This window comes from Xenopus laevis, chromosome 9_10S (genome assembly GCF_017654675.1).
Source record: "Xenopus laevis strain J_2021 chromosome 9_10S, Xenopus_laevis_v10.1, whole genome shotgun sequence".
Taxonomy (NCBI): Eukaryota; Metazoa; Chordata; class Amphibia; order Anura; family Pipidae; genus Xenopus; species Xenopus laevis.
In genome coordinates, this window is record NC_054388.1 from 12473019 (window position 1) to 12617197 (window position 144179).

Below are 144179 nucleotides of genomic sequence, written 5' to 3' on the forward strand. Positions count from 1 at the left end.
AAAAGTCTATTATCATGGAATTTCTCCAGTTTCAATTCGCTGCGAAAAATTCATGAAAAATTTTGGACACGTCAATTTTGGGCACGTGTCCGAAAAGTCGATTGCGTCAAATTAAATTCAATGGGCGTCTGAATAGTGTTGAGGCACGGCAATTTTAACACGAGCGACTTTTCGGAGGTGCGTCCAAAACTTTTTGCCGCAGACAATTTCGAATTTTTGAGGGAGTTTGGTTAATTTAATCGCCGGTGGCGAAACGCATAAATTCCCCGTGAATTTGCGCCAGGCGAATTTATTCGTCCATCACTACTGCACAGTACAGATATGGGATTTGCTATCTGGAAACCCATTATCCAGAAAACTCAAAAAGAAGGCCATCTCCCACAGACTCCATTATAAGCAAACAGTTTTAAAACCAGCCTATTGGGTTTATTTAATGTTTAAATAATTTTTTTTAGTAGGCAAATTATTGTAAGCAGAGACAAGAGGAAAGTGTTGGAAGGGTTACTGTCTGCTCTTGTAACGAAGTCTCACCCTGGTGGTCTAGTCTAGTCTCGGTGGGGACGCCCGCCACGCCGCGCCAATCCTCTTCTTGTGCCGGCTCTCTCCTAGTGTGCGCGCGCATGCGCACTTCCGGATTTAAAGGCGCATGCGCGCTGACGTAATGACGTCAGCGCGCAATGGCGCCAAATTCAAAAGTATTAAAGGGGCTTTCCCACAGTTTGTCATTGCCCGTGATAGGATTTGTTCCTGGTGCTTTAGCTGTTGCTATTCTGCATAAATCTGATCCTGATTATCTGTTTTGACCCTTGCCTGCCTGTTTGACTATTCTGATCTCTGGAACCTGACCCTTGCCTGAAACCGACCTTGACTCTGCTTAATCCTCCTGTTTGACATTCTGGTTTGACCTCTGCCTGTTAATTGACTCCGATTCTGCCTCAAACCATCTGATTGATCACCTGGTTTTGACCCTTTGCCTTCCTGACGATTCTGATATCCGCTGCCTCGATCCAGCCTGTCTGACCATCCGCTTGCCTTGACCTTTTGTACCGTGACCTTCGGCCTAAAGACTCTGCTAACAGCCGTGCCCCTTTGCCAGCCAGAACATCTCGCCTTGCACCCCTCGTTAAGTCCAGGTGGCACCCAAGTAAGCTGAGGGCTCCTCCCGAAGCCCAACGGTGGTCACACTACTGGTGAAGCCGAGCCGAGACCAGGGTGCTTGGCATTTGTTCTGGTATCGGGTGCCGGCCGTGACAGCTCTGCTCTCATTTCCCTACAGAAATAGGGATTGGTAGCACTAGATAGGTGCCTAATATATAAGGACTGAGACAAGAGGAAAGTGTTGGAAGGGTAACTGCCTGCTCTGCTCTCATTTCCCTACAGAAATAGGGATTGGTAGCACTAGATAGGTGCCTAATATATAAGGACAGAGACAAGAGGAAAGTGTTGGAAGGGTTACTGTCTGCTCTGCTCTCATTTCCCTACAGAAATAGGGATTGGTAGCACTAGATAGGTGCCTAATATATAAGGACAGAGACAAGAGGAAAGTGTTGGAAGGGTTACTGCCTGCTCTGCTCTCATTTCCCTACAGAAATAGGGATTAGTAACACTAGATAGGTGCCTAATATAAAGGGGTTCTATATATATTGAGACAGAGACAAAGGGGAAAGTGTTAGCTATTATTTCAATGAAGCATCACTTTGAGATATGAAAACATTTTCATTCAATCAATAAAACATACAATTTGGTTTTTATAATATATTAATCTCCATAAAACACATGAAGCTACAATTCTGATTTGAGGATACTTATTTTTTGGTCATTTTAACATTTTGGTTGCATTTTTTTCTATTATGTCAAGTTTAATCCTTTTAAAAGGAATGACAGAGCAATAGGGAAGTTGACATGATAATCTGTTCATTTTCACCACCCTTCGTATGTCAAAATTACAGAAACATCAAAGTAGGTATGTCATTGCCTGGGGGGTCATTTTTAATTATAAAAAATTAAACAGTACATATGAAAAAAGCTTTCAATTTGTAGTGCCAAAGTATTTTGCAGAGGTTCCTTTCCCCCAGAATATCTTCTACAACAAATTCATGTGTCAGTGATAGTGATGGGCAAATAAATTTGCCTGACACAAATTTGCTCATTTTGCCGGCGGCGAATACATTCTCGAATCTCCCGCAAAAATTCACCGGCGTCAATTTCCAACGTTCACGATTTTACAGTGAAAACGTTCGAATTGCTAGATTTTTTAGTGAACTTTTTAAATTGCTCTATTCTTTAGTGAAAATGTCCGAATTGTTAGATTTTAGTGTAAACGTTCGAATTGCTCGATCTTATCGTGAAAATGTTCGAATTGCTCGAATTTTTTGTGAAAACGTTCAAATTTCTTGATTTTTTGTGAAAACGTTCGAATTGCACTATTTTTTGGGAAAACGTTTGATTTTCATGATTTTTCAAGAACTTTCCGATTTCACGATTTTTCGCAAGAGGTAACGTCCAGTAAAATCCACATCTTAGTGAATTTGCGTAGTTAAGTCCATTCGCCAGAGCGCAAATTTGCCAGGCGTTATGGAGCGATGTACCGCTAGAGTCTATATCCTTCGCTAGCGAAGATACGTAAGTGGCCGTTAGTAAATCGGCAAAGTACCGATTTAGTCACTTCGCCCTTTAGTAAATTTGCCCCTTAGACTCTCTAGAACTGGAATGAACCTCTCCTGGTCAGTCTAGAACAGGGATTCCCAACCTTTTAAACCAATGAGCAATATTCAGAAGTAAAAGGAGTTGGGGAGCAACACTAGCATGAAAAATATTCCTAGATTGCCAAATAAGGGCTGTGATTGGCTATTTGGTAGCCCCTATGTGGCTTGTCAACCTACATTGAGCTCTGTTTGGCAGTGTTTTTATGCAACTAAAACTTGCCTTCAAGTCTGGAATTCAAAAATAATCACCTGCTTTGAGGCCACTGGGAGCAACATCCAAGGGGTTGGAGAGCAACATGTTGCTCATGATCCACTGGTTGGGGATCACTGGTCTAGAACATGAGGTGATCTCTTGTACTGAATGAAACAAGAAAAGGAGTCTCTTCAAAGTTTTAAAGGGGACCTGTTTGGAACATATAACCAATCAATTATATTCCTAAACTTTGAAGAAACATTGAAGGCCTCATCTGAATGTTCTAGAACCTGATTCAACTTGTGCAAGACTTCATCAAGGAACATACACCTGCAGTATAAAACAACCTGTAGTTAGGGTCTAAAATGTTCTTCTGTAGTGGACTCTCTTCTTGCCATTAGGCCTAGAAATTCCAACCTGTTAATAAAATACAACAATATGAATAAATAAAGCAACATAAACTAATCAATAAGAAAGTTCCCGTAGGCTACAAATCCAAAAAAAAAGACCTCTGCTTTATACTGATCTTTGTAGAACTGAGAAGACCTCTGCAAAACCATCTGTACAGGACAATCTATAATATGTTGAATTATGTTTAATAAATCCTCTAGAACTGGAAAACTCTGTTGAACTTTCAAGAACATATGAAATTCTTTGGTACTCTGTAGAGTATAAAAACCTTTTTATGTAAAACAGAACTTTACAGGGGGTCAGATGGAAGGCCACATAGGGTGAGATTTGGGAAGCTTTCCTATTTCTTCTCCTAGATAAGCCTGAAATCCCAGCTTGATGATCAATATGTATTTGCTGTCCTTAATATTCTTGGAACATCAACTAAATGACTGATATACCAACGTTTTCCAATATCTATAACCTTGTTAGTTAAGGGGGCTCCTCAGCAAAGGTTGTGGCTTGAACTGAAAAATATTTCGACAGCTATTGATCTAGAACCAACGAAGACCTCTGAAGTTCTAGAACCTGATTCCACCTGTACAAAACTCAAAAAGCAAACAAGGGAAGGGTTATCATCTGCCTTTCCCTCCAGCCAAGAAAAAGCACTCTTTAAAATGACAGATAATGAGGAATAAGCTTTCAAAGCTACCAACATACTCAAAGCAAACAGTTGCTGTAGTGCTACTGTTATGGAATCTTTGATAGAAAATATTAGCAGCTTCTATAAACAGGTTTTTTAGGTCACCGCCCTTACAAAAAAAACAGCAGTCATCTTGAAAACTTCTAGACAGGTGAATGACTTTGATAAACTGCTTTCCAGGGCTTTGCTCATCAGGGAGGATTAATGGCTTGGCCAGATATCAAAGCTCACTAATTCTGATGCATGTCAGGACTCTCTCCTGCTAGGGCAGTTACATGTTGCGTGCCGCAGTTACTCACATAAAGGCACAATTTGACTGATATCATCCCTGCACCTTTTTTGTTACAGTCAGAGGTTTGTGGTTTTTGAAACTATGGCCACATAGAGGTTAATAAGTTCTTGTCTGCTACTCTATTTCTCTTCAAAGGTGTCATGAACAGATATTTAATGGATAGGGTATATAACATACAAGGCTAAGTGAACCTTTTTTTTTTCTAGCTAATAAAATGATGGCAGCATAGGTATTCCCCTGTACTAAGCACAATTCAGCAGGAACAGCCCCCTATGTTTGCTCATAGCCTGTACAGAGAGATCCCATAAAACTATGGCAGCATAGGTATTCCCTGTACTAAGCACAATTCAGCAGGAACAGCCCCTAAGTTTCTCATTGTCTGTACAGAGAGATGCCATAAAACTATGGCAGCATAGGTATTCCCCTGCACTAAGCACAATTCAGCAGGAACTGCCCCCTAAGTTTGCTCATAGCCTGAACAGAGAGATCCCATAAAACGATGGCAGTATAGGTATTCCCTGTACTAAGCACAATTCAGAAGGAACAGCCCCTAAGTTTGCTCATAGTCTGTACAGAGAGACACCATAAAATAATGGCAGCATAGGTATTCCCCTGTACTAAGCACAATTCAGCAGGAACAGCCCCTAAGTTTGCTCATAGTCTGTACAGAGGGATCCCATAAAACTATGGCAGCATAGGTATTCCCCTGTACTAAGCACAATTCAGAAGGAACAGCCCCCTAAGTTTGCTCATAGTCTGTACAGAGAGATACCATAAAACTATGGCAGCATAGGTATTCCCCTGTACTAAGCACAATTCAGCAGGAACAGTCCCCTAAGTTTGCTCATAGTCTGTACAGAGGGATCCCATAAAACTATGGCAGCATAGGTATTCCTCTGTACTAAGCACAATTCAGGAATATTGTAGAATATAGTTAGTGATGGGCAAATTTGGGCCATTTTACTTCGTCGAAAAATTTGCTAAACGGCAAAAAAATTGCGTAACGGTGCCAAAAAACGGATGCCGCCGTCCATTTTTTTTTTGACGCCTGCAAATTTTTGCAGCCGTTTTGAGAATCGTGGGAATTTGCTGCGAATTCGTGCCAGGCGAATAAATTTGCCCATCACTAAATATAGTGCCTGTTTAAGATTATTTATTTCATTCTTAGGCTCAGGACCTACATGCCACAGCCCCGTTTTCCCACCCCTATAAAATTACATATTCGCTTTCCACCACTACTTTTTTTTTCATCATCACAACCGTTACAAGTTTTTAAACCAACAGAGCTGCAATTTGAAAAGAGGAATAAAACAGATCAAGTTTCTCTTACTTCTGGCAGTAAAACACATTTGCCACTGAAACAAGCTGAGGTCGTAGGCATAAAAGTAATGAGTCTTTGCTTTTTTGTACTTATTAAATTACTTGTTAAGCGCACCCAGCACTTTAATAAGATCTTTAAAACCGCTAAATAATTAAAATCCAATTGGCAGGTGCAACTAGTAGCAGAACATTTTGGCTTCGAATAAGACAAACCTCGCCCATCTGTTACCCAGGGGCAGTAGCAAAGCACAAATAAACAGTAGGATCACAGTTAAAAGGTAAAAATGACAAAAACTGGTTGCCTTGGAAATACAAACTCCCCTACTCCCCTCAAAAGGGGTTTAACAGTGGTGAAGGCACATATGAAAGGGAAACTATTCCAAGAATGGAAAAATATCCATATACAATATAGCTTCATGACACTGAAATATGACAATATCAATTAAAATATCTGTACCAATAACCAAGTAACTCTTCACTATTTGCTTTCAGCATCTGTCTCTCTACATGCAAGAGTCAGGAGTCTGATTTTGGGTTGACAATTAAACCCAATAGAGCCCTTGGGGAGGCTTTCTTTGCTTAGACAATGTATTAGAGCTCACTCTTTTAAAATTACCTGCAATCCTGTCTCTCTACATGCAGGATTTGTGCCAAAGTCAGTTACTTAAGTAAGTGTTGCAAATCTGCACGGGGCAGGGAGTTGGGATGGCAGGGTTGGGAAGGATGTCGATCGGTCCCCTCTGAAAATTTTTTCCAGGGGGGCTCAGCGCTCTCCAATCGCCATCCTCCCAACCCTCCTGCCCATTTTCAGTCCCACCTACGCCCTCTCCCTGCCCTGTGCAGATTTGCAACCCCCTTTCCTGCCACAGGTAAGAGAGCGACTGAGGAGGGGGGGGGGGGTTCTTGTTAAAGGGCATGTAAAGGCAAAAAAATTAAATCCCATCTTTAATAAAAAAGAAATCTATCTCCAATATACTTTAATTAAAAAATATGTACCATTTGTATAAGAAACCCTGACTGTATGCAGTGAAATTCTCCCTTCATTTACTGCTGTGGATAGGAATTGTCAGACGGTCCCTAACTGCTCTGCAGGGAAACAATCATACTTATGAACAGCAGGGGGAGCCCCAGCCTTACTTCCCAGCCATGCAGAACTCAAGCAGCTTTGTTTGTTTCCCTGTAGAGCAGTCGGCGACTGTGTAGTGATTTGTATTGGATTTTATTTTTGCCTTTACATCCCCTTTACTGTTTCCAACTCCAGCTGCAGGGACAAAGATCATGGAGCCAGATTTAAACAGGTAAACTGGGATGCAGCCACTGGTTCTGCTGAGTTGGAGAAAGTTTGTATTAAACAATACAAAAACTATAAAATCCACATTAGATTACATGACAACACAGGACCCAGTGCAGTCTGTATATTCTGATTATTAATCAGTCTTGTTGTATCGGCTTCTGGCAGATATTATTTGATTTGTGCTGTTTTGATAATTTATCCCTAAGCAGCCCAGACCACATTGAGCATGTGCACAATCTTGGTCTTGCAAAGTTGTATAACAAAGTTACAAGATGGTGACCCCCTGTGGCCAACTTTGAAAGCATAAATCATTTGTTTGATTCAGCTTGTGGTGCAGTAAGTTCATGTTTATGTTTAGTATATAAAATACAGCATTACTAGCCTTATTCCATTTTAGCCTTTACTTCCCCTTTAACTTTAGAGGAAGCAGACCCCCCCCTGTTCCCAGCCCCCCATGCAACTGTGGGGTCTGCTACCTCTATAGTTACGCCACTGGCTCTAATACACCTGATTGGAATGCAGACCCCCCCATAGGATATATTAGATCTAACTGTTAGGTATGGGTGAATTTGCCCATCCCTACTAACTGTCAATCAAAATCCCAGATTCCCAGCGCCTACTTGAAGAGAGGGGGATAGTAAAGGGTAATTGGTTATTTCAGAAACTGATTTTATTTAGCAGATGTTTTATTTTTAATGACGTTTGTATTCAATGTATCTATTGCATGTATTACTTTCCACTTATACAGTATAGGCATAATTGCTTACAGTACACAGAGATGATTCTTACCCTGTATATTTGTACAGGTATGGGACCGATTATCTAGAAACCCATTACCCAGAAAGCTCCCTTATGTGACCCTTAGGACTCTCTATTCTCTACTCTTCTTGGCTTCTATTTCTTTTTCAACATAAACCTAATAATGTCGCTGCGCAGTCAAAGATAACTATTCAAACTATCATAACACTTCCCGTCTGCCTTCGCCTGCCTGTTGCCCATTATGGCCACATATTTATATAGAGATGGTCAAAACCGAAATTGTTATTTCCCGTAAACTTTGCTGAACCGAAAAGCCTGTTGTGAACTAAAGGACTGGTACGACTTAAACAAGACTTTACAGAAACCAAAAAGGCATCATCTGAGTGAATTGGAAATGACTGATCTCTAAACAGGATGGTGTTAAACAGGAAGAGAATCCCACAAGTACATCTTGTATTTAACATTAAATCCTGTTTGTTATGTCTGAAACCCTCGCATCCTGCTAATTATGGCAAACGGTTCATCAAATGATTTCCATGCACCAGATCTCCCGAAATTCAAGAGAAACATGTTATTCCGGCCGGCGTGTAGGATAACTGCTCAAATATGGCTGCGGAAATGGCAACCCATGTGCTGCACATGCACCAACCCCTGTCACAGTGTAACCCCCATATCATATATGTACATAATGTAACTGTATAATATATAGGCACAGATATACCCCCATCTTTCCTCCAACCACTGTCACAGTGTAACCCCCATATATGCACATAATATAACTGTATAATATATAGGCACAGATATACCCCCATCTTTCCTCCAACCACTGTCACAGTGTAACCCCCATATCATATATGCACATAATGTAACTGTATAATATATAGGCACAGATATACCCCCATCTTTCCCCCAACCACTGTCACAGTGTAACCCCCATATCATATATGCACATAATGTAACTGTATAATATATAGACACAGATATACCCCCATCTTTCCTCCAACCACTGTCACAGTGTAACCCCCATATCATATATGCACATAATATAACTGTATAATATATAGGCACAGATATACCCCCATCTTTCCCCCAACCACTGTCACAGTGTAACCCCCATATCACATATGCACATAATGTAACTGTATAATATATAGGCACAGATATACCCCCATCTTTCCTCCAACCACTGTCACAGTGTAACCCCCATATCATATATGCACATAATGTAACTGTATAATAAATAGGCACAGATATGCCTCTCGCTTCAGGTCATCAAGACTAAAAGGGGGTGTGTGGATTCCAAGCTGTCCCTGCGTCCCTCTATATATTCTGAAGGTACGTTATCCTTGTTTCAAGATGTCAGTAAGCACAAAGAGTTGCATTCGTAAACAGCAAACACTTGGGGGCAGCTTTATCAAGGGTCGAAGTGAATTCGACCATCGAATAGGAAACTACGACTTCGAATTTACTTCATCTTCGATTCTAAGTAAAAATTGTTAGACTATTCAAACATTTAACCATTCGATAATCGAAGTACTGTCTCTTTTAAAAAACTTTGACTACAATACTTTGCCATCTTAAACCTGCCGAAGTGCTATGTTTGCCTATGGGGACCTTCCAGAGCAATTTTTAAGTTTGTTATATTCAAAGGAAAATCATACGATCGTATGATAAAATCGTTCGAATCATACGATTCGAAGTACGATCGGAATTCGATCGTACGATGAATAAAGTCCTCCGACTTGGAATTCGAATGTCGGAGGATTCCATTCAATGGTCGAATTTCGAAGTATTTTCCACTTCGAAATTCAACCCTTGATAAATCTGCCCCTTCTCTCTACTTGATTTGAGGTCACATATGGGCACCATATTGCTAAAGCCTTTTTTTTTTATTATTTTTACAGAATACTTGCCTTAAAGAAATAGCGTTCTAATATGAGAGAAATATTCATTTTAGGTTGTCACAACAGTACGGCATATTTCTTAAAGAGATACTGACACCATAAAATAACCTTTCTTTATATCCTTCATGATATTGTCTTTGCATACTATTTATAATTTTGCCATATAAGTATTTGTCAGATGCTTTTAAATCGCATTTCTTACCCCCATGTTCCTCTATGAGGGGTAAATCCTTTCGAATTCGATATTCAAATTCGTAGGATTTTACTTCGAGGGTCAAATTCGAGGGTTTATTAACCCTCAATATTCGACCCTTAGTAAATGTGCCCCAATATGTCAGTTCAGCAGGGATCGGACATGACACCCCTGATCCCCAGTAGCAGCCCCCCCTTATATTTACTCACTATGGCTATGGAAGAGGTAGAAAAGAAATAACCAGCTGGGCTCAATTTGGAAGATTCGCACAGTTAAAATGACCCGTACGATAGTAAATAAAAACCAATGCCAATTTCTGTTTCCTTTGTTAGTTTGTCAGGCAAAGAAAAGATTAAATGACTAAACAAGTCTGGAAACTCAGCGAGGAAATGTATCCGAGGAACAACAGCCATTCCCTTCTTTACACTACAACCATTTATAAAGAATCCGCCGTGTGTCCCAGGGTAAATACGATGTAGGAAATTCGTGCCCGGGGGTTCCCTAATGGGATTTTTGCTGGTACAATTAAACACTTTATTATGTTTCATCCAAAAAATCCCTGTATTGTAATGAGCTTTACAACAACAATACTCCCTTTGGGTCAGAAGAGAGTGATACTGTATTACTTTAATGTCATTATTATGACTTTATTATAGTGATGAGCGAAATGCTCCCGTTTCGGTTTTGGCGAAAAAATTAGCAAATTTCCGGCGAAATTAGCAAAATGGCGAAAAATCTGCAAAACTCAAATTTTGACACCCTCGTCAATTTTGCCGCTGGCGTTAAATTCAATGGGCGTCCAGTCAGTGTTGACATCCAACGGTTTTGACGCGAGCGACTTTTCTGACATGCGTCCAAATTTTTTTGCAGCCGGCGAATTTTTCACTGGAGTTTCACGAATTTATTTGCCAGCGGCAAAACATGGCAATTTGCAGTGAATTCGCGCCTGCCAAATTTATCCGCCCATCACCACTTTATTATCTTTATTATTATATATATATATTATTATATATACCTGTACATATATATATATATATATATTTATTTTCATTTATTTTTTTATTTATTTTTTTGAAAGGGATTTAAAGACTCACTTGTACACAAGCCATTTATCCCCCAATATGGGCCGAAACGTTGGAAATGCATTGTGAATAAATCACATCTATTTCTTCACGATTACTAAGGAGTGCGGATCCATTTGCTTTATTATATATATATATATATATATATATATATATATATATATATATATATATATATATATATATATATATATATACACACACACACAGGTATACCTGGACCTGGAGCTTTCTGGATAATGAATCTTTCCGTAATGTGAATCTTCATACCTTAAGTCTACTGGAAAATCACGTAAACCAGCCAATAGGCTGGTTCTGCTTCCAATAAGGATTAATTATATCTTAGTTGTTATCAAGTACAAGCTACTGTTTTATTATTACACAGAAAAGGGAAATCATTTTGGATTTTTTTGCATAAAATAGAGTCTATGGGAGACGGCCTTTCTGGATAATGGGTTTCCGGATAACAGATACCATGCCTGTATTGTTATTATTATATACAGAATCAATGTTTAGAACAGATCAGAGCCTGTTTCAGACTGGGGTGCGATTAGTGTAAGGCAGTGATGGGCGAATTAATTCGCCAGACGTTTCTGCGTCCATGAATAAATTCACAAAACTGGCGCTAAAATTTGGTGGTGGAAAAATTTTGCCCGTGTGGCGGAAACGTTGCTCGCGTCAAAGCGGTTTTGTGTCAACATTATTAGGACACCCATTGACTTTACGCCAACATCGTAATTGACGCAAGCATCAAAATTGCCGCTGGCATCAAAATTCGCATTTCATAAATTTTTCGGCGTTTCGGGAATTTCGCTGAATTTTCGACGAAGCGAAACGGGACAAATTCGCCCATCACTAGTGCAAAGGTCGAGGTGTATCATTATCGAATAAAGCTTAATTAATATTTCACACCCATTTGGCAATGAATAGTGTATTAATAACAGAATAACAGGCAAGGTTAGATTTAAAAAAAAACAAAAAAAAATACAGCAGGTATATGAATTCATCTCGACTGATGGCTAAACCATGGAAACACTGTTACTAGTGATGGGCGATTTTATGCGCCAGGCGCGGCGTCAAAAACGGGCGCCGGTGTCAAAAACGGGCGCCGGCGTCAAAAACGAGACGCCGGCGGCGATTCGCGAATTTTTCGCCATTTCACGAATTTCGCTGGAAATTTGCGAATTTTCCGGCGAAGTGAAACGGCGCAAATTCGCCCATCACTACGTGTTACATTTTCCTATTCAGCTAGAAATATTTCAGGAACATTGAGAAGGCTTACTTTATTCCTGAAAAAAAGAATAATATTAATCACATTGAATAGGGACCAAATCGTTCTGCCGTACCAATTTGGAAGAATAAATCAGCCCAGCCAATGAGAAATCATTCCTTAAAATGCTATTAAAATGAATATTAACCATTTAAACTCTCATCTAAGAAACTTAATGGAAAAAAAGCCTAAAATTAGGAAGATATGTGTTTAAAATGACATTTCCGAGAGTTTTAAAAACAGAAAGCTGCTTTAGGTTTCTTTTGGACTAGTCTTATAAGTGCGGTCATTGGATCCATTATCTGGAATTCCATTATCCAGAAAGCTTCCGAATTATGGAAAGCCCATCTCCCATAGACTCAATTTTATCCAAATAATTAAAATGTTTAAAAATGAATTTCTTTTTCTCTGGAATAATAAAACCGTAAAATTATAATCACTTATGTTTAAATGATTAAAAGATCTATTATCTGGAATTATCTATATATCTGGAAAATCCCCACGTCCCCAGCATTCTGGATAACAGATCCCATACTTGTAATTCAAGATTTGAGACTTAATTTCCCTTTTCTCTCTAATAATAAAACAGTAACTTGTACTTGATCCCAACTAAGATATAATTAATCCTTATTGGAAGCAGAACCAGCCTATTGGGTATATTTCATGTTTATATGATTTTCTGGTAGAATTAAAATATGAAGATCCAAATTACAGAAATACTGAGCATTCCGGAAAACAGATCCCATACCTGTAGATGTAAACCTTAACAAACCCTCTAAAATGCTTTCTAAAGTAAGAACATCCCTCTAGCGCAGTCCTGAAAGGGGCAGGGCAATATCCGGCTAATCTGATCGTTAGCCTGTAGGGCCAAATGATCAGATTACAATGCGATTACAATTTGAGGAGTTTTTTCCCTTTAAGGTTCAGGCCACACTGGGCGTTTTGTGGAGATTTAGTCGCCTGGCGACTAATCGCCTCGTTTTTGCGGCGACCAATCTCCCCAAACGCCTTCCCTCACTCTGCGCCGGCTAAAATTAAAAACCGCCGGCGCTAATCACACGCCCGGATTTGTTTTCTGAAGTCGCCTGAAGTTTCCTCGTGAGTCAACTTCGGGCGACTTCAGAAAACGAGCGGCCGTGTGTGATTAGCGCCGGCGTTTTTTTTTTTTATTTTAGCCGGCGCAGAGTGAGGGAAGGCGTTTTGGGAGATTGGTACCAGATTGGACCTGAAAAATGTGAGGCTTCATAAGTATATATATATAGATTACAGTATATATTCATTACACAGATTCAAGAAAATGATAACAAGGATGGTTTCATGAGCCTTCAGTATAAATGAAGGGCAAGACAAGAGCAAATACAGAGCCCTAGTGCACATATATTATTTCTTACATTAAGATCTAGACCTATTTTGTTTTCTACTGAGAATTGCTCACATTATCACAATTTTTTTCAGATATTATGACTTTCCCTTCGCTGCTTCAGACTAATCTGTGCTACTTTCTCCTTTTGCAGTTTAACAAATAATGCAGCAAAGTAATTCAAGAGCCAATCCCCCCCTTTCCTTTGATTGGAGGTAAAATCTGGAATTTAAAAAATAAAAATCTTGTTAAAATATAATTACACCATAAGCAACTTTACTAAGGTTCGAATATCGAGGGTTAATTAACTCTCGAATATCGAAGTCGAAGGCTTTACCGCAAATCCTACGATCGATCGATCGAAGGAAAAATCGTTCGGTCGAATGATGAAATCCTTCGAATCGAACGATTAGAAGGATTTTAATCCATTGATCGAAGGATTTTCCTTCGATCAGAAAAAGCTTAGAAAACTTATGGGGAAGGTCCCCATAGGCTAACATTGTAGCTCGGCAGGTTTAAAGTGGTGAAGTAGGTAGTCAAAGTTTTTTTAAAGAGACAGTACTTCGACGGTCGAATAGTCGAACGATTTTTACTTCGAATCGAGAGAGAGAGAGAGAGAGAGAGAGAGAGAGAGTTTTGCCTTATACGTGCCCTCGGTCCTGCCTTTGTCCATAAAAGGCAAATATATTAATAAAACAACATGTTTCGGGCAAAGCCCTTTATCAAATGATCACTTGATAAAGGGCTTTGCCTGAAACATGTTGTGAAATAAAACTTTTTGCAGTAAATCTGCAAGTGCCTGGCTCTACTTCACTTATACTAAAAAAGAGAGGAGGGCAAGAGAGTAGAGAAAAGAGTGAAATGGAATAAGAAGAGAGAGAACAAGAAAATGGAGAAAGAAAGAAAGAAAGAAAGAAAAAGAAAAAGAAAAAAAGAAAGAAAGAAAGAAAGAAAGAAAGAGAGAAAGAAAGAAAGAAAGGTAGAGAGTATCTAAAAGAGTGAGATGGGAAGAAGAAGAGAGAGAAGGGAGAAAGAGAGAAAGAAAGAAAGAAAGAAAGAAAGAAAGAAAGAAAGAAAGAAAGAAAGAAAGAAAGAAAGAAAGAAAGAAAGAAAGAAAGAATGAAAGAAAATAGAGTAATAGGGGTAGAAGAGAGAGAGAGAGAGAGAGAGAGAGAGAAAGAGGGAGAGAGAGAGAGAGAGAGAGAGAGAGAGAGAGAGAGAGAGAGAGAGAGAGAGAGAGAGAGAGAGAGAAAAGAGGCAAAAAAAGAGAGAGGAGATTCTGTATAAATAACTGGTTCCAAGTGTTTCCTTTTACGTGCCTTCGGTCCTGCCTTTGTCCATAAAAGGCAAATAAAAGGGCTTTGCCTGAAACATGTTGTGAAATAAAACTTTTTGCAGTAAATCTGCAAGTGCCTGACTCTACTTCACTTGTACTAAAAAAGAGAGGAGGGCAAGAGAGTAGAGAAAAGAGTGAAATGGAATAAGAAGAGAGAGAACGAGAAAATGGAGAGAGAAAGAAAGAAAGAAAGAAAGAAAGAAAGAAAGAAAGAAAGAAAGAAAGAAAGAAAGAAAGAAAGAAAGAAAGAAAGAAAGAAAGAAAGAAAGAAAGAAAGAGAAAATAGAGTAATAGGGGTAGAAGAATAGAGAGAGAAAGAGTATGGGGGAAATGCAGCATGAGGTCTGGTTTCAGTGGCTTATTAATACCCTCGTGTGGCCCATATGAAGAGTGTAGAGAGGAAATAGCATTCACTGGACCCCCCCCCCCTTTGCACAGAGACCCCCTGTACGGAAGACAGAATGCCAAACAAACAAATAAATAATAAAAAGAAATCATCCTTCACGAAATCTGCTAATTACACCAAATGTTTATGTCCACGTGATGGGAGATGTGAGCAGATTGCAGGGCCAGAAGAAACCGCACTTTCTCATTAAGAAGAAACAGAGCATTTTGTTTTATGGTTATTCCTACCCTTCCCTGTCCTGAGGCCATTTATCAGAAGCCCCCTGTCACGTTAACCATTCCCCTGCCAGAAGCTGCCGTGCAATGATCGGATAATGTGCTTTGCTTCTTTCTAAATGTTTCCAGCTCTATTGTAATGCCATTGTGCAGTCGTCACTTCTCTATAAACCACTCATTATTATTATAATACATTATTATAATACAGGAGCAGCACCCAAAAAATGTCAGATGAATTCCCCCTCTTTATTCCCAATTTAGCTAAGTAGAGACCATTAGATTAATAGAGATAGATGACCGGGTGGATGGAGAATGACTAATTTTTCTTTTTTAAAGATAATAACTTAAAGACTTCATAGCTGCACTGATGGCTCAGCTCAATCTAGTCAGTGGCTGACTCAGGATATGATCCATAAAGCTTTAATAAAAATGAATGTAAACAAGGCTCCAGGGCCTGATGGCATACACCCCCTTGTTCAGTTTTAGACCTGCCCCTATTTCTGATTTTCTCAGATTCGTTTTCATCTGGTATGGTACGTATGGACTGGAGAAAAGCTGATGTAAGTCCAATATTTAAAAATGGATTAAGATCTCAGCCTGGCAATTATAGGCCAGTAAGTCTGACATCTGTGTTGGGCAAATTACTTGAAGACTAAGGGATCACATTCAAAATGTTGTCCTAGTGAATGGCTTTATGAGCAGCAATCAGCATGGCTTTATGAAGGATAGGTCATGTCAGACAAAATTGATTTCTTTTTATGATGAGGTAAGATGCTCGACAGTGGGGGGGGGGGCAGTAGATGTGATCTATTTGCATTTTGCCAAAGCGTTTGATACTGTGACCCACAAACGACTGTTTTCTAAACTAAGGTCTGTTGGGCTTAATGAAGTCGTTGCACGTGGATAGGAAACTGGCTACAGGATCGGGTACAGAGGGTGGTTGTTAATGGAACATTCTCTACTTGGAGTAAGGTTCTTAGTGGGGTCCCTCAGGGCTCGGTATTGGGTCCACTTTTATTTAACTTGTTCATTAATGACTTAGGGGAGGGTGTTGTAAGTAATGTATCAGTGTTGGCAGATGACGCAGAACTATCCAGCCCAATTAATTCCATCCAGGGTGTGGCATCACTGCAACAGGATCTTGACAAACTGGCAATCTGGGCAGCTAAGTGGCAAATGAGATTCAATGTTGATAAATGTAAAGTCCTGCACCTGGGATGTAAGAATATCCACTTATACCCTTAATGGGACTGCACTAGGCAAATCCATTATGGAAAAGGACCTTGGAGTCCTTGTAGATAATAAACTTGGCTGTAGCAAGCAATGGCAGTCAGCAGCATCAAGGGCAAATAAGGTCTTGAGCGTATTAAAAGGGGCATAGAGTCAAGGGAGCAGGGGGTTATTCTTCCACTGTATAGAGCACTGGTAAGGCCCCATCTAGAATATGCTGTACAGTTTTGGTCTCCATCACTCAAACAGGACATTATTGTATTAGAGAGGGTACAGAGAAGGGCAACTAAGCTGGTAAAAGGTATGGAAAATCTTAGCTATGAGGAAAGACTGGCCAAATTGGGATGTTCACGCTGGAGAAGAGGCGCTTAAGGGGAGATATGATAACTATGTATAAATATATAAGAGGATCATATAATAATCTCTCTAATGCTTTATTTACCAGTGGATCTTTCCAGGTGACAAGAGGACACCCATTCTGATTAGAAGAAAGGAGGTTCTGGCTAAATATTGGGAAGGGGTTTGTTACAGTGAGAGCTGTGAAGATGTGGAATTCTCTCCCTGAATCAGTGGTACAGGCTGATTCATTAGATAGCTTTAAGAAGGGGTTGGATGGTGTTTAGCAAGTGAGGGAATACAGGGATATAGGAGATAGCTCATAGTACAAGTTGATCCAGGGACTGGTCCGATTGCAATTTTGGAGTCAGGAAGGAATTTTTCCCCCCTTTGAGGCAAATTGGAGAGGCTTCAGATGTTTTTTTTTTGCCTTCTATTGGATTAACTGGCAGATAGGCAGGTTAAAAAAAGTTTTTCAACCTAACTTACTTTGTTACCAAATAAATCTATCCAACAAAATCCCAAAAAAGGAAATCATTGTGACCCATTTTTGGCCACCACCCTGGTGCCAAGGTGGTACATCACAATATTTCCGACTTACAGGTCCTGAGTCCCCTTTGTTAAGTGAAAGGGTACTGGGAATTCTCTTCTCTGGCAGTGCCTCCACCTAATGGGATCCGGGAATACACCTGCTGGTGGCCCCATTAGAAATAACATGCAACACACACTTTGCTTTTATAAAAACAACACCTTTATATAAAGGAAGTGTAATTTAAGGGGGAAGTAAAAACACATTCACATCATACAAATTATTTGATTAAAATGGAGTCTTTGATGGACTTTCTGTAATTTGGAGGCCAGAATTTAAAGGGATTCTGTCATGGGAAAACGTTTTTTTTTTTTCTAAAATGCATTAATAGTGCTGCTCCAGCAGAATTCTGCACTGAAATCCATTTTTTTAAAAGAGCAAAAAGATTTTTTTATATATATTTAATTTTGAAATCTGACACGGGGCTAGACATGTTGTTAGTTTCCCAGGTGGCCTCAGTTGTGTGGCTTGTTCTTTGATAAAATTCAGTCACCCTTTACTGCTGCACTGCAAGTTGATTTTACCCCAATACCTCCCCCCCAGCAGCCTATCATCAGAACGATAGGAATGTAATTACATAACAATTCGCTGACACAAGTCAACAACAGTTCCCTGGTAGTCTCACTATGACTCTTTCAGTTACATTGAGTTGGGGAAACCGTAGTTTATCTGCCCATAAACAGATCAATTAAATATGATGTCATATTGGGTAGAGTGGACAAAATGCCTATCAATCTGTCTTTTCATGGTCCCAAATATAACTTCACATTCAATTTCAAATTTGGACCTGTTCAGAATGAAAACAATCTAGTTGAGAGGTCCAAAGCCCACTAATGAGTTAAAGCCCACTTATTGGTTGAATTTTCCTTAGGTAGGAATTCTACTTTGGATATGTGAATGCTGCAGTTGGCTACAACTTGGTTCTATCCCCTCCAGAGTCTATAGGGGTTGTGTCGAGAGCAAAAAAGCATTTAAATGCATACTCTTACACCAGGATGGGATCATTATTATTATTCCTTAAATAAAGGGGTGTAGAACCTAATCCCCCGATCCTAAAGTATTTAAACTTTAGCAAGTGTGCAATATTATACATGACAATCTGAGTAGCTACAGGTTATTCTAACCCTATTAAAATTAATTCAATTGAATTTTAGTATGTTATAGAATAGCTAATTCTGAGCAAATTTTCAATCGGCCTTCATTTTTTTATAGTTTTTTTCATTATTGTTTATTTGTTTTTATTACTCATCTATTCTGGCCGTCTCCTATTTATATTCCAGTCTCTTATTTAAATCAATGCATGGTTGCTAGGTAGTGATGGGCGAATCTGTGGCGTTTTGCTGAATAATTCACGAATTTCCCGCGAAAATCGTGAAATGGCGAAAAATTTGCGAAATGGTGTCTGTTTTTTTGATGCTGGGGCACATTTGCTGAATTTTTGCCGGCGAATTTTTACACAACGGTTTCGCAAATTTATTCGCCGGCGGGGAATTTGCAGCGAATTCGTGCCTGGCAAATAAATGAGCCCATCACTATTGCTAGGCTAATTTGGACCCTAGCGTCTAGATTGCTGAAATTGCAAACTTGAGAGGCGCTGAATAAATAGCAAAATAACCACAAATAATTAAAAATCAACCAATTGCAAATCGTCTCCCTACCTCATACTAAAAGTTCATATAAATGTGAACAACCCTTTTAATATTTTTTAACTCTGAGTGGCTATAATCCAGCCCTGTGACTGATCTGACTCACTGCAGGTTGGTGTTGTCCTATCTAACATTTAAGTGATTGGTTAAAGGTTGGTCTAACCTGATATTCTGATGCTTAATATCCAATATATTTTTTTGGGGGTGTTGATGCTGAATCAGCTGCATGTTGAACCTAGTTCCAAATTGAATGACATTTAAAACTCACCCCTCTTTACTGAGCAACACTTGTCATAACAGAACCCCAAATTCTTTGCAATTAGATAAGAAAGTAAATAAATACATTAAATTCATGAAAAACATTTTTCCCCAAAGCTGGACTTGTGTGGTCCGGTACCTTAAAATAAAAATACTGAAAAATCCAGAGTTAATTGCCTCCCTCCCATTTCTCATTGCCCCTTTCTTATACTGCTGGTTTATTCAACAATCAGCTCTGATCTGAATCAACAATCTCTGGAAGGAAGCGGCACAGTCGGAATGTTTACATGGGAGCATTATATGTATTTTTAATTCCAAGGGTTCTAATACTGTTTAATGCCATTTGTGTGTAGCTGTTTCTCCAACTCATTGGACATGTTTATTTTCCTATTTCCGTATATTTATTTGATATCTTTTTAATAGCCCGTCTGAGGCCAATGCAGGGCTGCGGAAATGGAACATATAGGTTTACTGTTTGTTTTGACGTTCTTTTCTTTAGCCACTAGGGGTCAGTGCATACACCTAGAAGGCTGCTGGGTAAAATCTGATAAATTTAAAAACAAAAAGTAACAAGGGAAATATTGTTATTGGAATGTGTCAATTCCTGATCCTATAGCAATCTGCCATTGCTTTATTTATATAGCGCCAAATTATTCTACATTATTCTACATCGGTCCCATGGAGCTTACAATCTAAGGTTCCTATCACATTCATACATAACCTGCCAGCATTTGGGGTGGGGAAAGGAACCTGTTCTGTTCTCAATGCTGTGGCCACGCTTAGACGGGATGGCAGTGATGAAAAGGCGGCTTTAGTCAATCAGCCCTCCCTGAATGAAACCTTTTATTCATTGTTCCGCTCCCCTGTTTGCCGGATGTTCCATTCTTGCATGACAAGCCTGTTTGTTTCCGCTGAAATTCCGCAGATTTAACTTGTTTGGTGCTATAAACCGCTTATTTTAATGAAAGGCATCTCAGGCTTGGAATTTTACATATCCCACCACGGACCTAATGCAATAGACATACATGAACATTGTGGACCTTATTTATCAAAATCAGAAAATCCGAGTATTTAAAATTTGACCGTATTTATTATTAAAAGCACGATTTAATTGGATCAGGGACAAACTCGATAAAAATGAGTGAGAACCCGAATCGTACGTTTTTTTCAGACTTTTTTTCCCTGAATTGCTTGATTTTTCCGGGCTTTTTCCCGACAAGCCCAAATTTTTAGTATTTTTGCCAGAAAAGTCTGAAATAGTCGCATTTTAAAGCTAATTCCAGCGCAGACCACAGAAATAGGAAATAGGAAATATCCAAATAGGATAGGGACCTCTCCCACTGATCTATATACACAACCTCGGCAGGTCTAAGATGCCGGATTTTCGGATTCAGACTTTTCCCATTCTCGGGGTATAATAAATCCCAAATAAAATCGGTTTTTTTTCCACTAAAAATTCGTATTTTATAGTAAAAAAAAAACACTCCAATTTTTCTAGTTTTTAGCATTTGTACTTTAATAAATAACCCAATGCATTTTATAGACAAGTGAACCCCAACCAGTGACTCCTGAACAACATGTTGCTTACTAACCCCTTGGATGTTGCTCCCAGTGGCCTCAACTCAAAGCAGGTGCTTATATTTAAATTCCTGGTTTGGAGACAAGCTTCGGTTGCAAAAAATATGTGTACTGCCATACAGAGCCCCCTCTAGGCTAGGGGCAACCAAATAGCTAATCTCAGCTCTTATTTCGTACCCCCAGAACTATGTTCATGTTTGTGTTGCTCCTAAACTCTAATTACAGTTGAATGTGGCTCACGATTAAAAAAGGTTGGGGACCCCTGGTATAGACTGTGTTTTCAGCCTCTTCCGGGGTTTTCAATTTTTTCTAAATCCCTTTTTGATCATTTTCTATGAAATCAAATAACTCTACTTTATTTAAGGCTTTAGTTACCCTTTAAATAAGACCCCAGGGGAAGTGTGGGACATTCATTGAAGGGGGATTAATCACACTGTGCCTTATATCGCCTTTAACCCTTTCAGCGCTGAGTTTCTTTGGTTTTGTGGCAAGGCACAGATCAAAATCAAATTCAGAAATGTAAAATGTAAGGTGCCAGCACAATAGCACAGTGCTGTAAAATGTCATATTTTCCGGCCTTAAAGGGTTAATTCATGCATGAGAAACTTCTCTCTTTAATTAAATATGGACACCCACATTTTACATTGTTTTGCATCAAATATTTTCTGGGATTTTTTTTTTTGTTGTGCAAATTTAGTTCAAATGGCAAAATTCACACACAAAACATTAAATTCAGTGATTTGTCTCCCTCTGTTGAAGGTAGGCTGCAATGTTCCCATTCACTAGAGGAAAATGCTGATCTATCCCAATGTCTTTTTTTTGTTCTCAGCTCTTCTTGTGTCATTAATTTTTCATAACAAAGCGCTTGAGAATGGGGAGAAATTGGGTGGGGGTAGGTATATCTGTGCCTATATATTATACAGTTACATTATGTGCATATATGATATGGGGGTTACACTGTGACAGTGGTTGGAGGAAAGATGGGGGTATATCTGTGCCTATATATTATACAGTTATATTATGTGCATATATGATATGGGGGTTACACTGTGACAGTGGTTGGAGGAAAGATGGGGGTATATCTGTGTCTATATATTATACAGTTACATTATGTGCATATATGATATGGGGGTTACACTGTGACAGTGGTTGGGGGAAAGATGGGGGTATATCTGTGCCTATATATTATACAGTTACATTATGTGCATATATGATATGGGGGTTACACTGTGACAGTGGTTGGGGGAAAGATGGGGGTATATCTGTGCCTATATATTATACAGTTACATTATGTGCATATATGATATGGGGGTTACACTGTGACAGTGGTTGGGGGAAAGATGGGGGTATATCTGTGCCTATATATTATACAGTTACATTATGTGCATATATGATATGGGGGTTACACTGTGACAGTGGTTGGAGGAAAGATGGGGGTATATCTGTGCCTATATATTATACAGTTACATTATGTGCATATATGATATGGGGGTTACACTGTGACAGTGGTTGGGGAAAGATGGGGGTATATCTGTGCCTATATATTATACAGTTACATTATGTGCATATATGATATGGGGGTTACACTGTGACAGTAGTTGGAGGAAAGATGGGGGTATATCTGTGCCTATATATTATACAGTTACATTATGTGCATATATGATATGGGGGTTACACTGTGACAGTGGTTGGAGGAAAGATGGGGGTATATCTGTGCCTATATATTATACAGTTACATTATGTGCATATATGATATGGGGGTTACACTGTGACAGTGGTTGGAGGAAAGATGGGGGTATATCTGTGCCTATATATTATACAGTTACATTATGTGCATATATGATATGGGGGTTACACTGTGACAGTGGTTGGAGGAAAGATGGGGGTATATCTGTGCCTATATATTATACAGTTACATTATGTGCATATATGATATGGGGGTTACACTGTGACAGTGGTTGGGGGAAAGATGGGGGTATATCTGTGCCTATATATTATACAGTTACATTATGTGCATATATGATATGGGGGTTACACTGTGACAGTAGTTGGAGGAAAGATGGGGGTATATCTGTGCCTATATATTATACAGTTACATTATGTGCATATATGATATGGGGGTTACACTGTGACAGTGGTTGGAGGAAAGATGGGGTATATCTGTGCCTATATATTATACAGTTACATTATGTGCATATATGATATGGGGGTTACACTGTGACAGTGGTTGGAGGAAAGATGGGGGGATATCTGTGCCTATATATTATACAGTTACATTATGTGCATATATGATATGGGGGTTACACTGTGACAGTGGTTGGGGGAAAGATGGGGGTATATCTGTGCCTATATATTATACAGTTACATTATGTGCATATATGATATGGGGGTTACACTGTGACAGTGGCTGGAGGAAAGATGGGGGTATATCTGTGCCTATATATTATACAGTTACATTATGTGCATATATGATATGGGGGTTACACTGTGACAGTGGTTGGAGGAAAGATGGGGGGATATCTGTGCCTATATATTATACAGTTACATTATGTGCATATATGATATGGGGGTTACACTGTGACAGTGATTAGGGAAAGATGGGGGTATATCTGTGTCTATATATTATACAGTTACATTATGTGCATATATGATATGGGGGTTACACTGTGACAGTGGCTGGAGGAAAGATGGGGGTATATCTGTGCCTATATATTATACAGTTACATTATGTGCATATATGATATGGGGGTTACAGAGTGACAGTGGTTGGAGGAAAGATGGGGGTATATCTATGCCTATATATTATACAGTTACATTATGTGCATATATGATATGGGGGTTACACTGTGACAGTGGTTGGAGGAAAGATGGGGGGATATCTGTGCCTATATATTATACAGTTACATTATGTGCATATATGATATGGGGGTTACACTGTGACAGTGATTGGGGAAAGATGGGGGTATATCTGTGCCTATATATTATACAGTTACATTATGTGTATATATGATATGGGGGTTACACTGTGACAGTGGTTGGGGGAAAGATGGGGGTATATCTGTGCCTATATATTATACAGTTACATTATGTGCATATATGATATGGGGGTTACACTGTGACAGTGGTTGGAGGAAAGATGGGGGTATATCTGTGCCTATATATTATACAGTTACATTATGTGCATATATGACAGTTGCCAGCGCTGTACAAGCCAATCCCTATAAAACTCAGAGACCTGACTGCCTCAGTCGCTCCTCCTAAATACCTAATGCAACAAATCAGCATCTTAATCAGTTCAGCAAATGTTTTGTGAAAATTGGCAAGAAATATTCGCCGTTGCTGCCAATGTCACTGAATGGCTGTTTCTGACTCTGAACAATAGTCGGCTTTTCACGTGAATCGGCCAACAGTTCTCTCTTTGTTTGCACCAGAATCCAAGCGGCCCACAGCCATAGTAAGGTGATACACTCCCTCCTATGCGGCTGCATAACCTGATTGTTCAGAACATTCGCTTTGTTGGCAAATAAGGGAATCAGAGCCATCTCTTTATCAGGGTCCGACAAGTGTGTGTTTCAGTTCTTTGAAGCTCTTTCTCATTCCAGTGCCCTTTAAGGGTCCTTAAGATAAAATATTTTCCTGCCAGACTTGGGATCTTTAGCACAATTTTGGGCAGATTTATTTAAAAAAAAAAAAAAAAAAAAACTTTTCATGCTGTACAGGTATAGGATCCATTAAACGGAAACCCATCATCCAAAATACGGAAAGGCCATCTCCCATAGACTCAGTTAATCCAAAATTTTAAAAAGGATTTCCTTTTTTCTCTGTAATAATAAAACAGTACCTTGTACTTTATCCCAACTAAGATACAGGTATAAGACCAGTTATCCAGAATGCTCGGGACCTGGGGTTTTCTGGATAACGGATCTTCCGTAATTTGGGTTTTCACGCCTTGGGGCATATTTATCAAGGTTCGAAGTGAATTAGAGGGAATTTTCTAAGTTTTCGAAATTCAAAGTAATTTTTTGGATACTTCGACCATCGAATAGTATACTAACGACTTCGAATTCAATTTGAACTAAAATAGTTGAATAGTTGAATATTCGGCCATTCGATAATCGAAGTACTGTCTCTTTAAAAAAACTTCGATTTCAATACTTTGTCAAATTAAACCTCTTTCTGGATAAAGAGTTTCCAGATAACGTATCCCATACCTGTTATCAAGAATGCTTGGGACCTGGGGCTTTCCAGATAATGGATCTTTCTGTAATTGATACCTTAAAGGGGAAGGGTTTGCGCCGACTAGGTTTCCTTCCCCTTTAAGTCTACTAAAAAATCATGAAAACATTAAATAAGCCTAATAAGCTGGTTTTGCTTCCAATAAGGATTAATTACATCGTAGTTTGGATCAAATACAAGCTACTGTTTTATTATTACAGAGAAAAAGGAAATTGTTGGATTATTTCATTATAATGGAGTCTATGGGAGTGGGCCTTTTCGAATAACGGGTTTCTGGATAACGGATCCCAAGCCTGTATTATTAACCCTTATTGAAAGCAAAACCAGCCTGTTGGGTTTATTTAATGTTTCCATGATTTTCTAGTAGACTTAAGGTATGAAGATCCGAATAACAGAAATAACAGAAAACTCCAGGTCCCAAGTTTTCCGGATAACAGGTCCCATACCTGTACTACAATTCCCAGCAGTAAGAGCTGGAAAGCCACAGTGAGTGAGGGCCCCAGTTCTAGGCAGAGCCAGCTGTGTGTATCCAGTATTTTCGGGAAAAGGTTCCACTTCAAAGGAGCAGGAATGTTTCCCCAGCAGGCACCGGCCCTGTGATCTTTTTAACAGACTATAAAAAAAAAGACCCTTTTAAGAAAAATTAAACAAATTTATGTGTCATTTGTGTCAGTTTTGGCAGTTGGCTGCGCTTGGCTCAGAGACGCAAGGAAGGACGAATAGAAAGAAACGAGGGTCCTGTATGACTCGGCCTCAGCTGCTACTTTTATTGTATTTACACTGCAAAATGCTCTGCAAATTCATTATACCAGGAGGACAAGACTGTAACCATTTATACATAATAGCAACAGCATGGGCAGAGGTGGTGCCTGGGGGGAGCACAGAGCAGGGACGTTCAGTTTTGATTTTTTTTTTAATGCCCCCTTGGGGTATTTTATTCTGCAAATGATTATTTTCTATATCTAGTTGGGGGGAGACTGGTTTGTCTTTGGGAAGGGTAATCTCTGTAGCAGTGCAGGAAGGTTTCCTTTATTTCCCCTGTACTAAGCACAATTCAGCAGGAACAGCCCCTTAAGTTTGCTCACAGTCTGTACAGAGAGATATAATAAAACTATGGTAGCATAGGCATTCCCCTGTACTAAGCACAATTCAGCAGGAACAGCTTCTAAGTTTGCTCATAGTCTGTACAGAGAGATCCCATAAAACTATGGCAGCATAGGTATTCCCTGTACTAAGCACAATTCAGCAGGAACAGTCCCTAAGATTGCTCATAACCTGTACAGAGAGATATAATAAAACTATGGCAGCATAGGTATTCCCCTGTACTGAGCACAATTCAGCAGGAACAGTCCCCTAATTTGTTCTTAGTCTGTACAGAGAGATATAATAAAACTATGGCAGCATAGGTATTCCCCTGTACTAAGCACAATTCAGCAGGAACAGTCCCCTAATTTGTTCTTAGTCTGTACAGAGAGATATAATAAAACTATGGCAGCATAGGTATTCCCCTGTACTAAGCACAAGCCTTACAGAGCATTTTTAGATGGAGTCAGTGACGCCCATTTGAAAGCTGGAAAGAGTCAGAAGAAGAAGACAATTCAAAAACTATCAAAAAATAAAGGCCAATTGAAAAGTTGTTTAAAATTAGCCATTCTATAACCTACTAAAATATAATATAAAAGTTAACCACCCCTTTACATTATATTTAAAAAAAAATAAACCTTAACCAGCCCCTATGTTCATAAGAGATGGTTAAGGGCTAGTTTGAACCGGACCGGGGAGTTTAGTAACACTATAGAATTGCTGAGCCTGCTGGGGAAGGATCCCACAAATCATATAACTACTCATGTGAGTTCCTGTAACAATGAGAAAGAATTTAACTTTACAATCCGAGCCTGGTATTTCAGACTATTTGGGATTCGGCTGAATCCCCGAATCCTTGGTGAAAGATTCGGCCGAATACCGAACTGGATCTGAATCCTAGTTTGCATATGCCGAATCCTGGCCGAATCCCAAACTGAATCCTGGATTTGGTGCATCCCTAATTTCAGATATCCATTAAAGTGATACTGTCATGGGAAAAAAGTTTTTTTCAAAATGCATCAGTTAATAGTGCTGCTCCAGCAGAATTCTGCACTGAAATCCATTTCTCAAAAGAGCAAACAGATTTTGTTATATTTAATTTTGAAATCTGACATGGGGCTAGACATCTTGTTTGTTTCCCAGCTGCCTCCAGTCATGTGATTTATGCTCTGACAAACTTCAATCACTCTTTACTGCTGTACTGCAACAGTACTACAACAGCTGCCTGGTAGATCTAAGAACAACACTCAATAGTAAAATCCAGGTCCCACTGAGACACATTCAGTTACATTGAGTAGGAGAAACAACAGCCTGCCAGAAAGCAGTTCCATTCTGAAGTACTGGATCTTTCTGAAAGCACATGACCAGGCAAAATGACCTGAGATGCCCCTACACAACAATATTACAAATTAAAAAAATACACTTACTGGTTCAGGAATGACATTTTATATTGTAGAGTGAATTATCTGCAGTGTAAACAGTGTAATGTAGAATTAAAACTAACAGGGCGTGCATTATAAACGGTACCAGGGTTTTGGTTGTTTACACCAGCGCAGCAATATGCAGCTAAGCGAGATGGTTAAGAAAAGCAGAGCTAATAGCACCTGGCCTCTAATAATATGTTGTTTCATGGAAACCGGATCCTGTCTGTAAAAAATTGGAATTGATAAGATCATTGTGTGCCAAATAAATTCCCGGCACCCTGTAGCCATAAAGGACTAAAAGTGGTTATAGGGTGGGACGTCAGTGGGCTGAAGATGGAGCAGAGCGGAGCGGTTTTGATGAGTGCAGTTCAGCCCCCCCAGTCAGGGAACGTTTTTCATGTTCCGTTTTGGTGCCAAAGTTAGTGCTGCTCCTTAGCAGGTGTCGGAATGGCCTCCAAGTCCTTTTTTTCCATGGATCTGCCTTAGAAAAATAACAGTCTGCTTTGAAGTTGTAAAGTGGAATTATGTCAGCCTCCGGAATGTGCCCTTCTTCTGCCATGACATCAGTGTCTGACCAACGCACGAGCGAAAACCAAGAGCCAATCAGCAGAGACGCTCGGCTGGAAAAGTGCAATGGAAACCACTCCAAGGGGGATTGGATCTACTATGGGGTATATGGGTCAGGGAGCACTGAGACAGCATTTGCCTTGGCCCCCCAATATTACAGATAAGATCCCTAAGTATGATGCTGGGAACGTGACTCTGCAGCTGTTGTTGAACTGCAAGGGCAGTGGGGTTCCTGGGTACAAGTCCCTGTGTCCCTACATCTCAAATAGAAACATAGGAGTGATGCATTCTTATTTATTTATTAATGTATTATATGTATGTATTACTGTGTACTAAGCACAATTCAGCAGAAACAGCCCCTAAGTTTGCTCTGTACAGAGAGATCCCATAAAACTATGGCAGCATAGGTATTCCCCTTTACTAAGCACAATTCAGCAGGAACAGCCCCACCAAGTTTGATCATAGTCTGTACAGAGAGATACCATAAAACTATGGCAGCATAGGTATTTCACTTTACTAAGCACAATTCAGCAGGAACATTCCCCTAAGTTTGCTCATAGTCTGTACAGAGAGATCCCATAAAACTATGGCAGCATAGGTATTCCCCTGTACTAAGCACAATTCAGCAGGAACAACTGCCTCTGATTTTTATAGCTTGTACAGAAAGAGACTTTAAATAATACACATTCATATTCTGCCCCTAAAAAAACTATAGATATTTTCAGCTTGAATACCATGATTTGCCAAGTGCTGACTAGGCGGACATTGAATATGAATGCTTTCAGGGCAATTTTATGAACTGATATTACCTGCCCTTTTAACAGTTTTGCAACTTCTTGCTGCCAAGCTGTAAAAAAAACAGAGGAGGTGAGTTTGGGAAGGAGGAGCTGAGGAATGCTGGGGTGCAACCTTATACGAGACATAAGAGAGATAAGTGCTGGAATATTGTGCAGAACAAGAAGACACAGGGAATATAAAGATTCAGTATCAATGTCTTTTTATCTTTCTATTGATCTTCCAGTCATTCTTCCAAACCACTGCCCTGTTGCTAGGGAAAATTGGACCATAGCAACCAGGATAGCTGCTAAAATTCCAAACTGTAGAGCAGCTAAACAAAAAGCTAAATCATTTAAAAAAAGAACCACAAAAAATGAAGGACAATAGGTAATTGCCCCAGAATATCACTGCCTTCCTCATACTGAATTTAAAGGTGAATAAACCCTTTACAGTGATGGAATGATTATTGTGTAAGCTCCATGAGACCTTCTACCTCCCGTCCAACCCTCCTTGTTACTAATTAGCATGACAAATGTCTGAAAGCCGCAAACTGAAAAAATGTTTATGATTCCCTCTAATTTTATTCTTTGGGTCAGGGGTGCCCAGTAATTGACTTGGTCTGGTCTGATTCCCAGCAGGGAAGGGTAACTGCATCCCAATATCCCAATACTGTGGCTGGATGATATGGACTTAAATGAAACATAATCTTTTTGCAAAACATGTCTTTTTACACACAGGCCACAAAAATGCCCCCGCTTCTAGGTACAAACAATATGCCTAGTGCAAATGATGTGCCCCTTTATACTCTGGGCAATTAGTAGTCATGGGGCACCATTCTAAGAAGTTAGCAGGAACCACTCTTCAGGGGGCTCAATTATTAGCCAATTGGTCATCTGGGCTGCTGAGTAATATACAGTATAACTGAGCACTATTATGCATGGCATGGCCTTGATCTATCACAACCACTCCCCAATTATTCCAAAACCCTGCCCATGATGCACCTAATCCCATCCACTTCCCACACTCCCCATCCCCTTCATTACCATTCACTGAGCTGGGTACCAGGTAGTTGTACCTAATGACTGGGCAGTGTCTCTCTCTGATAACGTAGGGAGAAACTTTTCAACCCTTTTCAACCTCACGCCAAACTCTGCCTACAGAGTGGGATGAAGTTGGGTGACATGAAGGTAGCTGGATAGTATGTAAGTAGTTGGGTGCATGTAGATAGTTGGGTGTCATGAAGGTAGCTGGAAGGTATGTAAAACATTGGGTGCATGTAGATAGTTGGGTGTCATGTAGATGGTTGAGTGTCATGAAGGTAGCTGGAAGGTATGTAAGTAGTTGGGTGCATGTAGATAGTTGGGTGTCATGTAGATGGTTGGGTGTCATGAAGGTAGCTGGAAGGTATGTAAGTAGTTGGGTGCATGTAGATAGTTGGGTGTCATGTAGATGGTTGGGTGGCATGAAGGTAACTGGATGGTATGTAAGTAGTTGTGTGCATGTAGATAGTTGGGTGTCATGTAGATGGTTGGGTGGCATGAAGGTAACTGGATGGTATGTAAGTAATTGTGTGCATGTAGATAGTTGGGTGTTATGTAGATGGTTGGGTGGCATGAAGGTAACTGGATGGTATGTAAGTAGTTGTGTGCATGTAGATAGTTGGGTGTTATGTAGATAGTTGGGTGGCATGAAGGTAACTGGATGGTATGTAAGTAGTTGTGTGCATGTAGATAGTTGGGTGTCATGTAGATGGTTGGGTGGCATGAAGGTAACTGGATGGTATGTAAGTAGTTGAGTGCATGAAGATAGTTGGGTGGCATATAGATGGTTGAGTGCCATGTAGGTAGCTTGATGGCATGAAGGTAGCTGGATGGTATCTAGTAGTTGGGTGCATGTAGATAGCTGGGTGGCATGTCTCACAAGGCTCTGGGGAGTCATGTATTTGCCATCTATAGTCCGCATCCCTTGTGTCTGGCTGTGTTACACTAAAACAGGCTTGATTTTATCTTTTTTTTTTAAAAAAAACTTGCAGAGTGGGCACAATTAATTGCAGAACTTGGCACAGGCCCCATACTGCCGATTCCCTCTTACACCTTTCAATGCATTTCCTTCGGAGACAGTGTGAAGCCCTGGTTTTCTGTTCTAATCCAGACTGGGCATCAGTTGGAGGCAAACTGGGATCAACAGGTTGTTAAATATTTGATCTGGCCAGTCGGCGTGAATGATAGGAGTTTCTGTGGAGGGAATGCGGCTAAAAGCCCATTTAGGGGGAACAACTAATGAAGCCCCCCCAATCCTATCAAGAGTTGAATGGAAGGTGATTTCCTGCACAACAGCTGTTGCGAGTTTGACAAACTGCGGGTGGCACAGAGCGCTAATGGGAACCAGATTGTACTGGGCGGGGGACAGAATGGAGGCTTTAAATAGAAAAAAAGTGACCCAATCCAGATCCATGCATGATATGAGCTAACGCCATGAGATGACATCATACGTGCAGATGTTCAGACCTGACTGCATCGCTCTGTATAGATTTATATATTGGCCCGAAGTGATGGGAGTCTGGTTTCCATAATAACCACCATGTCTGAGCGATGCTCCACTCGGCCACAGGGGGCACTGTTTCTTTATCTTGTAATATGGCAGCACCCACTCAAATTAAATGAATCCCACCTGTAGCATTTCCCATTGGAGAGAGAGAGAGAAGAGGAACTAGAAATAACTGAGATTATTGTAATTCTAAAATGATTTTCCTTTTTCAGGCCTAATTCTTTCTGGGTATTTGAAAGAGAACTGGAAGGAACAGGAATATTTGTTTAATCAATCCCAAGGGGAAAATAAGACTTTTATATGAATGGCTGTGCAGTGTTAGGGCATAAATATGGCTGAACTTTGACGCCAGTTTAACTAATATATTTTCCTAGAGAAGAAGGATTCTGTTTAACCCCTGGGGTGTGACCGGGCACGTTTAACTGCGAGCTTGTAAGGAGCACTGTGTATACTGACACTGAGTATAATCTGAGCGGATGGGTAATTTACAGACACAGACAGGAGGGTCAGAAGTGTCCAACCTAGATACCACCAACCTGGAGATTAGTTGAGAAGAAACTAGGGGGTCCTTATGGAGGAATTTGGGGATGGCATTCCAGAGGAAAAGAATAGAAGGAGGAATACAGGAGGCCAGATATTAATGCAGCAGGTTGCAGAAGTCTGCGCTGGGCAGGATAATGGCATAGATGAGTGTTTATGAGAAATAAAGGGATGGACCTGTGCTATATTCCAAAGAAAAAGATCAGTTCTATTAATTTAAATAGAGAAGGAAAGGGAAGAGTTAGGGTCTGGCCACACGGGCAGATCCAGGGAGATTAGTCGCCAAATCTCCTCTTCTTCACAGCGACTAATCTCCCCGATCTGCCTTCCCCTGCCGTCCTCCGGCTAAAATGAAAATCGCCTGGGGGCAGGCGCACAGAGCGCTTCGTTTTCCAAAGTCGCCCGAAACTTCGGGGCAACATCGGAAAACAAAGCGCTCCGTGTGCCTGCCCCCGGGCGATTTACATTATTGCCGGCAGAAGGCAGATCGGGGAGATTAGTCGCCGAGAAGAAGAGGAGATTTGTCGCCTGGCAACTAATCTCCCCGAATCTGCCCATGCGGCCAGACCCTTAAAGTGGCAGAATGCTAAATTAAGGAGGTTAATGTGTGTGCCCTCAGTAGTACTTGATTAAGGAGAAGAGAGAGATTTTGGTTGAGGGGTGACCAATTTGGTTTTTGAGACAATGAAGTAGCAACTGGGGGTGCAGGGGGTAGCGACTGCCCACTTTCCACTATTATTCCTCCTCTCCTCACTCAACTTCTTTATTCTCCTAGTCTTTTCTATCTACTTACTCTATTCTTCCACTATTAAGCCTAGAGAATGACCATGAAATAAGCTAAATGGTTAAAAGCAAGAGGGCCCACTGACACCTGGACCACTGGGAGTTTTCCTGATATTCCTGATAAAAGGGCAGCCAAGTTTGGGAGTTTTACTTTGAAAGCAGCAAGTAAGTTGCAGGTAAAACTTAGTCCCTGTGTAAAATGTATAACAAAGCAATTGAATTCTTAATGAATCAGATGCAAGTTGAGTGTAGGACTAACCAGATATGGGATGACTTTTAAATATATTGCAATATATGGATAAACAATCCCTGTAAGGCATTACAGTAAGGCATTTTAGTAGCTTAAGGCACAAAATGTTTAAATGTCCTTAATATATTGATAATGGGTTGAGTGCAGAGGACCTCTTGTATTTGTCTGTATATACAGTATATATTCACAGACTTTGGATATTCTTACAGTGCCCAAAGTGCAATCAGGTCTGTCCCTATTTTATGTTACCCCTGCCCATAGCTTTGGGTGGATGGGCGAGGGACTCTGCAGGTGCAAAGCTTAGCGAGCCATTCGGAACATGTGACCGCGTGCCTTTATGATGTATAATGGCGTGTGAATTCCCAGGGGCAGGAGCAGCAGAGGATCTGCAGGTGTTGGAACCCGACTGGACGCACAAGCACTTACGTTAATCCTGTTATTATATCGAGACCAGTCCCAGGCTTACAAAAACTAACAGCCGCCCAACACAGTTTGGATGACCTTTCCCAGACACCCAGAGTAACAGGACATCCCCCCCTCTTGCCTTCCAACTCATTACAAGTCCTAAATTTGCCCCCCCCCCTGCAGTGCCCCACCTATTCTGCATGAGTAACCAGCTCCATGTTTGTCCTGCATCGGTGATTAATCTCCCACTCAGTGGGCAGGCGCTCTCACTTTCCAGGCTCTGTTTGTTCTGGAACTTTCTGAAGCTCTGTGTAATTATAGTGCTGGTGTGATGCGCAGAGCCAACGCCACTCCACTGCTTGCCTGTTTTGTTTTTCTGTTTAGCTTGTCATTTCAGTAATTACTATAATTCCTGGCAATTCTCATTACCATGGCCGCTTACTGGGTTGGGCACAGAGGGCATATTCCCTGGGGCCATAGCGTTAGAGCGACGGCATGGAGGGGGTATACAGAGGCCATATTATATTGTGCAGCAAATGTTATCTGCAGACCTTCTGTTTCTAAGCTGGTTGGAAGAGGAAAGTGTTGGAAGGGTTACTGCCTGCTCTGCTCTCATTTCCCTACAGAAATAGGGATTGGTAGCACTAGATAGGTGCCTAATATATAAGGACAGAGACAAGAGGAAAGTGTTGGAAGGGTTACTGCCTGCTCTGCTCTCATTTCCCTACAGAAATAGGGATTGGTATCACTAGATAGGTGCCTAATATATAAGAATTTTTTATTTAAAAGATCACTTTACATAAATCAATTCAATTCAATCAATTCATATACAGTTCACAAATCATACAATAAAACAAAAATAACAAAAAATCCCACAAATCCACCCATACACCCTCCAGCCCGCAGAGTCCATCCCTCTGTCCATTGGCAACTTTTCCATCAAACACACCAAAAGGCCAGTTTGCAAAGTCTTGAATTGTCCATACGGCCTTCCTTCCCCCACCATTCCAAATAAGCAAACTTCTCCTGTTTTCATCACCCAACAAAAAACAAAAACATCATACTTTCATATTCAAATCTGAATAGATTCTTCCAGGCTACAGAAAGCTGCACCTCCAGCCTTGCCTAATTTTTTACTGCCTGGTTTTGTGACAAAAAGTCACGCAATTTCCTCCCTTGCCCCTAATTTGCTTATGCAAATTAGGATTTGCAAATGCAAATTCTTATTTGTGTGCATGCAAACACACAAATAGGGATGTAGCGAACGTCGGAAAAAAAGTTCGCGAACATATTCGCGAACTTGCGCAAAAATGCGAGCGGTTCGCGAACCCCATAGACTTCAATGGGAAGGCGAACTTTAACATCTAAAAAAGACATTTCTGGCCAGAAAAATGATTTTAAAGTTGTTTAAAGGGTGCAACGACCTGGACAGTGGCATGCCAGAGGGGGATCAAGGGCAAAAATGTATCTGAAAAATCTGCCTGTGTGTGCTTGGAAGAGATAGTGTAGGGGGAGAGCTGTTAGTGATTTCAGGGACAGATGATAGTAAGTTTGCTGGCTAGTAATCTGCTTGATACTGCTCTGTATTGGAGGGACAGAAGTCTGCAGGGATTTGAGGGACATTTTAGCTTAGGTAGCTTTGCTGGCTAGTAATCTACTGTTCTCTTTAAACAACTGCCATACGTTGACCTTGTAGGCATTGTTTGCCCAGTTTTTTTGGACGCAGCCACTGAAGCACAGTTGCCATAAAAAATATGCCATATAAATGCTGAAAATAGTAATTTTTCGCCATACGTTGACCTTGTAGACATTGTTTGCCCAGTTTTTTTGGTTGCAGCCACTGAAGCACAGTTGCCAGAAAAAATATGCCATATAAATGCTGAAAATAGTCATTTTTTGCCATACGTTGACCTTGTAGGCATTGTTTGCCCAGTTTTTTTGGTCGCAGCCACTGAAGCACAGTTGCCAGAAAAAATATGCCATATAAATGCTGAAAATAGTAATTTTTTGCCATATACGTTGAGTCAACGTATGGCAAAAAATGACTATTTTCAGCATTTATATGGCATATTTTTTCTGGCCTCTGTGCTTCAGTGGCTGCGGCCAAAAAAACTGGGCAAACAATGCCTACAAGGTCAACGTCGTTGACCTTGTAGGCATTGTTTGCCCAGTTTTTTTGGCCGCAGCCACTGAAGCACAGAGGCCAGAAAAAATATGCCATATAAATGCTGAAAATAGTCATTTTTTTGGTCGCAGCCACTGAAGCACAGTTGCCAGAAAAATTATGCCATATAAATGCTGAAAATATAAATTTTTTTGGTTGCAGCCACTGAAGCACAGAGGCCAGAAAAATTATGCCATATAAATGCTGAAAATATAAATTTTTTTGGTTGCAGCCACTGAAGCACAGAGGCCAGAAAAATTATGCCATATAAATGCTGAAAATATGCATTTTTTTGGTTGCAGCCACTGAAGCACAGAGGCCAGAAAAATTATGCCATATAAATGCAGAAAATATGCATTTTTTTGGTCGCAGCCACTGAAGCACAGTTGCCAGAAAAATTATGCCATATAAATGCTGAAAATATAAATTTTTTTGGTTGCAGCCACTGAAGCACAGAGGCCAGAAAAATTATGCCATATAAATGCTGAAAATATAAATTTTTTTGGTTGCAGCCACTGAAGCACAGAGGCCAGAAAAATTATGCCATATAAATGCTGAAAATATGCATTTTTTTGGTTGCAGCCACTGAAGCACAGAGGCCAGAAAAATTATGCCATATAAATGCAGAAAATATGCATTTTTTTGGACGCAGCCACTGAAGCACAGTTGCCAGAAAAAATATGCCATATAAATGCTGAAAATAGTCATTTTTTGCCATACAGATGAAGCCACTTGGATTTGTGAGATAAATGCGTCATGACTCATGGTTAATTGAAGAAACTGCGTTATCTAAAGTCATCTTAACTCATTTAATGCATTTAACCTTTCCATTAGCATACCAAAGCACCATTGTGAACAATGGTGAATGCCTTAATTAGATGGGATGTTGTGACGCAGTTTTCTGTGTTAAATGAGATAAATGGGATATCTGTGTTTAGTTATTCTGTGTCAAACAGACAAACCAAAGTGGCTGCATCTGTACGTTGACCTTGTAGACATTGTTTGCCCAGTTTTTTTGGTTGCAGCCACTGAAGCACAGAGGCCAGAAAAAATTAAACCAGTAGGGTTTGCACCCTAGTTTGTAACGGTGGCGGAGGGAGGAGGACGCTAAAGGACAGCTGTGTGTGGAGTCATGAGGCTTGAAGAGAAGGACAGCTGCATAGAAGTCAGAACAAGTCTTCCGGCGTGCAGTAACCCTCTGAGATCCACCCCTCATTCATTTTAATAAAGGTCAGGTAATCGACACTTTTGTGACCTAGGCGAGTTCTCTTCTCAGTTACAATCCCTCCTGCTGCACTGAAGGTCCTTTCTGAGAGCACACTTGAGGCTGGGCAAGACAAGAGGTTCATGGCAAATTGTGACAGCTCTGGCCACAGATCAAGCCTGCACACCCAGTAGTCCAGGGGTTCATCGCTCCTCAGAGTGTCGATATCTGCAGTTAATGCCAGGTAGTCCGCTACCTGCCGGTCGAGGCGTTCTTTGAGGGTGGATCCAGAAGGGTTGTGGCGCTGCCTTGGACAGAAAAACATTTGCATGTCTGACGTTACAGACTGGCCAAAGGGCTTTGTCCTTGCAGGTGTGCTCGTGGCAAGATTACTGGCACCTCTGCCCCTGGAATGTTGATGAGTTCCTGAAGTGACATCACCCTTAAAAGCATTGTACAACATGTTTTGCAGGCTGGTTTGTAAATGCCGCATCTTTTCGGACTTGTGGTATGTTGGTAACATTTCTGACACTTTATGCTTGTACCGAGGGTCTAGTAGCGTTGCGACCCAGTACAGGTCCTTCTCCTTAAGCCTCTTGATACGGGGGTCCTTCAACAGGCATGACAGCATGAAAGACCCCATTCTCACAAGGTTGGATGCAGAGCTATCCATCTCCGCTTCCTCATTATCAAGGACTGCATCATCCACGGTCTCCTCCCCCCAGCCACGTACAAGACCAGGGGTCCCCAAAAGGTCACCACTAGCCCCCTGGGAAGCCTGCTCCTGTTGGTCCTCCTCCTCCTCCTCCACAAAGCCACCTTCCTCCTCTGACTCCACTTCTGGCACCTCTCCCTGCGTTGCAGCAGGTGCCTGGGTTCGTTCTGGTGATTCCGACCAGAAATCGCGCGCTTCCAGCTCCTCGTCACGCTGGTCTACAGCCTCATCTGTCACTCGTCGCACGGCACGCTCCAGGAAGAAAGCGAAGGGTATTAGGTCGCTGATGGTGCCTTCGGTGCGACTGACCATATTTGTCACCTCTTCAAAAGGTCGCATGAGCCTGCAGGCATCGCGCATAAGCACCCAGTAACCGGGGAAAAAAATCCCCAGCTCTGCAGATCCAGTCCTACCACCCAGTTCAAAAAGGTACTCGTTGACGGCCCTTTGTTGTTGCAGCAGACGTTCCAACATAAGGAGCGTTGAATTCCAGCGAGTCTGGCTGTCAGAAATCAAACGCCTGACTGGCATGTTGTAGCGCTGCTGAATGTCAGCAAGGCGTGCCATGGCTGTGTAGGAATGTCTGAAATGGGCCGACACCTTTCTGGACTGGGTGAGAACGTCCTGGAATCCTGGGTACTTGGAGACAAAACGTTGGACTATTAAATTTAACACATGTGCCATGCAGGGCACATGTGTTAAATTGCCCAGTCTCAACGCTGCCAACAGATTGCTTCCATTGTCACACACCACTTTTCCGATCTGCAGTTGGTGTGGGGTCAGCCACCGATCGGCCTGTGACTGCAGAGATGACAGGAGTACAGATCCGGTATGGTTTTTGCTTTCCAGGCACGTCATCCCCAAGACAGCGTGACAACGGCGTACCTGGCACGTCGAATAGCCTAGGGGGAGCTGGGGGTGCACAGGTGTGGAGGAGGAGAAGGAGGACCCAGCAGCAGAGTAAGAAGAAGAAGAGGAAGAAGACGAGGTAGAGAGCGATGGAGGAGTAGAGGTGGTGGCAGAACCGCGTGCAATCCGTGGCGGTGACACCAACTCCACTGTTGTTGTTGAGCTACCCATTCCCTGCTTCCCAGCCATTACCAAGTTCACCCAGTGGGCAGTGTAGGTGACATACCTGCCCTGACCATGCTTGGAGGACCATGCGTCAGTAGTCATATGGACCTTTGGCCCAACACTAAGTGACAGAGATGCGGTAACTTGGCTCTGCACATGTTGGTACAGGTGTGGTATTCCCTTTTAGAAAAAAAATTGCGGCTGGGTACCTTCCACTGCGGTGTCCCAATTGCTACAAATTTGCGGAAGGCCTCAGAGTCCACCAGCTGGTATGGTAAAAGCTGGCGGGCTAAGAGTGCAGACAAGCCAGCTGTCAGACGCCGGGCAAGGGGGTGACAGTCAGACATTGGCTTCTTACGCTCAAACATGGCCTTCACAGAAACTTGGCTGGTGGCAGATGACTGAGAATGGGAACAGGTGGTCAAGGTGGAAGGCGGAGTGGAGGGTGGTTCAGACGGGTCAAGGAGAGCAGAGGTAGAGCAGTAAGATGCTGGACCAGAAGGAGTGTGGCTTTTAGTTTGCCTGTTGCCTTTGAGGTGTTGCTCCCAAAGTGCTTTGTGCTTGCCGCTCATGTGCCTTCGCATAGAAGTTGTACCTATGTGGCTGTTGGGCTTACCAAGGCTCAGTTTCTGACTGCACTCATTGCAAATTACAATGCTTTTGTCAGAGGCACACACATTAAAAAAATCCCACACTGCTGACTTTTTGGAAGTGTGCGATCTGGCGGTAACAGTAGAAGTTGGCGGCATTGGCGGCAATGGCGGGTGCGTTGGCCGGCTGAACACAGGTGCCGATACATGTTGTTGCCCTACTGATCCCTGCGGGCTGTCCTCCCTGCTTCTTCTAAGTCTTATTCTCCTACTGCCTCTCTGACTCTCCGTCTCTCCATCTGAACTACCCTCCTCTTGCTCTCTTCTACTAGGCACCCACAAAACATCAATCTCCTCATCATCATTCTCCTCAGATGCATCAATTTCTTCTGACACATCACAGAAGGAAGCAGCAGCGGGGACCTCCTCCTCATCACTCATTATGTCCATCTCTATCGTGTTCTCTGCCAGAATTAAATCTGGTGTAACGTCCTCATCTCCTTCATCTTCTTCTGGCAATAATGGTTGCGCATTACTCAGTTCAAGAAACTCATGGGAAAATAACTCCTCTGACTCCAGTGAAGAAGGGGCACCGGTGGTGGAGGAAGTGTTACGTGGGGTGGCCATAGCAGTGGAGGATGAGGAGGATGTTGTGGTAAAGTTAGAAACGGTAGAGGATGGGGTGTGCTGTGTAAGCCAGTCAACTACCTCTTCAGCATTTTGGGAGTTCAGGGTCATTGGCTTTTTAAAACTGGGCAATTTGCTAGGGCCACAGGATTGCATAGCAGCACGGCCCCTAGCACGGCCTCTGCGTGGCGGCCTGCCTTTGCCTGGCATTATTTTTAAAAAAACAACAACAACAAAAACTCAGTTGGTTTTTCTGGAAACGATAAAACACACAGCTAGATGGCAGTTTGAAGAAAACAGTGTGCAAATAATGCCTACAAGATCAACGTATACACTACTACAGCGGTGGATACGGATTACGTAAAATATATGAATGCTGCTTGAAAAAAAGTAACTCAAGTGGTTTTTCTAGAGACGATAATATTATCAATATTTAGACAAAATGTGAACAAGCTCACACAGCTAGATGGCGGTTTGAAGAAAACACTGTGCAAATAATGCCTACAAGGTCAACGTATACACTACTACAGCGGTGGATACGGATTACGTAAAATATATGAATGCTGCTTGAAAAAAAGTAACTCAAGTGGTTTTTCTAGAGACGATAATATTATCAATATTTAGACAAAATGTGAACAAGCTCACACAGCTAGATGGCAGTTTGAAGAAAACACTGTGCAAATAATGCCTACAAGGTCAACGTATACACTACTACAGCGGTGGATACGGATTACGTAAAATATATGAATGCTGCTTGAAAAAAAGTAACTCAAGTGGTTTTTCTAGAGACGATAATATTATCAATATTTAGACAAAATGTGAACAAGCTCACACAGCTAGATGGCGGTTTGAAGAAAACACTGTGCAAATAATGCCTACAAGGTCAACGTATACACTACTACAGCGGTGGATACGGATTACGTAAAATATATGAATGCTGCTTGAAAAAAAGTAACTCAAGTGGTTTTTCTAGAGACGATAATATTATCAATATTTAGACAAAATGTGAACAAGCTCACACAGCTAGATGGCGGTTTGAAGAAAACACTGTGCAAATACTGCCCACAAGATCAACGTATACACTACTACAGCGGTGGATACGGATTACGTAAAATATATGAATGCTGCTTGAAAAAAGTCACTCCGGTGTTTTTTCTGGAGACGGTAATATTATGGATATTTAGACAGAATGTGAACAAGGTCACACAGCTAGATGGCAGTTGGTTGAATAACACACTGGGCAAAAAATGCCTACAGGGCAAATAATGCCTAAAAGGTCAATTTATACACTAATACAGCGATGGATACGGATTACGTAAAATATATTATGGCTGCTTGAAAAAAGTCACTCCGGTGTTTTTCTGGAGACGGTAATATTATGGATATTTAGACAGAATGTGAACAAGGTCACACAGCTAGATGGCAGTTGGTTGAATAACACACTGGGCAAAAAATGCCTACAGGGCAAATAATGCCTAAAAGGTCAATTTATACACTAATACAGCGATGGATACGGATTACGTAAAATATATTATGGCTGCTTGAAAAAAGTCACTCCGGTGTTTTTTCTGGAGACGGTAATATTATGGATATTTAGACAGAATGTGAACAAGGTCACACAGCTAGATGGCAGTTGGTTGAATAACACACTGGGCAAAAAATGCCTACAGGGCAAATAATGCCTAAAAGGTCAACTTATACACTACTACAGCGATGGATACGGATTACGTAAAATATATTATGGCTGCTTGAAAAAAGTCACTCCGGTGTTTTTTCTGGAGACAGTAATATTATGGATATTTAGACAGAATGTGAACAAGGTCACACAGCTAGATGGCAGTTGGTTGAATAACACACTGGGCAAAAAATGCCTACAGGGCAAATAATGCCTAAAAGGTCAACTTATACACTACTACAGCGGTAGTAAAATAAAAAAAAGTAAAATAAAAAAAAAATGAATATTAAAAAAAAAAATTAAAGTTGGTGCTGCTGAACTACTAGGAGCAGCAGATTAGCACACCAGTCCCACTCCCCAACACTGCTAGACTAATAGCACTGGGCTCTTATAGTAGTAGTAGTAGTAGTAGTAAAACAACAAAAAAATAAATAAAAGCAGTCCTTACAAGGACTACTGTTATTGCAGCAGTCAGCAGATGAGATCAGAAGCAGGACAGCTGCCCACTGCAGCTACATACAGAGCACTGCAGTAGAAGGTAGATTACTAGCCAGCAAAGCTACCTAAGCTTAAATGTCCCTCAAACCCCTGCAGACTTCTGTCCCTCCAATAACAGAGCAGTATCAAAACGATTACTAGCCAGCAAACTTTCAACTGTCCCTGAAATCACTAACAGGCAGCAGCTCTCTCCCTACACTATCTCTTCAGCACACACAGGCAGAGTGAAAAAACGCTGCAGGGCTTCGGTTTTTATAGGGAAGGGGAGTGGTCCAGGGGAGAGCTTCCTGATTGGCTGCCATGTACCTGCTGGTCTGGGGTGAGAGGGCAAAAAAAAGCGCCAACAATGGCGAACCCAAAATGGCGAACGTCGCGCGACGTTCGCGAACTTCCGGCGAGCGCGAACACCCGATGTTCGCGCGAACAAGTTCGCCGGCGAACAGTTCGCGCCATCTCTACACACAAATAAGAACAGAGTTTCCCTGTGTTGGTTTAAACTGCAAAGTGATATTTATGGTTATGGCAAGCCATGTTGTTACTGTAGGGATTACTGACTCATAATGTCTCCCCACTTAGTGAGATTTTATCTTTCTGCATTAAGGAGCCATAAAAAAACAAAGGGAAATAACATATTACAGTGCTATTAAATGAAATGGGGAAAGAAAACCCCACAGTGAATTGTAGGATCTCTAAGCAGGTCTTTGGATTGTTTTTAAAGGGAGCCCATATCTTGTTCTACACAGTGAATGACCTACAGGCAGAGATATTTACATATTTGCAGGTTATGAAGTTTCATCCGCTTCCTCCATCTTTGCTTATTTTGGTGAATCCTGCTTTTATTTTCAATCCTTGGCAGATCTTTTTTCAACTTTCCTCTTTATCTGGGAGCCGCAGACCCTCCACATGCATTCATTGACTTAAGGTCAATGGGGTGTTTGGGATATGGGGTTCAAGCCAAAAGAAGTCTGCTTGTATCTTGCAACACAGTAAAAAGATAATAGTGCTCAGAATATTTGGCCATTGGTCACCAAACTGGAGGAATAATGGGCAGGCCTGTATAATGAGCTGCTCCTTATCGCACAAGGAGGGGAGGGGTTTGTTTATACAGAGGTGTCTCAGCAAAATTCTGAATTGTTTTGATTGTGCTTGGAAGAACCAGTAGGAGACTGTGACTTTACTTTGAATTTAAATATTACCCTGTTGAGTGGAGGAAATTCCAACAAAACCTATGTATGGACTAGTTAAAACAGTAGGCAAAAACAGCAAGCTTTATGCATTAAACTACTGTTGAAAAAGATGGTATAGTTCCCCTTTAATGAGCCAGCAGAGGGGGTTATGCATGTATATCTTGTCAGTTAAAACTTGGAAGCGACTATAAGTCAGTAATTCCTTGTGGTTCCCAGGGAGCCAAACAGTAAGTAAAGGGGAAGAAGTTTGGGCCCATCTCTATTGAAGGCAAACACCAAAATCCGCCTTCTCCACCTACCACATGAAGCCTCGCATTGGCCACACTCTCCTCAGAGAATGAAAACAGTGGAAATATAATCGGACCTTAGGAACCACAATGAACCTTGCGTGAGGACATGTTTTTCACACCCTCCATGGGAAAGGACAAAAACAGTTCCCCTTAGCTGCACCGAGGAACTTCAGCATGCGGCTGAGAGCTGGCATCTTGTGGCATCACTGACCTCGCTCAACTGCAAAACTCTAAAGGACATGTACATTCTCTTCAGATATGGAAACATTTTATGAGGCATAAAACGTGCCATGAACTGCCAGTACTTTCCACGACTCTGTGATTCACATACATTCCAGCACTCACACTAGATGAAATGTCTTGGTGTCTCTGGGATATGGACTTGTCCCATTATAACACTGATCTTCTCACAGGGAGAGGTGGGTTATGCTTCAGCATACTAAGGTCTTTCTAACAAGGTTCTGCCCTCAGTTTTTGGATGGAAACATGTTCCAGGTGATTGGAAGAGTCATAGTCTGCATTGAGAAATAAAACGGAGCCACCATTCCAATTATTCCAAGTAACATAAATCCTCACTAAGTGGAGAGACATTATATGGTATACTATCTTACATGTGGGTTTATGAGGATGTACATGAAGCTTCATCCCATTTTGTGCTTACCTATTGTCTGCCTAGAACATTCCTTTTCTGTATATTTGTATTTATACATATGGGAAGGAGGTGCCATATTGTTTCCCTTAGACAGTACAGTATGAGGGTATAGCTTATTATGTGCCCAGAACATTCCTTCTCTTTATATTTATATTTATACATATTGGAAGGAGGTGTCATATTGTTTCCCTTAGACAGTACAGTATGAGGGTATAGCTTATTGTGTGCCCAGAACATTTCTTCTCTGTATATTTGTATTTATACATATGGGAAGGAGGTGCCACATTGTTTCCCTTAGACAGTACAGTATGAGGGTATAGCTTATTGTGTGCCCAGAACATTCCTTCTCTGTATATTTGTATTTATACATATGGGAAGGAGGTGCCATATTGTTTCCCTTAGACAGTACAGTATGAGGGTATAGCTTATTGTGTGCCCAGAACATTCCTTCTCTGTATATTTGTATTTATACATATGGGAAGGAGGTGCCATATTGTTTCCCTTAGACAGTACAGTAAGAGGGTATAGCTTATTGTGTGCCCAGAACATTCCTTCTCTGTATATTTGTATTTATACATATGGGAAGGAGGTGCCATATTGTTTCCCTTAGACAGTACAGTATGAGGGTATAGCTTATTGTGTGCCCAGAACATTCCTTCTCTGTATATTTGTATTTATACATATGGGAGGGAAGTGCCACATTGTTCTATCTGCATTTATATCCATTCCTCATGACCTGGCACATGGTTAACAAGGGAGAATGTCAAGCGTGCTGAATTATGCCCTAATTAAACAGTTTGGAGAGAGTGGCATTCCTGATGGAAATATGAGCCAGGACTGGCCTCCCAATCAGCCCATTTATTGCTAATGTAAATAAAGGGTAGAGAGCAGCAAGATTAGCTTTTAATGAGAATGCAGAGGAGCTGGGGCCATTAGTCATTGTGTGGATGTATGTTTATGTAGAGGGGAGATGAAATAGCTCTGCTTGTACAAGTAGCAGCATCATGCTACTAACCCTGTGCTGACTTGACATTATTTTCCTTTTTGCATAATGAGCTTGAACATCAGCGCAACACAGTTCTAAAGGAAAATAAACATTTAAAAAAAATAAATTCAAAAATAAACCTGAAAATGTAATTTGCTGTAATAATCTTGCCTGCTGCCCCCATACTGCCTATACAACCCTATTTTAGCTAACTGTCTTCATCTTGTCCTACTCTCTCCATCTTGCCCTTCTGTCTGCATCTTGTCCTACTGTCTTCAACTTGTCCTAATGTGTCCATCTTGCCCGATGACACCATGCCACCATCTTTTTTTCCTTCTGTCACCACCAATGTCAGACTGGGACACTAGGGGCCCACCCAAAAACCTTAGACTAGGGGCCCACTCTCAGTACTATTATTCTTCTTCTCCTCACTCAACCTCTATTCTCCTAGAATTTTTTCTTTACATGATATAATCTATTATTCCATCTATTTATCTTTGTTCTCAAAGAAATAGGGAATAGCCATGAAATAGGCCAAATGTTTAGCAGCATGAGGGCCCACTGACACCTTGGCCCACTGGGAGTTTTCCTGGTATCCCAGTGGGCCAGTCCGACACTGGTCACCACCTTGCCATACTGTCTCCATCTTGGCCTACTGTAGAGATCTTGAGCTGTGCCCCATCTTACCCAACTTCCCTCATCATGACCTAATGCCTCCATCATGCCCTATGATACCATCCTCATTTTAGGTTGGTTTGTAGCATTCAAGGCAGTTACAACATTTTGTTGTTAATTACAAAAATGAAAAAACAAACCTATATAATAAAAGAAAACCATGTTTTGAATATCCGCTGAAAAAACAAATAAGAATACATGGACATACATTTACTAAATAATAATCTTCTGACGAGAAAGTAATTCCTGATTCAGTCTCTTTAGGCAGATATCGCCACCAGTCTATAGGATATGCTGTTGTAAGCCCATGGATCGGCCACAACAGAAGAAGGAGAAAAATGTCATTCAAATTTAAGAAGCCCCAAAATAAAATTTTAATGTAAAGATTATTTTTATGGAATCTAAATTGTCTTGCCATTTGTAAAAATCATCTTGTAAAAATCATCTTCCCTTCAAGTGCAACGGAGGCCGCTGCTGCCCAATAATAACGGACATGATGGCCATTTGAATGCAAGTAAGGGGGCAACTACTTCACCAGAGGAAGTTGATCATAGCACTTTGGCTATCATTTGATCTACATAATTTTTCATCCATATTATGCCTTAATGCTCTCCAAATGACAGTGTGGTTTAAATTTTGAGAAACGCCAAGACCAACCTAGAAGACAAAAAATGTGAAGTGAGACTTTGTGGACACATTAAATTTAAGCCTACAGAATGGCAGCCACAACACTCAGCGTTCAAAGAACCTTAAATCTGGAATTCCATTATCCTAGATAAAATTCAGCAGCGCTAATTGTATTATTCTAAGCTTCCATCCGGAGAAGTGGAAATGGAGCTCTTTAATCATCCTTCACCGTTTCATTTGTCAGCGCTGAGCATTTATTGCCGTGGGTCCTGCCCCACAATTGTTTACAAATGTGTCTGCTGATTCCAAACACAGAAAAGAAATTCAATGAAAATTCAAAGCAAACATCCCATGTGATGTAGTTCAAGGTACATATATTTTTGTTTGTGGCTGAAAACATTTCTGTGGCCCATTACGAACTTCATCAATGCCAAAAACAAGTCTGTTACTGTTCCCTTTATGTCTGGTGGGTTCTGTCTCCCTTTTGTCCATGGAGATTTACCGACTTCCCCCAAAATCAGATTAGAGGATATGATATAAAACTGGGGCCATTCAAGATGTAGATACAAGATTCTTTGTCCTGTAAAGGTGGCCATACACTGAGACATCTGCTCGTTTGGCGATGTCGCCAAACGAGCGGATCTCTCCCCGATATGCCCACCTTGAGGTGAGCAATATCGGGCTGATCCGATCGTGGGCCCTAGGGCCCAACGATCGGATCCTAATGAATAGCAATGGGCGGTCAGATCGCGGGACCGCATCAACGACAGAGACGTGCAACTAAATTGGTTAGAGGGACGGAAGACTTAAATTATGAGGTTAGACTGTCAAGGTTGGGGTTGTTTTCTCTGGAAAAAAGGCGCTTGCGAGGGGACATGATTACACTTTACAAGTACATTAGAGGACATTATAGACAAATAGCAGGGAACCTTTTTACCCATAAAGTGGATCACCGTACCAGAGGCCTCCCCTTTAGACTAGAAGAAAAGAACTTTCATTTGAAGCAACGTAGGGGGTTCTTCACAGTGAGGTCAGTGAGGTTGTGGAATGCACTGCCGGGTGATGTTGTGATGCTGATTCAGTTAATGCCTTTAAGAATGGTTTGGATGATTTTTTGGACAGACGTAATATCAAAGGCTATTGTGATACTAAGCTCTATAGTTAGTATAGGAATGGGTATATAGAATTTAATTAAAAGTAGGGAGGGGTGTATGTATGTATGCTGGGTTTTCATTTGGAGGGGTTGAACTTGATGGACTTTGTCTTTTTTCAACCCAATTTAACTATGTAACTATGTAACGAATAGATGTGGCCGCTATCCGACGGGTTTTTCGTCCCATCCAATCGAGATCTGGCTGATTTTCGGCTAGATCTCGATTGGTGAAGCCCGTCGGGGGGCCCCATACACGGGCCAATAAGCTGCCGACTTGGTCTGTCGGCAGCTTTAATCGGCCCGTGTATGGCCACCTTTAATAGCCCAACACAATCAAAGTGTCCCATGGTACCTATTTTAGTCGCAGGGTTCGGATTCTACCTTTCAATTTCCTGTCTATTTCCTCTGCCGGGCCTCTAATTTTATGGAGATGTCTTTATCTCTGAACTATTTTTGCAGAAAACACAACTAATTTACCACCCCCCCACACACACAGTTCTTTTTGTAAAACAGCTGTTGACATCTGTACTTCAACCTCAATCAGGAACTCGAATAAATATCTGCCTAGTAAACATTACAGACACACACAATGAATTTAAGGTAAAACTTGCCCAATTCTGCTGCAGTTTCTGAAATTTATTTTTCTTTGAGAGGAAGATAGGACAGTAAAAAATTAAAATCACTTTGTTCCATTCTTTTTTTACTACTTAACTTGGAAACTATAATAGCTTGAACGTTGAAAATACTTGACTTTTGGAGATTTTAGTGCCCATCCATTCAAATTTTTTTACATTAATAAATATCATAAACTTTGGAAAACGAAAATCAGAGGTTTTTGTTATTATTAGTGGAAATAAGGTGAACTTGCAATTTAAAAATATTAACTTTTAAGGATTCACCTGCCTAGGTGGGTCAGAGAGGAACAAATTGCGGTTCCCAACAGGATTATACCAAAAGATCAATTTGTAACATTTTCAAAATGTACTAAGAATGTTTTCTTCAAAAATTCCATATAAATTTATTGAGCACAAAAATATTATTTGAAAAATATGATTTTGTTTCGGGGTTAGTCTAAATTGTTGTTTATTAATTAGCAAAGGCAAAGACCAACCTTGTCTTTTCAAAGATGATTGACAAACTGTCCAGACAATATCTGGTTGGGGATCAGTTAGATATCTCTCTGGTGGAGCACATTGGGCTGCCAATGTAAAGGTGGCCATAGACGCAAAGATCCGCTCGTTTGGCAACATCGCCAAATGAGCGGATCTTTCCCTGATATGCCATTAACGAGCATGGCTATATCGGGGGTAATCTGATTGTTCAGCCATATGGCCGAACAATCCGATTACGATGCCCAATGGGCTCCGGCGGGATCGGTCGGGTCAAAATCAACCCTGTCCGATCGACCAAACGGCCGATCTCCGCCGGACGAAAGATGTCTGCACACGCCACACATGATCCGAAAATGGTACGAATTCTCGATTCGTACGATAGGATCTATGTGTCTATGGCCACCTTAATTCCTTTTTTGGTAGATCTGTCATTCAAGGAAGGATTTATGGAGGGAAATTTTGAGATCCCATAAAGCTTAGGGGGCTGCTGACTAGGCCCCTCCTGACTAACTCGGTCGTTAATATGGGGTCCTCAGACGGGCCTGTTGGATCAATATCTGGCCAAAAACTGGTCAGATATCGACAACAAGATGAGGACCATGCTCTCCAAATAGGTCTCCATGGTCTCCAATTACAATGTGATTGTTGGCCTGGGGGCCAAATGATCAGATCATCCCACTGAGTTGGTGACCCAAACCGATTAGGATTCATCCATCTTATCTTCTACATTTTTAAATTTAAATAGGGGACATCAGGGGATGGCTGCAGCTCCACCTCTGTTGTATTTGCTGAATATCTGTAGAAAAATGCTCTGGTGTTTTCATCCCCTTGGGGTGACGTAACAAGCCGTTTAATTCACTTCTCTTTAACATGATATCAGATGGCAACACCACACTGAATATGTTAAGGCACAACCCCCACCGACCCTTACAGTCATGAGGGACATTCACCGGTCCATGTACCTTGCCCACTGTTGAAGTCACTTAGAATTTATTCTAGCTATTTGGCTGTAGGCACAGAGCAAGGTCAGAACAAGCCATAGGGGGGAGAGCAAGCACATGGCTGCTGTATACCCATGGGCTGTTGGAAGAAGACAAGCCTGTTTCGCTACACCCCAAGTGGACATTCACATGTGCATATTGTTCCATACCTGTATATTCTAGTGCAAAAATGATGTGCATAGAAATGGCAGCAGACAAACTATGTATACAGAGTAACATCACAAGAAAATATAAAAATGCTAGTGCAATACATGATGTGAGCAGAAGAAAAGAGAGGCAGTGTAATTAAGTAATCCCAGTGGTACAATGGAAATCTAGGGGTGTATGCGGGTGATGGTGTAGTTGACTGCAGATTTACATATCACTAGCTGATGGGAATTGTTTGTGGTTGCCATTTTACAAGGTATTTGGCTCTAATTAAAGAGAACAGCCTTAGAGCCCAGGGTGATTTCCAGTCCCTCGAATATCCCTCTCCCCTTACTTACTCTGTTTATTCTACATGAGCTGTAACGGATGCTTTATTTCAAATGTAGTGACCTGGTGTACGGTGTAATACACACAAGTCTGTAGCGTGAAACCAAAAGTACAATTAGTATGATCAGCAAATGACAAATAACTGCAATATAAGCAGAAATAAGTTTTAAGTTGAGAAAACCAGGTTCTTGTAATTTCTTGTTTCAGTGTGACAATCTTGACATTAGCAGAATGATTGACGACCTAGACTAGTATTTAGTTACACACCAACTGGTAAGAATAACTGAAATAAAGTGTTTCCTTTAGCCATGAGTGAGTTACTGACAGGTTGGACCTCTCTTCTTTTTCAAATTGCTCCACTTCTTCCTTCTCCAAACTGCAGCCTTCAGATCTCTCCACATGAGTTTAATGGGATCTAGATCTGAACTCACGGCTGCCACTTAAGGTGGCCATGCACTATAAGATCCACTCATTTGGCAAGGTCGACAAATCTTAACCTGATATGCCCACTAACGGCTGGGCCCTGGGGCCAAACGATTGGATTACGATACTACGAATGAACTAGCCTATGCGGTCCTGGATCGTACAAAAAAAGTCAAACTTGACCGATCGATATCTGGCCGATTTTTGGCTTGATATCGATCAGGAGGACCCGTCGAGAGCCCCCACACATGGGCAAATAAGCTGCCGAATCAGTCTAAAGGACCAATATCGGCAGCTTTAATCTGCCCGTGTATGGCAACCTTTAGTGTAGCATTTTTTCTTTAACCATTCCTGGAAGTTTTTAAAAGTGATCTTTGGGTCATTGTTCTTCTAGAAGACCGATTATCTGAGACAGAGACCCATGTTTTTGACACTGGTTCAACATTGTGCTCCAGAACAAAGCCACAAACACCAACAAGCCTCCTCCATGTTAGTTGTGACTGCAAGGATGGTCCTCTTTCTTTGAAGGCTTCAAGAGGTTGTACTTTACCAAAAAGGCTCTAGTTTCATCTCATCAGTGTACAGGATATTCCACCAGAAGGATTATGGCTTGCTTTAGTGTGTTTTGGCAAACTCCAGTTGGGCACTTTTAAGTGTCTTTAAGTCATCTTTAAGTTGTTAGTTGTATGTGCAAGTTGAAACTTGAACCTAAATCTGTCTGGCAGTTGATCAATGTTCTTTTACCACAATTTGAACAGTTCTTCTTTTGTGTCTGCATCCAGGGTGATTGGTTACAGTGCCGTGTATCTCAGGAGCATCAAGGTCTCACTCTCAGGAGTGTAGCCTTGAGATTGTCCATGCTTCCTTCCGAGTCTCAATCTTCTTACTTTGCTTTATTTTGTATATTGTTTAGTGTGGTGCACACAGACAATCAAGTCTGGTTGAATTTGTGCTTCTTTATTGCAGGCACCTGTAACTCAACTTTATGTAACTTATTTACAAAGTATAGGAGACTAATTGGGTTCTGTTCATTTTTGGATGTATGAGCGGAATAAGATTTTTATTCAAAAATGGATGGAGGTCTCAATATTTTTGGGCACAGATATATATTTTTTTATACATATTTGAACTTGCTGATTACTGAAGACCACACGTTCCCAGGCTGTACTTCAGCTATGGCTCTGCACAATTCTTGTCCTCCACAGAACCCAAACCAAATTTTCATAACATAGAAGGCATTTCTACCTTATTATAAACAGGGCTTCCCCATGATCCAGTACAATATAAGGCTATAGTTTTTTGTTACAAACACATGAGATTCCTTCTCTTCTTCTACGTTATCTGGGCATATGAAAAATATCAAAGCAACTCCATTGTACATTTACATCTACATGAAACGAATTTCATTCATCAGGTTGCATTCCATTTCTTTAATTTTACCATTGCCATTCTTACCCATTTTCATTCAACAAGAGATGTGATATTGGAGGGTTAGCAGATATTAGAATATCACATACTAAAAATGAGACTAAAGAATCAAATATCAAATTAAATCCACCCCTCTTCCATAGTTCCTAAACTCTTATTTGCTACATTCCAGCATGACATTTAGAGCCCATTGCTATCCATTCTCATTCTCAGAGTCATGTTCCAAATACATTTCAGCAGGCACTTTACACAAGCATCTGGTCTGGATTTGAGAGGTCACGGGGCAATAGCATTCTCAAAGCCACCATTTCTCCTTCATCAATCATTGTTAGCCACTCTAGTGGATACGAATGCAGTGAGAGGTGCATAATCTGTTGGTTGAGGGACCTGCACAGCCCAGAAGGATAGCCAGACCTTCTAATAACTCATGTCACTAGTATCAAGTGTAAACAGTTCTGTCATGACTTACTTACTGGCTACAGTCAATCAGGGTTGAGTTGTTCAGTTGCAGAACATGAGGCGTGCATTAAAGGACTCCCAAACCTTTCTTTTTACATTTGTCTAATAGAACTCCAGTTGCACTGGATCATTACAATTTCTCAGGGAGAACTACTGGCACTTTCACAGTGGGAATTGGCTATCCACTCACAGGGATTATCAAATGAAATAGCAACTGCTATATAAGCTCCTTCCAAAAACTATAAGTCACTTTCTAACCAGTGATCCAACAGTTCCATGTGAAACTCAACGTAAGAGTTGATGGACTCTGCTTGTAGGTCAGGACTCTTTCAGAAAACCTTCAGGGTTGTCTTATTCCTTCATTGGCTATTTGAAGAGAAAATGTAAACATTTCCCAGTTATGTACCAGTATATGGTATTGGCACCTACTGAACATCAAAGTCAGCAATTCTTAACCTATAGGTCTGGACCCATATAGTTTAGAGTGGGTCTCCATGCTTAACACAATGCAATGTCCTACTACAATAGGCAATAATGATATAAAATACATAATAACCACAGGCATGGGACCTGTTTTCCAGAATACTCAGGACCTGGGGTTTTCCAGATAATGAATCTTTCTATAATTTGGATCTTCATACCTTAAGCCTTCTAGAAAATCATGTAAACATTAAATAAAGCCAATAGGTTGGTTTTGCTTCCAATATGGATTAATTATATCTTATTTGGGATCAATACAAGGTCCTGTTTTATTATTACAGAGAAAAAGGAAATCATTTTTTAAAAATTGGATTATTTAATTAAAATGGAGTCTACGGGAGACAGCTTTTCCGTAATTTGGAACTTTATGGATAATGGATCCCATACCTGTACTTAACGGTTTAATGGGTCGTGGACCATATGCCCAGGCAATAGGCATCAAAGTACAAAATGTCTTACTGTGAGGGTTTCCACTGATATTAAAATTCTGATATTAAAATTGTCCATTTACAAAGTTCAAAAAGTTTGCAGTCAAAGTAAAATAAGAAAAGTAAAAAAAAGTTTTGACGATGGATTGGAAAAATCATTGAAATAATGAAACTTTACTGCAACCCCAATCGTTATTTGGGAAAAGTATCAACACGTTTCACTTTTGCCAAAATCGTTCTTAATCAACCCATGGAAGAGAATGTATAAGAACTACCTGTCAATTTCTGAATTTCTAAATTGCTCACCAAGGGTGTTATTTATCAAATTCCGTTTACTTCTGATTTTTTTAAGTAAAAAAAGTCAGACCAAACTAGAATCCACAATTTGACCTTATTTGTCATTGAAAAAACTTCATAAGAACAGTTCTGGGGAAAAACTTGAAAAATTCTGGTTCTTGCAAAAAAATTTGGCCAAAATTCAGCGCAGACCATGATATCTTTAAATTTGAAATGGGACCTTTGCCATTGACTACTACAGGCCCCCGACAGCTTGGAGATGGAGTATTTTCGGATTCTGACTTTTAGCAGCCTCGGGGTATAGTAAATCATGAAAAATTCAAATTTTTTTGGCATTTGGATTTTAATAAATAAAAGTGTTGCTCAATTTTTTGGTTCAGGAGCTGAGGACATTTTTTATATCGTCTTTCCCTTTCTTTAAATACTTTATAATATCTAATAGCTAAGAGGGTGATACAATTGGTGGAGTTGCATCTAAGCTGCAGTGTATGCTGGGACATGATGTTGGCAATACAACAGGCACTTGAGAAGAACTGATTTATTATTTTTATCACCTGTACATATATTTCCGTTATTTCAGAACATATTCTCAGTCTTTGGAGTTAAACAAAGATGGCAGCTCAGAGGCACAATTCAAACTCTCTGTATAAAAATAAACCCTGTGTCTCTGTTTCCCAGAATCCTCTCTGATGGCAACAGGGCTCTTATGCATTGATTAGCCCAAACGAACATAAATCTACCCTGCCGAGATTATAATGAAACATCAAAGGAGTGATATTAAATAGACAGCATTTGCAAAAGAGAACCACAGCATTGTATCATCTAGGGCCCCTTCCATGGTGACATTATGACATATACTGTAGGCAGTGGTGATCCGTCTCTACTCCATCATTGTTTTTAGTCCACAAATTAATTTTTTTCCTGCTTCAGTTATAGGCAGAACAACAGAACTTCTCTGTCCAAGACAGTCTGCCTTGACTTAACTGTGCAAAAAAGGACAAAAAACCCCAAAATTAGCTGCATGGATATGGACATTCACGTTGGGGATGAATCTACAAAACAAGGTATGTTATAGTTGTACAGCAGCTGATTGCTAGTCATATCCATGCCACTGGTTTTATGGGGCAAGTCAATGAGCAAAAAATGATTGGACAGCTTTCAGTCGTCTTCCTCTAATGGCTAGTGGCATCCACAGGCTCTGACCACCATGTTTCTGTATTTCTTAAGGATTACATTGGAGCTGTCATCAAAGTAAAGGACGGAGATGGCGTTGAGCTGGGTAGGGGCGCAGCATGGCTTTGGAACAGTGTCTGGGTTGATGAAATGAACCTACAAAGAGACAGACAGCATAACTTTTTATATTTTTGTATTTTTATGTATGGATAGTTGCTGCTTCTTAGTTACTGTATGGAATGAGGGTATAGCTCAATGTATTAATTCTTGGGGCTACAGGAGGAGAAAGTATAGGGTCCCCAGTGGGGCACTGACCCCCTTTGGGAGGAGGGGGTCATTATTTTACTGTATAGAGCACTGGTAAGGCTCCATCTAGAATATACCGTACAAGACATTATTGTATTAGAGAGGGTAAAGAGAAGGGCAACTGAGCTGGTAAATTGGAAAATCTTAGCTATGAGGAAAGACTGGCCAAATTGGGGATGTTCACACTGGAGAAGAGGCGCTTAAGCAGAGATATGATAACTATGTACAGGTATGGGACCTGTTATCCCGAATTCTCGGGACCTGGGGTTTTCTGGATAATGGATCTTTCCGTAATTTGGGTCTTCATGCCTTAAGTCTACTAGAAATTCATTTAAACATTAGATAAACCCAATAGGCCGATTTTGCTTCCAATAAGGATTAATTCTATCTCAGTTGGGATCAAGTACAAGCTACTGTTTTATTATTACAGAGAAACAGGAAATCATTTTTAAAAATCTGGATTATTTGGATAAAATGGAGTCTATGGGAGACAGCCATTCCGTAATTTGGAGCATTCCGGCTATCGGGTTTCCAGATAAGGGATCCTATACCTGTATAAATATATAAGGGGATCATATAATAATCTCTCTAATGCTTTATTTACCAGTAGGTCTTTCCAGCTGACACAAGGTCACCCATTCCTATTAGAAGAAAGCAAGGTTCCACCTAAATATTGGGAAGGGGTTTCTTACAGTGAGAGCTGTGAAGATGTGGAATTGTCTCCCTGAATCAGTGGTACAGGCTGATACATTAGATAGGTATAAGAAGGGGTTGGATGGTGTTTAGCAAGTGAGGGAATACAGGGTTATGGGAAATAGCTCATAGTACAAGTTGATCCAGGGACTGGTCCCATTTCCTTTTATCATTTTGGAAGAAAGGATTTTTTTTTCAGGAAGGATTTTTTCCCCCTCTGAGGCAAATTGGAGAGGCTTCAGATGGTTTTTTTTTGCCTTCCTCTGGATCAACTAGCAGTTAGGCAAGTTATAATGGAGTTAAAATGTTGGACTTGACGGACGTGTGTCTTTTTTAAACCAAATTTACTGTACTATACTAAATAAGCAGTTTCAATTTCTATCCGATAGGGATTCACCAAATCCAGGATTCTGGTTTGGGCAGGCGGTCCGACCAGGCGAAAAAGCGCCGGCGCAGCTGGTGTAATTAAATGGGGACGCACACGTCCCCATAATGTGGCTGGGCGGCATGCCGCCCCTATTTTTTGCTGCCCTAGGCCCGGGCCTATGTGGCCTCGCCACAAATCCGGACCTGGGTTTGGGGCAAATTCTAGCAATTTTTTTCAGGATATGGATTCATCCAAACTGAATCTTTAAAACCTTTCAAACCTCTGTGTTTTATCAATTTTGTCCACAATTGATAAAACTTTTTTTTTTTTCTCCGATTTGAATATTTAATTTTAACCTTACCAGAGTCTGTACAATGGCGTGATTTGTTGCGTTCATGTATGAATTGAGAGGGAATGCGCACTCCCCTTCACAATAAAATGCTGCGTATCCCTCGGGGGCGATAATCCAGTCCTGGAGAAAAGATGAAATATTACCCTGCATTAGTAAATCATACACAGTGTTACCAACGTAAAACCTGCCGGGTTGGTACCAGGGGTGTAACTACAGACGAAGCAGACCCTGCAACTGCAGGAGGTATAGGGGCTCCATGAGGCTCAGATTCATATACAATTTTATAATAAATATTGGTAAAACAGGTCAACCTTTAGACATTTTGGAAGTCTGAAAAATAATAACAGTAGCTGTGGGGCCCCGTGATATCTAGTTACGCCATTGGTGAGTCCCCTTGGAATTCAGCAAAACAAACAATCACCTGCAAGCTATTACTCTTTAAAGGAAAAATGTACCCCGATATTATGCTATTACCTGCCAGCCAAGGTCTTTGAAGCTGACGTACAACTCGTGTTTCTTGCAAGCTTGTTTCTGATCAGTGCTGCTGTTTTCTACAATATAAAATGAAAAGAATCAGTGATAAAGTCACAGTAGTGTTTGATGGGGTGCTTCTAAGGGGTACACAGACTCCCACATTCAAGGGTGGGGGGCTGTAAGTCACATGATTGAGATTCTCAGAGACAAGTTTACTGTTAGGGTGGGTAAAGACTGCAATTTCAGAGAACATTTTGAAAGAGAGTCTAACACATTAGGGGAGTGGCTTGCATTTATTATCACAATCATTCATAAAGCACCAACATACTCTGTAGCACTGTATATATTTATCTCCAGTGATACAGACGTGTGTGTCAGGTAAGGACATGCAGTTGTACCCAAGATTCTGCACTGTACCCCAAAAGCTCCAGCTACAATATATTTATTAATGTTAATCAGATATAGGGTTACCATGCATTAGGGCTGGGTTTTCAAGTAGGAAGAAGGAACTGTACACAGGGCAGCCATTAGTAATCATGGGGCCTACACTACTAAATTAGCAGGGTCCTTCCCAATTTTTTGCCCACTCGTCATCTGGGCCCCTGGGTTGGTGTGCCCTGCCAACAACGAATATAGGACTCCAATGTAGGAATGCACCGAATCCAAGATTCGGTTCGGGATTCTGCCTTTTTCAGCAGGATTCGGATTCGGCCGAATCCTTCTGCCCAGCCGAACTGAATCTGAATCGTAATTTGCATATACAAATTAGGGGCGGGGAGGGAAATCTCGTGACTTTTTGTCACAAAACAAGGAAGTAAAAAATGTTTTCCCCTTCACACCCCTAATTTGCATATTCAAATTAGGATTCCGTTTCGGTTCGCAATTCGGCCAAATCTTTCGTGAACGATTAGGGGGTTTGGCCGAATCCAAAATAGTGGATCCCTACTCCAATGAAAAAAAAATTGCCACTTGCTCACAATTTTATGCTCCATGTCCCAGTTATGCCAGAACTCTGCCATTATTCACCCAAACCCAGGGCTATATATATATATATTTATAGTGCACACCATATACTACATCTATAACTGGGTGCCAAAGCAACAAAAACCTATAAAAACAAACAAAAATAGCAAAAAAGATTTATTTAAACAGAAAATACAAGCAGAATACTCAATGTTATACAGGGACCTTCAGCAGAAGCATGTACACAACTTGTGTACATTCTCCGGACAAAGGTCCCTGTACTAGAACGAAATGTTGAGTATTCTGCTTGTATTTTCTGTTTAAATAAATCTTGTTTGCTATATTTTGAAAATCCTGAGAGTGCAGCAGCTTTGTTGGATTTTACATATATATATATATATATATAAAGTAGGGATGCACCGAATCCAGGATTCGGTTCGGGATTTGGCCAGGATTCGACCTTTTTCAGCAGGATTCAGATTCGGCCGAATCCTTCTGTCCAACTGAATCCGGATCCTAATTTGCATATGCAAATTAGGGCGGAGAAGGAAATTGGGTGACTTTTTGTCACAAAACAAGGAAGTAAAAAATGTTTTCCCCTTCCCACCCCTAATTTGCATATGCAAATTAGGGTTCGGATTCGGTTTGGTATTTGGCCGAATCTTCCGAGAAGGATTCGGGGGTTTGGCCAAATCCAAAATAGTGGATTCGGTGCATCCCTAATATAAACATTAGCAGAAGGACCCCCACTCCATTTTTTCGTGAATTAAATGTTTTTTATTTTCAGTGAATATCCAAAGTTTCGGAGCACATGTGACGAAACGTTGGCTATGCATTGAAAATAAAACACATTTAATTCATGACAATATGGAGTGCAGCTCTTTCTTGAGAAAGGCCCTAAAGTGGGATGAAATGTTGGCTATGCATTGAAAATAAAACACATTTAATTCACGACAAAATGGAGTGCGAGTCCTTCTGCTAATCTTTATGGCAAAATTTGACCCTTGCACCTGAAATAGTCTCTGATCCGGTAAGAGTGTGAACTCTGAACATCATAATGTTTTGATGTTGGAGGTTATAACAGAAACATTTATAACAGTTATAAGGAGCAGAATTCAATCAGGATACATTATGTCCTGTGGAAAGGTTCCTTCACATATACAAATGAATAGGACAAGCAGAACGGACAGATTTTCATGGCCCCACCTGCAATATTAGCCACCCGTAGCGCCTCTTGGCCCTTTGGTCCTTTGGATCTATTTTGGTTTCGCTGCTTCCCGCCGGCCGATCGAATGCTGCGCAGGTGGATTTCAGTGGCTTTAAAGAACGCCACCATGAAGGGCTGTTTATTGTGCGGCCCGTTGGTTCCTATGAGGCCTGCCATTTTGGGATTAATGCTCTGTCCTGAGGGGGAAAAACACCAATGGTTTGAAAAAGTATCAGGTAACAAAGGTCAGCTGTGTTCAAACGGCACTTACACATCGGCCTGCAATATAGGGACGCACCGAATCCATTATTTTGGATTCGGCTGAATCCCCCAATCCTTTGTGAAAGATTTGGCCAAATACCGAACTGAAGCCTATTTTACATATGCAAATTAGGGGCAGGAAAGAAAAAAGTGGATTTTTTTTTTATTCCCTTGTTTTGTGATGAAACTCACATGATTTCCCTTCCCACCTAGGGTTGCCACCTTTTCTGCCAGTGGAGACCGGGCAGGGCAATGATGTGGAGGGGTGGGTTTATGACATCAGGGGGCGTGGCTATGATGCGCCGATCGGCGATTGGCCTATTGCCTTGCCAATCATAGGGAATTCTGCACGGTTTTTCTAATTTGGAAACCCGGGCAGGAAGTTCTGACCCGGGCAGCCCTTCAAATTACCGGGCTGCCCAGGTCAAAACTGGACAGGTGGCAACCCTATTCCCACCCCTAATTTGCATATATATATTTGGTTCGGCCAGACACAAGGATTCAGCCAAATCTGAACCCTGCTGAAAAAGTCTGAATCCCGAACCAAAACCTGGATTCTGTGCATCCCTACTGCATTTATCCCAGGCTGAACGGTCAGACCAGTCTGACTGGCCCAGAATGTACGTAGTTGGCCAACTAAGAAAAGATCTGTTTATTTGATGACCTTGAGCTGGGCCAGGAGCCATAAAACATACCTCCCAACATTTTGGAAATAAAAAGGACAAAAATTTAATACGCCCATTTTTGTGGCCACACCCCCTAATTACCATGTTCATTTTACAAAATTTGGCAGGTTATGAAAGTTTGAACATATTTCTGTGTTTTTTTCCAGTTATTACAGTTTTGCTAACAAAGGTGAATTGCCCTTTAAGCTGTGAGTCTAACTTCTGCCAAGGGACCTGTTATCTTATATTGTTGCATTTACTTATTTCCTTATCTCAAAATTGTTACAAAACTATTGTATCTGCTGCTGTGGCTGTTCTGGGCTATCTGCCAAAAGACAATTAAGTTAGAAACATTGTTTCTTTTTCTGGCTGTTCAGTGCAGAGAAAATCGGGACTTTCCAGTGCAAAGGAGGGACTGCGGGTTGAGCTGTCAAAAGAGGGACTGTCCCTCTAAAAATGGGACAGTTGGTAGGTATGCATAAAATGATGTTAATTCAGTGATGTTACACAGCTAGAAGTTGCACTGTAAAAGGAACTACAATTCCCATCATCCTTCAATAGGTTAAAAAGTGGATTTTTTTTTTTTAATTTGCAAGGTTCCACAAAGTTCACTCTCCTTTTAAAAGATATAAGCCCATAAATAAAAAAAAAACTGCAAAAAAAAAAGTATAAATTTTTTCTCCGGAGAATCTTAAATTCCAGCCTGCGGGTAATTGGTGCAGAACAGAAAACAAATGCTGCCCATTAAATGTGTTACAAGTCTGCAGGCGAATGGGATAGAGCGCTGGGTCACGTTAAAGTCGTCCCAGGCAATTAACAAGGAGACACATGGAGATTTACAGACGGAGAGAGGATACTGGGTACTGGCGTATGGTACATTAATTCACTGGTACCAAAAACATAAAGATAAAATAGGCAGAATCCTAAGGCTTGGGCTGTTATTCTCCATTTGGCTTCTCAGAGAGGAATACATCAGACTGTTTGTGCATTTGCAGGTTAAATAAATTCTATCTGACATGTGCACAATTACCAGATTCATAAGGGATAATGTATCCCCTACTGTAAATGATAAGGATATCAGAAGTCACTGAGGGGTTCTGTGACCATATAAAGGCACAAGGCTGCAGGCTGAGTTATACAGGGAACTCTGAGTATCACTCATGTATTATAAGGGATAATGTACCCCCTACTGTAAATGATAAGGATATTAGAAGTCACCGAGGAGATGTTCTGTGACCATATAAAGGCACAAGGCTGCAGGCTGAGTTATACAGGGAACTCTGAGTATCACTCATGTATTATAAGGGATAATGTACCCCCTACTGTAAATGATAAGGATATTAGAAGTCACTGAAGGGGTCTGTGACCATATAAAGGCACAAGGCTACAGGCTAAGTTATACAGGGAACATCAGGTAGAACCGGTGATATCACTAACTGCAGGGTATATTGTACAGAGCTGCGTGGGATCACTCTGGGTACTGCGGTTTACTCCCACATTTAAAATTACAGTCTATTTAAATTGTTTCTGGTGAAACAAAAGCCATTGTTTGTGTGTGTGTGATGGGGAAATGATAAAATAAGCTCCAGTGGGTTAATTAGCGCATGGACAATTCACTGCCCCACTGAATCCCACTTGTAAAGAAATATTTCTCTTTTTTAGTAAGTGACTCACCATTTATTCTAGGAATTGTACTAAACGACGACTCATCTACTAATTTTCAGCCATATACTAGACAAAAGTTTAGTATTTTTAACATTGTGATAAAAGTAATTATCTACACTAGTCAAGAGACACTGTTATTGCAAGTGAATGGTTCACAGTGAATGTTTGGGTTTTCCGGATAACAGATCTTTCAGTAATTTGGATCTTCATACCTTAACTCTACTAGAAAATCATATAAACATTAAATAAACCCAAAAGTCTGGTTTTGCCTCCAATAAGGATTAATTATGTCTTAGTTGGGATCAAGTACAAGTTACTGTTTTTATTATTACACAGAAATCATTGTGAAAAATGTTGATTATTTGGATAAAATGGAGTCTATGGGAGACAGGAATTCCATAATACGGGTTTCCGGATTACAGATCCCATATCTGTACTAGCCAATCTAAATTACCTATTATCACACAATTGGATTACAATTATACCTTAATCAAAAAAAGAGATATCTGGTAGGGATGGGCGAATTTGACCCGTTTGGTTAAAAATTCGCCGCAGGCGAAATGTCGCCAATGCCCATTAAAGTCTATGGGCGTCTTTTGACGCGTGGCGAAATTTTTTTGACGCGTGGCGAAATTTTTTTTGTTGCACGACACCATACAAGTCTATGGGCGTCATTTCTGTGGCGAAACAAGGCGAAAAAATTTGCCCGTCCCTAATATGTGGTTATCCCGTACTGTTTTCTGGTTCTGACTCTTGAAATAGTGTAGCAGAAGATTAGGTAAAAAGCAGTTTTTGGGTAAATGTGGTATGGGTTCATACCAAATACCGGGTATGGGATTTGTTATCCAGAAACCTGTTATCCAGAAAGCTCTGAATTACTGGAACGACATCTCCCATAGACCCCACTTAAATCAAATAATTAACATTTTTAAAAACAATTTCCTTTATCTTTGTAATAATAAAACAGTAGCTAGTACTTCATCTAAGTTATAATTAATCCTTATTGGAAGCAAAACCAGCCTATTGAGGTTGATTCATATTTACATCATTTTTTAGTAGAGTAAAGGACCAGTAATTTAAAAAAAAAAATCGTTAGAATACATAGAAAAAAAACACCAAGACAAATTAAACTTTAAAATGCAAAGCCTAAGAAATTACCGAAACTCCGATTGTGCTCCTCTTCAGAAAAGGCGGCACGGCGACGATCCATCATGCGACACTCGATTTTTCCTCCCTTGCTATCTCCTATAAGGAAGGCAGGAAGGAGAAATCGAGCGCCGCGCGATGGATTGCCCGATAGCTTTCTAAAGAGGAGGGCAAGCGGAGTTTTGGTAAGTTATTTCTTATTAAAGTCTGTGCAATTTTAAAGTTTAATTTGTCTTGGTGTTTTTATTTTTTCGATGTATACTAACAAATTTAGGGAGATCCAAATAGGGTTGACACCTTTTGAAACGGTGGAGACCGGGCAGGGGGTGTTGCTGTGACGTCAGGGGGCGATTTTCCTTATTAGATCCAAATTACAGAAAAATCCCTTATTCAGAAAACACCAGGTCACGAGCATTCTAGATAACAGGTCCCATACCTGCACATAATAAAAGAACACTGTGCATTTTTTTGATACTTATGATATCCAGTTTTAAAGGGATACTGTCTTCACAAGCTAGGGTTGCCACCTTTTGAAACTGTGGAGACCAGGCAGGGGGCTGTGATGTCAGTGGGCGGATCCGTGATGTAGATGGGAGTGTCCATGACATAAGGGGTGTGGCCAATCACCGTGTCAATCAAGGGAATTCTGCCTGGTTTTCCTTATTTGGAAAACCGGGCAGGAAGTTTTGACCCTGGCAGCTAGGGTTGCCATCCGGCCGGTATTTTACCGGCCTAGCCGGTAAAACACCTGCCAAGGCCGGGGCCGGTATTACAAATTTACCGGCAATGCAGTTGCCAGTAATTTGTAATATCCTTTAAAAAAAAGCCCTCGGCCTGCCCCCATTTGCGCAGAACTTACCTTTTTTGTAGCATTCTTCACATCGCCGCGATGTTGCTCCGCCCCTTTGTGTGTCATGCTGCATAGCCCCACCCCCTTTTGCATCATGGACCGCCTCCTTTTTGTACCCGCCCCCCATCGGCTGGTTATTTTTTAACTAAAGGTGGCAACCCTACGTGCAAGCAATACTGTATCATTATAGGGCAACAGGATGGGTATTTCAGTGGCACAACACATATACCGAGTACCCATGTTGATCTTACCATCAATACTCTCCACAGACAGCTGCAATCCAAGGTTGTATTGAGGGTTCACCACCCAATGGTTACTGGTCGTTGTGATATCAAACACCAGCCATCCTTCTTCTGCAGCCCAGATCGTTCTCGAGTCCAGTTCGTACAGGTCAGAGTCTCTAAGGATAGACATGCAGGTAAGTCACAGGTGTGTGGGTCATGAATCAACTTAGAACAGTTATATATCTTATATATTATATATATAATATAGGTAATAAGCTGAAATACTGCAGTAGGTAGAGACTATTACAAGTAAGTACACAGAGTTGGACTGGGGAGTGCGAGGCCCCAGGAGCAAGTGGCCAGTTACAAGGGGCAGAAAAACACCACCTCTTGTAACTTCAAAGGGACAGTTCAGTGTAAAAATAAAAAGTGGCTAAATAGATAGGTTGTGCAAAATAAAAAATGTTCCTAATATAGTTAGTTAGGCAAAAATGTAATGTATAAAGGCTGGAGTGACTGGATGTGTAACATAATAGCCAGAATACTACTTCCTGCTTTTCAGCTCTCTAACTCTGAATTAGTCAGCAACTTGAAGGGAGGCCACATTGTACATATCTGTTCAGTGAGTGTGCAATTGATCCTCAGCCTTCAGCTCAGATTCAAAAGCAACATATATGACCCATGTCCCCCCCGTCAAATCACTGATTGGTTACTGCCTGGTAACCAATCAGTGGAAAGCAAGAGAGCTGCAAAGCAGGAAGTAGTGTTTTGGCTATTATGTTACACATCCAGTCACTCCAGCCTTTATACATTACATTTTTGGCTACCTAACTATATTACATATTTTTTTTTATTTACCTAGTTTTTATTTTTACATTGAAGAATTCCTTTAAGAGACAAATTGCCTGGTTTTAACCCAAAAATTCAGTTCCGCTAGTGCACACTTTGCTCTAGCGATGCTTGACCCTTGACCCACTGTGATGCTGATGTTTTAAGTGTAGAGCGGGAGAGGGGAGGCAGTATTGGGGCTGCTGCCCCAGTATTGCCCCTGCCCAGATGCCCCCACTAGGGCCCTTGCCAGCAGCACATTATACTTACTTTTGCCGGGACCAGGGGAGGAAGGTCATTGTGAAGCAAAGGCACAGGGCAGACAGGGATCAGGTCTGGGTCGGCAGGGCCCATTGGGCTTTTTCCTGGTATCCTGCCAGCCCAGTCCAACCCCGCTTGTATATTTCTATTTAGAAATAAGTATAGGAGCTGCCATACAGAGAAAAGGGCACAGGGGCATAGCTATGGTATTAATGGATAAACACAAATGAGCAATGTTTTTATGCTCCTCCTTTGAGCGACTGAGACCTGTAACAGAACACTTCCGGCACCCGAATGTAAAGAGTTACTGGGTGATGTGTAATAGAGTCCAGATAAAGTCACATATACGCCACGTGAAAAGAATGTTCCGGGTTTAATGGATGGTGACGGTCACAGAGTGTGGCAGAGAGAGTAAGTTCCACCGCTGGGTTGATGGCTTAGAAATACAAGTACAACCATCATACTGGTGAGAAGTAGTACTGCAACTAATAAACTATATTTATTGGATTTTCTATACTTATTGAATATAAGAAAAAATGGCAGATTCCATACACCCCATTATACCCACTGGGTTCAAGCCCACCCAACTGGCCAAACATTTGGCCACATCGCCACCCTAAATCAAATAAAGATTATAAATGTATGTTAGTTATGTTATTCTTCCTGGAACATCTAGTACAGCAAATAAGCGTTTACTCCAAATTTCACCCCAACTGACCTTGAAGCTGTGTTTCAAAGACAGGAAATAAGCACTCACCCCAAATCTCCCCCTAACTGGCCTTCAGCCTTCATAACAAGGTTACAGATATATAGAAACATTGAGGTAACAGTCACCTTGCTATAGTTCCAGAGGTACCCAGGGCACAAATAAGCACTCACCCCAAATCTCCCCCTAACTGGCCTTCAGGCTGAGCCCCCTTAGCTCATAACTAGGTTACAGATAAATAGAAACATTGGGGTAACAGTCACCCTGATATAGTTCCAGGGGTACCCAGGGTACAAATAAGCACTCACCCAAAATCTCCCCCTAACTGACCTTCAGGCTGGGCCCCCTTCGCTCATAACAAGATTACATATACATATAGAAACATTGGGGTAACAGTCACCCTGCTATAGTTCCAGGGGTACCCAGGGCACAAATAAGCACTCACCCCAAATCTCCCCTTAACTGGCCTTCAGGCTGGGCCCCCTTAGCTCATAACAAGATTACAGATATATAGAAACACTGGGGTAACAGTCACCCTGCTATAGTTCCAGGGGTACCCAGGGTACAAATAAGCACTCACCCCAAATCTCACCCTAACTGACCTTCAGACTGGGCCCCCTTAGCTCATAATAAGGTTACAGATATATAGAAACATTGGGGTAACAGTCACCCTGCTATAGTTCCAGGGGTACCCAGGGTACAAATAAGCACTCACCCCTAACTGGCCATTTCCCCCCCCCCTCTACTATAAGACCACCTAAGGACTGAGCCCCACAGCCTGCCTTATTTATAGGCTAGTAAATCTTTCATGCAACTTGATTGAATCAACAGAGGGATCATTTAGAGCTGTAATGTACACAGACACGTTCCCATATTCTGAAATAAATTAAAATATTTCACAATTAATCTCCCATTCTTGTGACTGGGGCATCAAGTTTGTTTAGTTTCAGCAATTAACTGTATTTAGTGGTACTGCCTCTTTTCCAAGCACACGATGCATAATTTACGGTCTATATAGGGCTTTGCAATAAATCTTATGTTGTAATATTCACCAGCGTTCTTAATGGAATCCAAACAGTAACAGAATTAGGATGTGCTGTTTATACATGTGTATGAAATACAGCATTGTGAGGGGGGGCAGTTGGATACTGAACCTCACCATTGCAGACAGGGAAACCAGCTTTTTTCTCAAATTTGGAGCAACATTCTGAAGTCACGTCACTACTAGTGATGGGTGAATCTGACCTGTTTCGCATTTTTTTTTCCATTGAGACTCTATGGCCATCATTTTTGCTGCAAAACTTGGCAGAAAAATTAGCTCATCACTACGTCTCCCAGTTTTTTCCCTGTAACATTCCGGGGCAAATTTACTTATGGTCGAATATCGAGGGTTAATTAACCCTCGATATTCGACTGCCGAATTGAAATCCTTCAACTTCGAATATCTAAGTCGAAGGATTTACCGCAATTCGTTCGATTCGAAGGATTTGAATCCATCGATTGAACGATTTTTCTTCAACCAAAAAAAGATAGCAAAGCCTATGGGGACCTTCCCCATAGTCTAACATTGACGTTGGTCGGTTTCAAAGGTCGAAGTAGCCCATTCGATGGTCGAAGTAGCCAAAAAAAATTCGAAATTCGAAGTTTTTTTCCTCTATTCCTTCACTCGAGCTAAGTAAATGGGCCCTCCATGTAACTGAAGTGAAGCTCTGGCAACCTTTGGGTAATTTCTACTGGGCTCAAACTGAAGGTCCCAGCAACCTCTGAAAGCTGGTCATTCCAGGAAAGATCCACCTGATTGGTTGCCAAACAAATGGATCCTGAGCCAATCAAATTGATTGGCCCACATTCAAATGCTCAGGAAACAATAAAATATACAGACTTATTGTGGGTGCCCAGCACCAACAGGCCATGTAGTCCTTGTTCAGCCACAAACAGATATCTGCCCAAAAGACATCTGTCTGATACCCAGTCAGTAGTGATGTGCAGGTCAGGAAAGACAGCCCACATCCGACCTTAACCTGCAAAATGTTGTCATTGTAGGACTCGGGCCCAACAAGTACCTGTGCGTTCTCGCTCTCTAGCTACACCTGTCCGCAGCTCTTGTTTTAAGACAAAGAATCTTTGGGAGCAGTGGAGAAGTGTATTTCCCAAGTCTGACCTGCACCCAACCCTAACCCACCAAATTTCAACCCAAACCTGCCCAACCAGAGGTCAACCCGCACATCACCACCAGCCAGATATTGGTCCATGATTTCCACCCATACAGAAACCAAAAGGCTGCTGACTTGTCTGGAGTTGCAGGAGTTATCTGGAGTCGTAGCCAGTGTTGACTCATGTTAGACGCACAGATATAGTTGTATGAAACTAAGTTTTGTAGACTCAGAATAACTGTCCCTACAATTTGTGTACCATGGTGGTTGGACATTTAGTCGATCTGACAGGTTAGAAAAATGTTGTCGGGTAATGATAATATCTTTGCATGTATTACCTGATCTAAAGGTATCAATGGGTGACTGTCACTAGTATTTATGGGTCATAACTCATACGATTGCTGTCTGTTAATTAATAATTAATGGCAACAACGTTGTCTGATTTGTTATGAACCCTACTTTAATTCTACAATGAATGACCTTGGCATACAAGGACTAATAATATGTCTATGGACAGCTTAAAGGTCAGCCAACATGGAAAGATCCACTCATCTGGGAAGGGTGCCATCCAAGTGGATCTTTGCCAAATTGGGCCACCCATGCACTAAGCCAGATAAAGCTGATATGATCAGTTGGGCTAGAAGCCAAGGATCAGATCATAATATGGGCCTTTGAAGACCAACTGGGAGAAGGTCTCCTGATGCAAGGTGATTGTCTAATCTGGCCAATAGAATTTCTGGGTATATACCAATAAGGCAAGCTGTTGATAAGAGATCATACAAAGGCCATTTAATATCAGGCATGGCCATCTTAACTGTATCTTTCAGGATCCGACTTGTGTTATTCAACAGTAAAGAGAAGAAAGTGCTACATGTAAAATATCAGCACAATCTGTCATTTTCCCCTCCCATCACTACAATGATGCACCATTACTGCACCTGGCGATACAACAAGTCAAGCTAAATTGTACTTTATGTAAAATGTACTGCTTGTCTACACTAGAATGCATACATATGGTCAAAGAACTGCGTAAATCAGTCGGTGCTATGTAAATAAATGATGACCATGAAGATCAGGGCACTCTTGCGGATAGAATGCAGGTTGTTCATACAATAGAAGGGGCCTCACACCAACAGGGAAGGGTGTTCTCTTTAGCATTCTGATTCATTGGGTTGCAATGTTCCCCTTCTGAGATGCTGGAAATGGCCCCAACAAGAAAAATAGTTGGGGTGAATGTTGAATTACTGGTACACATACTCCATAAACCTACCTATATAATAAGAAAACTGTAACAATGATGTTTATATATGTGTGTAACCCTGTTACATGCTATGGTGGGCTGCTGAAAAGTCTGAAAACCCCAGAGTTAAATTTAGGTGAAAAGAAAGCAAATTCTGTACATAACAACCTCCACACTCCCCTTGAGAGAGCCATAAACCTCAGCTCATAAAGCAAGAGGCAGCGCACATAAGCACTGTTGCAAATCACAGAAAAGAACCAAATGTTAAGATGTTTATAGAATTCTTCATGCAGATTCAGGCTTGCCGGGAGTCACAAAAAGAGGCCATTGGAGACTGTGCAATTCTAAGCATCCGGACACTTGTTATATAATTGATGGAAGGCCTAACAGTTATTAAAGATGCTGATCCATGGTGCAGCCTGGGACACAGAAATTAAGGTGAATATTTAATGTTCTTCCTAAAAGGGGCAGTAAGACTCAATGTATACACAGCATTGTAGATAACATTTTTGGGCACTCACATGGGGTTTTTTTTTTTTGCAGTTGATGGAAACAGCTTAAATTGTCCAAGAAAGGATTAGAGTAGCAATGGGCTACGGAACTGGAGAGACATGCTTTTAAGGCAGTGATTGTCAAACTTTTTCAGTTCAAGCCCCCCTTGATAGTCCAGCCTTTGGTCGTGGCTTGTAACAAGGTTACACATAAATACTGTAAATATAAGTTTTGGTATATTTGCTGTTCAATCAAGAACATATAGCATAGCACATAACCCCAGATCTTTCCCTAACTGACCCTCAAGCTGGTCTTTCAGGTGGATGTAGTAGGAGAGATTCCCCAAACCTTAAAGGGATACTGTCATGGGAAAAAAAATGTTTTTCAAAATGAATCAGTTAATAGTGCTGCTCCAGCAGAATTCTGCACTGAAATACGTTTCTCAAAAGAGCAAACAGATTTTTTTTATATTCAATTTTGAAATCTGACATGGGGCTAGACATATTGTCAATTTCCCAGCTGCCCCAAGTCATGTGACTTGTGCTCTGATAAACTTCAATCACTCTTTACTGCTTCACTGCAAGTTGGAGTGATATCACCCCCTCCCTTTCCAACCTCCCAGCAGCCAAACAAAAGAACAATGGGAAGGTAACCAGGTAGCAGCTCCCTAACACAAGATAACAGCTGCCTGGTAGATCTAAGAACAACACTCAATAGTAAAAACCCATGTCCCACGGAGACACATTCAGTTACATTGAGAAGGAAAAACAGCAGCCTGCCAGGAAGCATTTCTCTCCTAAAGTGCAGGCACAAGTCACATGACCAGGGGCAGCTGGGAAATTGACAAAATGTCTAGCCCCATGTCAGATTTCAAAATTGAATATAAAAAAATCTGTTTGCTCTTTTGAGAAATGGATTTCAGTGCAGAATTCTGCTGGAGTAGCACTATTAAATGATGTGTTTTGAAAAAAACATGTTTTCCGATGACAGGATCCCTTTAACACAATTTGAGAGAACCACTACTCTAAGGCAATGGTATCCAGAATGTGAGTGGGATGAAGCAGTTGATGGGGTGCCCAGACCAATGGACAGTTAGAGTGGAATTTGGTGTAAATTTTTTTTCAAATCTTTTTTGGATAAAAAAGAGAAGTCTAATTTGAAGACCTCGGCAATGGGGAATTCCAGTGTCATGGGGCCACCTGGAAAACAACTTGAGCTGCAACTTGTAAAGTTACCCAATGCAGACACTAATTACTGTCCACTTGGGTAAACCGCATACAAACTTTGTTCTGTGCAAATGGCATCACTTCGAGGACTCAACATCAATAAAGGACATTAGTGTTATTTCCAACGGACTCAAGTGTTGTTGTGCAAGTGTACATACAACCCACTAAGCAAACCCTGGAATTACCATTAGCACAAGTTTGGCATTAATTCCATGGCTCATTGCAACCATTGGGCCTTGTATTTTATAAAAGATGAAGTTGCCATGTTTGTTGTCTTAGGGAAGTCATTGGGGTCTGTAGAATGATGAACACAAGGCAAGTAAGATGACAAGCAATGCTGTTTTTACAGGCCAAGCAATATGGAAGATGCCACTTATATTTGTAGAAATAATGCCTTTCTGGTTCATAGATATATAAAATATATGAGCATTGACATACCTGCCTTGATGTTCCTGCAGCACTTGGTAGACACTGATCTGGAACGTCTCATTTTCAAACCTTTCCCTGATATAATCCTTATATATTCTGAATTCAGCTGCTGTCACTGCATCGCCTTCTGGGATTTTGGCGAGGTCAAATAGGAATTCCCGGTGGTGCCGCCTCTGATGGAAGAATTCTTTGTCGTGCTCCACTGGAAAAAAATACATACAGAAAATCTACGTGTAAACTTTGATATATTCATACAGAATTCTGGATTCAATCATACATGTGAATTTGTTATTTGCTTCTGCACAACAACCACACTGATCCTAGAGACTATAAAGAAGTGATTCCCAAACTGTGAAGCTGGGCTCCTAAGGGAAGCCCAAAACAGTGGCTGCTGGGGCCCAGGATGAATTTGGGGAGAAAATATTTATTTTTTCAAGTTTTGATTCAACATATTTCCACCAAAAATGTCAACGCAATCTCCCTCAGCTTCAAATTCCCTAAATGAACATCTCTGCAAGGATCTCCTAGAACCTAAGCTCAATCAGAAGGTCATGAGAGTACTTCTTTGCTGCTCCAGATATTCTTGGGTTTAAGGCTGCCTGAAAGTCTTCACAGTTCAGTAGGTTTGTTACAGGCTTTGGGGCTCTGACCAAACACTGCACTTCAAAGGGTAATCTTTAGTGATGGGCGAATTTGCGCCATTTTGCTTCGCCGAAAAATGTGCGGAATTTGCGGCGTCCATTTTTTTCTGAATTTTTTTTGACGCAGACGAATTTTTGCGGGCGTTTCGCAAATGTTTTCGCCGGCGGTGAATCTCGCAAATTCGCCATGAATTCGCGCCGGTCTAATGAATTCGCCCATCACTAGTATTCTTCCAACCTATTTGCACAGTAGATTACAACTCTCTGTTAAATGTGGCCAAACAAATAGGGCAGTGGTTTACTGACTTCATTTGGTTTAAGCCACACTTGGAGGACCAGTCAGGACCCATCTTATCTTTCAACAACGTTACAGATATAGGAAATCATGGTTGTATCAACCATTCACCCACAGCCCCAAGAATATCTAGGAGAGCAAATAAGTTCAACCATAACTGACCTTGAAACTGAGCTTTCGGGTGTATCAAGATCATCCTTATCTCACTGCAATGGTCCTTTAGGCTGAGCCTCTCCTGCGATTGCTCCAAGCCCCCAGAAGTGAGCCATTTTCACAATGTGGGAACCACTGACTTAGGGGTTACTTTTACATCCTGCCTGTTACTGCAACATGAAATGCATGGCCCTGTTGTACTGAAAGTTTTTACAAAAGTCTGGGAACTGTTAACCTTCAATATGATAGATGGTCCATTATGGGTGTTTAAAAATGCTTGAGCTTGGCTCTGACATGAATGATGAATGATATGTACAGTGCTGCAGAATATGTTAATGCTTTACAAATAAAGGATCATTTTTTGGATCCCCCTTCAGTTATGTGATTATATATATATATATATATATATATATATATATATATATATATATATATATATATATATATATATATATATATAAAATTAGTTTTTTGTTTTTTTAAATGTGAACCATTCAATTATTTTATAGCCTTATGGTAATAAAATAGGTATACAAATTGTTTTAAGTTACATATTATTGGATTGTGATTTCACCTTATACTCTCAAGCAAGACCCTATTAACCTGAAGAAGAGCTATAGGGCACAGACAGATTAACAGTGATCCCCAACCAGTAGCTCATGAGCAACATGTTGCTCTCCAACCCTTTGCATGTTGCTCTCAGTGGCATTAAAGCAGATGCTTATTTTTAAATTCCAGGCAAGTTTTGTTGTATAAAAACCAGGTGTACTGCCAAACAGAGCCTTAATGTAGGTTGACAATCCACATGGGGGCTACCAAATGGGCAATCACAGCACTTATTTCGCACCCCATGAACATTTTACATGCTTGCGTTGCTCCCAAACTCCTTTTACTTCTGAATGTTGCTCACAAGTTCAAAAGGTTGGGGATCCCTGGATTAACATGTATCTACAGTCTCCCAAATTTGTCAGTTTTACAACCTCCAAATTATGCAGGGCAATAGCTCAACCCCAACGACTTTAACAGTGATGGGGTAAAATAGAGGATGGGTTGGGTTTCTAAGCAGACTATGGACCATACCATCACCATTACATTTTAATCAGCAGAAGACAACATCAGGCCCTCAATGACTTATGTTGCTGACATAGTATTTTGCCAAAGATATTAACAATCATTAACAAGTATTTTTTAATGAGACACCCATTCCTCTTTGATCTTGTGTTGTATCCAGATTACTTATATGGAAAAGCTGTAAAACCAACACCCAATGACAGCAGAAATTCATTGAGGGATTCAGAGGGACTTTCAGTTCAACATCAGGTGGGCCACAGATTGCTGTTTCCTGTAGGAATTAAAATAAATACTTCCTGTAGTGTAAGCCATGTTGTCTACTTTGTAAAAATGGAAATATATCAAAGGAATGGCATTAGAAGTTGATGAAGAGTCAACAAGTTACAATTGCCATTATGATATCACCAAGATTGACAATGTCTGTTAAAAGTTAGCTGATTGGATGCAGATGGGACATCCATGAGGTGCAGTCAAAAAACATCCCACAGGGTAAATAGGTCCTGTGATCTTAACGCTTCAGACAGCCAGACTTTATGAGCAGTCCATTAAGAATGATCATCTGTTTTTTGTTACTAGATAGGATGCGCCTGTTGTCCATGTGATACTTAGCGAAGAACAACCTACATTTCAATTAAACCAGTCAGGAGGATCTGAAACATTCCTCAGTCAAGGTATCTGCATCCCAGAAGACATGGAGGATGATGCGCTATCTACAGTAATAATCTGCAGACAAAGTCCCCTTCTCAGTAGAGCTTACAACGTACGCTAGCAGCCAAGGCAGAACAAGAAATGATTGGAGCCTGTGCCAACATCTTTATAGGGTCATTCAAACCCCTGGGGATGAAAATATTTTACCCACACATGCACTTTAGCTGTGCAGAAGCCAGGGCCCTACTGGGGCAAATACAAGAAGCCGTGTTGATTGCTCAGCTTGCCCAAAATGTGGCTCTCCAATCGCTCAACTAGAACCTCAGGTTAATCCTATAAAAATAGAATTGTAGAATTCCATCATAGCCAACGGGATAAAGATCTAGCCAATTATGGTTTCTCCTGCCACTCCAAAAAAATAAGGCTGGTTCCTGATAAAATTCACCTTAATAAACCTTGCTCCCGTCAATCGCAATTAAAAGAAAATCCTGCTCTCATGGGAAACCTTGGTTCTGTCAAGAAGGACCCATGCTCTCTTTAGTGGGAAACCTCTATGGGGTGCTATATAACCACAAAACATTTCATCCACAGTATGACAATTAACTCTGCGTCCACAAAATGAAATCATTGTTCATAAAAAACATACTGTCGTTGTATGTGCCATTCCACATTTATTTTACATATGCTGTATGTGATGCTTTTGTGGATGTGACAATAAAGCATTTGTGTTAAAAAAAAAACATACTGTCGCAAAAACATTACAAATTACAACATGTGGCACAAAGCAATAACAGCATCTCCTATTACCAAATGCATTTTGTCATTGTCTTTATTGTGTCACGGAAAGTATGTTATTTATTCATCAAATACACCAGGAAAGCAACAATTATAAGATTTGCAAATTATTCATTTTAATGGGCTCACGTCAGCGGGAAACGCTGCTCAGTTCCCAATAACAGGCTCACATAAGTTTAGTATTTCTGTTGAAATGTGTCAAGCTAAAAATGTGTGGATCACATTACTGAAACTGAAATTATTTGCATAAAATTTGCAGGGACCATCAAGAACACACTTAATTGCCAGCAATGCATTCTTATATTTCATGTAGTAATGATTATTCAAAAATGCCTACATTCCCTCTGTTCCTCTTATTAGGACAGCATAGCTCTACCAAGACTTGTGATGTCCCCGTACATGGACCGATATATTCTCCTGACAGATTAAGTCAGCAGCTTATTGGGCAGTGTATGCGACAGGCTTCCCTGATCAATATCTGGGGGAAAGTTGGCCAGATGCTGATCGGGCAGGTTTAAAAATCCCGTTGGATCAAGGACCACATTGGTTCGATGATGCATCCTCAATTTGACTGCCCGTATTTGCATTGTGAGCTGATCGTTAGGTCCCAATATTGGATCACCCGGATATAGGGGAGAGATTGCCAAAAGAGTAAATTTCTGTATGTATGGCTACGTTAAAGGTGGCCATACACAATAAGATCGGCTATGGCGAGGTTGCCAAATAAGCGGGTCTTAACGTAATATGCCTGCCAAAGGCAGGGTGATATCGGGTCAATCCAATCATTTGACTCTAGGGCCAAATTATTGGATTATAACAAAGGAAAAGTGTGCCAACGCGTCGTAGGATCGCATCAACTAGCCGATGGGGCCCTTGATTGTAGGAGAAAACACACTTGCTGATCAATATGAGGCTGATTCTCGGCCTCATATCAATCGGGGAGACCCGTCGGAAGCCCCTTCATATGGTCCGCTAAGATGCTGAATCTGCCCGTATATTGGCATCTTTCAAGGTGGCCATACACGGACCGATAAAAGCTGCAGACAGACCGAGTCGCAGCTTATTGGCCCATGGATGGGGCCCTCTGACAGGCTTCTCCGGTCGATATCTGCCTGAAAGTCGGCCACTAAAAATCCCATCGGATCGCGGACCGAATCTGTCAACCCAACCGCCCGTTTACATTTCATTATGATCCGATTGTTGGGCCCTAGGGTGGGCATATCGGGAAGAGATGAGCGAATCTCTCAGTGTATGGCCACCTTTAGTCTTCATTCCAGTTACAGTAAAATCTGGAGTTTATATGCATGTGTAGCAAATTTGCACCTGGGTAGTATCCAGAAGCAACCAATCAAAATTAGCTTTCATTGTTCTACTTGCAGCTGGCTAAAAAGAAAACGTCTATCATTAATTGGTTGCTGTGGGTTACTGCCCAGGTGCAAAATTGCCCAGTGTTTATAAATTACCCCCACTGTGTTTAGACACAGAATGCAAAATGGACAGACTTTCAATTTATTTAGAGAGACTGCTGTTCTATAGTTTTCTATACTGAAGGCTCACAGTATCACCCACTGTTATTTGTCATGAGGAGTTTAGTCAGGGAGAAGTACGATCCTGGGGGTTCCTGGAGTTTTAGATTAAACACACCTCAACCCCTGTTTCTTGGTTTTTTTTATCTTGCTTATAATATTCTACAGATATTTCTAAGAATTTTTTTCACAATTCAGAACATTCAGACTTTGATCCAGAAATCCAAAATACAGAACAGCAACTTAGACATCGCTTATCTGTATCCTTCTACACTGTGATCAACGTTTGGTATCGGCCATACCAAGTCTTGTCAATAGGCGTTAGGATCTACAAATGGAGCAGGCTTCATTGATGCACCTGGTACATATAATACACACAATTCATTTCACTGGTAAAGCTTATCATATTCTACAGATATTTAGAAGAAATGTTGTAAGAACTCAGAATATGCAGGCTTTGATCCTGAAATGCAAAATACCGGAAAGGAACTTAGACATTGCTTATCTACAGTTATTGGGATCAATGTTTGGTATTGGCCAATGGCAGTAGCAGGCTCCATTGATGCATCTGGCACATATAATGCACATGATTAGTTTCACTGGGTAAAGGAGTATACAGTAGCTTTGTGTGCCAGATGCTTCATCTTAAATGTTCATTTATGGCTAAACTACAATGCCAAGTGCTGTCCAAATTAAAATAAATTGTCTATACAAAATAATGTATTATTTGGTTCAGAACCCAGCATTGATATGCTAATAAGCTGTCAGGACTGTCATCAGATGTCATGGGCATGAGTGTGATCCATATTATAAAGGAAGGAAAATGGTGCTCCAGAATAAAAGTATAATTAGCTCACCAAGTTGATCATGTGGTCCAGGTGCTCCAGCCCCAGACCCCCCGCTTCACGGAGCGTGAATCCGAAACACACAGCAAAAGAACAGGGCTGTCCAGCACTCAGAGGAATCCACAGGGCCAATAGTATAAGTTAAAAAGTTAAATCTTTATTGATCACAATTAAAAGTATAAATCCATCTCCATAGGCCCTACGCGTTTCGTACCAGCAAGGAACTTAATCATGGGCTAAGTGTGATCCAACAGTCAGAGCAAAATGATGGAATTTGCCTGTGCTCAAAAGGCCGTTATGCATGAGATCCAATGAGAAATACATTACTAATAAAGCTTATGATGTACATGGAGAGGTTTGCATTTCACTTAATGGATATAAAATACCTCCAGTGGACAGAAAAAGTCATTCTACAAAGTAACCGTCAACCATAAACAAATGAGTTGCACATTGCAAAAAAAAAAGCTTTTCCAAGCCTATCCCTCTCTCCCCAGCTACAAGGTCCTGTTGCATTTATATTATGACTCAATTCCCATAATGAACAGATGTCAAAGGAATCGTGTAATAGAATAGCCTTCAATGTAAATTAAACACTTAAGTCTCAACACATGTGCGCGGCGAGTGCAAACAATCCTATCTTTGTAGGCTCCGAGAAAACAGAGGATGGATTCAATTAGCCTCCAGCCACGGGACCTTTTCTATCTCCACTTCTGCTACCTATGATTGCTTATATATAACAAGACATCCCTAACTACAAGAAAATTCATTTCCAAAATCTGTGCAGAAGGATCATGTTTTACTCAGGCACAGCTGGTTTAAGGCCTTTTCAGAAGTAAATGAAATCAAATGAGAATTTATAATCCTTCCTGCGGTCTGGATTCCATCAAGCTGAAATCATTATGAAAATTGCAGGTGCAGTAGAATTAAAGGTTTTTCTGTTCCACATAATCCAGAAGATTTGCATCTCGTACGTGAAATGAAAGTCTTCTTGCGACGTGTGTATTCATCTACTGGCAACATATGAAACGAGAGGAGCAGGGTAAACCCTCTTTAAAAAGCTCTTGGCTTCTATAAAAGAGTCGCACGTGCGATGGAGAACGAGTTTTAAGAGACAAGTTTGTTTTCTTAGATCCTTGTAAACAGGGCAACGGTGAGTCATAAAGTCAGAATGAAATCCTTCGCTGACTCCGGTATCCTGAGAAAAATACTGTTTAAACTGTACAATTTCTGCTTCAATTGTTCGAGAGCAGTTAGGACAAACATTCCTTAGGAACTCTAGGGGTTCCTATTCAGATTACGGATGCACCAATTCATTATTTATGGAAGCAAATCTTCTGCAAAATATTTGGTCAAACCCCATCTGACCCCCAATCTGCATAGTATGGAAGAAATGTTAAAAAAAATAGCAACAGCTAAGAAAAAAAACTTCAGCAGTCCAGAGTTTTAAAGTCATATTACAGGTTCTGATTTGGTTCGCCTGAACGCTTATGATCCAAATCCTATAAAATGTTGAGGGATATGGTGAATGCTGGATTTCTACAAAGCCCTGAATGCTTACTATCAGGCTGTTGTGGACTTACAACATGGGGACCTGTAATTAACCGGTTCTGTCTATCCATAGGACCATAACAGTCGGCCTTATCACTCATTGTTTCCCATGTCCCCTTTTCTTTTACTCTCCCATTTTCACTACTCATTGTTCCTAGTTATTTTATTTATTTTTTTTCTCCTTGAATGGTATCTTTCCTGGAAATTGCAATATGGATTCCCAGACCCAACCCTGACAGTTCCTTTCTATGCAGTCTGGTTTATTCCCTATAAGTTCTTCCCAAAGTGGTAGTTTTAGGAAAGGGAGGATTATCAGGTCCGGTTCCATTCTCAGCAACCCTCAATGTTGCTAGATATAAATTCTGTTTTTTTGTTTTTTAGGTCTCTCATTACCAGTAGCAGGAAGAATATGAGATCTAGTGCCTTCCCAAACCCTCCGAGCTCTTACTGTTCCTTGCTTCATTGCCAGCATGATACGCCTTATAGTAGCATGCTGGAAATTTCCATGAGGATTACTAGGTCCAGAAAGAACATATACCAGCCAACTTTGTTCCAGATCAGGGGTGTAACTACAGAAGAAGCAGACTTTGCAGCTGCAGGGGGGCCCAGGAGGTATAGGGGCCCTACAAGACCCTAATTAATGAGCAATTTCAATAGATATTGGTAAAACAGGGCAACCTCTGGACATTTTGGAACCCTAAAATGAATTTGTTGTGGGGCCCAGTAATTGATAGTTATGCCCTTCAGGCTATTACAAACTCATGGCACACTTTAAGCATACTACTGACCCTGTGAATTACTGGACTGCTTTTCATTCTCTTGTGTTTTCAACATATATTTACATGGGTTACACAACAGAAGTCTGACGCACATGCTGCTTTAAATTACAGTAATTACAGGTAACAGGAAAGCTAAGAGCCAATTCACCTCAATAAGAGCTAATGAGGCAAATAACACGTTGCGAGTCCTGCAGGGATATTTCAGTTTGGTTTTGGAAATGATCTCCTAGTGCTCTTCAATGAGATCATTATTGTTTCCACTGTGATGTCACATAAGATACAGCCATTCTCGAGCCAACATTCAGGATACCCAGTTTTATAGCTGGATACTGTTCTTCACAACAGAGAACATTTCCAGGGATTCAACAAGACTAGGGGCTTTGGCTAAACTTAAAGCTACAGATCATTATAAATGGCTGTTCATGTGGACAACTAAGCAACCAATCATTTGAACTGACAATGTATTTGGCATCTTACATGGCGTTGGTACATGAAAAAGGCTTTCATGCAACAGCTTTGATAAAACATGTAGATAAAACAGATTGGATTTCCATTCTGCAGTTCTCTAAATGTATCTGTATTAAAGACGTGAAATTATTATAAATAATACTATGTATACATTAATACAGGGTTCTCCTTACTTGGTCCAAATCGCTATTGTTGAGCTAAAGCTCCCCGTGTAGCAGCGGACAGAGGGATTAAAAGTCCTGCAACAAAGAACAGCTTGTCCATCAGGCATTAATCAGTATTATTCCTACTGCAGGACAGAACCCAGGCTGACTAATTGACAAAAAATGTAGCGGATCCAATGGCACGGCTCCCATGTACAAGCAGTACTGAATGTCAGCTTGAGTGTTTGTGTCCAACAACATTTGAAAACATAATTTTTAACCGCAGAAACATCGTAAAATATAGATCATGTCATTACATAAACAGATCCAAGGAAAATTAAGAAGCTTTCAGCAGGTGCACTTGGCGTCCATGCTGTTGGAAGAATGTGACTTGCTTGTCAGGCGACTGTCACTAGGATACAGATGGCATTTGGCCCTTCAAGGGATTTTTATAGCCCCCCAGGAGGAGAGCACAGGCCAGTTTATTAATGATGTGCAAGCAAAGGAAAAAGGTGGGTACCTACAACCTCTAAACCCCTCAACTGAGTTCAAAAACCTACAACAATTCTTCAATGGAGGACGCAGTGTGGAAAGTGCAAAAAAAATGGTGGACTGTGCACTCTGCCATCAGAGTAGTAAGTAACCAATTCTTCAGATTCTGTTTTCTTCTTCAGACTCATGGCTCCCAGATTCTGTTTTCTGCTTTGGAGTCTTGGACTCAGGCTCAAATATTATGTATTCTGCTCTTGGATTTAGTCTTAGTTTTAGATTCTGTTTTCTGCTTTGGAGTCTTGGACTCAGGCTCCCAGATTCTGTTTTCTGCTTTGGACTCTTGGACTCAGGCTCAAATGTTATGTATTCTGCTCTTGGACTTAGTATTAGATTCTGTTTTCTGCTTTGGACTCTTGGATTGAGGCTCCCAGATTCTGTTTTCTGCTTTGGACTCTTGGACTCAGTCTCAAATATTATGTTTTCTGCTTTGGACACAGACTCAACGATTTTGTTTTCTGCTCTGGACTCAGGCTCCCAGATTCTGTCTTCTGCTTTGGACTCTTGGACTCAGGCTCACAGATTCTGTTTTCTGCTTCAGACTGTTGGACTCAGTCTCAAAGGTTCTGTTTTCTGCTTTGGACTCTTGGAATCAGTCTTACTGTTTCCTGCTTCTAAATAGCCAGAACACAACTTTGCAGTTCTCTAACCTGTTACCAGTCAGTCACCAATCCCTGCTATGATGGTGGCCCATATAGGACATAACTATTTAATTAGTTTGCTTTTGAATCTGACCTGCCTGCTAAGGATCAAAAGCAAACTAACCAAAGTTATGTCACATTGTTTTTGATTCTGTCCAGCGGAGTTCACGGCAGCCATCTTCTTCTCTTCGGTAATCTTCGGAAAGTAAGTGCTGTAATGGCGCATGCACAGTTGGAGCAAGTTCCTGTTTCGTGACAACTGAGCATGTGCCGAAATTCACGGAAATTGTAGAAGTGGTGTTCTCATTCCGAAGATTACCGAAGAGCCGGAAGATGGCTGCCGTGAACTCTGCTGGACAGAATCTGCACCGAGGGGTAAGTAAAGACTTAGGGAGGGGGGTCTATGTAGGGTAGGGGGGTAGAGTTTTTTTTACTTTAGGGTTGAGTTCTCCTTTAAGCTTCTGCACAGCATATAAGTGTTATGCACTACAGTGCAACATAAAACTACATTTTCCCCGCACACGCACCAGTTTCCTGAGGAGTTGAGGGTCTATTTTTCTTTCTGTAACTAAAGGCCTGAAAGGAATTAAAAATTCCCCAGTGGGTATTAGGTTTAGCACAAGTATGTTGCTGTCTGACAACCAATAGTCCCACGATGCTCTGTACCCACATTGCTATACCTTTAAAATTCTTTTTTAGCTTCCCGTCTCTAAAATCCTTTACCAAATGTTTCAACTGCTGTAATTTCATATGTCCTGTCCTGCTTTGTGGCTGAGATTCTAGCTATCTGTATAACAGAGCATTCTGTCCCAGTGGCTGCACAGATCCTATCTGATCCCCGTTGTAAGCAGCAGTCCTGTCCTGCTTTATGGCAGCTGAGATTCTAGCTATCTGTATAACAGAGCATTCTGTCCCAGTGGCTGCACAGATCCTATCTGATCCCCATTGTAAGCAACAGTCCTGCCCTGCTTTATGGCGGAGATTCTAGCTATCTGTATAACAGAGCATTCTGTCCCAGTGGCTGCACAGATCCTATCTGATCCCCATTGAAAGCAACAATCCTGTCCTGCTTTATGGCAGCTGAGATTCTAGCTATCTGTATGACAGAGCATTCTGTCCCAGTGGCTTCGCAGATCCTATCTGATCCTCATTGTAAGCAGCAGTCCTGTCCTGCTTTATGGCAGCTGAGATTCTAGCTATCTGTATAACAGAGCATTCTGTCCCAGTGGCTGCACAGATCCTATCTGATCCCCATTGTAAGCAACAGTCCTGCCCTGCTTTATGGCGGAGATTCTAGCTATCTGTATAACAGAGCATTCTGTCCGAGTGGCTGCACAGATCCTATCTGATCCCCATTGTAAGCAGCAGTCCTGTCCTGCTTTATGGCTGAGATTCTAGCAAAATTTCCAGAGCATTCTATCATAGTGGCACAGATCATTTCTGATACCTATTGATTTTACACTCCATGTACCACAGCCCCAGCATGTTAAAAACATTTTGGAAAGCCAAGGAAAAAACCTCAAGGCAGTTTATATTTAGCAATGGAGTTCCTGGTGGTACTAATTATAAATGGAATAAAAAATCTTAAATAAGGGGCATTTTATATAGTATCAGTTTAACCCTTTAATATTTTTAATATAGTAGGTCACAATATATCTAAATGCTTAAAAGATCTCTGATGTTATGAATAATACAAAAATAAAATGATATAAAGTTGCACTTGCTTAATAATTTGGTCCATTAGCAATGGCCAAGAGAAGAGCTCCTTATAATCACAACCAGACATTAGTGTTTAGCATGTCATGAAAGGGCAAGGAAACTTTCCTTTTAATCATTAAATGCTGGCAAAGTCATAGTAGCCATCTATATAAAAAAAAAATCCCTACTTGGCAAACACGGTTTCTCCATGGGAAGAAATTGAAATTGGCATTCCAAACACAGGAAAGTTAGGAAATTGGAAACACAATGTGGGCCGGGCCAAACCTTTGAAATCCTGTAGAGTGCTACTGATGTCAATTAATGAGAAGCAGGACTTTGCTGAGAGGGTCCGCTTGGAAAACACATTAACACACGTTAAACATGTTTGCACAAGCTGTAGATTAGAAGGATATGGGCTTCCAAGACAATAAAGCAATTACGCTGCATCTCAAAGTCTCCGGCTCTTTGTTAATTCAGGACAATTAATTAGGACAACACAGAGATGATGTCCAAGAATGCCTGAGCCAACAGCTTAGGGAAGGCCATAGACGTTACAATTACTATCCTTCCTGGAAAAGATCTTTCCAAGAAGATTGTTCATTTCAATAAACAAATGTAGAGCTGAATCATCAGATATACAGATAGAAACAATAGAATTCTACTGTATCTGACGATTCAGCACTAACAATGGCCGATGTTCAGGTGTCTTCAAAGACGCCCAATCAAAATTTTCCTGCCCAGACGAGTTGATCAATATCCAAGTCTTCTGCTGATATCGGTCGGCTTGTCTCCCACCATACATGCACCGAATATCATACGAAAATTCATTCAATGTACGGTATTTATAGTGCATCTATGGCCACCTTTATTCCATTTATGCCCTATCATATCTCTGCTCTCAAGTCAGATATAAGGATACAGGCAATCGACAGCTTTATTCTTTTTGTGGGGAAAACAACTGCCTCAACTGATGCTTACAGTTTAATTCCCACCATTTAATTATGACCACTAGCGGCTGTTGCTATGCTGTTTAACAGGTACACATACTGGAAGTTCTAGGACCTAAATAAATATATATATATTTTTAAATTGTCAATAGTGTGCCCATTATTTCTTATGATACACAAGTGACTTGGTTTCTAGACCTAAAAAGTTCAGCCTATGGGCTTGGCTTTTTTTATTCTTTTTTTTATATAGATTATACTCTTATAAATGGACTTGTGTGTATTATAAAAAAAAAAGAATGTACATTCTACATTAAAAGAAATTGGAAGTCAGCTTGAAGTTCCAGCCTTCAATAAAACATCAGTCACTGCCTTGTGCCTTTATATGAACAGAAAACTTTTCAGTGTCTTCTACTTTCTTCAGAGTTCCCTGTATAACTCAGCCTTGTGCCTTGTGCCTTTATATGGTCACAGAACCCCTCAGTGGCTTCTAATATCCTTATCATTTACAGTAGGGGGTACATTATGCCTTATAATACACGAGTGATACTCAGAGTTCACTGTATAACTCAGCCTGCAGCCTTGTGCCTTTATATGGTCACAGAACAACCCCTCAGCGACTTCTAATATCCTTATCATTTACAGTAGGGGGTACATTATGCCTCATAATACATGAGTGATAATCAGAGTTCCCTGTATAACTCAGCCTGCAGCCTTGTGCCTTTATATGGTCACAGAACAACCCCTCAGTGACTTCTAATATCCTTATCATTTACAGTAGGGGGTACATTACCCCTTATAATACATGAGTGATACTAAGAGTTCACTGTATAACTCAGCCTGCAGCCTTGTGCCTTTATATGGTCACAGAACAACCCCTCAGTGACTTCTAATATCCTTATCATTTACAGTAGGGGGTACATTATCCCTTTTAATCCATGAGTGATACTCAGAGTTCCCTGAATAACTCAGCCTGCAGCCTTGTGCCTTTATATGGTCACAGAACCCCTCAGTGACTTCTATTATTAACATGTATTTATATAGCGCCAACATATTGCGTAATACTGTAATGTAAATGTGATTATACAACTAAATCACATGAATTATATACATAGAACATATGGAGTTACATACATCACAATCAATACCGGTACAAAAGGTGAGGAAGGCCCTATGCAGAAAGAGCATACACTCTAAAGGGAAGGGAGTAATACACAAGGTGTGGGAATGGACAAGATCGAATTAAGTGGGTGAGAAATGTACTGTATGTGGTGTTGCGTTTGGTAGTTAAGCAGAGTGAGGGTAGGCTTCTCGAAAGAACTGCGTTTTCAGAGATTTCTCGAAAGCAGAAAGGTTGGGAGAAAGTCGGACAGACCGTGGAAGAGAATTCCAGAGGAGGGGTGCAGCCCTTGCAAAGTCTTGAATGTGAGCATGTGAGGAGTTAATGAGAGAAGAGTTGAGTAGCAGGTCAGTAGAGGAGCTTAGTAAGCAGTTGGGTGAGTATATAGAGATGAGTTCAGGGATGTAGGGTGGGGCAGAGTTATGAAGTGCTTTGAAAGTCAGTGTCATTAATTTGAATTTAATTCTGAAAGGTAACGGAAGCCAGTGCAGGGATTGACAGAATGGCGAGGCAGAGGAGGAGCGGTTGCTGAAGTGTATGAGCCTCGCAGCAGTGTTCATTATGGACTGGAGAGGTGACAGTCTCTGGAGGGGAAGAGAGAGAATTAAAAGAGAGTTACAGGACTTCTAATATCCTTATCATTTACAGTAGGGTGTACATACATTATCCCTTATAATACATGAGTTATACTCAGAGTTCCCTGTAAAACTCAGCCTGCAGCCTTGTGTCTTTATATGGTCACAGAACCCCTCAGTGACTTCTAATATCCTTATCATTTACAGTAGGGGGTACATTCTCCCTTATAATACGAGTGATACTCAGAGTTCCCTGTATAACTCAGCCTGCACCCTTGTGTCTTTATATGGTCACAGAACAACCCCTCAGTGACTTCTAATATCCTTATCATTTACAGTAGGGGGTACATTATCCCTTATAATACATGAGTGATACTCAGAGTTCCCTGTATAACTCATCCTGCAGCCTTGTGTCTTTATATGGTCGCAGAACAACCACTCAGTGACTTCTAATATCCTTATCATTTACAGTAGGGGGTACATTATCCCTTATAATACATGAGTTATACTCAAAGTTCCCTGTATAACTCAGCCTGCAGCCTTGTGCCTTTATATGATCACAGAAACTGGTCAGATACCTATAATATCCTCCTTAGCTAGGTTAAATTTCTAACAACTGTATACTTTCCAGTAGGAGTACTGTATATTAGCCTCTGCCTTTAGTGGAGTAGCTGTCATATTGTCAAAAAATCTGTGCCTGCTTTCATTTTAAATTGCTTTGTGTATTTGTAAATCTCCATCCAAACCTATTCTGTTCCACTGAACTCCTGGCAGAGGTTAATGCTCACAGAAAAAGCAAACATCAAGGCCGTTATCTCAGGCCCGCTGACAATATTCATCCTTAATTGAAAAGTCCTGAATTCGTTTAGCAGTTACAACTAATGCTGATTGATGAAGATTAGAACATGTCTTCCTCCCATTAGATGATGTCTGTTTCATATCAAGATAATGAACAAAGGAAAGTAATAATGTAGGAAGGGGTTGATTCAATCTCCCAATGGGTAATTGGTGTAAAAGAGATAAATGCCTGAAAACCCGTCATGTTAATTTTATCCCCCTGGTGACTCGCTCACAAATACAATGCGAAATAAGGAAGGAAGTCGATCAGAAGAACTTCTATAACATCCTCAGAAATTCATTGGACTACTAAACTGCTAAAACAGTAATGCAGAAACAGGTATACTCATATTTCGGATATCGGTAACTTTATCGATTGGGCAGCCTCAAAAAATTGCAAAAGATAATGTTCCATCCTGGTTTTCTTCCAGCCATCTTCCTAAGGGCTCTTACTCACGAGCGGTTGAAGCTGCGCTCCCCTGCGTTCCGTTTTTCTGCGTTCAGTCGCAGGGGAGCGCAGGAATAGATGCATTACATTTTTTCCAATGGGGCTGTACTCACACAGGCGCCGAACGCAGGAAAAATGCAGCATGTTGCGTCTCAACCTGCGTTCGGTGCCTACACGCGCCTGTGTGAGTACAGCCCCATTGGAAAAAATGTAATGCGTCTATTCCTGCGCTCCCCTGCGGCTGAACGCAGAAAAACGGAACGCAAGGGAGCGCAGGTACAACCGCTCGTGAGTAAGAGCCCTTAATAACATATTTAATTCTTGTTCTTGATAACGAACAATTAAGGGCTCTTACACACTGGTGGTTTTTCCTGCTCTCCCCTGCAACTGAACGGAAGAAATCTCAACGCAAGGGAGCGCAGGAAAAACCGCCCGTGTGTAAGAGCCCTTAAGATTAAGGGGCTGTACTCATGTGGGACGCAGGTGGGACGCAGCATGTTGCATTTCACTTGGGTTCAGTGCTTACATGCGTCTGTGTGAGTACAACCCCCTTCACAATAATTTAGTGCGTCTACTCCTTCGGCTGAACGGAAGAAAGTGCAACGCAGGGGAGCGCAGGAAAAACCACCCGTGTGTAAGAGCCATAAGACCACTTGTCTTTTGAAAGATTACAACTGGGCAGTTTTAAAAGGTGGTTTGCCCATTTTTAGTATGTTAAAAGGCCAGTTCTTTTCCATTGGTCTTCATTTTTTTTAATGGTTATGGTTTTTGAGTTATTTGCCTTTTTCTTCTGACTCTTTCCAGTTTCCAAACAGGGCTCGCTGACCCAGGCAGCCTTAAACTATTGTTCTTTGAGGCTACAAATGTATTGTGTATTTGTACAGGTATGGGACCTGTTATCCAGAATACTAATTTGGATCCTCATACCTTAAGTCTACTGGAAAATCATGTAAACATTAAATAAACCCAACAGGCTGGTTTTGCTTCCAATAAGGATTAATTATATCTTAGTTGGGATCACGTACAAGCTACTGTTTTATAATTACAGAGAAAAAGGAAATCATTTTAAAAGATCTGACTTATTTGATTATAAAGGAGTGTGTATGGGAGTGTGCAGGAACAGCCCCCTAATTTTGCTCATAGCCTGTACAGAGAGATCCCATAAAACTATGGCAGCATAGGTATTCACGTGTACTAAGCACAATTCAGCAGGAACAGCCCCCTAAGTTTGCTCATAGTCTGTACAGAGAGATCCCATAAAACTATGGCAGCATAGGTATTCACGTGTACTAAGCACAATTCAGCAGGAACAGCCCCCTAAGTTTGCTGATAGTCTGTACAGAGAGATCCCATAAAACTATGGCAGCATAGGTATTCACCTGTACTAAGCACAATTCAGCAGGAACAGCCTGCTAAGTTTGCTCATAGTCTGTACAGAGAGATACCATAAAACTATGGCAGCATAGGTATTCCCTGTACTAAGCACAATTCAGCAGGAACAGCCCCCTAAGTTTGCTCATAGTCTGTAAAGAGAGATCCCATAAAACTATGGCAGCATAGGTATTCCCCTGTACTAAGCACAATTCAGCAGGAACAGCCACCTAAATTTGCTCATAGTACTGGTTGGGGGAAACAGTAATTCATTTTTTTTAATTGCCCCTCGCCAAGGCTAGGCCACCCATACTGGGAGGGAGCTCCTGGCCCGAGCAGCCATGTTGGGGCACAAACATCGGCATAATGAGTGAATGCCACGACTTGCTCATTATGTGCATGAGTGTGATGTCAATAACGCATTATTCGCATGCGCTATGCTTGACATGGCCTCTCGCAGAGGGGGGCTGTATTGCTAATGCCATGAGAGCTATAGCGTCCTCTACACTAGTGGGGCGGAATTTCTGGTTTAAAAACTGAAAATTCCACTCTTAAAGTTAAAGTAGGCGGCTTTTTGCCGTCCCTGGTTACTGGCTGCTCACTGCCGCCTGAGGCAAGTCTCTCACCTTTGGGTCATGGCAGGAGCGGCCCTGTTTGTTCTTATCGATATTCTTGGAACTAGCTGGTTGAAATAGCAATGTTTTCACATATCTGAAATCTTGCTGAGGGGGAGGCTGACTGAAGGTTGGACTTTAACGATGGTGCTTGAACAGTAACAGCAAGATGGGTTATTGAACAGGGGCCATAACTAGTGATGGGCGAATTTGTCCCATATCGCTTCACCACGAAATTCGCAAAATGGGCAAAAAATTCACAAAACGTGAATTCTGGCCCTGACGTCAATTTGCCAGTGTCGGAATTGTCACCAGCGGCATTTGACGCACATTAAAGTCAATTGGTGTCCGTATATTTGTCGGCTAATTTTCGTGGCAATTTCGCAAATTTATTTGTGGAAATTTGCCGCAAATTCCCGCCTGCAGAATAAATAAGCCCATCACCAGCATAACATGTGCTTTATATGATAAGCTCTGCTTTCACTGAATTAGATATACAGGTGTAACAAAGATATCCTGCAAGAGGACAGATGCATTCCACAAACATAGTATTACCCAGAGGCCGACACATGTATCTGGAAAGAAAACTCTTCATTGGGACATGATGGCATTTTTACATGTGTTGGCAGTGTCACTGGGTTAAAGGAGAAGGAAAGGTTAAAATTAAGTAAGCTTTATCAGAAAGGTCTATATAAATACACCAATAAACCCTCAAAGTAATTTTGCTCAGAGTCATCTATCAAAAGAAACACCACATTTCTTTCCTTCTATTGTGTACTCATGGGCTTCTGTATCAGACTTCCTGTTTTCATCTTAAACCTCCAGGGCTAGGGCTTGAGCATGCTCAGTCTGCTTCCTCCCCCTCCCTGCTGTATTCTAAGCCCAGAGCTATGAGTGAGCAGGGAGAGACTCAGGCAGGAAGTGATGTCACAGCAAACTGATATGGCAGCTGCTATCCTAAACAAAGAGCGTTTCTAGAGCTTTTTACTCGGGTATGGTAAAGCATTCTACAGAATAAATATAGTATTCTAGCCTGGCCTATTGTCGTTAATCTATTGGCAATAGATTCCTTCTCCTTTAAGGGTTAATGAAGAGATCTGTGCATTGCGCGGTGCATTAGAGGCAGGAATGCAGGGATTAAGTTAAATGTGTTTCTAGGAGAGAGTGTTACAACTGCATTCATTTATTGCAAAATTGCTTGAATCCTGCCAGTAAACATTCCATACAACTGTTGGAAGTGACCCTGTTTTTAATTAGTGAAAATGTAATATGCTGTTAGCCCTATCATACATTTAATGCTTGCTATGTTAATTTGAGGTTTCGGGTAGAAAAGGGGGAAAAAGAAATGTTTAATTTGACAGCTCTGCACAGCTTCAGCATGATGAACGCCAGACGTGAACTTGGAAGCCATTACGGGATACCACTTTAGTGGCTCAGTTTCCGAATTCCGCCCAGGATTAAGTGCAGGTACGTAAAATACAGTTAGGGGCCGATTCACTAAATTCGAGTGAAGGATTTGAAGTAAAAAAACTTCGAATTTCGAAGTATTTTTTGGGCTACTTCGACCATCGAATGGGCTACTTCGACCTTCGACTACGACTACGGCTTCGAATCGAAGGATTCGAACTAAAAATCGTTCGACTATTCGACCATTCGATAGTCGAAGTACTGTCTCTTTAAAAAAAGCTACCGAAGTCAATGTTAGCCTATGGGGAAAGTCCCCATAGGCTTTCCTAAGTTTTTTTGATCGAAGGATATTCCTTCGATCGTTGGATTAAAATCCTTCGAATCGTTCGATTCGAAGGATTTTATCGTTCGATCGAAGGAATAATCCTTCGATCGTACGATCACAGAATTTGCGCTAAATCCTTCGACTTTGATATTCGAAGTCGAAGGATTTAAATTCCTAGTCGAATATCGAGGGTTAATTAACCTTCGATATTCGACCCTTAATGAATCAGCCCCTTAGAGTTATTATATGCACCATTTGTTTTATTTTTCTCCCCAGCTCTGATTCTTTTTCACTTCTCCATCTGCTTTCCGATGTTTTTTTTCCCTTTGTCTTGTTTTACAAATATGATATCTCTGTATTTACTTCTAACAACTTGGCTGGGTAGGGATTGGACAAACAATGAGAGATTTGAACTAGTGATGGGTGAATTTGTCCCATTTCACTTCGCCGGAAAATTTGGGAAAATCCCGAAACGGTGAAAAATTCGCGAAATGCAAATGATCTTATTCCAATGACGGGAATACAATCCGATGGGAAGATCAGTCTGCTTAATCAGCATCTGGACAATTTTCTGGCCACATATTAGTAGGTTAGACCCGTCCGAGTGCCCCATACATGGGCTGATTTGTCAACTTATCTGCCTGTATATAAGGGCCCTATGACAGATATCTGGGCAAAAATCATCCATAAGTCGATGTTCCCGTCAGATCGAGGCCCTCATGAGTTAGTTGATGCAGTCGTCACGCTGATAGCGAGTATTCCTTCCAGCGTAATCCAAAAGCTTGGTTGTAAGGCCACCAATCGCATTATGCCTGATATCTCCCACATATTGGGGAAAGATCCGTTCATGTCACCAAACAAGGGGGTCTTATAGTACAGGTATGGGATCCAGAAAGATCAGAATTACTAAAAGGCCATCTTTTTAAAAATTATTTTCTTTTTCTCTGTAAGAAAAAAAATGGTAGCTTGTACTTAAATGATACAAAGTTATAATTAAAGGGATACTGTCATGGGAAAAAAAATGTTTCAAAAAGAATCAGTTAATAGTGCTGCTCCAGCAGAATTCTGCACTGAAATCCATCTCTCAAAAGAGCAAACAGATTTTTTTATATTCAATTTTGAAATCTGACATGGGCTAGACATATTGTCAATTTCCCAGCTGCCCCAAGTCATGTGACTTGTGCTCTGATAAACTTCAATCACTCTTTACTGCTGTACTGCAAGTTGGAGTGATATCACCCCCCTCCCTTTTCCCCCCAGCAGCCATATAAAAGAACAATGGGAAGGTAACCAGATAACAGCTCCCTAACACAAGATAACAGCTGCCTGGTAGATCTAAGAACAACACTCAATAGTAAAAATCCATATCCCACTGAGACACATTCAGTTACATTGAGAAGGAAAAACAGCAGCCTGCCAGAAAGCATTTCTCTCCTAAAGTGCAGGCACAAGTCACATGACTTGGGGCAGCTGGGAAATTGACAAAATGTCTAGCCCCATGTCAGATTTCAACATTGAATATAAAAAAATCAGTTTGCTCTTTTTTCATTTTGGAAAAAAATTTTTTCCCATGACAGTATCCCTATAAATCTTTATTGGAAGTAGATCCAGCCTGTTGAGTTTATTTAATGCTTACATGATTTTCTAGTAAACGTAAGGTATGAACATAAAAATTACGGAAATATCTGTTAACCCAGAAAGCCCCAAGCATTCTTGATAACAGGTCCCATACCTGTATAAGGCCAGCTTTAGGGGACAGGTAGCTATGTGCCTTCTCCTGCCAGAGGCTGATGAATACTGACGAATGCAGGAGACCTGCAGCAAATCATTTGGGTGGAAAAAAATGGAGGCTTTCACCTGTTACTTTGCCTATTGCCTTCATGTTGTAAATGAGCCCTGTTGTCAGCCTTTACTTAAGAGTTGTACTAAAGTTATACTAAAGCTCCCAAACTCACAGCTGACTGTATGTTGAAGAGCTAACACTTCAATCTGCTCGAGTGCTGCACCATGAGCCGCACGGACTAAAAAATTACTGGGAACCTCATCCAAAAATCAGGCGGATTCTATATACTACAAGTGCAGCTTTCCAACATGTTTGTACCTTTGGGCAATATTTATATACATACTGTATATCAGCCCCATAACTTGGCACAATGATGAAAAAAAATTGATGCTCACCTTCATTTTCCTCCATATATGGAGTAGGATCGTCCCATAAACGGCACCTAAAATATATGTCACATAATTGAAAAAAATGACGACTTTTTAAAGTAGTTTATTTCCCATACTCATTAAGACACCGCAACTAGCAGCAAAGCGATACAAACTGGATACTCTCTTTTCTTGCATAAACGACAGGCTTGTTTTCTGAAATATCACTGGGACTCGGGTGCTATTGAAATATTTATATGATACAAAGATGAGAAAGCTGTCTCCTTCTGAATGTGATTGGTGGGGAGCCACAGGCAACCGTGATAGCAGTTGATTTATCATACACCTTTGTTTCGGCTGACAAAAATTACCAAAAACCGCGCTCATCAAAATGATCTGTTCCGGCTAATGCTAAACATTTTTTAGAGTTAATTAAGCCCAAAGTGTTTTTATCTTTACATGGAAAATATTCTGTATTTATAAGAAGATTTATTTTCCATATGAGTGCATAGCCCATTGCACAAAAACAATTCTCTGTAGATACTATTTATATGTGTGGGTGTAAGCTGCCATAGTGTTTCCAGCAGACAGTACAGATAAAAACATTGCCTGGAGCTGCCTAAAGGTGGACATAGATATTACAAAAACAATCTTTCCTGAGATCATTGGTTGCAGGAAAGATCATTTCGTTTTCAATACAGATGTGTAGAGCTGAATTGTCAGATATACAGGTAAAAACAATCAATTCCTACCAGTCCGATGAACGAGATGACTGTTAACTTTGCTTCTGACGATATCGGTGGCTAGTCTCCTACCATACATGCACCAAATATCATTATCTGTGCATCTATGGCCAGTGTCGGACTGGGACACCAGGGGCCCACCAAAAACCCTTAGACCAGGGGCCCACTCTAAGTTTTATTTTCTTCCTTTCCTTAGTCAACCTCTATTCTCCTATTCTCTTTTCTTTACATACTATAACATATTATTCCATCTATTTAGCCTCTTTATTCTCATAGAAAAAGGGAATGGTCATGAAATAAGACAACTATTTAGAAGCAGGAGGGCCCACTGACACCTTGGCCCACCAGGAGTTTTCCTGGTATCCCAGTGGTCCAGTCCGACACTGTCTATGGCCACCTTTAATGTTTCAGTTGGTTTTAGCCTTCTACCCATCCCACAACAGAACAATACTCTAAGGGGATTATTTATCAAAGTCCGAATTTATCTCAATATTTTCTGCTACAAACACTGATAAAATCCGCTTGGGTTTCTTACCCTTATTTATTATTACATTTGCCCAAAAATTTGCCTTGCGGTAAAAGAAATTGGATTTTCACTGGGTTTTTTCAGATTTTTCATGATTTTTTCAGATTTTTCACCCAAAAACTCAGATTTTTGTTTGAAAACTCAGAAAACTTTGGGGTATTGCACGGAACCCAGCGACCATCAAAAAATCATCGGGACTTTTCCCATTGACATCCGAGATGCCGGATTTTCAGAATCTGACTTTTCCATACTCAGGGTTTAATACATTTCCAAAAATGTTTTATTTTTTAATAAAATAGAAATATAAATAAAATAAAAATATAAATAAAAAAATAATTACATTTTTTGCATTCAGAGTTTAGTAAATAACCCCCTACGTGCTGCCTTTGAAGTTGTTGCCAAATGTATATCAGTACAGGTTGCCGTTACCCGGAAACCCATTATCCAGAAAGCTCAGAATTATGGAAAGATTGTCTCCCTTAGACCCCGTTATAATCAAATAATCCAAATTTGTTAAATGATTTTCTTTTTGTCTGTAATAATAAAACAGTACCTTGTACTTGATCCCAACTAATATATAATTCACCTTCATCAGTAGCAAAACAGTCTTATTGGGTTTATTTCATTAATAGTTTTAAGTAGACAAAGTAAAGGGATCCAAATTACAGAAAGTTCCCTTATCCGGAAAAGTCTTGAGCATTCTGATTAACAGGTACCATACCTGTACTAGAGATGTGCGGGTATACTGATAATTGCTGGTCTTACAGGTTAAGGGTCAGGTTAAGGGTCAGGTTAAGAGTCAGGGCATATGCCCTCATTTAAAAAGATTTTTCACACGATAAAGGAGAACTAAACCCTAAAAATGTATGCGGCTAAAATGCCATATTTTATACAATGACCTTATTGCACGAGGCTAAAGTTTGAGCTTGTCAATAGCAGCAATGATCCAGGACTTCAAACTTGTCACAGGGGGTCACCATCATGGAAAGTGTCTGTGACACTCACATGCTCAGTGGGCTCTGATTGGCTGTTGAGAAGCTAAGCTTAGGGCTCGTCACTAATTATCCAGCAGAAAATGAGGTTGGTCTGTAATATAAGCTGATGCTACAGGTTTGCTGATTATTAAATTCTGATGCTAATTGCACTAGTTTCTGTGCTGCCATGTAGTAATTATCTGTATTAATTACTATTGCCATGCTGGAAAGCCACATCCACATTAGTTCAAACCCGGCCAGGTCAGATATCCATGAAAATATTTGGTTTACAAAAGTGGCAATATTTTTAGTAACAAGGAGGAAGGAGTTACAGTCAACACAGCTGGGCTCATAGTTATATCTTACAGCTCTCTCCCCAAAGAAAAAACTGTGTGACATTTCTGTTAACCTTTGGCTGATCACCAGAGGGGGCTTTTGTGAGCCGGAATGCCGAGCAACCCCTTCCAGACTTAAATCTCTTAACACAAGCCAGCTTACAGCTGCAAATGCCTGCGACCCATGCTCGCTTTATAATACATTCCCCTGGAGGAAATGTTTCAGCTCTTACAGAACGTTTATCCCTTGCACCCCGCAGTGTTACATCACCGCGCCGCGCTCGCTCACTTTTATGCTCCAGTTCAACGTTGGCTTTTTGTCTATGATTTTTTTTTACTATATACACAATTAGGAATTCTTTAGAAACAGAATCTGACGGCAGATACGAACCTACTGGTCCATCCAATATACTCATTTTACATTTACATAAAGGGAAAACTACAGTAAAGAGCTCTAACTGTAATAACAGTGGTTCCCAAACTGTAGAGCTGAACGGCTGGGGAAGTTCAGCCTGAAGGCCATTTAGTGTGGAAATTTGTGAGAATGGCCACCTGACAGCCTAGTCTAGAGGTCAAGTAGGGTGAAATTTAAAATAACTTACTTGCTGTCCTAGATATCCTTGAAACTGTGGCTGAATGACAACAAAATTATCCTACAAAGGGGGCACTAACAAAGTTGGACCTACAGGGTCCTGGCCAAGTGTTGGGCCTTCAAGAAATGAAAAAAGTTGTTATGCTTCAGATGTTGAGCAAAGGCAGAGGGCCACTATTGTGCATCCAGAACTGCAGATATCAGGGAGGATCCTCCACCATTGGCAATTTCCTACCACCTGCTTATTTTGTAACCTTGCAGTACTAAAATCTGCTTGATCCAGGAGCAAATGTTTCTGGGCTCCACAGCCCCCAAAATATCCAGAGGTTGTCCTGTTTTACCAATATATATTAAAATTACGAATGAATCAGGGCCTCATGGGGCCCCGTATAACTCCTGGGTCCCCCTGCAGCCACAGGGTCGGCTTCCTCTGTAGTTACTGCCCTGTCCAGGAGGTTACAAAATGAGAGGTTGCTTATTTCATCTGACCAGCAGAGTGCCAAGTTGAACGGGGCTAATCAGAGTCCTTTGCCCTTCAAGCCAAATATCTCCATTATAAAGGCCTAGGAAGAGGGATCTGCTGGAAAAGGACCACGTGAAGGCATTGTGGACTGAATACAGCATGTGAAAAAATGTGCAAGTTTGTGCACATTAAAATGCAATACACAAAGCACACTGCCTTAAGCTGGCCATAGACGCAAAGATCCGATCGTACGAATCGTGGATTCGTACGATTTTCGGACCGTGTGTGGAGAGTCCCGACATTTTTCGTCCGTCGGAGATCGGTCGTTTGGTCGATCGGACAGGTTCGAAAATTTCTGTTGCCTGCCGATAATATCTCTGCGTGTATTGCCGATCGTACGATTTTCAGAGGGAGACTGTCACTAGTGTTGTCAGACATAAGTATCGTACGATTGCTGTCAGGGGCAGAACATTGGGTGATCTGTTCTTATTTGATCGGAATGGTAAAGACTTTGATCTGAATGGTTAGTGGAAGGTCGGGAGATGGGAAAGTCCGATCGTACGTTGATTCGTACGATCGGATCTTTGCGTCTATGGCCAGCTTTACACCTAGCACTAGATCTAATCAGGCCTGGATTTGTGGAAAGGCCACCAAGGCCCAGGCCTAGAGTGACAGGATTTTATGGGGCTGCATGCTGCCCAACCACACCCACATTGGTTCAGAAACACTGGGGATACAATAGTTTGTTAAATTTTCTATGTGCCAATCCCCATTGCTCTGGTTCCCGTTGATGAAAATTTGTGCGAATAAAAGGGAGGGGGCGATGAATGGCAATGGGACTAGGGGCGGACACAATCCAGCCCTGGATCTATTACAAGAAGCACAGAGGGGGAAGGATGCACTGCAGTGTAAACCTACCAGTCAGTGTTGGACTGGCCCACCGGGATACCAGGAAAACTCCTGGCGGGCCTAGGTGTCCGTGGGCCCTCTTGTTTCTAAACATTTAGCCTATTTCATGATAATTCCTATTTCTTTATGGGAAAATTGTATAATAATGGAAGAATATAGTAAGTAGATATAAAAGACTAGGAGAATAAAGAGGTTGAGTGAGAAGAGAAGGATTAATTGCTTGGAAAGTGGACCCACGGTCTAAGGTTTTCTGGTGGGCCCACAGTCTAAGGTTTTCTGGTGGGCCCACGGTCTAAGGTTTCTGGTGGACCCACAGTCTAATGTTTTCTGGTGGGCCCATGGTCCAAGGTTTTCTGATTGGCCCACGGTCTAAGGTTTTCTGGTGGGCCACGGTCTAAGGTTTTCTGGTGGACCCACGGTCTAAACTTTTATGGTGGCCCCACTGGTGGGCGCCTGGCATCCCAGTCCGACACTGCTACCATTCAAAATGTACAATATACAGGGGGTCCCACGGTCTAAGGTTTTCTGGTGGGCACATGGTCTAAACTTTTCTGGTGAGCCCACGGTCTAAGGTTTTCTGGTGGACCCATGATCTAAACTTTTCTGGTGGGCCCACGGTCTAAGGCTTTCTGGTGGGTCATGGTCTAGGGTTTTCTGGTGGATCCATGGTCTAAACTTTTCTGGTGGGCCCACGGTCTAAGGTTTTCTGGTGGGCGCCTGGCATCCCAGTCCGACACTGCTACCATTCAAAATGTACAATATACAGGGGGTCCCATTGTGCATTGTACCAATGCAAGCTATATCATTTTGTTTCTGAAACTTCACAGAATTAAGGGTTGTACTTGTGTGCACCTACAGTATGGTCTAGTCATGTGATGCTCAGAGAGTCCCAAGTGCAATCTGTCCACTATTAAAATTTTTGGCCATGTTTTACTTATATTGTTGTGATGTTTAAGCCCTAGAGCACACAAACTTTTGTAACAGTTGGTGGCCGGTACAATTATTCAATAACTTGAAAAACAGCTGCACCCTGTGGGAAATAAGAGGAATCCCTAGATGCCTCTAAATATTTAAAAGAAAACATATATACTATATATATGAGGCAGAGGTTATACTGTAACTATGCAAGAAAGAAAGGAAAAGGGATTCCACTTTATGAAAATCCTGCGGTCTTAGAAGAGGGCAGTGAATGTGCCAAATGTGGTGCTGAATGGATCTGGAAAAATGAGGTGAGATGTTAATATGTTAGAAATTCTCTGCATCTTTTAAAGACCAGTTATTTTTAGTCCCATATTTCAAGGCCAAATACAAACATTTCCCAAGCATTCTCAAAATGTGTAATATATTCCAAGCTCTTTGAACTCTGCCTTGCAGCTAAATAATGGGCATGTTCTCAGAAGCTGAACTTTTTCTTATTTCGCCACATTTTATACTCTGTGGTCTGGGCATCTAGTTGTTTGTGAAAAGCCAGTCATTTCGGTATCCACTTAAACTCCTAAAACCAGGCTGAGAAACATAAATAGAGTAGGTAATAATGTTAGTCCTTACATGTACATGAAAGACACAAAAAAGCATCGATATGTTGAGAGTTGGGTTATTAAACTGATGGATAATTACCTATTACCCTAAACTGTTTGCAAGTGAAAGAGAGGCTCTGATGCCCCATACCTGCATGAAAGGAGGGGTTTCAGATTTTCAACCAACAGGATTGCAGGGCAAGCTCATAGGGCCCCATATATACAAAAATGATAGGAAATTAAATCACAAGACAAATTGTTGAAAATGATGATGCAAAAGGATAAGAGAAGTGCATTTATACATTTTAAAGGGCATGTATGCAAAAAATAAAATCTCATTTTTAATTTAATTAAAATGAAACTTATTTCCAATGTACTTACATAAAAAATGTGTACCGTTTTTATAAGAAACCTGACTGCTTGCAGTGAATTTGCTCCTGTGGATAGAAATTTCAGGCAGTTCCTAACTGCTCTGCAGGGAAACAATCATACTTATGAACAGCAGGGGGAGCCCCTGCCTTACTTCCCAGCCATGCAGAACTCAAGCAGCTTTGTTTGTTTCCCTGCAGAACAGTCGGTGACTGTGTAGGGATTTGTATTGGATTTTATTTTTGCCTTTACATCCCCTTTACTGTTTCCAACTCCAGCTGCAGGGACAAAGATCGTGGAGCCAGATTTAAACAGATAAACTGGGATTCTATTTGGAGGATTATTTTGCTGCAGCCACTGGTTCTGCAGAGTTGGAGAAAGTTTATATTTAACAATACAAAAACTATAAAATCCACATTAGATTACATGACAACACAGGACCCAGTGCAGTCTGTATATTGTGATTATTAATCAGTCTTGTTGTATCGGCTTCTGGCAGATATTATTTGACTTGTGCTGTTTTGATAATTTATGACGATCCCTAAGCAGCCCAGACCACACTGAGCATGTGCACAGTCTTGGTCTTGCAAAGATGTATAACAAAGTTACAAGATGGTGACCTCCTGTGGCCAACTTTGAAAGCATAAATCATTTGTTTTATTAGGCTTGTGGTGCAGTAAGTCCATGTTTATGTTTAGTATACAAAATACATCATTTCTAGCCTTATTCTATTTTAGACTTTACTTCCCCTTTAAGAAGAATTGGGACAGAGATGCTCTGTATAATATTAATGTTACCATTAATATTTTTGGGATTTTGCTAACTCCTTGCTACCCTTTGGGTCGAGCAAATGGTCCAGAGTTCATGAAAATTCCTTTGGAAACCTCCAGATGGATAGCCCCGCCTTACTGCATCAGGAGATGGAAACGTTCCTTCATTAAGCTTCAATGGATTCATAAGCCTCTTAAAAAAACAAGAAAACTTTCTAAACAGTTTTTAGGGGGTTTTTTTTATTCTCTTGGATATGTAAACAATGTTGATTGCTTTAATCAACACCCGGGCACGTTACCAGGTCTTGCACCGCCGTAGGGGAAGACGGAAAGAGGGAAATGTTATCTGCAAATGATACGTTAACTCAACTGCTACACAAAATTCAGTTAAAAAGTGTACAATAGTAATTAGGATTTTTTTAATCTTGGCAGCATAAAAAATTCTTTGTATTGCATACCATATCTATGATCTTTCTATAATGGCTTTATTATTTACAAAAATACACAAGCTAGGGGTGCGCTCCACTCCTCCACCATCATCACCTTACGTCCATTCCATTCATTGCGCTGATGGTTAAATTAACTGGGGGCACCTATAAGTCCTTTTTACCCTTTTATCTGTACACAAGTATGGGACCTGTTATCCATAATGCTTAGGATCTGGGGGGTTTTCATATAATGGATCATTCCGTAATTTGGATCTTTGTGCCTTAAATCTACTAGAAAATCATGTCATCCAATAGGCTGTTCCAATAAGGATTAATTATTCTTTAGTTTGGATCAAGTACAAGCTACTGTTTTATTATTACAGAGAAAAAGGATTTTTTGGATAAACTGGAGTCTAAAGGAGGTGGCCTATCTGTAATTCGGAGCTTTCCAATAACAGAACCCATTCACATTTATATTCCTCTGTGTTTTACATATATCGTACCACCTTTTCTGGATTTACAGCATTTTTATTGACTTTGCTGGTAAAATATCAGACAGATGACAACCCTAATTAGATGTCATTAACATCAATCTGTGCCCCAGTGGAGAGATTACAAGTAACTTGAATGCAAGTGTCTTCCATTCCCATTCTTTGGAGGCAAAGTGGCCGTCGCTAGTGAAAATTCACCAGAAATCCAATCGGCAGGGACATCACCAATTCTCAGGTGCACACGACAATTCTCTAGCGAAAGAGACCTGTCCACATATCACACAAGCACAGCAAATATCCAATCTATTGTTGAACAATGCTTCCATGTTGTGGAGCAGCACCCCTGCGAAATTGACCTTGGATGTCATATAAAGGAAAGATCATGATGATCCCCTGGCCTGGCTGAGGACAATAAAATCCCCTGGATGGTCAGATCTGGCACACAGACCTCCAGCTGGACAGTATTGATGTAACATTTAAAAAGCTCTCCTTTTACAAGCCAGGAAAAAAATACTGTGTAAAAAAACCCTTTTGGTCTAAAGGCAGAGACACGCTCAGGTTCAGGTTTTAGTTGCCCGGCGATAAATCGCCTCTTCTTCAGGACGACTAATCTCCCGAACTGCCTTCCGCTGGCTAGAATGTAAATTGACGGCAGGATGGCAATTGGTGCACTTTGTTTTCTGCAGTTGCCTCACGAAACTTCGGGCGACTTTGGAAAACAAAGCAGGAGGCCGTTCGGGGAGCTTAGTCGCCCTGAAGAAGAGAAGATTTGTCGCCATGCAACTAATCTCCCTGAATCTGAGCGTGTGCCCTGACCCTTAAGAGATGGATGAACGCATAACGCCCAACATTTTGGAAGTAAAAAGAGGGACAAAAAAAAAAATTTCCGCACGTAGCGCAGCAATTTCTTTGACCACACCCCTTTATGTGGCCACACCCCCTAATTACCATGTTTGTTTTACAAAATTTGGCAGGTTATGAAAGTTTGAAAATATTTCTCCTTATCTAAACTGTGTTTTTGTGTCTCAAAATTGTTACAAAGTATCTTATTTGCACCTGTTAGGTGTTCTGGGCTCTCTGCTAAAAGCCACTAAAGTGAGAAACTTTGTTTCTTTTTCTGGCTGTTGAGTGCAGAGAAAAGAGGTACTTTCCAGTACAAATGAGGGACTGCGGGTTGAGCTGTCAAAAGAGGGACTGTCCCTCTGAAAAAGGGACAGTTGGGAGGTATGTGAACGGAATTCATGGGAATACAACACTGCTGAGTGTGAGCTCAGAGTTGGGATTCTCCTAATACAGGATTTGGTTTGGGATCCAGACGAATCCTTGTCCTTCCTGCAGGAGTTTGGTTCAGAATCATTTTTAAAGATAGGATCCAGTTTCAGCTTTCAGCTTTAGTTAGGCCAAATATTTTTTTTGGAGAATTTAGTATTCAACCATACCCAAAACTAGGGATGCACCAAATCCAGGATTCGGTTCGGGATTCGGCCAGGATTCAACCTTTTTCAGCAGGATTCGGATTCGGCCGAATCCTTCTGCCGGGCCGAACCGAATCTGAATCCTAATTTGAATATGCAAATTAGGGGCGGGAGGGAAATTGCGTGACTTTTTGTCACAAAACAAGGAAGTAAAAAATGTTTTCCCCTTCCCACCCTTAATTTGCATATGCAAATTAGGATTCGGATTTGGTTCGGTATTCGTCCGAATCTTTCACGAAGATTCCGGGGTTCGGCCGAATCCAAAAAAGTGGATTCGGTGCATCCCTACCCAAAACCCAAAAATATCGATTTGGTCTAACGCTAAATAAGAACTTGTCATTATTTATTCAGGATGGAACATATTTTTTTGCAAAAGTCAGTCTATGCCCACAACGGTAAATTAACTAACTTGGCAAAGAGGTGAAAGCATCATATTGTGTAGAGCCGGCTAACACATGACAACCCTTTCCTATTTCTCAATGATCTCCACCACTTTACACTGAGGATGCCAGATTGCTATTGAGATTTGCACTCTTCATTCATGCATTTGCAGTTTGCATTACCTGCATTGGCAAAACATTATTTCGTCTTCTTTCCAGGATGAAAACACAAGACCATCCAAATTTAGGGAATTACAGGAATTTCATGACACATTGGTTATTGGGCAACTCAGTGGGATCAAAAACAATTCATGTGCATTGTCCAGAATGTCTCCAAACATGGTGGCGGATCATAATACAGGATTTTCTAATGTAGGTGCCGAATCCCTTTTCACCAAATCAAATAATATAGTTTTGTTTAAAAGCTTCTTTCAGGTGTCATGCTTCCTATACATACATTGTATTCATATAACCACCGTTATGCAGAATTACCTTGGTGGAATGTTGTTTGTATAAACCTGAGAGATTCCTTTTCATCGTTTCTGTGTTATTTGTAAAATATCGACCTGCATCATGGAGCTCGGTAAAACTCTCAATATTATGACAATGATTAGTTTATTGGGTAGTGCACTTAAACAGGCAGAACTATGTAAAAGCATATTTGTACACAGTGGATTCCAATAGAATGCATCGTACCTTTCAGAGAAAGTGGTTGACCTGCATTGGGAGATTAGTAGAACAAGACAATTAAGACAGACTTGAGCAAATAGAAGCGTTTGGTCTTAAGATGCTATAGATATAAGAGACCATAACTGTACACAATGCAACAATGCACACTAGTAATTCTGTTTCCCAGAACTGCCGACGGGCATTAAAAACCTTTATCTCAGTATTTCTTATATCAAACTTCGAGCAACTTCAAATTCCCGAATGGACCTTATTTATGAAGAAAAAATGCCGAAAAATGGGTTTGGGCAAACTTTCGGAGCTTTCCTGAAAACTCAGAATTGTTCGATTTCCACAAAAACGAAGATTTTATTTTTTCAGGGTTTTTGCACCGAAACCCCAAAATCATTGGATATCGGTACCGATCAGCGCAGACTCTGGAACCTTCCCTATTGACTTATGTAGGACCTCAGGACTTTGCCCCGAGTGTGCTTGCGCAAGGCAGCGCTCGTGTGCGAATGCGTAAGAAAGATGTAGTTTTTACTTTTTTTTGCGCTCCTGCACATGGGTGAATTTGTCGCGAACGTGTGCATGCGTGAATTGTCGCGAACGTGTGCATGCGTGAATTGGCGTCGGGCACCGGTCTGGGGGTAGGCGACAGAGGAGGTACGTGCCTGGCGCCCCCCCAGCTCTGTGCCCTAGGCACGTGCCTAGTCTGCCTACCCCATGGCCCGGCCCTGGATGCCGGGGTTTCGGATTCAGAGTTTTTAGACCTTTAATAAATCTCGAAAAAGTTTGTAGTTTTTTGCTCCGAAAACGACAAATTATTCGAGGTTCGGATATTCGGAGCTTGATAAATAACCCCCTTAAAGTAATCCAAATAGGGTGACATTGGAAATCCCTAGTGCCAGAAACAATTCTGTGTACAAAATCTTGCATGACAGATTCGCTGCAATCGGATAGAATCGAAGGACCCCAGGCCTGGCATGTAATATTATGAATATTGGAATGTGGGAATATCATTGTCAAGCAGATACCTTCTCATACAATTATCTTTCCTATGGGCCTTCAATATAGATTCTTCTTTTGATGATGGGGCTGAATTACATGGATCCTGCCTGGCATTGAAAGCTGTATTGTTTTGAACTGTTTTAATTTAACCAAAATCCAACCTGGCATATTATATCACAACAGGCGGTGATATCTTCTTGGAAAGAAACACCTAGCTAAATTTCCCATTATCTCACCCAAGTGAATGGCAAATCAACAGAAAGGTAATCCATGTCATATTAAAGGAAAACTGTCATGGGAAAATATGTTGGTTTTTTTTTTAAAAATAGTGCTGCTCCAGCAGAATTCTGCACTGAAATCCATTTCTCAAAAGACAGATTTTTTTATATTTCATTTTGAAATCTGTCATGGGGCTTGACATATTGTTAGTTTCCCAGGTTCCCCCAGTCATGTGACTTGTGCTCTGATAAACTTCAGTCACTCTTTACTGCAAGTTGGAGTGAAATCACTCCCCCCAGCAGCCTAACAACAGAACAACAGATAACAGCTCCCTTATATAAGATAACAGCTCCCTGGTAGATCTAAGAACAGCACTCAATAGTAAAAATGCAGGTCCCACTGCAACACATTCAGTTACATTCAGTAGGAGAAACAACAGCCTGCCAGAAAGCAGTTCCATCCTAAAGTGCTGGCTCTTTCTGAAAGCACATGACCAGGCAAAATGAGATGCAGCTACACACCAATATTACAACTTAAAAAAATACACTTGCTGGTTTAGGAATGACATTTTATATTGTAGAGTGAATTATTTGCAGTGTAAATAGTGTAATTTAGAAATAAAAACTACACCATAAAAATCATGACAGAATCTCTTTAACATAAATAAAAGCAACAAAAACTCATCACCGTGGTCCTATAGCATAATTTTTACCCGAAATTGGTTTATGTAGAGCCATTTGAATTTATTGTGATGGCCTAAAAAGAGGGCAACCCTTTCCTTAATAACAGACTGTTCGCTTGGAATCTTCTACTGAATGTGGAAATAAAATGCAAATTTAATCTGGCATTTACAGAGTTAAGAGACACACACCAACACTCTATATTGAGACAGTTTTGCTTCTGGATACAGACAAGTTAGGGCAAGTCGTAGCAGACGTTTCGTTTTCCTGCCTCAGACATTAAATCCTGATGTAATCTATAGATTAAATGCATGGGTGGCTTCTGCCTCCAGCCATCCAACCTTTCCAGTATTAAATAAACTACAAGCTCAGTTTTACAATGTGATAGTCTGATCCAAGGGACAATGAAGGGATAGGATGTGTTCTAGCATTGCAAATGATGCGGTTTATAATTACTTTTGTATCATATGGCACCCTACGGCATTTCCTATAACCCAAAAATCACAATATTGGTTACAAGGTGCTTCTAATATGACGTTGTCTCACCCCAGCCAACACAGAGACAATTTTAGGACAATACACTGATTTAAAGGAGAATTAAAGTCATCCTGCACTTGGGGGTGCCAAATGTTAGGCACCCCCCAAGTGATTGTATTGCCTTACCTGAAACCCCGGGCCGGTGAAGTTTTCTGCTGATAGTGCCAAGTACCAGTGAGCACCACGGAGCATTTCTCTTCTGTCTTCTGCTTTTTCCATGCGGCTGCGCGTGTGCAGTAGAACGGAAAGCCGAACTTTAACTTTGAAATTTGAAGAAAGAACAAGCCGGAAAAGGATCGTTCTGTGGTGCTCACTGGTATAACCCCGGGCCGGTCCAGTTTTCTGCCGGTGGGAGCACCAGGTTTTCAGGTAAGTCAATACAATCACTTCGAGGTGCCTAACATTTGTCACCCCCAAGCAGGCCCGGACTGGCAATCTGTGGGTTCTGGCAAATGCCAGAGGGGCTGCTATAAGGTCCCATAGAAAGTCAGTATTTAGTGGGCTGGTCGGGGCTGTTTGGGCCTCTATGTGGGCTGGTTGGGCCTCTGTGTACCTTAAATGCCAGGGCCTATTTTAATTCTCAGTCCGGACCTGCCCCCAAGTGCTAAATGACTTTCCTTCTCCTTTAAGAGCAACCTTTTTGATAGCAGATAATAGAGTAACGCATTTATTGATAATGCGAACAGGCTTTAATTGAAAAGAATTATATAGCTATTATGATTCACTGGGACTTCAGATACATACATAGGATGATCTCTGGGCTCTCACATCAACTGCTGGCTGACTAATCATTCTTGATCAATATGATAAAAATGAATGGCCAAACTGCAGTCAACAACTTTACTGGACCTTGCAACATGTCTATATGCTTCCAAATTGGCCATCCATAGACCCATAGTGTCACAGCCTCAACAGGTGGCCCTAGACGTAACAATTGCAATCTTTCTTGGAAAAGATCTTTCCAAGAAAGATTGTTTGTTTCAATACACACGTGTAGAGCTGAATCGTCAGATATACAGGTAGAAACAATAGAATTCTACCTGTATCTGATGATTCTGCACTTACAATGGCTGATGTTTGGGTGTTTTCAAAAGCACCCGATCAAAATTTTTCGTCCAGCCCGATTGATGAGCTGACTGATATCCAAGTCTTCTGCTGATATCATTCGGCACTTTTCCCACCATACATGACCGAATATTGTATGAAATTTGTTTTGTACAATATTATCTGTGCGTCTATGGCCACCATTAGGCAATGGACTAGAAAGCTTATGCTGCAGGTCAGTTGGTTGGATCAGTGCCTCCTCATTCAAGGCCAAATTATGCATAAAAAAGTCTTGCTGATGATTATTTTATACCCTGAAAAATGGCACATTGGCGGGCATCTTTGGAGATTTATACAGACACATTAAGAAAAGTGTTGGTTCCAGTTTAGCTTGAAGTCTTTCTAGCTGCAGAGGACACATTTCAAGGGAGGGATGAACATTAAATGGATGAGGATTTGATCAAACCACAAACTGCTTAACTTAAAACTAAATCAGTTTCCACCATGCTAAAGGATACAAAGGAACCTTTTTGAAGAATAAAGCCCGAAAGGGATTAGGAGAAAAACGAGAAAATCCATTAAGAGATACCACGCTAAACAATTCTGTCCATTCAAAGGTAAGAATAATTGCATCTCAAATCGCAAGCTATGCATTGCTCTATCAGCACAAATCACTATAAAACAAGATAAACCCAAGTAGGCTTTGTGATGAATTGCAGTTACTCCTATCTTAGACAAAACCCAAGGGTTGCTGTCAACATTTATAATAAATATTCTTCAAGGATGAACATTTGGCTCTTAAAAACATATCCAAGTTAAAGTCCTGTAAAAAAAAGAAAGCCAAAAAACCCTAATACTGGCAGTACATGTATTGATCTGTTCATGTGAACGTTGTCAATAAGCTGAGTTTTAATCACATTGATGACCCAGGTAGTTGGCCAAATCAGGCTGATTTGATCATCTAAACCCTGGCCCAAAATCATCACACACATCCACAGTTTGTTGTGTTCCCTGTTGAACACAATCATCCAAGCCTTAACAATCTATATTTGCCCAAGCCCAAGCACAATCTCCCTGAAACGCCCAGTGTGACCTTACCCTTGAACCAAATTCAAAAGTGCAAGACCATCATCATGGACCACTGTGCAACAGATAAAGGCTGCTTTCCAAATGTCACCACTCCTGATCAGCCAGGGGATTTTCAGGATTTCAGCCATGTTTTATGATAAAGCATCCAATCACTTTATAACAAAGCAAACAAAAAACAAATACTTGAAACAAGGCCAGTATAAATCACTATTCGGAAGTGCAAAGGATATTATTATATACATGCCTTTAGCATGTGACGTGACATTTCTTCAGTTAATCTTGACAAAACTGACCCAATGCTGCCCCAGCCCAGCAGTACTTTACGCAATTGACTCTGAGGGAATGATATGAGGAGTGGTACATTTCCTCTGGTTATGCTAGGCTGAGATTGGCTAGATTCTTCCATAAATTGGAGCACAAAAATTTGTACTACAGCCTACTGAAGAATCGAACCCCCAGCAGCCCAGCATGACATTGCTTGGTCTTCCACTTAGTCAACTTAAAGGATCCTGCCATTGGAAAACATGTTTTTTTTCAAAACACATCAGTTAATAATGCTACCCCAGCAGAATTCTGCACTGAAATCCATTTCTCAAAAGAGCAAACAGATTTTATTATATTCAATTATGAAATCTGACATGGGGCTAGACATTTTATCAATTCCCCAGCTGCCCCTGGTCATGTGACTTGTGCCTGCACTTTAGGAGAGAAATGCTTTCTGACAGGCTGCTGTTTTTCCTTCTCAATGTAACTGAATGTGTCTCCGTGGGACATGGATTTTACTATTGAGTGCTGTTCTCAGATCTACCAGGCAGCTGTTATCTTGTGTTAGGGAGCTGCTATCTGGTTACCTTCCCATTGTTCTTTTGTTTGGCTGCTGGGGGGGAAAAGGGAGGGGGTGATATCACTCCAACTTGCAGTACAGCAGTAAAGAGTGATTGAAGTTTATCAGAGCACAAGTCACATGACTTGGGGGCAGCTGGGAAATTGACAATATGTCTAGCCCCATGTCAGATTTCAAAATTGAATATAAAAAAATCTGTATGCTCTTTTGAGAATTGGATTTCAGTGCAGAATTCTGCTGGAGCAGCACTATTAACTGATTCATTTTGAAAAAAAAAAAATTTCCCATGACAGTATCCCTTTAAGTCTGGTTTGCGTATTGGGAGAGGTAAGCACCACTCAGGTAGGAATGCAAAGACACAGCTGCCTGGCATCACCTATTCTGCTTCAGTGGGAAGCACAATAGGCTGAAAAAAAAGTGATGTTATATGTTATTGTCCTTAAAACCTTGTATGGGTGGAGGAAGAAGAGATCCAGTACATTTTTTTGCTCACCATGTTATGAGAATTTTTGAATAGATTATTCTACTATGTTTTCTGTTATCATTTTCAATTTCTGTGTTTTCAGTCTTGGGGTTAGGAAAGTAGTGCACTTACAGTATGTATACGGAAATTAGACAAATATATTTTGACAGCAGAAATGAACCAGTTGGTCCATTTAGTCTGCCAATTAAATTCTTAATTAGGTTCCTGTTTAAGCCCTTTAGATATATGCCATGTGTTTTGAATTCCTTTACTCTATTAGAGCCCACCACAACTACTGTAAACAGTTATTTTGTTTTGGTTAGTGTCACCTTCAGATTATTCCTGGTAGCAAAATTATTTTTAGAACATTTCCAAACAAATTGTTTTTGAATTTAGCATTAGACACTGGAATTACTGCCTATAAACTTCACTTATTTTTAACACTTCTAACATAGTCCACCCTCAATGTGCCCACTGAAGGTGCTGATCTAGTTTAACAGTTATAAGGGTTGAGACACCAGGGCAGATTCAGGGAGATTTAGTCGCCTGTCGACTTTTCCGAAGTCGCCCGAAGTTTCCACTTCGGGCGACTTTGGAAAATGAAGAGCTACATGTGCTTTAGCGCAGGCGACTTTTCATTATAGCGGATGGGAAGACACGCGAAGGCAGTTCGGGGAGATTGTCGTCCAGACGAAGAGGTGATTAATCTCCCCGAATCTGCCTGTGTGTCACAACCCTAAAACTAGACAATAGAATGTTGCAAATCTGCACTTACCCCATGGCATGCAGGAGGTTGGAATAATCATGTACTGTATCTTAAAAAAAAGTCACAAAATAGGGCAAAATGAAAAATTGCAGAAAAGACAAATAAATAAATCTATCACTAAAGGAGGTTTGGCTGCTATTGGTATATTCTCAACACAGGAATGAGGGACGTCCTCTTTGGCCCTTTTGATACTTATTATCTGATGCGCGATTTGCCGCCAGCGAATAAATTCGTGAAACGCCGGCGTCAAAAAAATAAATTCGCGAAATTTGCTAATTTTCCGGAGAATCGAAATGCTGCAAATTCGCCCATCACTACCAAGAACCCATGAGGATGGTAGTTATTTTTTTTTTCAACAGGAGCAATTTTCAACCGTATAGCCACCTTAAGTTAACTTCTTCCCAACTTGTTGACTCACAAGGGGGTACTGGATAAAGGGTTGCTGCTTGCAATTTCTTCCTAAGTGATTCTTCTTCAGGCAGAAAAAGTCTACAAGCCTGAAGAAGAAGCACTTAGGAAGAAATTGCAAGCAGCAACCCTTTATCCAGTACCCCCTTGTGAGTCTGCAAGTTCTGACATTTGTATCACCAAAGTTACAAAAGTTGTTGTGAGTTAAAAAAAATCCAGAAATGCTATGGATCTAGAATCCCACCCATAAAGCAAAACAAGACTGCTGAAGTCATATGAATATGAAGTACTACACTGTTCATGCAAGTACAAAAAGTCTATACTTTAGACCAGTGCTAGCAAACATTTTACAACTTACAAGCCGTTTATGTGCTGTTTTATATGTTTTGGAGCAATATCATTCATGCCATGCAAAGAGGTCTATCTATGGAGATCTTAATCATGCCTGGTTCCATGAAAATCTATTGACATATGGTCAGTAGACCTCCAGAATGGTATGACTAGACTATAACTCGTTTTAGTAAACTAAAGTCGTTTTTTACTGAACTATTTTCTTGAATATTACAAATTTGGGCTCTATTATGAATGGCAGTGCACCTTGGTCTCTCTCCAGAATCTGCATGGGGATCCCCTAGATAGTGTAGCATCCAGAACATGGAGTACAGGTGGGGTGAAACGCAATGCCCGAGACCTTTGTATTAATAATCTGTTTATGGAACATGTGTGAGATGTAAGAGGCACAACTTGTGCCCTTTAGCACTTCTTCCCCTGCACATCACAAACAAGCCCAAATATCATGGAACTTTTTTCCATTCTGATAACATTTTCCCTTTAATTGCACTCATCCTGATTTTTGTACGTCTATATCATGCTTATCTACCGGATAAGCTGATTGTACTCTGGGTGTTTATGGGACCTTTACGAAGGCCTGCCCAAGAGATATCTGGTCCACAATCAGGCAGATATCTATCTGGAATGTATGAAAACCCTGATGTGGTCCTCTCTCAACAAATCTCAATAGACCTGCATTATGATCCAGTTTGTTGGCCCCATGGCAGATGATTGGATCAGCCTGATTTAACACTGCACATGGGTGGTGAGATCTACTTGCTTGTCAACCTCACCAAATGAGCACATGTTCTTATCTATGGCCATCTTAACTTTCTACCACCGATATTTTAAATTTAAAATAGGCTTCTAGTTTAATTTGAACCATTATACAAGCAAAATATTACAATGTAAAATATGAAGACAGGATTCCTGCTTGAAATATGGGCAAAACATTATTTCTCTGGCTGTTGTTCCTCCTTCTTAATGTTGACAGTCTAATTATCCACGTTCACAAAGGAACAACAATGGAACTATAGAAATGTTTTTCCTGATACAAAGATGAGTGCTTTCTATTCTATTCTATGTTCCCTGTATTCTTGGTAAGGTTGTTCGTGCTACAAGGGGGTAATTTGCAACAATAACAGACAAAACAATGTAAATAGAAAATATTACAACACTGTTTACACAACATCAATTATTTTTTCCTGCTCTTTACAGTAAAAACCCACAATCATTTGATGGTGGAATATTGGTTTTCTATTGATCTATAGTAAACAGGGAATCTGAATCAGGAGTAACATTCTATACGAATAAGATTAATTTCCCCATCGGAACATAGTTGACTGGGGATGCTGGGATCAGTGGTTGACACTAGTTAGGCAGCTGTACAATACTATGGGGAAGAGAGAAATTGTAATAAAGTGAAATTGCATTACTCACAGCCTGTCTGAAAATTGCCTACCTATTTATAACATGGATATAAACAAAAATGGTACTGGAAGCCGATTCCTAACACTACCAAAGTATAATAAATTGAATAAAGTAACAAAAATCCTAAAACGGAGGATATACTCACAGTTCACCCCAGTTCAAAGGTGGAATTTTTACACCAAAGAATAAATCAAAAAGTAGTAAAATTTACAAATATATTTATTAGGACGACTAACGCGTTTTGTGCCTGTTGGGGCATAGGCACATCATTATCACATGGAACCTTTTAAAATAGGTATCTGTGCACTTTGCACAAGCCCATGCTGGGAGACTGTTCCGTTGATGCACAAAGTTCCAATAAACTAGTTACATTATGCATCTTCCTTGAAAAGGCGCTTTAGAGAAAGCATAAAAGACACAAGCAGTAAAAGGGAGGTGCAGCAATGCAGTTTGAAGGATGTTATTAAGTGCTCTAATAGGGCTCTAGTCCATTTGTGCTCATTTTCGTAGTGTGAATCACTGAGCGTTCTGCTTTGAACTCTGCTGGGCTCAGAATTTCCTGCTCTCGTCTTATTCTGTACAGTAATTGCTACTTCAAAAGAAGTGCGGAGACCTGTCGGATCATGTACAATCCCAAGCAATTGCTCGGATGTAGCAGGCTGCTAGACCATTCCACCTGAGAATATATCCTGCACGGCACTCCAAACAAACTGCTTTAGCCAAATATGACTACTGCATTGCTAATTAGCAAGGCTTCAAAGAAAACAGACACACATGAGCTTACAATCTAATGCAGAGACATGTGATGGAGGAGACTAATTAAGCAAGTAAGTCTGGGGAAAGGCTACTTCTGAATAATAAAATGTCACCACACTTGCACACCCTGGTTTTCCATGAAACGAATGCCCGGTGCTCGGTGAAGAAGACTTCGGTAACCTACAAATTCGTAAGTACAAAGAATTTCACTGGCCCCAAATCCAAGCAGGGACAAGTCCTTGCTACATTTATTTGCTACACTTATTTGCAAAGTTGCAACATTTCGGGGTAAAACCCCTTTGCTTGACAAACGTTGCACCTTCGCAAATAAACGTAACAAGGGCTTGCCCCTGCTTGGATTTGACTTGGGTGCCAGTGAAATTCTTTGTACTTATGAAAGGTTACTTCTGCCAACATGAAATGCTCAATTCTTTGTGGCCAGGTGAACCAATGTCAGACTGAATATACAAAAGTTGACTGAAACCTGAAACAAATTGTTCAGGAATATCCAGGCATAAAAGTACTCACCTAGATTAACAAAACTCATAACCATGTCAGCGTCATTGAGGAAGTTGCTGTCCTGTTGGCTGGCCAGTGGTGGCCCCTGGGTGGTAAAGATGGGCTTGTATGGATAAGAGAAGCCTTCGGCTTCCTCTTCTTCTACTGTCATAGCATTATACAAATCCAGCATAAACATAGGGGCAGAATTGTGCTTTCCATACAAATGGGGTCTGGGTCTGTGTGGCAGCCCCAAGATGGACAAAATCTCTCTTTGCATCTCCCTGCGCTCCTGGCTTCGCAACCGCCTCTGGATAAAGCTAGAGTGCACCTCATTGTCCAAGGTGAAGTCAGCCAGGATGATCCTCCACAAGAAGTATGTCCAAAGGAGAACAGAACCTGTTTTGTTCTTTTTCAGAACATTCATTTCCCCTGGATTTGTACGGCAACACCTACAGCACCTGCCCTTCTTTCCAAAGGGGAGACCATTAATAAATGAGCATTAAATCAAACCAGTGCATCCAACTCTCAGCTGAAGTTCTCCCTAACTTAAGAGAGCTGGAGGCTTCCTCTGCATCAGCTGAACCCAGTCATTGCAAGAGATTGTAGAATGCGACAGTACAAAGGAAGGCAGATCTATAGATTAATCCTTGTGTTTTCTTCCCTCTAGGGTCTGATCTGTCCTCTCTGTCTCACTAGCAAAGTCTAAAACTTGTGAAGGCAGACGGAGCCAGCAGGAGACTGAATGTGGTGGGAGGAGCAGCCAGTAAGAAGGAGGGCATAAACAGAGAGAAAGAAATAACTGGACTGCACCGTGAATCCCATCAGGTTGCTTTTAGGATGTTTGCAAGACTACAGACAAGGGTGGGCCACTGTCTATTTGGTAATTGAAAGTAAACAGATTAAGGTCTGTCTGTGTCTCATTATCATTTCAACTGGAGGGCACAGGCATCTATGGCTAGTTTCCTTTTCTCTGATAGGAACAGCCCTTTTAGACATTCTATAGACAAGAGGGATGCTAATAATGCACACAGTGCTGTACTGACAGTTGAGCAGTCAAACCTGGCTGTCAATTAATGCTTGCACGGTGAACTTGCAGTCTTAATACGAGGAATACATTCTATATAAAACAAGTGGGGTTCCTTGATATACAGCATTTTGTGACATTAAGGGGCCGATGCATCAAGGGTCGAATATCGAGGGTTAATTAACTAATTAATTTAATCGAACGATCGAAGGAATAATCCTTTGAATCGAACGTTTCAAAGGATTTTAATCCAACGATCGAAGGATTATCCTTCGACCAAAAAAAGTTAGGCAAGCCTATGGGGACCTTCCCCATAGGCTAACATTGGGTTTCGGGAGTTTTTAGGTGTGAACTAGGGGGTCAAAGTTTTTTCTTAGAGAGACAGTACTTCGACTATCGAATGGTCGAATAGTCGAATGATTTTTAGTTCGAATCGAAGGTCGAAGTAGCCCATTCGATGGTCGAAGTAGCCCAAAAAACACTTCGAAATTCGAAGTTTTTTTACTTCGAATCCTTCACTTGAGCTTGGTGAATTGGCCCCTAAGGGTAAGGTCACACTGGGCGATTTGGGGAGATTTAGTCGCCTGACGACTAATCACCTCGTCTTTGCGGCGACCAATCTCCCCAAATGCCTTACCTCTGTCTTGCGCCGGCAAAAATTAAAATTAAAATGCCTTGCAAGGAAACTTTCGGGCAACTTCGAAATACGAAGTAACGTGTGTGCCATGCCGCAGGCGACTTTTCATTTTAGCCGGCGCAAGACAGAGGTAAGGCATTTGGTGAGATTGGTCGCCACAAAGATGAGGCAATTAGTTGCCAGGCGACCAAATCTCCCCAAAATGCCCATGGTGGCCTTACCCTTAGGGCAAATTGCAATTGGAACGTAAGCCTTGAGGCATAAATGATATGCTTCCTTATCTTAATAGAATTCAAAAAATATCAGGTTGATCTTGCATTATCCTTCCCTAGATTTTGGGCCAGTTAAGCATGTGCTATTAATTCACATATTAGGGAATTAGTGTTACACATTTATGAGTATTTATACTGCTTCAAATTTTCTAGGGGAGGAGGTAGGTAAGCTACAATGACACCCAGACTCGTGCAACCACTTCTAAAAGCAGCCCACAGGCCACAGCCCATAATTATCACCTCAAAATGTGCCTCACCATGTTGACTTGGGGAGTTGTTAAAAATTCTTGTTAATATCCTTGCACAATAATATTTAATACTATACATAGTAACATAGTAAGTTAGGTTGAAAAAAGACACACGTCTATCAAGTTCAAACTTTTAACTTTTTTTAACCTATCTAACTGCTAGTTGATCCAGAGGAAGGCAAAAAAAAACCCCATCTGAAGTCTCTCCAATTTGCCAAAATTCCTTTCTAACTCCATAATGGCAATTGGATTGGACTAGTCCCTGGACTATGCATTTAGTCATTCTTGGGATCTAGAAATGTAGGTAGGATATTAGGGACATGTGGGCAGTAGTACAAACCAATATATTGGAGATGAGAGGTAGTGATGGGCGAATAAATTCACCAGGCACGAATATGCAGTGAATTCCCGTGTTTCGCCACTGGCGAATAAATTCACAAATCTCTCGTGAAAATTTACCAGGGAAAATTCGCATGCTCCAATTTCCGATTTTCACAATTTTTTTGTGAAAATGTTCGAATTGCATCGATTTTGCGTGAAGACGTCAGAATTTTAAAAAAAAATTTGAAAACATCCGTATTTCACAAATTTTTCATGAAAACGCCCGAATTTCACACATTTTTCGTGAACTTTCCATTTTTGCGATTTTTCACAAATTTTCCAGCGAAACAGGAGAGATTTGCCCTTCACTAATGAGAGGTTCAGGCTTTTGCAATAACATTCCCTTGATGATTTTAACTATACTTAATATTGGGTTTTACTTGAGCTATAGGACACAGACTATACTTATGGGAATGATTACCAAAATATTAAAACATACTTGATTTAACAGTCCTTTTTCTAGTACTACTGTAAGCTATCATACTATAGATCAGTTGAGATTTTTGAGTATATATGGAATAGGAAACGGTATATATATTAGTACCCTGTAGAAGATATACCTAAACGATATAAGGAGGTGGGGTTACCCCATTGATCTAATATTCTAGAGAAAATGGCCAAACTGCAGAAAGGTAATCAGAAATATAAGAAATATATTCCTTAAAACAAGGCAAACAAAAAAAAAAACAAGCATTGTTTCCCATAGAATGAGGCAACTTCGGGCGACTATGGAAAACGCATCACCACATGTGCATTAGCGCAGGCGACTTTTCATTATAGCCCATGGGAAAACACGCTGAGGTAGTTCGGGGAGATAGTCGCTCAGAAGACGAGGCAATTAGTCACCAGGCGACAAAATCTTCCCAAAATTCCTCCTGTGAACTAACCCTAAAGGGGTTGTTCACCTTCAAACAACTAGTTGTTTTCAGATAGATCCCCAGAAATAACGACTTTTTCCAATTACTTTCTGTTTTCTATGTGTCACCGTTTTTCTAATATTGAAGTTTAAAGTGTCATTTTTCACCTTCTAAAGTAGCTCTGGAAGGGGGGGGTCGCCGACCCTGTAAACTGTTCTAAATTGATACATTTAGTTGATACATTTCTTATCTTTGTCCCTGCTGAGCAGAATCCCTGAGTTTCATTAAAGGCAGCTGTTAGAATTGATACAATAGTTGCTAATACTCCAGAGATGCTGCTGAGAAATGGATCAACTAAATGTAAAATTGTAATACAGTTCAGAGTCTGAATTACTGAGCTGCCAGACTCAAACACCAGAGACAGGGACATTCAACTTTAAACTTAAATTTTGGAAAAACAGTAAAAAAATAAACAATGGAAAGTAATTGAAAGAAGTCTTTATTTCGGGGGAACAATCGGTAAACAACTAAACTGAAAAAAGTGTTTGGAAGGTGAACAAGCCCTTTAAGAGTAATATCACACGGGGGTTTTGGATGGTTTGCTCACCGCAGTTTTAGCTTGTAAAAATAGTTTTTACTGCTGTTTTCATATTATTTGTAGAGGAATGTATCAGTGGTGACTGGCCATTATTTCAAAACCACATTTTAAGAGAGAAAATAAAAAATTGAACAAAATTCAAAACCATAAACTGAAATTTGTCTCCCCTACAAAACATATTTTCCTCCTGCCGAGAGCTCAATATCGACTGCAAGCAAAGATGGAAACGATGTTTCGCTGCTTACAATTCACTTTGCAAACAGCCAATCACAATCAGAATGTCCGGGAAGTCAAGAATCAACACTGCAGGTACCAATGGACACATCTGCCTCTGTTTGAACAGAATCTCTCTATCATCCCATCAACTCAAGATATCACTCAAGAACTGTTGAAAATTCTGAAGTTGCTTTTTTTTATTAAATTGAAATCAGAAGAAATTGTCAAAAAAAAAAACCACTTCCTGACATTTATCACATTTGAGTTTCGGAAAGTAAAAACTCAAATAAAACCTCCTGAAATTTACATTTTCGTGGAACATCCTATAAGCTAAAACAACTGGGTTTTAAAGTATGGATCAGAAAGAAACCTGCACTACATTGTCGATCCTAAATAAGGCTAGGGTTGCCACCTTTTTAAAATTTCTTTACCGGCTTGTGGGGGGCGGGGACACAAAGGGGCGGGCCATGATGTCAAAATGGGCGGGGCGTGACGGCAAACGGGGCGGGGTGGCATCACGGACACTAAAAGAACCACAAAGAAAAGGTAAGTTCAAGGGCAGGTCCGGACTGAGAATTAAAATAGGCCCTTGCATTTCAGGTACGGTACACAGAGGCCCAATCAGCCCAGACAGAGGCCCAAACAGCCCCCACCAGCCCACTAAATACTGACTTTCTATGGCACCTTTTAGCAGCCTCTCTGGCATTTGCCAGAACCCACAGATTGCCAGTCCGGGCCTGTTCAAGGGGATTGGGGGCAGGCCGAGGACTCTTTTTAATGGTATTACAAATTTACCGGCAACTACATTGCCGGTAAATTTGTAATACCGGCCCCGGCCTTGGCTGGTGTTTTACCGGGTAGGCTGGTAAAATACCGGCCGGGTGGCAACCCTAAATAAGGCAGAACCAGTCAGTAGTCGAGACTTGTACAATGCCAAAAATACCCTGACTAAATAAACCCCAGGAGAAGGGAGATTTAGTCCATAGAGCAGTGATCCCCAAGCAGTAGCTCGTGTTGCTCACCAACCCATTGGATGTTGCTCTCACTGGCCTCAAAGCAGGTGCTTATTTTTGAATTCCAGCCTTGGAAGAAAGTTTTAATTGCATAAAAACTAAGTATACTGCCAAGTAGAGTCTCCTGTAGGCTGACAATCCACATAGGGGCTACCAAATGGCCAATTACAGCCCTTATTTGGATTTTTTCATGTTTGTGTTGCTCCCCAACTCTTTTTACATTTGTATGTGGCTCACGGGTAAAAAAGGTTGGGGACCCCTGTCATAGAGTATTCCATGAAAATGTTTTACTTACTAAATGCAGTACAGGTATGGGACCTGTTATCCAGAATGTCCTTGGGTTTTATGGATAATGGATCTTTCCATAATTTGGATCTTCATACCTTAAGTCTGATAGAAAATCATGTAAACATTAAATAAACCCAATAGGCTGGTTTTGCTTCCAATAAGGATTAATTATATCTTAGTTGGGAACAAGTACAAGGCACTGTTGTATTATTACAGAGAAAAAGAAAATTATTTTTTAAAATTTGGATCATTTCATTATAATGGCGTCTATAAGAAACCATTCTGTAATTCGGAGCTTTCTGGATAACGGGTTTCTGGATAATGGATCCCATACCTGTAATAATATTTTTTTAAAAATGATGGGGCTTAAATAATAGGGGCCTATTAACTTATGGTTTGTAGAAAATGGACGAGATTTTGTATGAAAAGTTTGCTACTACAGTATTTCAAAAGTTGAGTTCCTGATGATGGGATCAATGATGGAAGTGCTGCTTCTTTTTGTTTTCTTCTACAATATTTATCCTCTCCTTATTTATATGCAAAGTAGAAGGAATCCTGGTAAGAAAACCCAGCTTCAGCATAACATTTTCATTTAACAAGTGCACATAACTGTCTATATTTTGCAGCTAAGCTGCATATCTGAATTCTTTAAATTGCTTGAGAAACTGAACGAGCCAAGGACTTCTTATCTCTCCATCAAATTCTATGTTTCCTCCAACACCGGGGTGTCTCCTTTCCATTCCAATGGCTGTCAGCATTACAAAGATCATCTTTTGTTTAAGAGAGCATGCCCCTGAGGGTCAGGGCACACGCTCAGATTCGGGGCGACTAATCTCCCCGAACTGCCTCACGAGGAAACTTCGGGCGACTTCGGAAAACGAAGCATCCTGCTGGCGATTTACATTCTAGCCGGTGGGAGGCAGTTCGGGGAGATTAGTCGCCCCGAATAAGAGGAGAATTGACGACTAATCTCCCCGAATCTGAGCTAGTACAAGAAAGTCATTTAGCACTAGCGCTGGAATTGTAGCTTGTTACTGGATCATTTGTGACCATTAGACCCAAAAGATATGGATGTTAAACGAAGTGCCGCGTGTGCCTTCCCCCAGGCGATTTTTATTTTAGCCGGTGGACCCTAAGCGTCTGGCCACAAGAGCAGATTCGGGGAGATTAGTCACCCCAGCGACAAATCTCCTCTTCTTCGGGATGACAATCTCCCTGAACTGCCTGCCCTCCGCTGGCTAAAATGAAAATCGCCTGGGGGAAGGCACACGCGGCACTTCGTTTTCCAAAGTCGCCCGAAGTTTCCTCATGAGGGGAGATTGTCGCCCCAAAGAAGAGGAGATTTGTCGCTTGGGTGACTAATCTCCCCGAATCTGCTTGTGTGGCCAAACCCTATAGGTTAAGCAGTATTAATAAATCAGCTAAGGTGTCTGACCCAATTGGGCCCAGATAAAACTGTACAAAAGATATGGCTAACCAAAAGGAGAAAATAAAATACCAGACACAGGGGAAAGGTAGGGTTAATCATAGGAACTAATATTGGCCACTGGTATTTGTCCAGCTCCAAGTGTCTCAAATGTTATCACCCCCTGCTAGGATTATTACTAAGTCTACAGACGGAATACAGACCTAGTCGGAATCTCCAAGTTCCTGTCTGTGAGGTAGCACTCTTTTATCTGCTACACAACTGATAAGGTCTGTTAATGCAGCATTCCTGCAGACCTGACAAGGGGGGGAGATAGTTAACAGATCTGTACTGGAAAGAGATAAAACGCTGCCTTGGAAATCTTTTTTTAGTCTGTAGGAAAGAATGATCCGTCCAGAAGAGTCTGCGATGGAAACTCCCTAATTATGGTCAATTCACAAAAGAACATGGGTTGGGATCAACTCAGTAGCTGCTATTTAAGAAATTGGCATGATCTGAAACCAAAAAAGAAATAAAATGATTATAACAGGTCTGAATAATTTTAATGCAGCTCCATTTCGGTTAATGGCAGATTGTTGTTGTCCTTAATCTTGGTATTCATCTTGGACACAGCAGAGCAGTGAACCTCCCCAGAACCAAAAACAGGTGATTTTTGTTCAGTAAAAAAAGTGGGTACTTGTGGTGTTCATGCAAATGGCCTGTAGATGTCACTGTGCTCATACTTATACTGTGCATACTTCCTGGTAGCTTAAAAGTGAAAGTGAAAGCTTACTGTTGTGTAATGCCTGCATGAGTCTGCTAATAAAAGCACTGTTATACTCTACTCATCCTCGGCTACCAAAACATAACAGTACTCACATATTTACCACAATTTGCAGGACATTTACCACTGTGGAAGCACAAGCTGCTCAACTTTTTCTTACTGACTTTGTGTGGGGATGGGGGACACCATCAATAATGGTGTTATGGTGGCCATAGACGCAAAGATCCGGTCATTTGGTCGGATCACGGGAACACATACACTCGTAGATGCGGCCGTGAATCAACGGGATTTTTTAACCTGCCCGATCGAAATCTGGCCGAATACATTAAAAATGTGAAAATGATCCTGCAATTGTCTACTTAGTAATAAAGGTTAATATTACAGGTTTTGTTGTTTTTAAAGAAATCTAATACAGGTATGGGACCTGTTATACAGAATGCTCGGGACCTTGGGTTTTCTGGATAACAAATCTTTCCGTAATTTGTATCTTCATAATTTTCAAGTCTACTTGAAAATTGTGTAAATATTACACCATAATGGGCTCCGTTATCCAGAAACCCATTATCCAGAAAGCTCCGAATTACGGAAAGGCCATCTCCCATAGACTCCATTATAATCAAGTAATCCAAATTTTTAAAAATGATTTCCTTTTTCCTCTGTAATAATAAAACAGTCTCTTGTACTTGATCCCAACTACGATATAATTAATCCTAATTGGAAGCAAAACCAGCCTATTGGGTTTATTTAATGTTTACATGATTTTCTAGTAGACGTAAAAAGATACCAGAAAATCCAGAAGAGACACCAGAAATTAAACTCTTTTTTAATATTGGCTTCGAAAGCAACTTGTAACTTTGCCATAAAGTATTTGCACAATGCTTTTACATTACCTGTCTGATGCCCCATGTTCCTGTATGAGGGGGCTGCCATATTTGTGCAGCAGGAGTCCGTTAGCATTAGAAACTCTAAGGGGCAGATTTATCACGGGTCGAAGTGAATTCGAGGGAATTTTCAAAGTAAAAAAATTCGAAATTCAAAGTAATTTTTTGGATACTTCGACCATCGAATAGGATACTACGACTTCGACTCCTAATTCGATTCAAAGTAAAATAATTTGAATATTCGACCATTCGATAATCGAAGTACTGTCTCTTTAAAAAAGCTTCGACTTCAATACTTCGCCAAATTAAACCTGCGGAAGTGCTATGTTAGCCTATGGGGACCTTCTAGAGCAGTTTTCTAAGTTTTTTGAAGTCAAAGTAAAATCGTACGATCGTAAGATAAAATCGCAGAATACCCAAATTTGATGAGAAAAGTTTTGAAATTCGATGGTCGAATTTCGAAGTATTTTTTACTTCGAAATTCGACCCTTGATAAATCTACCCCTAACTGACAGACTGAGATGGGACAGTCAGGTTGGCAAAACAGTCAGGTTTAGAAACTTCCAATTGCTTACAAAAACAAACCTCTCAGCAAAAAACATGACCTATAGGTAACTTTTGCTGTACATCCATATTTTAAAAAGTAGTTTTTTAGTGTCAGTATCACTTTAAGGTATCCAAATTACAGAAAGACCTGTATATGGAAAACCATAGGTCCCGAGCATTCTGGATAACAGATCCCATACCTTTTTCTTTAAAACAAGGAAACCTGTTTTATTATTACAGAGAAAAAGGAAATCGTTTTAAAAATTTGGATTATTTGGATAAAACGGAGTCTATGGGAGGAAGCCTTTCTGTAATTCGGAGCATTCTGGATAACGGGTTTCTGGATAAAAGATCCCACACCAGTAACATGTATGTCTGTTTTTTTAGACGTGTCAGTAATTGTAATTACATATCTAATGTTTTACATGTATATGTTACACACAATTATCGTGTTGGAAGTATGTCTACATTTAAGGACCACGTTTACCTTGCTTATAGGGTGTTATTTATTAAGCTCCGAATACCCGAAAATCCGAAAAAATTTAGATTTTTTGGGGATTTCAGAGTTTTCATCCGATGGTCCGGCATCTCAAAGCTCTTGGGGTCCTGCATTAGTCAATGGGAAAGGTCCCAGTGTCTGCGATGCTGTCAGTACCAATATCCAATGATTTCGAGGATTTTGGGCCAAAAAGTTAGTAAAATTAGTGGTTTTGGCAGAAAACTTCGGACTTCTTGGGCAAAGGTCTGGCGTTTGCTCAAACCTATTTTTTTTTAATGAAAAATATGGCCCATTCAGGAATTCGGATTTTTATCTTAAAAATACTGAGATAAATTCGGAGCTTGATAAATAACCCCCCTTTGAATGCACAAGACCTAGTGCATAGAATAAAACACCCCACCAGTATGCAGTAAAGGTCATTTTAAGTGACCTACAAATAAAACCCCACTAGTTTAATCAAAGTGGATTTCTTTATTGTGAATCTGAAAAGCATTCATTTGTACAAAATATAAAAACCTGTCTCATAACAATATAAAAAAAATATTTAACCTCCAGAATATTCAGGCTAACAAACATACAGGTAAACAATAATGCTGGACGAATTTGCGCAGTTTTTTTCGCTTCGCCGGAAAATTTGCGAATTTCCCGCAAAATTCGTGAAACGGCTAAAAATTTGCGAAACGGCGCCGGCGTCTCATTTACAAAATTTGCAGCGGATTCGCGCCTGGCGAATAAATTCGCCCATCGGTAGTAAACAACATCTGAATAAAGCCATTTTATTGCACACCAGGATTGTCTGGTTTTGAACTAGACAGTCCAGTTTTTGGATGTTTTTAGATATTGTCAGAGGCTTTAAAAACCGTAAATAAGTGTAGAGTCAATTTTGGCCGTCTGGGACAAGGTTGTTGCCTGATTTACAGTTTCAATGAGGAGCTTCAACTGTAAGAAATTGCAGCTATTTAGAAAAGTTACAGGTCTACCTACAGAGTAATATCCAGGAGAGTTCATAGTTTCCATTTACTGGTTGTTCCTTTCAGAATTATAATAACAAATTATTAATGCAAACACATAGGGGCAGATTTACATAGGGTCGAATATCGGGGTTAATTAACCCTCCATATTCGACTGACGAATGTAAATCCTTCGACTTAGAATATGGAAGTCGAAGGATTTAGCGCTATTCCTACGATCAAACGATTGAAGGAATAATCCTTCGATCGAACGATTAAATCCTTCGAATCGAACGATTTAAAGGATTTTAATCCATCGATCGATGGATTTTCCTTCGATCAGAAAATTGTTAGGAAGCATATGGGGGACCTTCCCCATAGGCTAACATTGGCCTCGGAAGGTTTTAGGTGGCAAACTAGGGGGTCTAAGTATTTTTTAAAGAGACAGTCGTTCGACTATCGAATGGTCGAATAGTCGAACGATTTTTAATTCGAATCGTTGGATTCGAAGTCGAAGGTTGAAGTAGCCCATTCGATGGTCGAAGTAGCCATATTCGACAATTCGAAATTCAAAGTATTTTTTCTTCTATTCCTTCACTCGAGCTAAGTAAATGGGCCCCAGATTGTGCAAATTAAAAACGTTTGAAATGTCTTCTCGATGCTCTTACTAACCTGAAGGGAAAATCCTCAAAAGGGGCTAAACTCGCATTTTCAGGTTATAGTTTCCCATACTGTGACTTTCAAACGGTTCCTATTCAAGTCATTGTGAGACAAGGTACATTTTGGCCCAACAGACTTCATTTTATTTGACTTTAATTAAATACGAAGAGGGACTCATTTATGAATTGGCTGCAATGAACAATTTAGGCAAAGGTTGGTGGGTGTGTTATCTTGTCTTGTTGTCCGGTGTCTCTCTTGTTAACTACGAAGGCGACAGTTAAAGGTGAACATACAGGGGTTGTAAAAGATGTTCATGTTGTCATTGGGGATGACTGAAATATTTTGCTGCATTTTGTCAGAAAAAAAACCCCATAGACTCTAATTTTTAGCGATAAAAAGTCTGGTTTGAAAACTGTCTAATGAAAATTGACTTCAAAGCATCTGCTGAATTTTTTGCCATTTCAATTTGGCAAACCAAAACTGGTCAGGTTTGCCCATCACTAGTAGTCATTTCAGGTTTACAAATACTATCCAAATTTGGCCCAGTGTATTTGTTGGTATAGTTGGTGGCAAAATCAGCTAAAAAATAGCACCTTTGGCTGGGCCACAAAACAAGTGCATCAAGTGTATGATCAGCTTCACTGCCCAAATTGTAGGCAAATCCAAAGATTCCATGTAGGGGGCCATTTCACTTCACAAATAATCACTAATGCTGGAAAAGTAAGCTTAAATGTAGGTGTTTTCCAATCCGCTCGCCAATTACGTCTGTTGGTTCGAATGCACTCCGCCCCGAACCCTACCCTCAAAGCCTGGAGGAGTCCCCTAGTGAAAAATGCTTTAAATACTGTTCAACAAGTTTATCTCTTACCAGATCAGCACCCTGACCCGGGTGTAGCCGCCCGAGTCCGTCGCTAAAAATAGACGTTAATATCCAGAGCCTGGAGTTCTCTGAGGAAGTGCGTAGACACGAAACGCGTCAGATCTCAGACGCTTGTTTGTATATCAAATGTATTAAATAAAATCTTTTTGAACTAAATCTTGGAGTTGGCGATATCTGTGTAGGTTCTGAGTGCACTGCCACAACTACAGACCCAAAATGTAGGCACCCCACAGTGAAAAAGCATTTCCTTGTCCTATAAGGTTAAAAGCACATGAGCTTCTCCCTTGGTTTTCATGCTTACAACTTCAGCAGGCCTCTTGACAGCAATTCCATGGGACTGAAGGGACCTTTGTGCTTACCAAAATAGAACGTGCCCTCTTTAAAAAAGCTGGTTACCTATACCCAATGTATGTCTATGTGGCATCGCAGACAATAATGTTCCTGAATCCTCAAGTCAAGTCCTTTCCTGAAGTGTATTCTTCTGCATTGGATGCAAATCTAATTGGATCTCTTCTTCCACTAATGTAGCTTACCTACCTAATGTAGCTTACATGCCCCCAAAAATATGATATAGTGTGGAGAGACTGGGTTGAAGCTACAACCTACAGATTGACACACACTATCCCCCAGGACACTGATCCCTCACATCCCATGAATGGATGGATGAATGCCTATAGTCAATGAAACACAAGTCAATAATGAATGACATCCTGCCCATTGCATTTTTATATCCCAAAAACACAACACCTAAAAATGGAAAGGACGGTGGGCAAAAAACCCAAGTTCACCCCATTCGCTGCCCTTCTAATTAGTGCCGATGATATGTTTGTTAGTCCCCTGTATAACATCATTCCTGTACATAACACCCTGCTGGGACTCAAACGCTGATTTAAGTTACATCACACACAGGTGAAGAATCCAGAACTTACCAGCAGGAAACTCAGCAGCTTTGTATTTAGGGTCAGGGCATACATATACTCAGATTCGGGATGATAAGTCGCCCAGCGACAAATCTCCTCTTCTTCAGGGCGACAAATCTCCCCGAACTGCCTCCCGCCGGCTAGATTGTAAATCGCTGGTGGGATGGCACTTGGAAAGATTCGTTTTTCTGAATTCGCCCGAAGTTTCCTCACAAGGAAACTTTGAGCGACTTCGGAAAAATAAGTGCTCTGAGTGCCATCCCATCAGTGATTTACATTCTAGCGGCGGGAGGCAGTTCGGGAAGATTAGTCGCCCCGAAGAAGAGGAGATTTGTCACAGGACGGCTTATCTTCCCGAATCTGAGCATGTGCCCTGGCCCTAAAGGATACAAAGTAATTTGCATATCTGACTGATGATCCATTTGACTGATAACATCACAAGCCCCATATGCTCTGGATTGCGATTGTGACTTTTAACTAAAATAAACTTCATCTGAAAAAAAAAAGGATTTGAAGTAATGTAATAATTGTTTCCAAAATCAGTTTGCATGAGTTGAAAAGAGGGGGGTTTTACATTACTACCTCCATAAGTAAGAAATATATCCCAAAACTGGGAACCATGTTTTTTGAGGACTCAAGATTTGATATCTGCTGATCTTTATTGCACTGGGCAAATTAAAACACGTTGAAGTTTTAGGTTGTGTTTCTGTGCTAGGGTCAGTAAAGACAGCCGATGAACTAGTTCATTGGGGCTCAAACAGGGCCATTTTTTTCCATTACCCCGCCCCAGATTATTTTAACCGGCTCCTGAGAATCTTCATAATTGAGGGCTCATACTGTATCTGAGAATGTTACCGATGTCTGTGCAGTGTCGGACTGGCCCACCGGGATACCAGGAAAACTCCCGGTGGGTCCAGGAGTCAGTGGGCCTCTTGCTTCTAATCAATTGGCCTATTTTATGGTCATTCCCTATTTCTTTATGGGAACTTAATAATGCAAGAATAGATAATAGTATGTAGAGAAAAGGGACATAGTATAATAAAGAGGTTGAGTAAGGAGAGGATGTATAATAGTTTGGAAAGTGGGACCTCAGCCTAAGGTTTTCTGGTGGGCCCCTGGCATCCCAGTCCAACACTGTGTCTGTGTTCTGCTTTGCCATTTACCCATAATTCTGTCTAATTATGTAACTCCATCAGTGAAAGTGAGGTCATGCAAAGTCATGTGACATCAGTATGGCATAATTGCGCTTCTGCTTGATAACATTATTCTGCTACAGAGGATTGCTGCAGTTTCTGGAGCCCCACAGCCTGAACAGCTATATAGGAATGTTCAGTGGATTAAATGTTTGCAAGTTTAAACTGAGTTTAATTATAACGGGCTATAGAAAGAGTCTGATCCAGCCAACAAATCTCGCTGTCTGCCAGTACCCTAAGGGGCATATTTACCAAGGGTCGAATTTCGAATTGCAAAAACTTGCGGTTGAATAGGTCCGTTTTCGATCTAAAAGGTCCGTATTCGGCCGAATTTGAATCGTGCGAATTGAAGGAATAGCGCATTCGATCAAATTCGATTCAAAGTTTTTCCCCAAAAATAACTTTGACTTTTCAGAGTCCACCAATTGACTCCATGTAGGTTCTAGGAGGTCCCCCGTAGGCTAAAACAGCAATTTCAGCAGGTTTTAGATGGCGAACGGTCAAAGTGGAATTTTTAAAGTGACAGTACATTTTTTTAAAATTCTAATCGAATTTGGACTATTCCCTAGTCGAAGTACACAAAAAATAGCTTGAAATTCAAATTTTTTTCATTCGAAAATTCACCTCGACCTTTGATAAATCTGTCCCTAAGGGTTTGGATTTATTTTAGGTTAGACTAGATGGGTTATTTACAAAGGGCAAGGCAATGTGCATCGTGCAAAAGACGGAAGCATACCAACATTTTTTGCAGATTTTGGCACTGCCCACATTTGATAGTGTTGTATTCATGAGTAGGGTTGCCACCTTTTCTGGAAAAAAAATACTGGCCTTCCTGTATATTTAACTTTTTTCCCCTATTAATAACATTGGGATCAGCCATCATTTTTACCGGCCAGGCCTGTAAAATACTGGCCAGGTGGCAACCCTATTCATGAGGGGCAGATGAAAGAGGCACATAGGCATCCCTCCACCTGCTCCATCGCTTGCACATCATTCAGAACCCCATCCTGAAATCTCTGTATCTAACAGCACTTCCTATCTGGCACTGGGTGTAAAGCCAGACCCCGCACACAAGTGTTTTCTAAATTCTCTAGCACTTGCGTCCAGGTCCAGGATTATAGTAAATGATCCCATTAGTGTTGGCAGGGTCGGCCCCCCTTACAAGCCCCCCCCCCCGTCCCCCAGCTGCTTTAAAGGCACAACGGCAGAACAGCACCACCGGAATATGAACATTGGGTATACGTGCTGGTAGTGGAGAAAAACATCTCTTCCCTTGATATGGAATTAGGGATACACCAAATCTATCATTTGGATGAAGCCGAATACTAAGATTAATGGAACATGGGTTGTTTTCTCGAAACTTATCACTCCGAGTGCCATCACATCAGCGATTTTGATTCTAGCAGCGGGAAGGCAGTTCAGGAGATTAGTCGCCCGAAGAAGAGGCGATTTGTCGCCGGGCGACTAATCTCCCTGAATCTCCACGTTTGTCTCTGCCCTTAACGCTACATATAATAGCCATTTTGATCATTACTCGCAGTCCTTTGACTATGAGCATTACCTAAAAATTTGCACTGCATCCTTTCCCCAAGAAAACCCTGTTTGGCTACTTTCAATTTTTTGACTGCCATTTTTCACCGACTATACTCAGTACTATAATCAACAAGCACAGTGGCTATGCTACAAACACACTACAGGTTAATAACATTTATAATAATATATAATAACTCATTTAAATGTGGGATTTTCATTGAATTGCCAATGACTGGGTGTCAGGGAAATCTGTTAGTCTTGGTAATAGTGGTGCATGTTCCGTAGGAAGATATACATTGTCTGCTGTTCGTTTTCCATCTGAAATATCAAACCAGCGTAGACAATGGAAACAAATGTCCTTTTGTTCTGCCTTAACTGTTCCTAATGATCTTTTCTGTAAACAGTTTCACCAGCTAAGTCTTAACAAGCCCTTCATTCAGGGAGGCTTTGAAAAGGGTAAGCAGAGCAGAATGACAAGGAGTGAGGTATGGGGAGAGAGGGAAAGCGGTGGAGGATTGTGCTAAAGATTGGCAAAGAATGAAAGGCATGAGAGGGACAGAAAGAGGCACAGTATTTGAAGAGGTAAAGAGCAGAAAGACAGCTAATGTGCCGTACTCATTTGGCCAAAATTAAGGGCTATGGCACACTAAGAATTAAAAATGAATGCTACTATAATGCTTCAGGTCCATGCTACTGACTACTGCCTTTATTTGTATACATTGTAGAGAGTAGAGGGAAGCACGTTGGCTTTACATCAGTCCTTTTATTGCCAAGACTTTCTTTCGGATCGGGCGTCACAACATTTCCTACTTATAGTATGTGTTTTTGACTCCCTGCAAATATTGCTTCCACCCAAATAAACATACAGGGAGTATTTGGTGGCTTTTATCCTGTTCAGAAATTGACAGATTGGGAACTGAATGGATATCAAAGGATTGTCCTTCCTTTAAAGAGAAAACATTAAGGGGCAAATTCATCAAGGGTCGAATATCGAGGGTTAATTAACCCTCGATATTCGACTGGCGCAAATACTGCGATCGAATGATCGAACGATTCGAAGGATTTCAATCCAACGATCGAAGGATTATCCTTCGACCAAAAAAACTTTGCCAAGCCTATGGGGACCTTCCCCATAGGCTAACATTGGGTTCGGTAGCTTTTAGGTGGCGAACAAGGGGATCGAAGTTTTTTCTTAAAGAGACAGTACATCGACTATCGAATGGTCGAATAGTCGAACGATTTTTAGTTCGAATCAAAGTCATAGTCGAAGGTCGCCCAAAGTAGCCCATTCGATGGTCGAAGTAGCCAAAAAAACACTTCGAAATTCGAAGTTTTTTTACTTCGAATCCTTCACTCAAAGTTAATGAATTAGCCCCTTAAAGTCCTGGGAAAAAATTATATTTTTTAAAGCAGTCATGAAGCTTTTAATGGCTCGCCCCTGTTACAAGAGACTCGGGCAAGTGACCAGTGATGGGACTAGAGTGCCCCAGTCTTAAGCAGTGAAGTGAAGGCGCTCATCCATGCAATGTTTTCCTTACCAGTTTTAGAGCTCACTTTGAAATATGAGGTCTTGTTAAACCACGCCTTTTGGGTTTTTTTTCATCTTGCATCACTGGATCTCCTTGACCTCAAGGGACCTTCTTCCTCACCAGACCCCCATTTCCTCCCTGTGGGTGATTCTGGTGTGCATTTGAGTTTATTTCCCCTTTTCCTTAAAGGTGATTTAGGCCTTACCTTGTCTGCAATTGGATGTCAGTGTGATTTAAACTGGAAGTTATTGGCGCGATTGTGTAAAACCCCCATAACAGGATTAGACTGTACTGATTCAGCATAGTAATCTCCGTGCAATTTACATTCCTTCCATCACTTCTCTTATACATGTCTGGATATCATCTGTACTTTTCTATGCACAATTACTCCCCTGGGATCAGACATAGCATTTGGGGGGCATAGCCACTGTCCGCTTTAGGAGAAAAATATTGTTGTTCAAGGCTGTTAAAACCTGCAACCCTTCGCTGTTGTTGATATACAACTCCCAGTAACCTCCGCACATTACAGCAACTGTTATTCCAAATAATATACTGATCCCAGGTCGCCTCTGCCTACGTACCCCTCATTCTGTTTCTATGTATCACATGGTATAAATGAATCAGGAAAAGCAAAACACACCATCATGAGAAACACCTCATGGATATTGGTGATTTTCTTTTTAGAGATGTCTGAAGGCTAGCTTTGAGAGTCCCTTTTTATGATATTTTCTATTTATAATAAATCTTAATGGATATATTGTCTTTTATCTAATATTAACTATTAGGGCAGAGACAGACGAGAAGATTCGGGGGTTTTTTTGCCCGGGAAAATCTCCTCTTCTTCGGGTGACTAATCTCCCTGAACTGCCTACCTGCCGGCTAGAAAGAGTAGGACTACATGGACGTTTTCGGCCCGATCCAACGCGCTGCAACAAAACGCCAGCATCAAATCACGTGCAACAGAAATAAGGTAAGTATTGTAAATGTCATATGAAGTCGCAGCGTTGATCCAATGTGCCATGACTGTCGGATGCAGACACAGCGTCAGTGTAACTTTGTTAAACATCTTTGCAAGACCAAGACTGTGCACATGCTCAGAGTGGTCTGGGCTGCTTAGGGATCGTCATAAATTATCAAAACATCTCAAGTCAAATAATATCTGCCAGAAGCCGATACAGCAAGACTGATTAATAATCAGAATATACAGACTGCACTGGGTCCTGTGTTGTCATGTAATCTAATGTAGATTTTATAGTTTTTGTATTGTTTAATACAAACTTTCTCCAACTCTGCAGAACCAGTGGCTGCAGCAAAATAATCCTCCAAATAGAATCCCAGTTTATCTGTTTAAGTCTGGCTCCATGATCTTTGTCCCTGCAGCTGGAGTTGGAAACAGTAAAGGGAATGTAAAGGCAAAAATAAAAATCCAATACAAATCTCTACACAGTCACCGACTGCTCTACAGGGAAACAAACAAAGCTGCTTGAGTTCTGCATGGCTGGGAAGTAAGGCGGGGGCTCCCCCTGCTGTTCATAAGTATGATTGTTTCCCTGCAGAGCAGTTAGGGACCGTCTGACAATTCCTATCCCCAGCAGTAAATGAAGGGAGAATTTTAATGCATACAGTCAGGTTTCTTATTAAAACGGTACACATTTTTTAATTAAAGTATATAGGAGATAGGTTTCTTTTTCATTAAAGAAAGTACAAATTGAATTACATTTTTTTGCCTTTACATGCCCTCTAAGGTTTTCTGCTGGGCCCCTGGCATCCCTGTCCGACACTGGTGGGAAACATTGCATTATGGTAATGTCTGCAATATAATAGGGTAACTTGTGCTTGGTAAAGCCACAAGTGCTGGAGCAGTAACAGATGAAAAGCCCAGAGTGCAGTGCTGTCAGTTTCATCCCCCCAAGTCATCAGACTTCATTCCTGCATTTTGCAAACCACTTTTTACCCATTTTAACAAACTGTAACCACATTAACAGCCTATAATCCTTATGAATTAATAAAGACTTACCCTCACTTCCAAATATTTACCTACACTACCCACTGGACAAACAACACTGCCATCTAGCATATGAACCCCATCTCAAAACTTTTCCCCAAATGTCTTAGACCTCCTCCTTGGTTCATCCCACATGTAAATTCCCAACAAGATGCTTTTTAAATCAGTTCTGCACCAGGTCCTAACTGAACTGACCAATCGTAATCAAGCCTGGAATCAGGTGGCCAATACCATCTGCTCAAGGGAGGTGGGCGTCTTCAAGCCCTGCTTCCCTACATTGTGCTAAGGGTCATTGGGGCCCATTCCTCTAAGACAGCACAGAGCTTTTGATCATTTCTGTACTGCAGCCAAGCACTTGACTTTCCAGTTAGATGGGAAAAAAATAACAGATGACAACATTCATTTTCAGCTGCTGTTACTTTCCTTATTACATGTTACCATCCAGCCTCAAACAGAAACCAGCTGTGTGTTCTTCTCATTTACCCAAACCCAAAACTAGCTTCTAATCACAGATACACTGGGGCTGTTGCTTTTAGAAAAGGCATTTACTGAGCAGTGGGAGTCTGATCTACAGGAACCTCAATCCCATAGAAGGGTTTAGTAAACTCCTACCTCAATGCATTTTGGTTTTCTGGAGAGACCTTTACTACCTTCATCACGAAACGTCTTGCCTTTGTTATGAACAAAAAGGAAACAATGGGAATATACATACCAGGCAGTTTATATAAGGTGTTTCTTGGCCACTGCCTTCACCGATTGAGCAACACAATACGATACAATCATAAAACAGTGAGAAAGTTAATATTAGTTATTCCTTTTTATTTTTCATTGCAGTACCATAGTACTGTGCAGTCTGTCACACTCAGTATTCCAAGAGCATCAACTGTAGAGTGACCTGGGCTCAAAAACCAAATACAGGTATAGGACCCTTTATCCAGAATGTTTGGGACCTGGGGTTTTCCCGATAACAGATCTTTCTGTAATTTGGATCTTCATACCTTAAGTCTACTAGAAAATCATTGAAACATGAAATAAACCCAATAGGCTGGTCTTGCTTCCAAAAAGGATGAATTATATCTTAGTTGGGATCAAGTACAAGATTATGTTTTTTTATTACAATTCAATTTTAAAAATGTGGCTTTATTTGATTATAATGGAGTCTATGGGAGACAGCCTTTCCGTAATTCAGAACTTTCTGGATAACAGGTTTCTGGATAACGGACCCCATACCTGTACATCTGCTACATACCCTAGTGGCCAACCACTGTCTTGTGATCCTTGTGATCCCAACTCATTTGTCCTGCTGTATATTCTTGGAACTATAGGAATGGTTTTACAGAATATATTTATAACCTTGTTATGATTTGAGACCTCAAACGGAGCTAGAACTGGAAAAAACCAACAACCACTGGCTGGTGTAAGGGGAGAGACACCCGATCAAATTCGGGGAGATAAGTCACCCAGTGACAAATCTCCTCTTCTTTGGGGCGACTAATCTCCCTGAACTGCCTCCCTCCGGCTAGAATGTAAATCGCCGGCAAGCTGGCAATCGATGCGCTTAGTTTTTCGAAGTAGAAACGAAGGAAACTTTGTATGACACCAAGTGCTCCAAGTGCCATCCCGCCGACTAATTAAATTCTAGCCGGCTGGAGGCAGTTTGGGGAGATTAGTCGCCCCGAAGAAGAGGCGATTTATTGCCAGGCGACTAAATCTCCCCGAATCTGAGCGTGTGTCTCTGCCCTACGACACTTGATTTCCTACATAGATTTTTTATCTTTCTAGACAGTGTGTATAGTAATACAAGATGGCACCAAGAACACATGTTATTTAGGTTGTCCAATTCCAATGTGCAAGCTTTAGAGATTGTCTTTCTTTCTTTTGAAATTCTTTTTATTGAGATTTTCAATAAAATACAAGTATATGACAATATGATAAACATACAGTGTTTCAATAAGGATTTAGAGATTGTCAATATAAAATGCCTCAGTATTTGCTGATAGAGCCAAAGGCCAAACCCATTACCATTAAAGAAAGCCGCTGTTTGAGCTAATGTAAAGTACTGGAAATATTAAAATAATTTCACTCACAATTCCATTGTCTGACCCTATTCCAGCAAAAGGGTTAAATTCCCTGCTGCAAGTTTCAGGACAAGTGAAATTCATACCTAGCCGCAGTTTTGGTCGCTTTTAACTGGCATGTCAAATTCAGCATTACTTCATGTAAGTTTCAGATGGGAAAAATTACCAGGGATCACCAAGCCAGTGAATGACGATTTCCTTATGGAGAAACGTATAAATATATATATATATATGTATTTTAAAAGACCAATTAGAAATTTAAAAGGTCATAAGCTCGGGGCACTTTGAGAAACTTAATAGAGTGTGGGTGAATGGTTTCAGCACAAGTCATTTCTGTAAAATGACCATTAACTTTGAAAACTGCCTGACGTTTCTAGAGAGTCTGATTTATCTGATTGGGTCCAGTGCTTCGGAAATACACTGGAGAGGTTCCTGTTACAGAAAGTATTAGGGAACAGCCTTGGTCCAAGTACTAAGGCTTTTACAGCAGTCATTCTGAGTGGCGTTGTGCCAGCTGTTGAAATATTGGCAGGCGATTTGTCACACAGTGTTGACAGATTTGGATGACTACTGGCCCATGTGTGTCGAGGACTCGGCACATCACGTTGAGCCGTCAAATTCAGGATGACCGAGGTTGATTACAGTGGAAAATTCTGTCAGTTGATGGCCCCCTGTCATGTTTTGTAGAAGGTCATGGGTCAGTAAATCAGCACGAGGGCAAACTCATCCAAACGTTGCAGTTCAGCCAAAAATGAAAATGAATGTGAGTCTTGCCAGATGTTCTCAATGAGCCACTCCTTTCTATTTTACCTCTGGCTCTTCAATAAAAAATACATTTGCATAGAGATGAAAGGATGATCCCTTAATAGAGTGGTGACCCAACATAAGGGAGAAGAGGCTGAATTGGCATAACCAATGGGCAATAATCAGATCTACTGCCCAATGTGTTCTTCACCTGAGGAGATTTTCCAGCCTACATAATTAGCCAGATCCAGTGTAGGACTGGGACACCAGGGGCCCACCCAAATGCCATAGATTAAGGGCCCACCAAAAAACCTTAGACCAGGGGCCCACTCTCAGTACTATTATTTTTCCTCTCCTCACTCAACTTCTATTCTCCTAGTCTCTTTTCTTTAAATACTATAATATTATAATCTATTATTCCATCTATTTAGCCTCTTTGTTCACATAGAAATAAGGAATGGCCATGAAATAGGCCAAGTGTTTAGCAGCATGAGGGCCCACCGGGGGTTTTCCTGGTATCCCGGTGGGCAAGTCCGACACTGGCCAGATCACAAACTGATTGTGGAGTCCTTCATTTAGTCCTGTATACATGTCAGTAGGTTGCCACGTGTTTGGCCAGCTTTAGATGAGGGATATTTAATTTACTCTTGCCCTAAAGAATAATCAAAGCACAACATGTCATAGTGATAAATATACATACCTCCCAAATGTCCCGTTTTTTAACGGGACAGTCCCAATTTTGACAGCTCATCCCGCAGTCCTGGATTGTTACTGAAATATCCCAACTTTCTCTTTGATCTTCTGCACCGTACAGCCAGAAAAAGATACAAAGTTCCTAAAACGTAATTGGCTTTTGGCAGAGAGCCCAGAATATATGGCAGGTACTTTTGTAACAATTTAAGATAAGCAAAGGAACAATTGTAATAATTTAAGATAAGCAAGTGTGATTTGGAGGAAACTATGACTTGGAGCTTAGGGTCAGGGCACATGCTCAGATTCGGGGAGATAAGTCGCCCAACGTCAAATCTCCTTTTCTTTGGGGCAACTAATCTCACTGAATTGACTCCCGCCTGCTAGAATGTAAATTGAAACTTTGGGCGACTTCGGAAAACAAAGCGCTCAGAGTGCCATCCCACCAGGGATTTACATTCTAGCCGGCAGGGGGCAGTTTGGGGAGATTAGTCGCCCCGAAGAAGAGGGGATTTGTCGCCGGGCAACTAATCTCACCGAATCTGACCGTGTGCCCTGACCCTTAAAAGGCAATTAATCTTCATTAGCAAAACTGTAATAACACATAAAAATCACAGAAATGTGTTTAAACTTGCATAACCTGGCAAATTCTCGAAAATGAACATGGTAATTAGGGAGGTGTGGTCACAAAAATGGGTGTGGTCAAATAATTTTCGACTCGCTCCGTGCGACAAATCTTTTTGTCTCTCTTTCTATTTCCAAAATGTTGGGAGGTATGAAATAAGGGTGTATTGTATATTTGTATTTCTACATATAGGTGGGAGCTGTCATATTGTTTCTCTTGCAAAAACATTTTAAAAGATTAGCTGTGCGCTTACATTTCGGATATCCTTAATACCTACTGCTCATCGTTCCTCCACACCCACACGGCTAATTCTTTCCTTCCTTACCGCGACTTTACAAAGAAGACACCTTGGTTACAGAGCAATGTCCTCCTCTGCCGGAAAGAGATTAGAAGAACATTTATCAATAAAGAGCAATTCCTCTTCCCTTTACACCGATGCTCCCAGGCAACCCTGCCAGTTTGCATGAGAAGGTGAGCAGATATCCAATGTTCCTCCTTGCCAAAACAGCTCTTCAGTGACTGGATCCTGGTGGTAAAATCGTTTTTTGGCATTGGAATCGGAAAACTATTTCAGGCGGAATCTCCAGGATTTATTGCATATGCAGCCCAAAGTAGACTTACTTAGGCTGTGTTTTGGGTGTGTGTGTTTAAGAAACTTAAAGGAACATGATCATTAAAGGGATTCTATTATGATTTTTATGTTGTAGTTTTTACATCTAAATTACACTGTTTACACTGCAAATCATGATAACAGCCGAAATATAAGTCCTGAAGCAGAGAAAAAAACCCAAAGTCATCAAAACTACCGAAATGTAAGTCCTGAAGCGGCGAAAAGACCCAAAGTCACGAAAGGAGGCGAAGTTGAAGTCCTAAAGCCATGAGTTCAATTCCTCTGAACACCAACGTGGGTTTTTTTTGTTTTTTAATCCCCTGACCACCAATGCATTATTTTAATACTCTATAGACCTCTGCCAACAATGTTTTTTTAAAAAATATTCTTTGGGGCCCCAATTTTTTTTTAACTTGCAAGGGGGGCCCTGGCGCCAATGTTTTATTTTTTTGTAACTTATAGGGGGGCCCTGGTCACCAATAGCTTTTTATAACGTGTGTTTATGCTGTCTGTGTGGTCTTTTAACTGTGATGTAGAGTGGGCAGGATCTGGGGTAGGGCTAGGGGGCCATGGTGGGCGGGGCCCAGGGGCCCCGTAAATTTTGTTGTACGGGGCCCCATGATTTCTAATGGCGGCCCTGCCTGGTCATGTGCTTTCAGAAAGAGCCAGCACTTTAGGATGGAACTGCTTTCTGGCAGGCTGCTCAATATAACTGAATGTGTCGCAGTGGGACCTGGATTTTACTATTGAGTGTTGTTCTTAGATCTACCAGGCAGCTGTTATCTTGTGTTAGGGAGCTGCTATCTGGTTACCTTCCCATTGTTGTTGTTAGGCTGCTGGGGGGGAAGGGAGGGGGTGATATCACTCCAACTTGCAGTACTGCAGTACAGCAGTAAAGAGTCAGGAAGGATACAATTATAGATCAGCGCAACAGGCTATAGAAAAAAACAAATAACAGAACCTAGTGCAATATTGTTAATATTCAGTGCAGTCACCAACACTACTCTGTGTTGTCTTGAACCATAGAGAGTCTACGCACAGATTTTTTTGTGTGTGTTTTGAAGTGCTATAGTCATTTTTACAAGGTGCTATCTCCAAAATAAAATTATAATTAAGTCAAACAAGATCCCGGCAGAACCCACCTCTTTGTCTTGCAAAGGTTCACCTCCATGATCTGAACTATAAGACTGAATTGTTTGATATGGGCTCAGAAGTTTGACTTATGCAAGTGCAATAAGTTTTAAAACTTTTTAAAAAATAAAGGCAAATTACACTACGGGCGCTGTCCCTGATTTCTAATGTCTTTACAGAAAAAGGAATACCCTGGAGTTGATATTGATATGCCGTTTTGAAATCAGGAATCTTGTAAATTGCCAATTCCACCAGAGAGTGGAGAAGCCACATGCTGATTTTTACTGACTGAAGAAAACACCATTGCACCTTATTTTAATTAATTTTACCTTTTGAAGCAAGCACTAAAAGCACTTTGTTTGACTTAATTATAATTTTATTTTGGAGATAGCACCTTGTAGAAATCACTATAGCACTTTAAAACACACAAAAAATCGGTGCATAGACTCTCTATGGTTCAAGACACACGGAGATGAGTGACTGCACTGAATATTAACAATATTGCACTAGGTTCTGTTATTTGTTTTTTTCCATAGCCCGTGGCGCTGCTCTATAATTGTATTTTGATTTGATGATCCAGTGGAGGAACTGTGAAAAAGATTGGCAAAGCAAAAAATTCTGAGGGTTTACTTTTCCTTTAAATCTTGCAAATATCTTTTGTTTTTTGCAATCTTAACTCTGCTATACAGCAGTAAAGAGTGACTGAAGGTTATCAGAGTACAAGCCACATGACTGGGGGCAGCTGGGAAAATGACAATGTGTCAGATTTCAAAATTAAATATAAAAGAATCTGTTTGCTCTTTTGAGAAAGAATTTCAGTGCAGAATTCTGCTGGAGCAGCACTATTAACTGATGCAATTTGAAACAAATAATTTTCCCATGACTGTATCCCTTTAACATATAAAATATTTTATACCCGAAAAGCTTGTATAATGTGGAAACGATTAGCCCTGTCTAAACCCTATACTCTTTCTTTTATGTAACACGATGCTGCTCTTGCACAGCTAAAAAACGTTCCAGGTAGTGGCGACTTGTCTGCTTTGTTTATTTCCGAAAAACAGCAGCCAAGAACGGTAGAGCTTGTGTAAAGCTGCGCTGACATGGAAATATCCATTAATTTGGCTTCCTCGCCATATACACTGATCTTTGCCAACTATTGGGACAACAAATGGGAAATGATGGGCAAATTTGTCCCATTTTGATTCACCGAAAAATTTCGCGTAAACGACGAAAATTTAGCGAAACGTGAATTTTGACACCTGTGTCCATTCTGATGCTCACATAAATTTTGACAGCCGCATCAATTCTGATGCTCACATACATTTTGACGCCGTTTGTCAAAAGTCAATGGGCGTCCGAATAATGTTGATGCGTGACGGTTTTGACACGAGCGACTTTGCTGGTGTTTTTGATGCCGTTGAATTTTCGCGCCAGTTTCGCAAATTTATTTGCCGGCAGCGAAACGTGGAAATTTGCCGCAAGTTTGTGTCTGCCAAATTTATTCGCCCATCACTATAAATGGGGCTTTGCCTCCAGTCCAGTTATCAGATAACAAGAAGGTCCCAAAAAGGTACAGGTATGGGATCCATTATCCGGAAACCCGTTATCCAGAAAACTCCAAATTACAGAAAGGTTCTCTCGTATAGAGTCCATTATAATCTAATAATCCAAATTTTTTAAAATGATTTCCTTTTTTCTCTATAATAATAAAACAGTAGCTTGTACTTGGTCCTAACTAAGATATAATTAATCCTTATTGGAGGCAAAAGCAGCCTATTGGGTTTATTTAATGTTTATATGATTTTCTATTAGACTTAAGGTATGAAGATCCAAATTACAGAAATCTGGAAAGCCCCAGGTTCCAAGCATTCTGGATAACAGGTCCCATACCTGTAGTAAAAGGTTCAAAATTTCTGCATACAATTTCAAAAACATTTTGTTGAGAATGTTCCTATATTTGCATATACAGGTATGAGATCTGTTACCCGGAAACCCATTATCCAGAAAGCTCTGATGTATGGAAAGGCCATCTCCCATAGACTCCATTTTATCCAAATAATCCAAATTTTTGATTTAGTTTTCTCTGTAATAATAAAACATAGCCTTGTACTTGATTTAAACTAAGATATAATTCATCCTGGGTTTATTTAATGTTTAAATGATTTTCTCGTAGACTTAAGGGGCCGATTCATCAAGGGTCCAATATCGAGGGTTAATTAACCCTCGATATTCGACTAGGAATTGAAATCCTTCGACTTCGAATATCGAAGTCGAAGGATTTAGCGCAAATTCTGCGATCGTACGATCGAAGGATTATTCCTTCGATCGAACGATTAAATCCTTCGAATCGAACGATTCGAAGGATTTAAATCCAACGATCGAAGGAATATCCTTCGATCAAAAAAACTTAGGCAAGCCTATGGGGACCTTCCCCATAGGCTAACATTGACTTCGGTAGCTTTTATCTGCCGAACTAGGGGGTCGAAGTTTTTTTTAAAGAGACAGTACTTAGACTATCGAATGGTCGAATAGTCGAACGATTTTTACTACGAATCCTTCGATTCGAAGTCGAAGGTCGTAGTCGAAGGTCGAAGTAGCCCATTCGATGGTCGAAGTAGCCAAAAAAACCTTCGAAATTCAAAGTTTTTTTACTTCGAATCCTTCACTCGAATTTAGTGAATCGGCCCCTTAATGTATGAAGATCCAAATTACAGAAAGATCTGTTATCCAGAAAACCCCAGGTCCCGAGAATTCTGGATAAAGGGTCCCATACCTGTTCTATTTGTTGAGCCCAGAGAACTGCAGAATACATTAAAAAATTTGAAAATGTTCAGTAATAAAGGTTAATATTAAGGGTTTTGTGGTTTTTAAAGAAAACTAATACAGGTATGGGACCTGTTATCCAGAATGCTCGGGACCTGGGGCTTTCTGGACAATGGATCTTTCTGTAATTTGTCTACTAGAAAATTGTGTAAATATTAAATAAAGCCAATAGGCTAGTTTTGCTTCCAGTAAGGATTAATTATATCTTAGTTGGGATCAAGTATATGGTACAGGTGTGGGATGGATATGGGTATTGATCCAAACTAAGATATAATTAATCCTTATTGGGTTTATTGAATGTTTACCTGATTTTCTAATAGACTTAAGGTATGAAGATCCAAATTATGAAAAGATCCGTTATCCAGAATAACCCCCGTCCTGTGCATTCTGGATAATATGTCCCATACCTGTAGCAAAAGGTTCAAAGATGAAATTCCTGCATAAAATTACAAAACTATTTTGTTGAGAATGTTCCTATATTTGCATATATCTACATAGAAATGGTAGCTTCTGGTAGTATGTCAGCACTCCCACCCATACATTTAAATGGAAATGTGCACCTACTTCTGAAAATAAATATATGCATAGCCATGAGACTTTCACCTTGGGTTCCTATACCTGTATTTTTTATTTTTCTTCCCTGTTAATGCATAAAGCATTTTACTGACCAGGTGGCAACACTCTCTTGCTTTTTAATCACCACTAGTTGGTTCTCCAGTATATTTTGTCTTAAATAAAGTTCTAAATAAAGACTAAATGAGTTTTTATTGCTGAGACCCAAAGTTGGTCTTTCAGCCCACGCAATGTCTCATCCAATCATTTGGCTTTCACGCAGATCATCAGCCAATCATTATCATATTGTGCAATGCGGGTGCAGCATATTGGGTGGTATTGATCAATTCGTTTATATTCTTGAGCAACACTCACTGCACAAATCTAAAAATAACTTTTTAAACAAATGTTTTAATGTGATGTAATTTTTTCAGACCAAAGTGATCAATGGCTGGTGTGCTCTGTGTTATTTATCAAAATCTGAATTTATCTCAATATTTTCTAAAACATACTCCGACCAAATCCTCACCGGTTATTTCCCCTTTATTTATCAATACATTTTCCAGAAAATTTCCTGTGCAGGAAATGTATGATTTTTTTTGGATTTTTGCCTAAAAACCACAAAATCTTCAGATTATTGCATGAAACCCAACGCAGATCAGGATATCTTCGGGATTCTCCCATTGACTTATATACAACCATGGCAATTCTGGGATGCCAGATTTTCAGATTTGGACTTTTTCCATCCTCGGGAATAGCAAGCTAGCACTGAGCACTGAGACATACCTGCATAAAGGTGGCCATACACGGGCAGATAAACCTGCCGATATTGGTCCTTTAGACAAATTCGGCAATTTATCTGCCCATGTATGGGGGCTTCCGACGTGTCTTCCCGATCGATATCTGGCCACGATATCGATCGGAGAGGTTTAATTTTTCCGGCGACCGACCCGTCGGAGCACGTTGCTCTTCGTTGTAATCCGATCGTTCGGCCCTAGGGCCAAATGTTCAGATTACCCCGATATAGCCCTGCCGTTGGTGGGCATATCAGTGAAAGTTCCGCTTGTTTGTCGATGTCGCCAGACGTACGGATCTCTTCATGTATGGCCAGCTTTAAGGTGCAGCAAATTAAAGGGCCATAAAATACATTACTAAGGATTAAAACAGGACAGTATGTGACTGCCAGTCTGTTCTATTTGGAAGCCGATTTGAAACAGCTGGAGAACGTTGACTGGTTAAGACATCTGCTGTTCACTTGCAGAATTGCAGGCATTACCTTTGGAACAGGTGTTCAACAACTTTCATGCCATGAGATCTTGACTGGTTTTCTAACCTTGCGCTCTTTCTAGTAATCATGAGATCACTGGGGCATGGGCTGCTATTAGTAATTGTGCTCTGTAAAATCATTAGATCCTTCGTCTGGCTTTCTGTTTATTGGTTGCACTTTACAATGACATTGTCCTTGCTCTAGAAATGAACCTAATGCTGAGTCCAGACTTTTTCCAGTCTGTAGAACAACATTGGGCGTCTCTGTTGCAGAAATTGCAGGAGAATGGGGAGCAGGGCCCTGCGGTTCATGAGGAAACACAAGAAAGCATAACCAGGCAAGATAAAATCTACCCAATCTGCCTATATTTAAACCAGGCTTCAATCTTCTCTTTTTTTAAGTATTGATGATGCATGTAGACCATATCTTGCTGCAGAGAAACCCCTTGTACCTTCTAAATG

At 40.8% G+C, this 144179-nt stretch overlaps 1 protein-coding gene across 1 annotated transcript; it reads right to left on the reverse strand.

The window, feature by feature from the left end:
* Positions 1 to 54412: 54412 nt before the first annotated feature.
* Positions 54413 to 114592, reverse strand: bmp7.1.S (bone morphogenetic protein 7, gene 1 S homeolog). The gene is made up of 7 exons (XM_018238203.2): positions 113907 to 114592; positions 71580 to 71772; positions 64263 to 64411; positions 59424 to 59621; positions 57255 to 57331; positions 56790 to 56900; positions 54413 to 55218 (listed from the first exon to the last, which is right to left on the reverse strand). The coding sequence occupies exons 1-7, from the start codon at positions 114301 to 114303 to the stop codon at positions 55069 to 55071; spliced, it is 1275 nt and encodes a 424-aa protein (XP_018093692.1). The 5' UTR covers positions 114304 to 114592; the 3' UTR covers positions 54413 to 55068.
* Positions 114593 to 144179: the final 29587 nt, after the last annotated feature.

Excerpts from the sequence above, each read along its gene's own strand:
- bmp7.1.S (XM_018238203.2), bottom strand. The coding sequence starts at position 114,303 with ATGAATGTTCTGAAAAAGAACAAAACAGGTTCTGTTCTCCTTTGGACA. Across the intron at positions 64,412-71,579 it reads CTGCAGGAACATCAAGGCAG|AGACTCTGACCTGTACGAAC; the intron begins GTATGTCAATGC and ends GTCTATCCTTAG. Across the intron at positions 55,219-56,789 it reads ACGCCATTGTACAGACTCTG|GTTCATTTCATCAACCCAGA; the intron begins GTAAGGTTAAAA and ends GTCTCTTTGTAG.